The sequence below is a fragment of the Lichenostomus cassidix genome, chromosome 2, assembly GCF_008360975.1.
Source record: "Lichenostomus cassidix isolate B80296 chromosome 2, HeHo_3.0, whole genome shotgun sequence".
Classification (NCBI taxonomy): domain Eukaryota; kingdom Metazoa; phylum Chordata; class Aves; order Passeriformes; family Meliphagidae; genus Lichenostomus; species Lichenostomus cassidix.
In genome coordinates this window covers 103,975,139-104,100,012 of record NC_139482.1, presented here as the reverse complement: position 1 = coordinate 104,100,012, position 124,874 = coordinate 103,975,139, and the positions used below count along the sequence as shown (strand labels likewise).

The 124,874-nt window shown below is 41.3% G+C and overlaps 1 protein-coding gene across 1 annotated transcript; it reads right to left on the bottom strand.

The window, feature by feature from the left end:
- Positions 1-5,298: 5,298 nt before the first annotated feature.
- On the bottom strand, positions 5,299-103,111 carry COLEC12 (collectin subfamily member 12). Its single transcript, XM_085052656.1, has 10 exons — positions 102,895-103,111; positions 91,383-91,433; positions 24,928-25,050; positions 18,099-18,197; positions 14,580-15,626; positions 12,681-13,169; positions 12,424-12,560; positions 11,641-11,750; positions 9,802-9,947; positions 5,299-8,615 (listed from the first exon to the last, which is right to left on the bottom strand). The coding sequence occupies exons 1-10, from the start codon at positions 102,899-102,901 to the stop codon at positions 8,596-8,598; spliced, it is 2,229 nt and encodes a 742-aa protein (XP_084908782.1). The 5' UTR covers positions 102,902-103,111; the 3' UTR covers positions 5,299-8,595.
- Between the last annotated feature and the right edge of the window lie 21,763 nt (positions 103,112-124,874).

Sequence of the window (124,874 nt, the reverse complement as noted above, 5' to 3'; positions counted from 1 at the left end):
AATACTATGTTTTCTCTAAGCTCTACTTACCGCATATTTTAGCTAATGATCAAGGAATTAACCTGTCCTAGGTTTGGTGTAGTTTCTGTTTTTGTTTTTGCTTTTATTTTCCCAGCAGAACTCGAGATTCTTCACCTGATTGCTTTATTTTCCTTTCAGTATTCTCAAAAACTAGGTCTGAACCTTACAACGTGCTGCATGTGCACTGGAAAAAAACTGCCCCAGTGTTATCTGGGGTCTTTGAGTATGGGAACACCTCTGGCTGCAGCATCAGTGGTGGAGGGGGAGAGCTGCCTCCAACAACTGTGGTGCAAGAGCCATGTACTTCTCAAATGGTGATTGAACTGTCAAAACAAGGCTTGCCTGGGCTCTGGGAAGCTTGTTTTTGGCTCTCTGCATGGAAGGATTGTCATTCCTCATCCCATACTCATGGCATGAGTAGCCCAGAGCATGGCCAGAGTGCTGTGGGAGTCAGTTCCAGATGGGTTTGTGCAGCCTATTACACGGTGTGCACTCATTTTCACTGTCTCTCTCTGTTTGGAAAGAGAGCAGCATTCCTGGCTCTTTTTCCTGGTTTCTCAGCCATGTATTCATACAAGGTTTTTACCCTGGCTGGTGTGATCACAAAGGAAATAGCGCAGTAGCCCCTCAAATTGAGGGAAAAGAGCAAATCAAAACACATCAGTCTCTTGAGCCAGAGTCCCAACTACCACAGGGTTGGGAAAAATGCCATGCATATGATTTTGCTGCATGTTGAAATACAGGGAAGGGAAATGAAAAAATATATCACCATGCCCTTTAAAAATTTGTACCTACAGAGTTGAAGCAACCACAAGTGATGCTGTACAGATGGCTTTTCTCTTGCCAGGGAGAAGTGCAGCGAGGCCAGAGTCTTTTAATCTGTCATATATATATAACAGAAGATTTACAGTTGGAATCAGACTTGAAAATGTAAATGGCTTTTCAATTGCAGAGTCTGGTCCATCATAATGGCTTTCATTCAAAGCTTTGCCTGGGTAGAACAACAGCTGTTCTGCCTGTGGTTTTTCTTGTTTTATTTTATTTTTAGGATTTTCTCATATGTAAGATGCCACAAGATGGACACAGACTGGGAGACCTTGTGGTGATGTCTGAAATAAATAAAGTGCTCTCCTTCTCCACAGAGAGAGTTGATTCAGCTAGTGAAGAGTCCTGACCTGGACTTTTGACCATCTTCCCACTCATAACATGGTTAATCTGGATAAAATGGTATGCAGAGATCCAGCCTGCCTTTGAAATAAGTTTTCTCCATGAAATCACCAGCTTGTGACTGCTGAGAGCCCTCAAGTTTTGCATTTTAAAGTTAAAAATTAGGGAAAATCAGTGGTTGGTCATTTAAAAATGCTACCTTATAGTAAATTCAAGGGTATTTGAAATTGAAGTGTCTCTGGTATTGAAAATCAATAATTGTCTGTTTTTAAAAATTAAGTAACTCTTTTTTGTATCTTCTTTTTCAGAATCTGTACATTTCTGCAGCTGTTTGTTTACTAAAGATCTATGTTTGACTTTTCATAAAGTGCACCTGTTCAAATGTCGATACCAATAAGAATTTAGTATAGAAACAGGAGCTGCAAGTCCAAATACTGCTATGGACGTATTTTCCACTGCAGGCAGTGTTTTGTTGCTTGGAGACCTACTGTGTGTTCTTGCTTTTAATCTTTCTTCCACAGTTGAGTTTTGTACTTCTAATACGGATGAAAAAGTAGAAAATATTCTGTGTTTCAAAACTTGTGTAGGAGGAAAAGGACATGTAGGAAAAACCAACCAACCACCAAAACAAAAGCCTCAGCCCAGCTCCCAGAAGACCTGGAGCCACCAGGAATTTTTGTTTGTGCTGGGAAAGTATTACATGACTTCAGGCACCAACTGAATGACATGCCTCTCTTCCAAGGCAGAGATGTGTTCTTTTCACAGCCGAGAATGGGAATTACGGGAACCATGACACTGCCCTGTTATATTGTTTCTGAGAAGAGAGCTCCTCTGTGGTTGATCTTACTAGAAACCACGATGAGAACATCAGGGTTCATTTTCCTCCTCAATCATTCTCCATATTTTTCTCTTCTATTCCCTAGCTATCCCTTTCTCTTTTTCTCTGTTGCCCTTCTGTCATCAACTCTTCTCTCATTACCTTTTTTCTCTCTTATCTCCTACAGTTTATTTGAAACACAGCAGGAAAACCGGGCTGCCCCAGTCTGTCAGGAGATGGACAGTGACACAGCTGTGCCTCTAGTTAAGTTTCCTTCTACAAGCAGATAGCATGAAGCTGTCTGTTGTTCAGGTATCAGCTCATGCTGTTCTCACAGGCAATAATCCAGGAACATTATTTGCCTGCTACAGTGGGGTACCGTAATGATTTCAACAATTTCAATGATTTTGTCTGATTTCAACTTCCAGGCTTTTATTTTGACATTAAAAAAAAAGTGGACAAAAATACATTGTTGCCATTCAGAAAAAATAATTCATCATCTGTTTTATATGAATGTGGGTAATAGAGATGGAATTAAAGAAATGTCATCTTTGCAATATGCCCAGACTTCTGAATGAGAGAGATTCCTGAACAAAATTCTTCCACAGTCACATTTCAGGCTTGCAGCTTCCATCAGTGGGACCTCTGGCAGGGCTGGCAGGAGCATGACTGCAAATATGGGGAGTTTGGAAGCAATCCTTGGAGCCTGGAATCACACTGAATCCTGAGCTGTGGATTTGTGCCCTGGCAGGACAGATAGAAAAAGAAGTCACATGCAAATCTCTGAACTGGAGATTTTATCTCTTGAAGATCAAGGGCCTAAGTATAACCTGAACTTAGATTCTGCTCTGGTGTAAACCCAGCATAAGTGTGCTTAAACTCAGATACACAGACTGATTTTTCAAATGCCTTGTAAAATGTGTTACTGCCTTATAAAAAGCCAAGCACTTGTAACCTGCTCTAGTTCAGCGGGAAACCACCCTTTATAACCATTTTGTTGCTCTCTGTCTTCTTGCAACACTAACAAAAAAGAGTATGGAAACTTGCACCATTCAGCAAGATGCCCAGAGTGTCCTCAGATAATCCCTTGTGGGGCTGAACAGTGGGATCAGAGCCAGGCTCTGTCATCAGGGCTCTCCAGCTGGTCAGAGGGATGTGTTTGTTCCCAACCACCCCTTACTGTGTCTCAAGATGAATGGCTCCACACCGACCACTACAATTACTTGACAGTCCCAGGAGACATGCTATTTAAGCTAAAGGACAGCACTGGAACCAGAACAAATGTGTCCAAACTGGACCTAATTGCATTCACTCTAGTTATTAAAAGTAGACTCCTAATAAAGTTTTTGAAGAGCATCCCAAATGATTGAAGGGGCAAAGCAACCTCCAATTATTTTTAAAGTGTAAGTTGGTATGTTTTTTGGAAGATTTGTTGAAGCTGAGCTGCAGAGGAGTCATAAGTGTCAGCAGTCCTTTAACCTTCTTGTTTCTGATCAAAGGGTCTCTTGGTAATTTAGTGCCATGTATTAACTCTTACCCACACAGGACATTGCTCTACTCCGCTAGTGATCCTCTGTTGTGATCACACTGAGCTCTGCTCTCCAAAACAGCAACAGCAGTGGCTGCCTCCCATATGCAGGGTGATGGGGGAAGGACACCATTCTGTTTAATTTAGCACTGAAAAGCCCACTTGCCTCACTGAGGTGTATGAAAAATAATTTGCTCTATGCCAATGTTGGTTTTATTGGAAAAAGTCACTTCTAGAAATCACCTCCCTGATGCACAAAAACAAAATCCCCCAAACTGAGACATCAAAATTAATCATATTCTTGAAAATCTCCTTTTTCTTCCAGTCCCAAAAAGGGGCTGGCAATACTTACATGCCTCTGGGAAGTTCTCTGGGTAAGAAAATCATCAAGGCATGCAAGATCTTCTCTAAAAAGAGCATTATTTGCCCAGTAATTTGCTTTTATTGTTTTGGTCTAAAAAAACCCAAAACATCTCCACACAAACTTCGTAGCATTACACTGAGTTTATTTTGAAATAGAAATCAAAGAATGTTTTTTCCTCTCTGAGCCAGATGGGAAGAAAAAACAAACGTATTCCACCATATGAAAGAAAACAGATGAGAAGTTTCAAAAAATTTTTAGCCAAGTTTTTTTTTTTTCACTAAACAGCATGGAAAACATGAGACGGAGATGGTGAATGAACAAATAGGCTGTGGTTTTAGGAAGGCCTGGTTTCTGGGGAGCAAGGGTTTTGTCTGTAAGACACTGTACTATCCCATTTATACATGCCCAAGCTATCTCTCAGTGTGGGTAAGCACTGGGAATGTCCCCCTCCCACTCCTGCCCAAGGCTTGGGGAGACCAGGGTGTTCAAACTGGGGGGAGTGCCAGGTATGGGCAGCTGTTCCACTGCTAGCCTGTCACCTGTGTGAGCCCTGGCACCTGCACAGGGCAGCACAGTCTGCCCCAGGGACAGCTGGGTGTTCACGGAGGAGCCAACATCTCCAGGGTACACAGACACCTGCAGAAATGAGGGAGGGAAAACAAAGCAAGTCTGGAGGTTGGGGCTGGAGATGTTTTGTATCCTTGGGATGCTACAGATGCATGAGCTGCTGTGCTTTTAGGCAAGGAGGCTGCACTGGGGAAAAGTGGTTCTGTTTTCTCACAGGTGAGTCGACTAGGCCACCTTTTCCCTACTCCCTGCAGAGCAGTTTCTTCCCACAGCCAGTGGCTGCCCTCTGATCAGCTCCTTGCCTTGCCAGCGATCAGACACCAGTGCCTGCTACTTGCTAAAAGCAGAGTAGCTACTTGCCAGGAACAGAAAATTAAAAGAGGAGGTCAGCCACCTGAGAGAGGGAGGAATAGCAAGACCAGATCAGCCATTAAAAATGGACAGTTTAAGCCATCATAGTGGCTAATGTGGGGACTGATGCAACTCAGTTCAGGACATCTCTCACCTGGGGGGCCATCTGAAGTGTTTGGTGCACTAGGACAGTAAGGAGTAAAGGGATTCAGCCATTCTTAAAGGTCTTGTTTAGATCAGACCTTCCAAACCATGTTTCTAGCCCCTATGTGCTGCAAGAACAAGGCACTAAACCTGCAATTACGGGATAAGATAGTCACAGTCATGTTTAGAATCAGGATGGTGTAAGTGAAAAGGAAGGCTTTAATGGAAAAAAATTTCATCAGATTCATTTTTAATACCTATGAATGTTCTGGCTCCACATCTCGCTGATCTCCACATCCCTCTTGGTTACACACACATGCACAGAGTGAACAACATTCATTTTTGTGTCTCCTCTTAGTGATTCCTTTATTGGAACATTTGCAAGTATTAATTATAGACAACAAAGGAAATGAGAGTTGAGATTTATAAGCTCTAATCAGCTGAAGGCTTTCCAAATAAATTAATGAAACAAGTCAGAAATTACATTAAGAAATCCAGAACTGAATGTAAATCACAATGACTTTGTACCTTCTCTGCCTTTCCCTCTTTTTCTTCCAACAGTCCCAGTGCTTGTCAGGGTACATGAACTTGCATTTAATGTTATGTAAAACAAGAAGGATGATGGGAATGTGTGCTCAGTATGACAAGTTACAGTATTCGTGCATAAGAAGGAAAGCCAAAACTCAAGGTGGGACAAAATAATTTGCTATCACTTATAACTTTCCATTTAACCTGCATTATTACTCAAACCATACAGAAAGATTTGATGGATATGTTTTCCCGTTAAAGAATGGCAGGTCTGACTTTAATGACAATTTCTTGGCCCATTCTGGTGTCCTGCTTGCACTCCTGCCAATCTGTCCTTTCTGTGACAGGTTCCTGAGCTGTCTTAATGCTCTCTTGTCCTCTCAGTGATTTCAATGCTTGTTGCCATTGGACACCTCTGTTTCCTTCCTGCAAGAATACTAGGTCAAAAGATGATCTGTCCCAGCACGCCTGGCTGCTCAGGCCATATTTTAAGGATGACTGGACACGTCAGGCACGCAACTGCAGCATCCCTCTTCATCCAGTTTTGTCTATCATCTGCAGTGTTTGATTCAAGTGTGTGAACAGAGGGTGTGAGCCCAGTCACGTTTCATTTTTCAGTGTCCTCAGCTTGTCATTCCTCTGACTGGAGGACAGAAATAATTCTTGGATAATCTGATCTCATGTATGTACCATCACTGCTGTTGCTGAAGGAAGAGAAGGATGAAATCTGGGCAACAATGCAATACAGCTTGGGCTTAAACAGAGGTTTTTCATTCACTTCATTTGGTGACAGCAGTCTGTGACATCGGTAAAAGGCACAAAGAATGTAATTTCATGGGGTAGATGCTCAAAATGTGCTTATTTCACTTAAATAAGCCAACCTTCAAAACAAAGGTAGCACTGCCTCCACTTAAGTGTGGCTCTGCAAGGCCCCACTCACCAGGTTTTGTGAGGCTCACTGGGCATGCCAAATACTAGTTTGGTACCTCATTATCCAAAAATAGCAGTTTAACATTATTTCCACAGACACTGTGTAAATATACGTGTAAACACTACAGCGTGTGTCTATGTGCAACATCTAGGTACACCATGACAGTGCATGGCAGAATCAAGTTGTATTTAAAACCTTATGAAAAAGCCAAAAGAAAAGTCTCATCCAGACTGTCTGAAGAAAAGCCCTGCCACCATGATGGTGACACATGGTTTCTGCAGCTGTAATGCACAGACCTTTCACTTTGAATTAAGCAGATGCAATTTTTGTGTTGTTCCAGTCTCATATCTAATCTGTACCCACAGGACAGATTCCCAAATGTAATATTTTGTGTATTTTGAAAGAAAATTATAATTAAAATTTAAAACACTGGAGGAGTGTGAGATGTGGGGAAGCAACAGTCTTTAATTGGTTGGTCTTAGGAGCAATATTTGAAAATCTGAAGTACAAAATCTTGTCTCTTTCTAACAGAGCTGGAGTATTTCAACAAACTTATCTGAATTCAGCCAAGGTAAATGGCAGGCCAGGAGGCAATGGAAAAACAGTTCTTCCTAAAAGCCCAAACAACTTCCTTCATTGTACAACATGTGGCCATGAAAAGAGTATAAAAACTGGAAACAAATACCAAGGTTTCTCTTAATGAATTATCATGCTAATTTTTAAAATTCTTGATATGCAACACTGCTGCCTAGACAACGGCTCATGGGACTGAGGAGGAAACTGGCTGGGTAATGATATAATCTCTTTCTGCTTTGCAGCATATTTTATTTTCTACTTTGTTTGGGAGAGAAATACTGGTCCAAGAAAACAGAGAGATCAATTTACAAAGCACTTAGGAGAAGTGCAAATTTATTAGACTTTTCTGAGTATGGCATGTTTTTCTCACCAAATCTTGAAATCTGTCTTAAAAACAAACATATTTCAGTGTGGGCAGTTCCTTTGTTTCTCTTTTCATAAAGTCTCTCACCTGGGCTTGACCTGCAGTATGTATGGCACCTTTTGGGGTAGAATTCCTTACAAGGAGGGAGAAAGAACGAAGACATTTAAAAATAATTCTTAAAAATTGGAGATTTACTTCTATGGCATTTTCTCATGAGTGGAACGAATGTAGGATAGTAGGCTGGCAGGTAGGCAGGTGTGAAAAAAGGGAGGGAGGGAGGGAGGGAAGGAAGGGAGGAAGGGAGGGAGGAAGGGAGGGAGGGAGGAAGGGAGGAAGGGAGGAAGGGAGGAAGGGAGGGAGGGAGGGAGATCTTTTATTAAAATCGTCTTTCCATAGTACCCCGATGAAACACTGGCTGTGATCAGAGCTATAATGAGTATCTAGTCCTTAGTCAATTTAATTGTTACACATGCAGACTAGACTGCATACAGTAAGGAAAACACTATCTAAAATCTGCTTTAAAAGTTATTTAACCAGAAAAAATCATCTGGGAAAGTAAAAATATTTCTAACTGGAAAAATATTTCTCTATAGCTGAGCTAGGCCTGACAGCAAACCTTAATGAATTATTAGTACCTTTATTGTTTTCTTTGGCCCCTGTGCACTATATTTGTAAAAAAAGTCAGTAAAAAAGAGAACAATTGTAAAAAGCAAATATTTTGTACAAAAATACAAAGTTTTAAAAGCTCTTAAAAGTATATTCCATATTATTGATAAGAGTTGGACTATATATATATATTTATATAAAATCTATATATTCGTGTATCTGTATAATTTTCCTACATTTGGGATTTTAGCAAATGAAACAACTGTTTACACAATTGCTTTATGTGATTTTCTATATGAGTGACCAACAGTCTTACTCAGATTGATAGACAGTCTTTTCTCAGAAGACACAAGTTGCTTATGGACATGGTTACTGGTTGGGAATAAAATCTAAAACAGAATTAGTCCAATGGTATTTCCTGATGCTGTGGGTCAAAAGGCCTTAAATAATTACAGGATGCTGAAGAAGAGTTACTGCTGAATTTCTTGATGCTTTTAAACCAGTTTTCAGTGCTTGCTTTTTTTCTTTTTTCATATTTTTTCAATTTTGGAAGTCAGTGTTGTTCTCTCCCAGGATTTTCTTCTTTACATAAATTTTCTTAATATGAAGGTATCTTTAAAGTCACAGCCCATTACACTCCAAGTATTTGCCCTACATTATGAGAGAAAAAAAGAAAAACAAAGAGAAAAAAAATCCTGTAAAAAGCCTGTGAAGATTAAACAAATTTCCAGAAAGAAAACTTACAGAGATTGAGGTACATAAAAAAGCAGACTCATATTCAGATCCTGTAAGTCCTGGAGGATAAATATTTGTAAACCATGAAGTTTTCTTAAAATAACAAATGTATGTAGGAAAACCAGGATAAATTTAATTGTTACTTACATATGGTCCTTCACTCTGGACATCCAAACAGAGTTATACACACAAAGCTTGTTCAGCACTCTGTTTTGTCTTAGGGGGCTATGCATGGGATGTAATTTTGGCTCTAGCTGACATTTATGTCTGCCTTCATTGAAATTCAGCCGACAAGTTTCCAACTGGAGCAGCCAGGCACTCTTGGCAAAGCAATGTTTAAACAGGTTGTATGGAGGAGATAACATTTCAGGCAGAGCCCCACCATGAACACAAACACCAGCTTTGACCATGTTCTGCAATGATGGGGCCAGGCTCTAAGCAGCCATGGGAACCACCTGCCCTCTGCTCCTGCAGAAATGCCTGTGTCAACAGAAAGAGATGCCCTGTGGCAAACACCTGGCTGACTGCTGGGCCACACTTGCACTTTATAAGTCCTTCACTCCAGCTGCAACAGTTGAGATGCTTATAGCCTGTGGACCCAGCTTCTTAGTCCCATGGGACATCTCTTGGCAGCGATGGGAATTTTAAGATCTCCTTAGCAGTCACCAAGGGCCTCTTATTGCACAAACTTTCAAAACAGAGTCTTTTTGGTTTTTGAAGGCTGGTGGCTGAGCCACCCTAAGGCCAGCTTTCCCTGTTGTGTGGCCACTGAGCCTATAAAGACAGTTTCAGTGGGTAGGATGTGGGTAGGATCTGAAGCATGTGCCAAATCATGCCCAAAATTTTAGGCATATGTAAAGCCTACAGGAGATGGTCAAGATGCAGAGCATGCCATTGCTTTGGCCAGGCCAACTTCAAGGCTGCTTTTTCCAAGTGCAATAAATCCAGCACTTCTATTTGGATTTGAATAGAAGTACTCCACATGTGATTCCTCCTCTTCCTCAACAAGGCACTGCCATAGCATTTAGCCAAGACCTCACCTCTAGCTGTGGGACATTTACTATGGGCAAGGCAAAATAATCAAACCAAGGGCCTTGCTTACCTTTGTCCATGTCTTTTTCACAAATGAAATTGTTAACATCTTCACAGTAGAAGTCATTCCAGAGCCCAGCATAGATCAACCCGGCACAATCTTCCCCTGGCCCGTGCCCGTGACTCCAGTTATCAGGCTGCCCGATTTTCCAGTTTCTTTCCACCAAAAAGCAAGAGATATGATTGCACAACACAGCACACATTGCAGGTTTTCACCACAAGAAATTAACGAAAACATCATGAGATCTGTTCTGAACGGGAAATACACATTGAAACAAACAATACATGACTCTAGCTGAAAATGGAAAACAGATGTATTACAGAGAAGGGAATCTATTCGGCCTTGGGCTGCCAAAACTCAGAGACCTAAATTTAGACCAATGAACTTTATTTTAGTTTCTGAGTATACATGCACACACAGTGGGGTTGCTCCATGCTCCATGTGCATTGCTCCAAGCCTGCAAAACCTGCACGCTGCATTCCTGCTGGCAGATGGGACTGAGAAGAGCCCACGGACTCAAAGGTACTGCTGAGATGGCAACAGCCTGCCCTTGCTCACTGCAAAGGCACTCAGGTCTCTGGCTGCACCAAAGGTGGGCATCTTGGGAGGAACAGCAGAGACCCCTGTGTTTTAGAGACACATGCTCAGATGGGTAGGGAATTCTATTGACTTACAAGGAATGCACATAGTATATTTACACACATCTTTCGAGATCATTAGCTTTGATGGTGAAATTGAAGGCAGCAAGTAAAAAATCTTGCAGCAAGTGTTTCCTCATCCTGTTTTTGTTTAAAGAGTGAGAAATGCTTCCAAACTCAGGACTTAAAAGCTCAATTTTCCTGAAGAAACAGGTTGTTGAAGGGAGCTTGTGATTGCTGGCTGACACGGTCCATGCTCAGCTAAAAAACATGCCTGTCTGACACAGTGTCCAACCAGGCACCTGGGAGGACACACAGCTTTCCAGAAGTAATGAGATACTCCAAAAATCTGTAACCAACAACTCGGAGGTTACGACAGACCACCTAAAACCATGGTGTAGTGGAAATCTACTAACAGCAGTGCCTGAAGTGGGAGTCAGTCACAGTGCTGCCATAAAGAGGAAGAAAGATGAAAACGGGAAAGGAGAAAAAGGGGAAAATATTACGGCTCATTTGAAATGCATCTGACTTTTTCCATGTTTTTCATCTAAATGAACACCAGTGAGATCACAGCTAATCATTTCGTAACATCTGACTGACTGTGTAGCGTGTTTTTCTGAAGCCCAGCATGCTCAGCTCTATAAACTCTTTAGTCTACTCCTCAGTATTAAAAATTTGGGTGGTTAAAATCTGTTCCATTTAGGACAAATTAGGTGTAGCCCTAGGATTCCTGGAGAGCTGCCAATTCAGTTCTCAGCTGGCCAAAGCATAGACGCCCTCATTTCATGCATTTTCCTTGTGTTTAATGCTTTCCACTTGGATTTGGGCTTTATCTAAAGACTGGTCATTTTTTATCAGAATGAGTACTCTATTTATAGCCAGTTGTAATGCAAATAAGGAAAATTCAAACCAAGACAGTAAAACTGTCTGTGCTTTCCATCTCAACTTCGTAATAAAAGTCAGGAGCAAACGTTTTGGCAAGAAACACTGCACTGCGTAGTTATGTGATTTTTTCATTCAACATTCAGTTTTCTTCCTGGCAAGAAAAGGAAGCCTTGTGCATGGAGAAGGGAGAGAGAAAAGAACCCAGCGCCCTCAGTAGCAAATTTAATTAGTGGCATCTACAACCATCTGGATCCACTGGATAATTTCTAGATGCTGATTTTAGAAGTGTCAGCAAGAGTCGTAGCATTGCTTTTTATTTACGTACGTGTAAACTGGTAAGGATCCATCCAACCATCTCCATTCATTTTCCTTCTCTGAATCCGTTAGTCCAATCCAGAAGCTGCCTTTCCCAAAAATCTGCCTTTTTATCCATTGCTGTGAAAGAAAGATCTTAGTCCATAACAAGGACAACATTCTTTGGAGCCAATAAACTACACTGGTTTCATAAGTATCTTGTTATCAGAATAGGGAGGGACAGAGAAATTTTTCTAAGCTGAAGATATGTTTCAGGAGTTGGCCTTGAGACCCCTTGCCCAAATTAGAATCCCTTGCAATGTTTGCATTGAGGTAGAAAGAACTAGGCATGAAAATTAGGTTAAAGTCACAGCTAGTGTGTTATAGATACAAATTGAAAAAACCCCAAAGAGTAAGCTGTTGTGGGTCAATTAGTCCTAGGCTGCATGTATTAAATCACACAATTTAAAATTAGATTATATTCACTGCTGCAAAAGATACATTTTTGATAGTACACAAGTCATAATGGACTCCATATTTAAAGGTTCAAAACTCCTACAATTCTCAGAAGCTTTTCTGACTGTTCTGTCCCCACCACCTTCAGGGTCAGCACCAGCTCTGCTCACACTGCCCTTCTGCACATGCAGAAGCTGCTGATCAGGCAGAGGGTGGACAAAATCCTAATGAGTCAATCCATGTGTTTACTTCTACCACATGAATTCATGATGCTCTCAGCTTCCCACTATCTTGTGGTTTCTACATTTTAAAGAACTTCAAACTCCCTCCTTGAAAAACAGAAGGAGAAGGTAATTACCTGCTCCTCTTTGTTGTTGATGATAACCAAGCGTGATGCTTTCTCTTCACAGAATAACTTTGCCTCTTCAAAAATTTCTCTTTCAATTGAAAAGTAGTAGCACTTTTCTGTATAGTTCTTCCAATGGGGAGAACAACCTGTAATGTGAATTTTTTGTGTTAAGTCTGTTATTAGTAACTCAATGGGCCAATAATAGGGCCAGAAATAAATGGAGGAACCCATACCCATCTACAGCATGCAGTGTGTTAATGGCTTACCGTTAGCCTCAGGAACTGATGTAGGTTCACTCTGCAGTGCCATTGGCATCCCTGGACCTGGCGGCCCTGGTGGGCCAGGTGGGCCCTTTGGACCTGGCAGCCCAGGGACTCCAGGTAGTCCAGGTAGTCCTCGAGGTCCTGGCACCCCTGGCTCTCCCACAGTCCCTTGCAGGCCTTGAAATCCTGGCGGGCCTTGAGGCCCTGGTGGACCGTCCTTGCCTGGTGGCCCTGGTGGCCCTGGGTCTCCACTTGGTCCAGGCAGACCTGTCTTGCCAGGAGAGCCTCTCTGACCTTTGGAGCCAGGTGATCCTCTTGAACCTTTTCCTCCTTTTTCTCCTGGTGGCCCGGCTGGCCCAGGTGGGCCCTTCTCACCTGCAGGTCCTGGTGGTCCAGGCTCTCCTTTCTCTCCTTTTGGTCCTTTTAGGCCAGCGGGGCCAAGAGGACCTTGAGGACCTCTGTCACCTTTAGGTCCCCTTGGACCAGGAGGACCTGAAACAATGTAAACATGCAAAGTGAGGATATGCACGGAACACAAAACAAAAAGCCCACGTGGGGTCCTTGTTCAATACAATTTAGACCAGTGACACTGGATATTTAACAGGACAGAAACCAGGCTAACAGCTGCTCCCACCAGAACTTGTAACAGTGCAGCTGCTTTCCAGGTCCTATACACTGTTGCTCTTTCCTTAACCTGCACAAAATACAGGATACAGAAGATACTTTGATGCACCCAGTCATGTGAACTGGGCAGTGACACCATGCCCCAGGTGACCAGCCAAGGTGCTAGTCCCTGCAAGACGCACTCTGCACTGTTGATGCACCAGTCCTGCATGTCGTCCTTTTCTCTCACTCTGCCACTGTCTCATCTGCCACTCCTACACTCATCTCTCTGCTCTTAGACCCAGGACTTTTTCTCCTGATCCTGTTTGTTGGTCTGTTTGTTGGGATGTCAAAAAGAGACAGAATGTTGGATAGCGAGCAATAGGCCAATGGTGGGAAGGACCAGAGGTTGCAATTTGGCCAGCTATAACCAGACAGAGAACAATAACCTACGACAGGAAATGGCAATACCATGACAGCAATAAGCAACAAAACAATTTGGGATTCTGTTCATGGATGAGCAAATCCCTTGTCATTACCTTCCCACCCCCAGGACCAATCTACACAATTCAAATCCTCCAGAGATAGATTTCCAAGCTGGAATCATTTAGGCCTGGTTGAAATGAGAATGGTTAAGGTTACTGACATGTAATCTTGGCTCTAATGCAGCCTTAGTTTATTTGGAGCAACGGATTTGTATTTGTGATTAGAGTTTTAGGCCTGACTGGTTCACATAAGATTTGAAATATGAGTGTTCTTTTCATTTGGGATAATATTTGGCTGGGAGAAACCTCCTAAACCTGAAGCTATTTATTTCTGGAGAAAATAAAATATCCCAGGATTAAAAACTAAGCAAAGTAGGATGTTTTCTGGCAGACTTACAACTGGCTTAAAGTGAAATAGCAACTTGTTTTTCAGTAAGGGTGGACCTTTCTGGGAATAGTCCAACATATATTTTTTAGCTATTTCCTCCTTAGTGGGGATTGGTTTCTTGAGGTTCCACACCTTCACTCACTTATTTTAGAAACTAAATCAAAAGCAGATCCAGTCAATCAGTCAGACAGAATAAAATTTTGCTAAGTCAGAACCTTCTTTCACAACATCCCCATTTTAGCTATGTAAAAAAGGCATACAAAAAATAGTAAGGAAAATTCAAACTACATGTACATTTCCGAAGCTTATTATTTAGGATTAGATAAGAGAAAACCCCAGGGCTCTGTACTACCATGCACTAACTTCCACAGAACTGAAGTAATGCAACAAGAATTCAGCACACACACATCATTAGGAGCTGCATACCTTGTAGGATAGTGAAGTTCTTGATGAGCTGGCCATGTTTGGAATCTACCAGCTTCATTTCTTCCATGATTACTGACAAATTGGCAACTTCAACATCTAACCTTGACCTCATCAAATCCTGTTGCACCTTGAGAGATGCAGAGTCTATGCGAATATTGGCTAGTGTGCTGTTCATAAAAATCAGTTCATCTGAATGTTTACTTAAGGTGTCTGTACAAGTTGTCCTGACCTCATTGAGATTGCTCGTCAGTGTCCGTAGGTGATGAGCAGTGTAGCTGATGTTGCTGACAATACTGACTATATCGGTTTCGAAGACCTGGAACCTTTCTTCTAGATGGTTGAATTTGGAAGCAGTTCTGTTCTCATATCCTTTATGTTGTTCCTGAAGATCCTTTAGACTTTGTTCATTGGCTTGGGCAATTGTGGTGATGTTCTCCATCTGCCCACTGAAGGAGCTGAGCTGATTGTTCATATCTTCAAGTGTATCATTGTTGGCTTTTGCCATTGCTGAGTTGTTGGCAGCCAAAGCCTGTAAATTCTGTACTTTCTCCTTAAGCCAGTCAGTGTCCTTGCGGGCCTGAAGGACAACCTGCTGCAGATTTTGAAAGTCATTCTTGATTCTTAGAATAGCCGAGCTTGTATCTTCCATTGACTTCTGCAGGACACTGATTAGATTTCTTTGCTGTATTTGAGTCAGGTTTAAGTTGTTCAGGTTCATGATGACCACATTATGAGAATGCACTTGGCTTTGCAGGTTTGTTTGTATATTACTTGTGTCTTGCTGAAGATCGTTGATATAGCCAGTATATGCCTGAAGAGTCTTATTGACACTGACGATCATGAAAGAGGTACTATCTAAGGCACTTTTCATTTGGTTCTGTCTATCATCTAACATATTTCCAGACTCTTGCAGCTTCTCCAGTGTATCTTTGTTTCTGGTAGTTTTCTCTGCAATGTCATGAAGCTGCTGACGAAGAGCCAGAATGTCAGATCTGAAGCTGGACAGTTCAGTGTTAGTATTCAAGGCTTTTTGTCCAGCTTGGTCATCTGTTGTAGGAAAAAAAATCGAAAGGCTTTAGGATGAGGGTTTTTTTAAACATAGTATATAACAGCATAGTGTATTCTAAGTACAGTCAGGTTGTCAAACTGTTCAACAGAACTTCTCTGCTATCTTTTCCAGAAAGAGCAAACCACTGAGCAAAGTTCTGCCACTAGACAGAGAAAAAAAGCAAAGAGGAATTGATGAAGACCTTATGTCTTGCTGAGGAGAACAAAACAGTGATTCTGTTGTCATATATGGGAAAAACTATGGTTAGAAACTGATGAGTATATGCAGTCAAGTAATGCTGTGTTCTGAATGAAAACAGAATGGGAAACAGAATTCAAAACATTAAACAGGTATCAGCATATGTAGCTTTTCAAGTTACAACTGGATTTTGTTGAAAGCTCAGAAGTTTATTTTATATGTTCATGTTTTCTTCTTTTCATCAGAGGTAGAATACCTTCATTTGATTTAGTAAATGTAGTTTCAATTTTTAAAATCTTTGGTTTAGTTTTTAAGTTCTTATTTTAAAGCAATCTGAGTTAGAGACAAAAGCTTTGCCAGCAGACAAATTCAGATATGTCAGGATATGATGTATTTCTGGATTTCTCTCTGATATATTACTATTGCTTTTAATGACATTTATTTTGTCATTATTGTTTCCTCATGTTCTGAGTTCGAGGAAAGCAAAAGCTTTAATCTTTGAGGAACATCTCTGCTCGTGCTTAAATTGCCCTGTGGAATACTTCTGGAAGCTTGTCCGAATATGATAAAGCATTTGAGACTGCACAGCCTATCATTCAGGACATAGAAACCAAGGAAATAAGCAGTCAACACTTGCTTTCAGGGAAGATTCCCTTGCTTGACCTCAATCACTTCACTCTCCCTCTCACAGTCCATATATTTTGGTTTTCATCTAAGTGTAGCTATATTTATGAATTACGCAGGCTGAAGTCCATAATTTCAGATGATGCCAAGAGAGAGAAGTATGGTTTTCATAAATTACAGTGAGTACAGCTGTGTATGGTGCTTTGTCTGGTGTGATTGAATGAGTCATGATGGCAAACATCAAATGGTGGCTTGCGAGACTTCAGCCTGAAGTGTTTATGGAGTCTTTCATGGATGGATATCTTCCTGAGCACAGTTCCTCTCCCTGCCAGTTGTCTCACTCCCAGATCTTCTCAGCTCTGACTCTATGTTTACCTCTTGGCTATAGCTCAAATTATACTGTGTTCCTCACACAGCTCTGATAACTGCCAGGTCTACATACAGCTAATCCCTGAAGGCCTGTCTTCCATTCACCACATGCTGTTATCCTTCTGGCCCTTTAGCAGTTCTCTTACCTTTATGTCCCCTACTCAAACTGCTCCAGAACATTCCTAACTTCCTCCATGTCAAGTTCACTTAAATGGCAACTGATGATCCTGAGCATCTCACTGATAATCCATTCAGCAGCATATAAAAATGTATGGGCATGAATGAAGCAAAGGTGATCCAAGTAATGAAAATTCAATCAGCATAATATAATAACACAAATATAATCCAAAAGGTTGTACGTGCTTTAAAGTGTAACATTTACCTCTGTAGAAATGTCAATAAAATAATATGCCACTGAATTACCCCATGTCTTTGAACTGAATGCAGTATGCAAATACTTTGGAAGACAGCTCTTTTTTGAGGGGAAAAACGTTGTTTAAATTTATAATCAAGTCGCAAGTAAGTAATTTTTCCTAGAAATACATGTCTCAATATATGGTTTATGAAGCTACACAAAATTTATTTCAAGAAATGCATGCATGTATGTGTATATTAATATTTATACAATAATCATAAAAACTCTAAGTCTATGTATGGGAAGAAAGGCAAAAATGTACACTTAGAGAGTAGAATCTTTATCCATGATTTTTTTTCACATCTTCCTGCAATTTGAGAACTTTGATAGCGCTTGGGAGACCTGAACTCATAACAGTTTTATGTCCTGTATTCCCTGACATGATCAAGAAACATTTTATAGAAGTAATCCACTTGCATCAGCCATAAGAATTTTGAATGGCTGATTATTTGTGTACCCCGTAAAATGGTTTTGAATCTTAATTGCTAAAACAGCATCAAGATGACTGGGTGACACATGCTCATTTTATGTAGACTCTCTGCTGTAGAACAGCTTCTGCTATGTTTTACATCTCTACCTCAGAGAAGATTCTCTCCTGAGGACAACCTTTAAGTGTCTGTTTATGTAAGTATAAATGCTTTCAGAGTGACTTCAGTAGGGAATTTTGAAGTATGCTTAAAATTCTCTCCTAAGTAGAGCTCATCTGAAATATTTTTAAGTACTTTCCCAAGTACTTGAGAAACTGGAATAGAAGTGCTGTATCTTGTCATAGGCAGAGGTTTTTCAGACGAATTTCCTGCCTCAATCTGCCAGGAGAACACCCCAGATCCATAACAGAAAGAGGCTTTGCTGGTGTGTAGATTACCTAATTTCTTCAGATCACTCTCCACTTCTGTGAGCTTTTCTGTGCATCTTCTGTGGGATGTTTCCAGGCCACCTGTCACATTGTCCATTTTTTCTACAACTAGGGGAAAGAGAACAGTATGTTATGGAAAGAAGAGAAGGGAAATAATGAAAAAGGTCTAGTAAACAACAAAGCACACAAAACCCCACCCTACTACCACCAAATGGTAAATAAGAAAACACCTTAAAATTGCCCTGCTTGTCATTACGCTCCGCTGTTGATCTGTGAAATGTTGGAAGGATGAACTTCTTTTTGCTGGTGGATCCAGAATTCTTCCAGTTTGTGTCTACCAACAGACCCTAAACATTTTTTTTTGCTCATGAGCAATCTCTCTCCTGAATGAGGAAATCCCTCTTTGTGGGTTTTCCTCACAAATGAAGTCCTTTGCTTTTAACAGTATTTCCATGCTTCAAGCACAGTGCTGTGTGGCAAAGGCAAACTGATTGCTAAAGGTTCAGATGTGTGAAAGAAGACTTTAATTTTACTATGAGCCATTTCTCCTTAAAAAGAACTTTATTTTCTTGTGCATTTTGATCATTAAAAGTAGCCACTTGGATAGCAAACTTAGGACTGAGATAGTAATTACTAAATGTTTCAGGGGTTGAAATGCATAACATATGCATATCATATGATGAACATATTGATAATGTTTAAACAGATCACTCAAGAGAGATTTGAAACAATTCTGCCTCATTAAGATTGATGGTCATTCAGGAAGTGCGGCTTTATGACTGATGTGCTCTTTATTTTGTAATGTCAGAAACTTTCTTGTCACTGAGACATTCAATTATTTGATGAAATTAATATGGGAATGGAAAAAGCAGAGCAACAAACAAAGAGCCCATGTGGCTTCCAGTGGCAAAAATGTGAAATGCTTGCACGGTTAGAGGTAGCCTACAGCTTTCACACCAAACCTTGTCTAAAACCCTTCTGTATTCAAGCCACAACCAGGCATAGAAATTGCTTCTCATCGTGAGATAATTTAGTCCTTTTGCTATACTGGGAGTAGAACGGGTCTGAAACAACCCTGGGAGAGGCTAGATGAGTTATTGTGCCAGCTCCCTCTTTCAAACAGAAGAAATAAAGTGCTTCCCATGTCTTGAGGTTCTGTAAACCTGTGTGAGGTAGGGGGTACCACTAACTTTGTCTGTGAGATGATCTGCAGCTAGGAAATACTCTTATAGAAGTTGTTGTTATGTAAAGATCTGGGTTTCCACAAGAAGTGAAATTTAAGGATCTTTTGTTGCTCATGAGCAACCACATGAATCCCAGACCTTTAAAGCATAGTCCACCTAGTGCTCCTTCTTAATTAAGTTTTGCCTTTGTTTTTCTGATTCTGGGTACCACAGTTACACAGGAGGCTTACTCCTTCCCCAAAAGCAATGTGAAAAAACCAGACCAAAACTATCTGATGCAACAGCACTGAGATGAATGGAGTTACAACAAAGGAAGAGTCTCAGGGTTTTTAGAGAGACTGGACACCCTTTGGCAAATTACCTGTCTGCTCCTTTCTCGGCTGCTTACAAGCCAGTAAAACAGACTCTATTGTGTGTGCAAAGTCAGTCAGAATGTGGCTTTTGGTATTTGAGATGATGACAGATTTCTTGCTAAACACCAGATCCAGGCTACAATAATGGCTTTACTTTTTCAGAGGGACAGTTGCTCAATACCCACTGCTTTAGAACGCATTTTTCTCCCCATTATAGCACTAATTTTTCATTGGTTCTTCTGCCCATTAAAGTTGTCAAAATACTGTATGCCATTTTTCCTAAATGAAACCAGAGTTGATTATCTGTTTGTCCTGCCCAGCTGTCTTCCATGCTGGAGCCCAGATCAGCAAAGGTACCTCAGCTACTTCTGACACTCCATTGATTCATGGAGTGCATCCTGTGCATCACATGCAGTGAGCATGAGGACCATATTTGACTTTTCCTTCTGGCTCTAGGCAGCTCCTTGTTCAGTCTGTGGTGCTCTCCTTTGGCTACAGATAGTCACTGTGAAGGGCATGGATCACTATGGCACTTAGAGGGACCTTATGAAATCATCTGTATTTAAAAAGCAGGCCTAATTAAAGTGTTTCTACTGAACCTGTGCCTTGACCAGCAATGGCACATCACCTATGGATCTTGTTAATTCAGATTTAGGATACAGGATTATCATAATGTCACCCCAAGACACTTGTAATATTAAACTGTTTTCCCCATTTATGCCACACTTGGAGTTGGCAAATAAGTAGATATTATCAGTAATTAAAGGAAAATGTAGTTTCTTCCTTTTGCTGTCCAAATGAATGCCACTTTGTACTTCAGATCTGAAGTTTGTAAAACTGAGATTTTATACTGTCATATAACAAGTATGTTTTCATGGCTGAATGAAATCTAACTCTGCTAACTTGGGTTAAAATATAACCCTGAAGAATCCAAAGCAAATGAAAACAGTAGTAATCCTATCAATAAATAGTTGTCTGGCAGTTAGATGAGACTGAACGGAAGTAATTATACAACAGCATATGGTATTTTCATTGCTCAAAGTGAAAAAACACCAAACGACCCCACACTAAAACGAAGCTGCCATGTAGCTATGAACAGCCTTTATGGGGAACTCCTCAAAAATCTGATGAAGCAGGGCTTTTATCAGAAGCTTTACTGGTATTATTGATGATTGGCCATGATATATGGGGAAGGCAATGCCTGGGCTCTGTTTGAAGGAAAGAAGTAAAAGGTCTTTCAGTCCCCAGCATCTTCTCCTCTACAGAAAGTAACAGGTTTTAATTCCAGTGTGTAACTGCATGCCAGACAGCAGTGACAGGGAGGGCTGCACAACACTTAGCTGGAAGGACTGTCTGCACCTAAGCCCTCATTCAGAGAGGCTGGAAAGAGAAGGCTGCTTTCAAATACCCAAGGTGTTGATTTTTGTCTGTTTGGTACTAAACTGGCAATGACTTACCCCAGTTAACTGAAGTGCAGAATTAGCTATATTAGGCAAACAATTTCTTTCATTTTTAATCTGTTTCCTCTCAGAGGGCAACTCAGTCCTGATGGGTGAAGTGTAGAGGAGAGAGGCCAGAGATAGGTTCAAACCACCCAGCTCCAGCAGAAGAAACAGAATAGGTCCTTGCAAATGTGCACTGCAGGGTTAGCTCAAGGGCTAAGCTGCCATCTCATAGATAAACCAATGCATGTATTTGCTTTATACAGGGGTGGGATCTTAGCCTCCATGGTCAAAAAAATCATGGGTCTGTGGAACTTGATCCCTTGCCCAAACTCTTTCCCAAAGCAAGTTGTAGCTTACTTCCTTTCTTCCCACTGCCCTGCAAGAGGAAAGGATGAGCTCTGAAGAGAATGGAAGGAGAGAGGCCAGTGTTGGGTTTTGTTGCTCTTGATGCCAAAAGAAGTCATATGGACTGATGTCCTGGTTTGGGGAATGTCTTTCATTCCCTGGTAGTAGATCCCACCATCATCTCTGGATGAAGCCCTCACTGGTAGGTGAGCATGTGGAACATTCTCAGAAGTAAAAGCCTCTAGCTAGTGCCCCAGGCTTGAACAGGCACTTTTCACCTCCTTCAGAGAAAGGCAAAACAGGCAGACAAGCTGTAATATCCCCTACAAAGGCCACTCTGCTGCTCCCAGCAATCTGCCTGCTCTTAGAAATGCAAAGTTATGTATGTCTTAAACTTGTTTTTGGTTAGCTTCACCTTAATTCACATCTTGCATTGCCATCTCAATTTCTGACAAGGTCACAGTGGAAAATGTGGTGAAGATCCTCTAAAGGAAGCCAAAATTTCAGTAGTTGCTGACCAGAACTGGAGGACTGTCTGCATCTAAGCCACTCTGACAAAATCTCCAGGGCCATCTCACCAGGATGTGTTGGCCCTAGGTAATGACAGGCTAACTATGTCTGGGAGACAGATAAAAGAAATAGATTAAAGTAATGGTGGGCATTACTCAAGAAACTTAAAAACAAGGACTGACTAGAGAATGAAAACTACCAGCAATTCAAGCTGCAAGAATGCTAGCTTCACTTACTGGAAACTAGTCACAGGAAGATCATTCATCTTCAACAGACTAATCTGACACTAGCTGTTTCCAGAAAAAGTTAGAACAGTGTATTTTTCATTTAATTTAAGAAAATATGTGCAAAAATTTACAGATTGCTTTATTAGTGTTTTAAACAATAATTTGTTTTCTCAAAGCAGAAGAGTAGTAAACCTGCCTTGTTATTCATTCATGTTTTGTTTCCTTGTTACTCATTCATGTTTTGGTTTCGGGTTTCTCCAACACACTATGTAATTTTTACCACCAGTTTGGAGGTTTGTTCTGTGTTGATTTTGCCTCCCATTGAGTCACTTTTTTGCCTGCCATATTTAATCCACTGATTAGTAGTTTTAATGTTTTAAATCACAAAGGATATCTAAATGCAACGTAGGAAATGAAAGTTTTAAAAGTAGATTTGGGCTTTATAAACATAAGTGTGGGAGGCATATTTAATGGAAATGTAGCTAAGAGACTGAAAGAATCCCTGATGCCAGCAGAATTCCTTCTTTCAGTGTCATATTGCAGTAAAAAATACAGGCGAAACTCTGATACAGAGAGGAGAGTTCAAGAACTCTACACTTTTATTCTGAATTTTGTTTTTCCTTTAAAGCCTAATTTCTTCTCAACAATCAAAAACATTGCAGTAATTAATTTTAATATGTACTGTCAGCTGGAGTTTTGTCTAACTTATGTTTTCTCTGCAAATTAGCACATAAGCACTGTAAAGACAAAGCTCTTAAACTGCAGGTACAAAGGGCAAAATTAATGCCTGACATAGGACGATTTACTTCTTGGTGTTACAGAGGGAATTCAACAAGACTTGGATTCAACAAGACTTTTGTCTTTTTGCCTCTTTCCCTTGGCATTCAAATGTTGCAGTCACCAAGCTGGTAAGCAGTGGAACAGTGGTCACCAAAATGTCTTAGGGTCTGTGAGCAAGATATGCATTTTCCACCTTCCTATAATCCTTTTTACATTTACTTGTGGAAGTGAGAATTCTTTTGCCCTTGCCCTGGATAGCTGTGATTTGGTACTGCTATGACAGAAAGACTCATCCCTGGTGAATGACTACTCATTCAAAGAAGGAAGTTTAGAAATGAGTGAAGCAAAGACTAAGCCGCAAGAAGAGAGCAAAGCCCAGGGAAAAGAGGGTGCTAGGGGCCCTCATGGAGAAAGAAGCTTGAAAACTAGATTGAAATGAGGAAGAGAAACTCCTTCTCCCAAAGTCTTTTGTACAGTTTCCTTATTGCTACTGCTTCCTCCACATACAGAATCATTTACCAAAGCAAGATAAAGAGCCTCCAACTTGATATGCTGCTTCTGATGCTGAGTGAGATCTGACTCACTGAGCCCCAGAACTGACAGCCTTATATAAAACTCTTGAGGGAAATTCTGCTAAAATCCCAGTTGTTTAGTGGCTGGGTTAAATCTTGAAAGATCACATTCTCATCTGATGTAAGCAGATCTCTGCAGATTTATGTCTGCAAAAGGCCTCCCCTAATACATATGACAAAATGATCTTATCTTTATAGATCAAGAATACGTTTTTGAATCCTGGAAAGTTTTCTGTCCTTCAAAATCTGACTTCCAGAAACCAGTTACTTCAGGAGATGTATTCACATAGATGTACTGCATTTTTTTATATTTGATGTTAATTTGCCACATTCTGTCCACTTTATCATGAAACAGGATTACCTCAGTCTCTCTATCTGTTCCTCACATTCTCTCTTCTCCCTGGATAAATCTTCCATCTAAACCAAATAATTTCAGTTTTCTCCCACTCAAAACTGTACCAAATCCTCTTAAATAATTATTTATCCTTTCTATTTCTACAATTTCCTTTTCTTTCCCTGGCAAAGGACCAGAGGTGATGTCAGCTCTGCTATGAGTGCAGCTGTTGGCGGCACAGGACACTCTGCATGCTAATCACATGAATGATTACCCAGCTCCTTGGACAGGTTTTGAAGATACTCTCAGAGCCATACTTAGACAGGTAGTTTAGTTTGGTTTTCCCTGCAGCAAGCTGTGATATCCTGTTATAATGGTCACAACGATGCTGTTCACTTTCTTCTTCTTACTAGAAATTCACACCTTATTTATTTAACTTATTATAGCTGTAACTGCACAATAAGCAGGTATTTACATCAAAATATTTCTAAAAATGCGTAAGTGGCTACAGTTAATTAGTGATAAGGATGTATGGGAGTTTTCAGCCATGTTTCCCAATGTGTCCAACCAGTGACTTGCACAAATGAAATTTTCTCCATTACTGGGTTGCCCAACTAACAGAATCTTTGAAATTACTGTTGAAAGCTCCTAAGTGTCTTTGTTCATCACAATTATTGTGGAAAAGTCAATATATTAACACCTCCTGGTTCAATATTTCTTCTTGCAGTTATTTCAAAGTAATATTGATACTACACTTTGTTCCTGTGATAAATATTATAGTATTAAGATATTCCTGGCTGTTGCACATGTTACACAGCTTTGAGTCTTTCAGTACTCCTTCTTGGTAGAGAAATGATCATGGAGGAATGACTTTTCTTTCAAACATCTAATCTAGCTTCAAAACTTCATAATTATTTGCAAGTGAAAATCTAAGGTTGCAGTTTGTTGTTAAGTAGGTACAAAAAGCCAACATTGCCCAAGTACTGATATTTAAGCTAAAATGTGACAAATTGCCTGGCTAGCTAATAAGTGACAATGTGTTTGGATGCTTCTCTGAAAGTTAAATATTGGTATTGATGCATACATACCTTTGTATCCCAGAATGGCTACTGTGATTGTTAACAAGGCACACAAAATATATAATAAGATGATGGAGAACTTCAGTGCCCAGTTGTTTTTACACTTGGTACATTGGCTCCCCTCCTGAATACCTGCAAAAGAAGATTTAAAGAAATTTAAAGCAATCGCGAAGAGCACATTGCTGGGTTTATCTCCTCATTTCCTTTCCTCCGTTTTCTAAAGAGCAAATTATTTATGTAAGCAGATGATATATGGGTGCCTATTTGCCTATGCTGCCAGGATAACTTTCCTGGTGGTTAAAATATCAGTTTAGTGAAAAAATCACTTTGGGATTTTAGCTTGTGTAAGAGAAGTAGGTTCTGCTTTACTGGAAACCCTGTGGCTTTCCTGAGCAATGGCTGTTTTCTGATTGTGTTAACAAGACTACGGTGAGCTTTGGAAATAAAACATTTATTAGCATCTCCTCTGTCAGGCATCACACTGTAGCAGCTCTTTCTTAGCTTTTGGTATCCCTGTGGGGGCAATAGGACACAATAAATGTTCTGGCAGAAGGAAAATACAGAAATAAAGTAGCATTGTGAAAACCTGGTAGGAGTACCTGTCCTGCTTTTCAACCATTACCACAGATAGTTACCATGCAAATGCTTTCTTTCCATAATGAGAGAGACTTCTTGCATAATTTTGAGGGGCATTGGAGAACATTATTTCCACAGAAAAAAAGGGGTGCTTTACTGATAGAGCCATTGGTACATCCACAGAAAAAAAGCTGGCAAATTGCCCTGTGTGGACAAGCTTAGGAAAAAGGGTCTCAAGTAGATAAGAGAAAACAGAGCTTTACTATTTTGTATTTGGGCTTTTATTGCAGAATGGTTTTATATCTTTGAGTCTATTAGGGAAGCAATTTTCTTCTTTTGTGCTCCTTGGGAACAGCTCAAAATCATTGGAAGCATTGATATTAATCAGAAGCACAAATGTGTAAAAGCCTGAAAACTGGACCACATCGCTGAAACAAATGGGCAGGATTTATCTGACTTTCCAAGGTGCATTAAGCAGGCCAGGATTAATGTAACTTGCTGTGTGTGTTGGAAAATGCATTTCTTTGATATTTCACTCTATTTGTGTACTATTAGGGGAGTCCCACAGGAAAGCTTTAAGCTCTAATAAATTCTATGTACCAGATTACTTAACTAATCAAAACTTGCTCTGTAGCTTTTTATGAGTAACTTATATTTCCCCCGAGGCCTAATGCACAGATGATTTTACTTTTCCAAACTCATGACCTTCTGCAGAGTGGTTTTTTTATTTTCATTTTTTTAAGAGAAAAGCACAGGCCACTTCCCCTGGGTTCACGGAGGATGGGTGACCAACATAATGAGTTAAGTCAACGGCATTCCTCTCTCCAATGACATTTTCCAATGACTTCCTTTGAACCCAAGGTACTTGAAAGAGGGAGGATTAGTATCTTGGAGCAATTCAGGAAGAGGATTTATACAAAGTTTATTTGACAATGCATTTTCTTTAATTCCCTCTGCACATATATGAGCTGTGGCTAAACCAGAAATGCATCTTTTGCAGGTCAACCCATGTTCCACATTACATCATCACATGTTTTTTCCAAACTTTTCAGGTGTGACATCACATTCTGTTGCCATGTGATGAAAGTGATGTCATAGATTTGGCTTCCTTGGCTTTAGGCATAAGACCAATTGGGAACATCTGGTTCTTTTTTGAGGAACATTATGTGAAAATGAGACAAAGGCTTGTAAGCATAAACCCAAGAACAGAAATTCCAGAGGATAAAGTCTTTTCTCCTGCCTGTGAGGTGGGAAGGGAGGGAGCTGGCACAGAGACAGGCAGTTGCATAGCCTATCTATTGGTGGCTTGGATTTGGAAGGGTGGTAACTCCTGCACGACAAAGGAGAAGATGAAAGGTCCATAATTCAGTAGTCAGGTTTGCTTACAGATCCTGATGCATAGGCTGGCTTGCTTTCTTTGGTTTACAGTCTCAAGGAGTTTGCTAGTGAAAAAAGCAGAAGAGGAAAAGTGCACTTTTTTAGGGGTTTGCAATGGGTATTCAAAGACTGGAATTATTTCACAGTGTGAACTCAGTGGTGTCAGGAGCACCATTTTGCTGGCCTTTGCTGTTACTAATGGCTTATTGAGCCTCTGTGCCCTGAATGCAAGGTTACTTCCCTTAAGGGTTTAAAATTCAGATTTCAACTTGGTTAAGTCTTTGAAAGTCCCATATATCCAAAAACAAACTTGAGGGCAAAACTCACATCACATTCACTTTCTAAATATGCAGATAAAAGAAAGCTTGAGCCTCCTTATTTTTAAAGTTAATTGAAGCAGGCCTAGATCCTTATCTGGGAAGAACGATGGACTGCAGAGGTACAAAACACAGAGAAAGGCAGAAGTAGAAACAAAGCCTTTGACAGCAATTGCATATAGAAAAGTTTCACTTGATAACTGTCTCATATTAAGATTACTCATTTTATGACATGACCTGCTTTCTGTCACTGTATTCTGGCTTCCTGAGTAGCATAATGAGCTGAAACTTCACTGATGTCACTGGACGTATTTGCAGTTCAGCATCAAGCATCATGTATGTTCCAGTGCTTCCCAGGGATCTAGTTTCACTTGTCTCAGCCCTCTCTACCTCTGGTTCAATAAAACAGCACTTTGGCTTTTTGGAACTTTTAGTTTCAGCATATTTCAAACTGACATCAGAACAGCACCCCAACAAAAGCCAGACCTTTCCATTCTTTAACAGTCCAGCACGATTGGGATCAATAACACAGGCACATCACACTAAAGTGATCATACAGGCTGGAATGATTCCTTTAACTGAGCTGGGCTTGAACTGTGTACTGCATTCCTTGATGGAGCTTTCTGCCTGTCAGCCTAAAACTACATCTGATTGCCGTGAACCCCTGCTACCCTCATCTAGCATGCTCTGGGTCCAGGGCTGGAGTGAAAATCCAGGGAGCTCTAACAGGCTCCTTTGTTTAATCTATGATGCAGTAAAGTCTTTCAGAGCAATTAAATTTGTTCTTTAATGCAAATATATAGTGCTTAACTCTGCTGGTAGCAGCACCTAATTTTCTAGTTTACTAAACATATAAAAATTATACAAAAATACCAAAGATATAAGTACCCCCAGAAGAAAAGGTTTGGAAGACTCATTCTGACGTCTTTCTGAGCAGTTAAATATCAGGCTATATACAAGGCAGAAGCCAGGAATGCAACCCTCTCTGTAGAGGGACAAACTTACAGAGTAATCAGGGCTCCCCAACCTCTCCAGCACACACCCTGACTTCAACTTGCCCTGTTATTCTTCCCCACTACCTCACTTAAGGATCATACCCAAATAAGATTCTGATATAGGAGATACATTTAGTCCATGTTGTGAGGACACATTTTTATTGAAAAATTGTTCTGAAAAGATGTGGTAGCCAAAATACTAAGCAACAACAATTGGAGACAGTTAAAAATGCTTACTGTGATTACCCAAAACCCAGCAGGCTGGCATAATATCATGCAGGTTTGCCGCAAAAGCTGAGAGCTGAGGCTTGGAGGAGCCCATACTTGGGCTTGAATTTGACAGAACTTTCCCAATTTTATCCACTAGACTGCTTGCTGTCATGGCTTACACAAATGCAGAGTTCTTCCAGGTGATGTATCATATCTCATCTAGAAAGCTGTAGACTCAATGGACAGGGAAAGACCCCACACACCCACCCCATTGACAGAACAAATGTAAAACCTGCAAAAGGGCGTTCTCAGCTGAAGTGAACTTTCCTCCATTTGTTAGTGATGCTCCTAGTGCAGCACACTCCTCTCTGTGTCCTGTACACATGTTTTCAATGTTGGTCTGCTCCCAGACATTTGTCACTGACTTCCAAACCCAGGGAGCCAGGGTCACTTCCGCATGACGTGCATTTCTCACTGCTGATTTGATCAATGTTTAATAAATATCAGATGGGACACAATGTGCCTTATTTCACTGGACACATGCTTTCTCCCATTCCTTTCCCTGACTTATTTTAATAAGAGCTCTGGTTTTTCTGCCTCACTGTTGGGAAGACATCTGGCCAAACAGACAGCAACCTAGTACAAAGAGATCCTGCTGTCTCACATGCTTTGGGGACCCCCTTCTCTGCAAACCAAAATGGTCACAAAAAAATATGCAAGTGAGACATCCCCCTGTTACCAGGCTTTGTAGTATTTGTTTTTATAGCATTGCATTCCAGTGACGGAAGACTTTGTTCTCATGCAGGGGGTATACATCTGCAGATTCCTTTCAGGCTCCAAGAAGAGGTTTTGCTGAAGGAGGAGCTGGGCTTTTTGGTTTTTGTTTGTTTGGGGGATTTTTATTGTTGTTGTTGTTGTTTTGTTCCATGTTTTAATAGGAGACTAAATATCTTTGCTCTTTGTAACCACCTTACAAAATGCCTGACTCCTCAACAGTATTACACTTCAGGACCACATCTTTGAACACTGGAATATGACACGCACATGCGTTTTTCCCCCTGACTAATTCTCTTAGAAGTATTTGCCTCTGTGTTCTTTTCTTGGCTCTGATTGCAGTATCATAGGTGGCCTCATAATATTTCTGCTAGCAAATAAATTTTGATGAAGATGCAAGGTTTCCTTCATAACCCTGACAAGAAACATACTGATAAGATAAAAAATGTAGTGCAGGAAATGAAAATACATTAGTTTAGAGGGGTTTTCCCCAGGGTGATTCACCGAAAAGAGATAACATCCCTTGAATTTCAGAAGGAAGACTGAAAGCCCAGTTTGCATCTTTCAAATGATTGATTTCTCAAAGCTAGTGTTTTCAAAACAGCAGTAGATCTAATACCTATATTTAAAGGGACCTGAGCAAACGATATACCTCTAATTCAAGCCTCCTGCCCTGGAAGGTGCTCCTGCCCATGGCAGAGAGGCAGAAACTACATGATCTTTGAGTTCCCTTCCAACATGAACCATTCTATGATTCAGTGTGCTACTAGGAGTCAAATACTGAGAGGTAATTAAACATGCACAGTTGCAACAAGCTCCCAGTGATGTCTGTCTCACTAGCAAACGTAAGTGATCCCATGAGGAATCCATCTCTAGGTTTAAACAACTAAATGCTTTGAAAAACCTGGATGCAAGTGCTTAAATTCAGGCACCCAAGTGTAAAATGATAGGTTTTTATTAATATGCATGACTAGCAATTATGAAAGTAAGTTTGTCTTATAAGACAGAGAGGATTTTAAAAGTCAGGCATGTAAGTGTTTTCATACATACATACACACATACAAACACATGGTTATGCTCAAATATATGGAAAAATATGTGTGTGTATGTTTTTTACAGAGAAGCCTTGGTAATGACAAAACCCCAGCATATTATATTAGCACACTCTAAGAAAAAGCAGGCAACAGTGTCTTTGACAACAATAACTTTGCATAGTTTGAGATTACTGGATCCAGCCAGCCACAAAATTCACAGTGAGATTTTTGTCTTCTCTTTTGTATTGTGTCACAGGTTATTAACCCACCCCTTATGAAAACAATTCCCATGATCCTTCATGAATGGTTTTGTTGCAGGGAGCAGAACTGATGATTCGGTCGTTCCATATGCTAACCTACTAGAGAAAGCAATTGTTCTTTGTAATGGTCATAAATGGCAAAAAAATTGAGACTGGTTCATGCCCTTTAACATTATTGTTTTGAGAAAATACTGATTTCTTCAGCTTAGAGTCTATTCTTACACTATACAAGCTATAATTTGAACTCCATGTAAATAGCTGCCCTACATATTTCCTAGCTAATGCGTAGAGGTCCACACCTCCTCCCATTCCACAGTCTTGGCAAGCCCTGCCTCTGCAATGGCAATGGTCCTGCTTACCCAAGTAGTGCAGTGCTGGCTTGTGGGCAGGTAGATTGCAACAGCCTGCTTAATTGTCAGATTTTTACAATGTCATTGGAAAAAATATTTAGCACAAACATGCTGTCATTTGTTCCGGAATTTGCTAGTTTTTCTTCTGGTTTTGTAATCGAATAGCGATAAATGTGAGCTATGTTTGCTTAGAAAAGGTTTCTGGTTATTTATTAGGAAGCAATTAAAGCACCTAAACTTGAAATCGAAGCAGTGGTTATATAGTCACCTAACTTGTGCCAGTTTTCCTATGCCAGGTGGAAAATCATGAAACATGGCAGCAAGGCACAGGCTGAAACAGCCACTTTAGATTTCAAGTAAACATTGCAAGACACAGAGCTTCTTTATTCATAAATTAATAAATAAATGGACCAAACCCAAACCACTCCATCTCCAAAGGTTTCCACAGTGTTCAGCATAATCTGATTGCCCTGCTACACAGCTGGCAGGTTGTGCAAATAACCTCTGGAGAGGAGAAAACACACCTTAAAAACTCAGTTCGAGAATTTGTGCCTCACGATGCTGCATGGGCCCTGCCAGGGTCAGTGGTACCAGCTCCTGTGATTTTATCCTAAGCTTCACATTCAAGATTTCTCATCCACCCTGATGCCCCTTTCTTTCCCAGTGCAAGGTTGGGGCAGTCCCTGGTGTCAGTATAGGCTAGGGCATGAACAGATGGAGAGCAGCTTTGCCAAGAAGCCTTGGGGGGTGGTGGTGTACCAAAAGCTGGACATGAGCTAGCAATGTACATTTGCAGCTCACAAAGCCAAACACATCCTGGGCTGCATCACAAGCAGTGTGGTCAGCAGGGTGAGGGAGGGGATTCTGCCCCTCTATTCTTTTCTGGTAGGACCTCACCTGTGTGCAGTTCTGGGGTCCCCAGCACAGGAAAGACACGGATCTGTTGGAGTGGGCCCAGAGGAGGAAGAGATGATCAGAGGGGCTGGAATGCCTCTCTGATGAATGAAGGCTGAGAGAGTTGGGACTGTTCAGCATGGAGAAAAGAAGGCTCCAAAGAAACTTTATTATGGCCTTTCAGTACTTAGAGGAGGCTGATAAGAAAGACGGACAAACTTTTTAGCAGGGTCTCTTGTGATAGGACAAGAAGAAATGGCTTTAAACCAAAAGAGAGTAGATTCAATATAGATATAAGGAAGAAAAGTTTTACAATTAGTGTGGTAAAACACCAGAACAGGTTTTTCAGAAAAATGGTAGATGTCCCATCCCTGGAAACATTGAAGGTCAGGGTGAACAGGGCTCTGAGCAAACTGATCTTGATGAAGAAGATGTCCCTGCTCATTGCAGAGCAATGGGACTAGATGACTAACTTTAAGGGTCCCTTGCAACCCAAACTGTTCCATGATTCTTGCAGCTATGTAATTATGTGGAAACTTTCAGCTTGTATTCTGGGAGAAGAGCATATTCCTGGAATCCTAAAAAATAGAAGCGGGGAGTGTTCCTTAAGGCTTAAGAAAATAGAAGACTCCACCATTTACAGGACTTTCATAACCCTGCCTCTACAGAGCAATTCTCAACACTGAGGGGGCAATGCTGGGGCTGGGGTTGGCACCCTGTCCCTCATCCCCTGAAATAGAAGGGGTGTATTTTGTCCCAAAAGCCCAGGCTATTTGAGTAACCATGAGGATTTCCCTCTCTGGGACACCTTGGAAAAGCCTAGCCCTTGATGATCTGCACACTGCAGCCTGAAGCTCTGCACACAGGGGCCATCAAGCAAATTCTCCTCCACACACCAGACTGAGTCTGTTGGAGGCAGCGGCCACTTCCCATAAATCAGAATCCCACATCTGACATAATAAAGAGCCTCAGAGGGCCAACACTATTATCTCTGGAAAGCTTTCAGCCTAAGAAATACTCTATTCTATGTAATGTACACAAACCCGTTCATTAAAGCAGGGGAGAACCCTCATTTTCAGCCTGACCATCATCTCTCACTTATTTATATAACCCAGCTAGCATTTTCTCTCTGGCTTTGTTCTTCTTTGCAGCAGTCCAGAGAATCACAATGAATTGTCAGAAATCCTAATTATACACTTCAACAACCACCACCATTTAATTATATAGCATTACCAAACAATGTCCTACTGTGATTAAACACTAAATATTTTAATTGAAAGGATACAAAAAGCCCAACCACAACACAGGCTAAGCAAAGACTGCTGAGTATCTGAACTGTATGTTAGGCAAATATTACAAACAGAACTGAAGAACCAGTGTGGTAAATTTTATGAAAAATCATGGATTTGCAACAGCTTAAGGTCCAGGCATAACAATGTGGTAAGAATATCACACCAGCAGAGGGTCCAGCATCCCATAGGCTATTAGATTTAAAGACAAACTCAAACCAGAACAAACCTCAGGAAGTCCTGGTGCTTTTAAATAACTGTCTGGAATAAGAGAGCTGTGCCTGTCCTCAGTTACTAAAAATCAAGTAAGGGATCACTCAATGCATGTCTCTGGAACTAAACCCAAAAATCTAATTAGGCTGTTCAAAGATGGGAGAAAAACTAGAACAGTTAAAAGAAGATAGAAATTATGTATGAATTAAAGACCTGTTCAATGACAGGCAAGACAGCCAGGACACATGACAGCAAAGAGCCTCTCTCAAACTCTGTCTCAATAGAGAAGAATTTAGACTGACTTGCAAGAAAAAATATAGCCAGATCTATAGGGAGATCAAAGCCAGATCTTTGGTTTGTGAATCAGCTTCCTAAGACAACTTGAAGACATTCCATTCAATGACTTAAATAAAACCAGAGGTAACAAAGCATTAGCAAAGTCATGGAAGGGATCTCTCCTTCAGAATTGTGCCAGATGGCAAAGTAATGCAATTTTTGTTGAAGTCCGGGCTTTCCATTCTGAAATAAACATGCTTCCTGATGAAACATAAATCCTAATTAGGATTATCTAATCTGATGATTTATGGACATGATTTTTAATCTTAATTCAATTTACATTAGACTGAAAGGTTGAAAAGAGGTAACTGACTTGAAGTGTATATTTTCCCTAACATTCTGTAATTTTGTAATACAGCATTTAGGTGTTAGGGACTCTAGCAATGGTATCAACTGGTAGGCAGAAAAAGTGGTTAACTCCATGCTTTGTGTCTTTTGAGATCCATTTCTTTAAGAGGGCAACATGATCCCCTCCATGGCTGTGTGATAGATGCCAATACCCACGGCAGTGACACCTGTGCTGCAGGGCCACTCATCAAGGACATGATGAAATCATCCAGAGCACAGGTGCGAAAACGATTCTCTTCACAGGAAGTTTTCACCTGTTGTTTCACCAGCTTCTGCAACTTTTAACATTAAGGGCAATGCTAAAAACATTGGATCACTGTTTTAAAGAACAAGAAACAATGGAAACTCCAGGCATGCACAACAAAGCAACATTTCTGTATCCACTGGTGTTGCCAAAAATGCTGTCCCAGTTAACTACAGAAATTAAATTTTTTTATGTGCCTTCACAAGGTAAATGGAAATATTTGGCAGCCATCTGTTCTGTGTAAGTTTCTGTGCACACATGCACCTCTGACGTGGCTGAGGCAGGTCATTCATTTAAGAGCATTGTAATATACCATGTGTCACAGCAAAGTGTGCTTTTAAACTCTTGTAGCTCTTATGAATCTAAACCAATTTTCACTCAGTAGTCAGAAGCACAACTGGCATGTCCTTCTCATCAGGACTTTTTCTCTCATCTACTGCCTAGTGGAGCAGAACAAAATAGAGTTTCAACCATATTTGACAGCATAAAAGCTGAATTTACCTTTTTTTTTGTTAGGGAAAAATACAGAGCTACTTTTGATGATGTTTTCAGCAGGAAAAAAATAACTGCCTGCTGACTATGAACAAGAATACCCAACTTCATGCAGAAATTCAAACCTGAAGATGTATCTGGAACTACAGGTTTTGTTACGTGTTCCAGGTGGAATGCTGCAATAAATGCTGGCATTAACAGAATTGAAAAAAATTAATCAAGATTTGATGCCTTAAATTAATATATAGACCTTTATGCACCCTTTGCTGGACGTAGTGGTAATGCTCCTGTTGCCTTCATTAAGAACCACTATATTATAAAAATTCCCTCTTTTCCAACTAAAAAGTCTATCTGAGGATATTATTTGGAATTTAAAAGACTAATATGCACAAAAAAGAAGAGGTGAAAGTGTTTCTACCCATGCTGGGTACTTAGCAGTTGCACAGACCCCTTATTTGGAAGGTGACCCCAAAAATGAAGAGGGTCACAAGGAAGAATGCAGTAGGACCTCAAAAAAAGTGAGTTCAGAAAACAGTAAGTATACAGAAGCCTGCTCTACTCTTTTAATTATGCAAATTTCCACTTCTGATTAGCCTTTTCCCTGTGATATCAAGAATGCTTGGCTGAGATGCCAATACCGAAGTGAGAAGAAAGGATCCCCCGAGGCACTGCACTGAACATAGCTCACAGTCACAAATCCACTGGCTGCAAATTCATTCCCAATCTCCTGAGGCTACATGTTCAACTACAGGAGAGAAATTATGTCTAGGTATATGTGCTGCTTCTCTGGAAGTGTGCTGCCTTACTCCCCTCAGCTGAATTGGGACTTGGCATTAAATCACCTCCAAAGGAGAGGAGCTGTCAGGGCCTGGATTTATTTTTCACCTCACTGCCCTTCTAAAACCACTTTCTAAAGGTAGGGCTTTTTCCACAGAAATATTACAGGCTTGATGGCAGACACAATAAATCTTGTTTCCATCCTCCAACCTAACCAACCTCCCTCTCTGCCTCCTTTTCCAGAATCTTATCTTTTCAAAGTGGAAGTTTTCCTCTGTGAAGCTGAATCTCTAGGTTAACAAAGGACTGTTACCCAATGCAGCTCCCAGCTTTGAGTTTTCTCATTCTGCTCTCCCCTTTTCCACCTCTCCTGTCTTCTTGTGTCCTGTAGCATCTCCAACTCCTGAGGTCTCCCTAACCCTGGCTTATTCACACCTCACTAGCATCCAATTTCCTGGATAAAACACAGACTTGGAATTCCTCAGAACGTTTGTTTTCAAACACTTGAGCCAATGTGTAATGACTGTGCAATGTAAGGAGAAAGCAGCCCTGATAAATAGATTTTTTCCACTTAATACCATTGCAATTTCTGGGACTTCTCCCTGCTTAATATTCACCCTTATCTAGAGAGGAATTTTTTATTCCGCCAATTACTATAAGAAGTTTCCTGTACAGAGGTGGGAGTATGGTTGAGTTCTAGTAAAGCAATAAGCAAATTTGCACTATCTTGACAAATGCTGGGAAATGATGAATCAAATCTGCTTGTTACAAGTGAGGAAAAGCCATACCAAAGGACATTCAGAGCATCGCAGTCACAAAGATAAGGAATTAGCCAACAATTAGACAACAAACATTACCTGCCTACATAGCACCTACCCCACTGCCTTCCTAAGGTCAATGCAATCACTGTGTTACATAGGTGAAAACTCTACTGCAATCATGAAAATACAGAAGCTGACAAATTCATTAAACATGAAAACATTTGCTACACTTTCAAAAGCAACAACAATAATAATACCAGCAAAAATAATTATTTTCCTGAAACATATATTCCTTGCTATAATCTTTTTCTTGATAGCTTATGAACTCATGGAAAACCAAGACTTTGCAAAATATTTTTTAACATAGCCAGGGAGTTTTAGGGTGTCTGTCTTCAGAGCAGTACAAGGGGAAGGCAGTCGCCATTAAGCCAGGGTCTCCTGAGATTCCACATCTGAAGATGGAGGATTAAGAATCTCAGAATCACAGAATCATTTTGGTTGGAAAAGACCTCCAAATTCATTGAGTCCAGCCTTTGAGCCATCTCCACTTTGTCAACTAGACCATGGCACTGAGTGCCACATCCAGTTCTTTCTTGAAGACCCCCAGGGATGGTAACTCCAACATCTCCCTTGGCAGTCCATTCCAATATTTGACAACCCTTTCAGTGAAGAAATTCCTCCCAATGTCCAACCTGAACCTCCCATGGCAGGGGACACAGCTTTTCCTGTGTCCTCTTGTCCTGTCACTTGTTGCTTGGGAGAAGAGGCTGATCCCCACCTGGCTACAGCCTCCTTTCAGGTGGTTATAGAGAGCAATAAGATCACCCTTGAGCCTCCTTTTCTCCAGGCTAAGCAAGTCCAGCTCCCTCAGCTGCACCTCATAGGACTTAAAAGTCTTTTAAATCTAATGTAATGTCTGACTTAAGTATGACTTACAAGTCTTTAGTCTGGTAAGACTCAAGTCTTACCATGCATTTCAGGCTCATTGCTACAAGCTTTATCAGGGGACCGAGGCTGAGAGTGAAAGGCTTAAATTGAACAAAATACTTTTCTTACCCTGAAGACTAAATAAAAGATTCAGAACTTTTCACTATAAAATGTATGTTCTTTAATGGAGAGAAAAACCCAGGGCATTTTAATTAAAAGGCAGAAGGCGTAATATAAATCTATAGTTACAAGTGGGAATTTGTGAATTTTAATTCAGACAAAAAGTTGTAAAGGGGACCTTGGGGTCTTTTTCCCTAGTTGACATGCAAATATATTATTAAAAGTTCTTGTGAAAGGTACAGCCTTATACAATAAAAAAACCCCAAACCCAAATATTAGCTTGTGTTTCAGTGGAAGCACTCCCAAGGTAACTGAAAATTTGGAGGGCAACTATTCAGGGAAGAGGGAAGATGGGAACCAAGTGAACTCAAGCAATCCAGATGTCTAAACTTAGTTTGAAAAATCATTCTGCCTGAAGTTAATGCCAAAGACTCTTGGACTGCAAGTGTAAATATCTGCCTTAGAATTTTCTCACTGGTTTCCAGTGTTCTTCCACACTTGTAACTTTATCACATTTTTGACTTTTTGATGAATGTTGAAATTCTCAAATAATGGCTGTAATAATCAGTTTCCTTGTTTTGATATGATATACCACTACAAATAGAAGGGAAAGTGGTCCCTTTCTGTACTTTCTGTAAAAGGTGGCAAGAACCACATGTGACCACATTTTTGTCAAACCTAAATTTGCTTTTTCATTCTTATTTTTTTAGCAAATAAAAAGATTTATTGGTCCTTGAAGGAAAAAAAAAAAGACTGAAACTAATCTGGGGTCAATATTTAACTTCAGGGTCAATATATCTTGCCTTTTCACTCTCAAATAAGTCAATATCTGCTGTTATTTATGCCATACTCTGCAGCTGCTCTTTTGAACTCCAGCAGAGAAATACATCATACCCTTGACCCCCAGCCTTTCCAACTAAGTGCGGAGACACTGTAATTTATTTGTTCAAAGCAAGTGTCAAATGTTTTTAGCACTAAACACTCTTGTTCCTTATCACAATTTCAGTTACACAAGTGCAACCTCTCTGGCTTCCACAGACTGACATGCAATTTACATCAGTGCAGGTGTATCACTCAGCCAGGGAGCTGGAAAATGTTTTTTATTCCATGTCAAGCTAAAAGCATAAAACCAAAGAGCAGGTGAAGCAGACAAACTGGCAACTCAGTGGAAACCCTGTATTAAAGAAATTAACACACAGAACTATAATCTATTTCAGGAAAATCCAATAAAATACAAAATAACTCTTCCTTGTGTCTTTGGAATCCAAAGGCACTAAGTCCCTGTAGTGTTCTAAGGTTTAAAACTAATAGGCTGAAAAACAATTTTCACGTATTAAGAGTAAAAATATTTTCTAAAAATTCTATTTCTCAGCAGTTTTATTTGACTTAGTACATTTATTTCTTGGCTAGTTCCTAGTATGGTAAGTTTCAGTCCAGTACAAATTTTTTCCATAGCTGAAGTATATACTCCTGAAAAGCAGAGCTGGAAATGTTGAAAACCAAAAACTGTAGCTAAAGGCACACATCACAAATAGGATCATGAAAAGCAGAGTTCTCAGTGTGAGCAGAACCTGCTTTTTCAGTGAAATATGTACTTTGTTAAGCACACTTCATGCCTTCTCATACTCTGAATCTTACTCCAGCCTCCACAAGGAAGCAATATCTGAACACATAAGCTGTAGCCTTTTCACATAAGAGACTGGGAGTTTTCACTACTTTTCATGTTTTTCTTGTTCTGCACTTCTTTCCTGATCCACAAGAGAAGAGAGCGTCTTGTTTGCTCCTTTGAGCAATGCATCACTCCATTTAAATAGCTTAGACAAGACTTTCTTTAATGCTGTGAAAACTGACTTTAAAAATAATTTTAAGGAGAATTGATGTATTCAGTTTCTTCATATCCATATTTATAATCGTATGGATAGTATTATTTACTGGTGATATCAATGCCTGTAAATTTTTAGATGAACTGTGTTGTGCAGTTGTGCATAAAAATAGACTCTAAAATAGATTAAACTGCTTGATAAATGTCCTGGTAGCTCTTGTGTCAAAAGATGAGAGAGGATATGCCCGACAAAAGGTGTTACACCCCTGTAGAAATTGTAAGGGTAGTATAATTTGTTATGCAGGTTCTTCTCTGTTCCACTCCTTGTTTTGTCGAGGGCTTTGTTAAAGAAATTTAAATACACTTGCAGAAGTTTCCTCTAAGTGTTCTGCCAAGGTGCATGAGCAAACTCAGGTCAAAATTTTACTGTACATGGATGGAAGCCAGAGGACAGAAGAGCAGTTAATTTTTAATCATTATTTCATTAGTTAGTAAACTGCCCAGCTGCTTTATAATATTTTGGATTGTCTGAAAATGGCATACAGCTTTGCGGAAAATCCTTCTTTGGCCTTTCTCAACTGCAGACACAACTCTTACAGGTTTCTCAAAGAACACAAAGCTTAGTGCACAACTAAGCATAATGATGAGTACAGGGCAGACATTCAAGCAAGCTGAGTCACAGGCTAAACCAGAAGCACATATAGGAAAGTGATTGTCAGGATATCTAAGAGCATGGTGGAAACAAAATCACCAACCCTGTGTTCTGTGTGTGGAGAGCAGGGGCTCCAAGAAAGATAACGAGTGAGATGACAAGAAGCCTAACAGAGCGTTCCCACCATGAAGTTAAGGACAAAAGGGCAAAACCAGCTTCTTGGCTTGCTGCAGTGAGCTGGACCAGCCTCAGCATAGCAGCACCGATGAGAACTCAGCTCAACACGTGGACTGGAAAAACCCAACTCAGTGCTGTGGCCTCCAGCCTTCTCATGCCTGAGACAGTACTTGGACCAGCTCTGCAGCTCAGGGCCAGGCCAGTCATTCAAAGACAAAGAAAAAAGGTGTCCTGGAGCTGGTGACCAAGGGCAGCTCCTGATGGGGTCAGGAGTTTTGGGGGCCACTGCCTCCAAGGCAGCAAATACAGGAGGGAGCTGCTATTGAGCGAAGGACCCTAATGTCCCTGCCGGGGAGGATGCAAGCCACACCAGGTGTTTCCACCACTATGAGTCTTACCAGGGCTTTGGGGTTTACAGTGAGAGGCTTAAATTGAGCTAAATGCTTTTCATACTTGGAAGAAAACAATAATTAAAAGAAAATCAGAAGACTTGGCTGCAGACTTGGGTGCTTTAATGGAGCACTGACACTAAGGGCACTTTTATGAAGAGGTAGAAGGAGTAACACACGTTCCTGGCTACAAGCTGGAGGTAGAGACTCTTCTAGGAAAAAAAGCAAAAATTGAAGCAGTGGGGGTGATTATAACTGGAACAAATTACCATCACAGGGGATTCCCTGTACTTTAATGTCTTTAGATCGAGCCCGACTCCTCATTTTAAAGATATGCTTTAGCCAAAACCAAAGTCTTTGTACAGGAGTAACTGGATAGAATTGCACAGCCTATCACACACAAGAGGTCAGAGTAGTTAAGTGCTTTGGCTCTAATCCCTACAGATGGAAATATGTGTGTCTCTGCTCTGGCTTGCTGCACAGAAAATATATGTCTCTGGGGGAAGTTCATGGTGATGACAAGATGCCTGACTACCCCTAGGGGGATGTGTCCTTCAGATCCAGCTGAGCTCAGAATTAAAACAGGGAGTGAGTAGATAACCCTCCCAGATGTTTTATGGCACTGGATGGAGGCAGGGGATGATAATGTTCAATGTATGCTGCAACATGAGAGGGTTTTTTTTTTTCTTATAAAGCAGGTAATAAGTTTGTTCAAGAAACAAAGTGAATCAAAAGGAATAAAGGCTGGAGGCTAATTAAAAGCCTGCTTCTATCAATACAGGGGAGAAACTGCTCAGGGATAGTTCATTATGTTGAATCATGGCCCTCTAATACTGCCAGAAAATGCTAAGAGCTTTGGTGAGTTATCTTTCATCCAGTTTGTTAAACAAAATTGCTGTGTTGTTGCTTTTCCTGAGAGTGGGCACAGATATCTACCTTGGGAGGCAACAACCAAGTCAAGTATATGTCTCTTATGTAGGGGTGAAAGGACACATTTCTTATCTTGAGCCCCCACCTCCTTTTGTTTTTTCTTTAAATCTGGTTCTTCCAGTCTGCAGGACTTTCTTCAGATGTGTCAGCCAAATTCTGGAGGAAAATTCTTTTTGCCGAAGTGCAACTTTTTCCTTGAAGAGTATAGAAAGGATGGAAAAGTACAAGGGAAGAACAATATTTCAGTCAATTAATACAGCTTGGGGAAACCCTATCATACTAAACTTTTACTATTTTTACTAGTATGATTTACTATTTAAACCAATTAAAATTTGCTGATCATGCTAGTGACTACTAAAAACCCACAATATGGAAAGTAAGTATTTAGGACCAGGATGGGAAACAGAAGTATAATCTAGAAAAGGGCTAACTTGGACAGGCTCGTTGAAGTAATTTACTGAAGTACTACTTAAGATGAAGCTCACTTGATATTCACAGACAACTGAGATCCAGCTGGTCCCTGCAGTCCCTATCCAGAGCATCCTTTCTGTTGTATTTGCAACCTTACTGCTAGAAGTAAATTAAATGCTGCATTTTGGGACAATTGAGTTACAACCAAAATAGGAAACCAAACAATATAATAAATCAAACATTGGAAGATTGCTAGAAGTACTTGACAACTATGCATGAAAGCTTAAGCATTAAAACCTGTCTTCTTGCAAACTTTCCTTTATCCACATCTGCTGTGAAGGCTCCTGGAACTTGCAAGGGAACAGAGACAGAAATGGTGGGTTTTTTTGTCAGCTTTTCATGGCATAAAGGGTAATCAACACATCAGCCTTTTACAGCCAAGAAACCTGCCTCCCTGTGAGCTGTGACTTGAATCATTCCCCCTGTTAGTCACAGCTGGGGGGGGGGCTTGTGCTCTGCTTCCAGCCACCACTGCCACGCTGGGGGAAGGGGTGGGATGTTTGGGAATCTGCAGTGTGGCAGGGACTCTGTTGTGGAAGGGGGACATTCACGGCAGAGAGTGTGTGGCCACCTTCGCTTCAGGGCACTGCTTGAGGGATGCTCACACTCATGCTGAATTTTCCTGCAGCCTGTAGATGTGTTACTGTTTTAGCACCTTTTTCCAGCAGGCAGCAAACTGTGAAAGGCTGAGCACCCAGATATCCTATATTATCCAGTCTGACACATTAACAGATAAAATGCCACTGTAATACTGAGATTGCTTCTTAAATGAGCACTGTTGCATTTCAACAAGGATGCTTAATGTGTTGCAAAAGGGAAGACTGAGGGCCTGTCTTTTCTTAATTCATCTGAACAGTACCTGGCAATCTTACAAAGTGGAAAAAACCCCATTGCCTTGAATTTTCATTAAGGCTCAGTGTTTGGATTCAGTGCCAGTTCCCATTGACTCACTCTGTCTTCAAGATAAGTTACAGACTAATCTATTTTACTTTCTTACAGCAGTGAGGCTAAATTACCTTTGTACCTGCACTGGTGGAGCCTCACAGAGTTAATGTCCTCACACAGATAAAACTCAGACCAAAATCTGGTGTGCTGATTGCTTCCCTTTCCCCGATTTTCCACTCTTTTTCAAAAGAAAGAGAACATCCCATCCTTCAGCCATGTGTGAAAACTAGCAAAGACACAAGTTCCAGCATTTGTATTTTTGCTTAGCTTGATCGAGAATCTTTAGTGAATGTACATTTATTTAAACAGATTGAATTTGCTTAGCAGCTATTACAGACTGAAATTCTCCTCTAAAAGATTATTACCATAAATTAAGACAAATTTCTGTAATGGAAATTCACCCCATAAATCAAGTCTGGTATTGACATAGCAGCACAGATGCACCAACTCAACTTGCAGCTGTAGGCACTCAGAAGGCAGCAGAATTTGTCCCTAAATCTGCAATTGCTTGATGACAAAATGAATATATTATGACTTTCTAGTGAACAGATTACTGAAAGATGTTTTCCAATACAGAATTTCAGGATATCTAGTACAAAACACCACTGCTGGTAAAAATGAGGAGATAGTGGAAATTAAAGGGTTTTTCTAGTTCTGCCTGCATTGCAGTTTTTCAAATATATGTTCCTCTCCCTCCAACATGCTGGTGAGCAGGACAAGCATTTCTTCAGTATTGACACAACATTCGGCTCTATGTTGAATATGAAAAGGAGTTGATTTTGCCCCACAGGAATGTAAAGCACTTCCAGGTCCAGGGGAGTTACTAAATAAATAGCCTACATTTCAAAATTACCTGGGAACTCCCGTTGAAATTGGGACTGTTCATCAAAGGGACAGTTTAACATTAAAACCTGGGTAGGAGGTTAACTGAAGTTGCTGGTAATTCAGCTCTTCTGAAATTTGGTCTATTATTACTACATAGTCAAGGTCTCTGTTTTGAAGACTCTAGATTAATCCCACTTACTTATTTTTGTCAATCAAAAAGTGGTTGAGATCTTGATTTTGGCTGACTGGAGAGAATAAAAACAAAAGCTCTAGAAAAAGAAGTTTGTCCCCTATATGTTTGGGATGAACATAGAATTCACAAGTTAAAAAGTTCTGTGATTCAGTGACCACAGAAAACAGATTTCTTTTTCTATCATTATAACATCTTTTCCCAAAGGAAAATTCTTTATTCACAATTTTTCCTCAGACTCAGATTTTTAGCATAATCAAATTTTCAGCCCTTAAATATGCCACATTGGCCATTCTGTTAAGCTTGACGGTGAAATTCTGACTATACTGTTTTGTATTTACACCTTTGTCCTCAAATACAGACTTCCAGTCATGCTGTCCACCTTAAATAGCACAGAAACGAAATTTGACTCCCATCAGGTAGTAGTTTGAAATATATGGTCCCTCCAGTGCTGAGATAAACTGAGCAAAGCTGGAATTGCAGGTTTTCCATGGAATTTGCTGCCTTCCTGAGCAAATTTTTTACTTCTGAACCAAATTTTCAACTCTTACATCAATGTGAATCCAGGAGAAGTTCAATGCAGCAACTCTAGATCTAAATTGGTACAAGTGAAAACAGAACAGCACTAGTATATAATACTGCAATTAAAATGTTACTTGCTGAAATAGACTGTAGAAGCCACATCCAAAATCTCTGGTTTTGTTACTTTAATATATTTTGTGGGATATTCAAAAGTACTTCAAAGAAGGTGTCACCAATTCAGAACAAGAACTGTGTTAAAAATGAGCTTATATCATCCCAGGATGCGATCTTCCTACAGCCCTTCCTGGTTCCCTGTCAAGGCAATGCTTCCAGGAATACCCTTGGAAACTCTGAAAACATGCAATGTAAAGCCTGGGCTGTGGGGAATAATAACATTAGGAGAAATTAATGCAAAATAGAGTATTTTTGCAAATTCACCACACACAATTGGAATAGCTCCTGTACATAAAATTCCTGCTTTATAAAAGTGGTATATGAGGAAAATCTAAAAGCTCGTTTAACAGTTTTAGGAATTGATCTGCATTCAGAACATCTCATAATTAACACCACATCATTTACCCAAGTGAGGCTAAAGAATAATGTGATCCTGGCTCCCATGCCTCCATCCTGACTTAGCTTCCCTGCTGTTCCCATCCCAGGCCTCTCTTCTAATTCAGCTAGTCAGCTTGGTAGATACCAGACACTTGGGAACCAAGCTGGAATAAATTAGCCCTCTGAAACCAATTTGAATTTTAGCCAGATGAGGTAAAAACTACATTACTTATCACTATTCAGTTATGTCCCCCATCACAAACACCCTGAGAACTTTGCAGGTCTCTGACACTTTACCTGCCATGCCTATCACACAGCTAAGTTCCCCTGGATGAACACATACACAGTTAGATATTACACAGTCTCTGTTGGTATCCCACCTGCTCAGCAAATCCAGCTCTTCCTGTGAAAGCCTGTGGAATGTGAGGTTAAAACTGCCAGAAAGCCTTCCTACAGGCACTTACAACAAAGTGTTAATTTTCCATATTGTTTCAAAGGGGTGTATATCAAGGGTTCATTCCTTGCTGGTTTATAATTACATCTCAGAATTGCAATTCAGGCTGAAGCTGTCATTAAGTCATACAGGTTCTTTCTTTAAAAGTTTCTACAGTGAACTTTCTCCACATTTTTACTACTGAAATTTTGGACCCTAGGTTGGCCCCCCCTAGACTCAGTGATTAAAATCCCTTTGCCACTGGATTCCTTACATTTTTTTCGACCTCTTCCAGAAGAGCTTCAAGGCAGCTGCTACCTCCCTTTCCCCCACGTAACTCCTCATATTTCTTGCATCCCTCTGCTATGCCCTGCTTCTCCATCTCCACAACACACACATGGGTTTGTCAATAACCCCAGATGTCCTGTGGAGTCAACCTCCCCTAATGCCTCTCTTCTTACACCCTGGCCTTCCCCTCCCTCCTTTCACTCATAAAACTTCTGATGAACAAGGGAATCTTTCCATCTCTCAAGAGCCAAGCAGGACCTGGTCTTTGTGCAAAGACCCTCAGACCTGCTCCATCACATTCTCCTCCCTCTGATTCCCCTGCAGAAGTCCCTGGTGGCCTCAAGATTCAGTGTCTGCACTGTGCATGAGTCTGCCACCTGGTTGCCTTCTGGGTCAGCTTGTGTCACAAACACCCCTGTCCTTAACCTGGTAGCAATTCTGGACAGGGACTGTACTGAATAAGTTACTGTTTGAATGGTGTGACCTAAAGAGTATTATAAGTGACTTGGTGAGTACAGTATAGCTACTTTGCCTGGAGTCTGGAAATGAGGGCTTCAGAAACACTACAGAACAAAGTTTTCTGAAAAACCACCCCTCTAAACTTCCTCCTCTCTCAATCCCCCAAAAAGCAGGAGATACAGTCAATTCACCCATTTTCATGGCAATACTGCTTCATCAAAGGCTCAGAGGAGTATCTGCCTTCCCCACATAACATCATGTCATGTAAGGAGGCTGTGACAGAAACAGATGTTGACTGTATATCAAACAGAGGTTACCACCCTGCTGATACACTTGTAGTGGGAAGGCTGCAGTTGTCAGAAGTTTTGTACAGACTGCAAGCCCACCTGGCTATTGAATGAGGACACATCAGAGAGGCACCAAGCCAGAAACAGCCTGACATGAAACCTGTATTTGGCACCACATCCTTGCAAATGATAATATAATCTCCAAAAAGATGCATGAGGATATGGAGACTATGTCTGTACAGCATATAGTATCTGCCAGTTATGGTGGGTTCACCAGTCTGTGGGTCATGGCTGAAAACCCCACCAGAGGATGCGAATTTTGGAAAATACACAGTCAGAACTACAAAGCAGCTCAGTTGTGAGGCAACTGGCTTTCCTCATCCAATACTGTCTTCTTTTAAAATATTGCCAACTCAATATAAAAGGCAAGAGCCCAGTCACGTAGGAGGGATAGGTGACTGTGTTTCAGCAAGAAGGGAAGGCAGTGTGGGTAACCACCAGAGCCTGACAGTAGGAAACCCTGTAACTGAGAAGAGAGTAAATGCAATGGCTAAGTCTGTAAGCAAAATTAGAGATGTGGTATAACTGTGTCTGGTGATGGTACTGGAATAGTTTATGCTGTTTCTGCATCCACTCATTGAACAACAGAAATGCAGTAATGAATTGGACAGTAGAGATGAAAGGATGACAAAACTTTCCTGAAAATGAGGGGTTAAAGAAAATGTAATTTTACAGAGTTTATCAAAGATGAGGCTAAGCTGACTTATTCATGTTTTGTTCATAAATGAAACTCTCTCTCACAATACACGGCTTTCAAATAAACAAAGACATGATAAAAGCCAGTGTGGTGGACAGTGAAGTTAAACATATTCCAAGAAGACAAAAAATTCTTATAAGAGATGATGATTAACAGTGGGAAACAGTGAAAAAGACATAAAGGGGATTTTCTGCTGCATGAAATGTTAAGATAAAGGATGAATGTCTTTTAATAAGACATGCCTTTGCTACAGGAGAAATAAAAATTACGGGCATCCTTCAGCAATTCTGCTGTCTTGTATTTTGTAAAAGGTCAGGTTTCAGGATTATAATGGTACCCTGTAAATGTAACATTATGAGCCTATGCATTTTTAAAGCATTCTACACTCTTGAAAACTGTTAATTGCACCAAACTATATGACTAGAAAAAGGAGTTTTGATATGATTGAGAAAAAGGAGCCTTTCAGACAGGCTGAAGAGGGTATCTCACAACAGCCAATTACATGCTCCCTGTGCTTATGGAAACTGATTCAACAGCAAAGAGCAAACACATAGATGCCCTATGCATGACTTTCTCAGTAACAGAGCCACCCCAGCTACCTCCCTCCTGCTTCTAGCATTTAAGCTGAGACTCGTGTTTGCAAAGCCAGATGTGCCAGGCCAGTCATGTTCAAACTGTGCCCCACTGTGCCTGAAGACCTGGCTCCTGCCATGCTCAGACAAGGGGTGAGTTCCCACTCAGGCATGCGCATCACCAGGATGCACCTTCAGCTAGGGAGCTCATGGCACAGCAGAAACCAGTGCCTTTCTGTCGGGAAATCTGGGACATAGCAGAGACTGAAGAGGCACCAGACATATATGGCAACTGATAAGCCCCAGTATGGTTTGGTGATTTCATTTCTCTCTCTCTCTGGCCTCTCAAGGAAGGGTGGGGAGAAACTTTTCCTTTTTTGCTCTTTCGGGGAAAAAAAACGTATTGTGAGGCATAACAGTGAGCCATTAAAAAGGAAAGTTCTAAACAACATACAGAAAAACTGCTTTTTAAAAAAAAAATCCATCCTTGCAACTATTCCAGCATGTTTCAAAGAAGTCACTGTGGCTTAATGATGTTTGCAACCACTTTTACTAAGTAGTTCACTCTCTCCTTGAACACTCAAACAGCTTTCACCTCACCTTTTGGTTTGCTGTGAACTCTTGTAATTAAGGTAAGAATACTGACATGGTCTTTGGCTTTTTAAATAATGCCAAAAGATTCAGTTTCTTTATATTACTCCACTTGTGCAGTATTAGCAATACTCGAAACCTCCCTGAGAAAGAGCAGATGAGCTAACGTGGGAGACCAACAGATTCCCTTTGATGCCTTGCGAACACACTGTCCTACTGATCTCGTATCACTGCTGATAATGTGAAATACAGGGCTGGGAGCCCCCAGTTAACACTGCCCCTGTCCTCCCAGCACCACAGCATTACTGCACCTGTCCAGATGACTACGTGCACATCAGCTCAGCACCTTTGTTTTGTGTCCTTCTGCCTGCTGTGATGAAATACATCCTTCAACACTTGGGCACCATTTAAATAATAATAATAATAAAAGGCTTATGCATATGCAAGTTTTGAGAAAGCTTTTAGAAAGGCACTGGCAAAATGTATTTTAAAATTATACAACACTCCTAATCCTGCAAAGTAAGGCATCACTTTTGTCATCAGGTTTAAACTCAGAGAAGGCTTTGTCCACAATTATCCCACTAGCCCTGACAAGAACTGGTTTAAAACAGTATTACCTTTATCAGATAGAACACAGTTCCTCCTCTGGAAAAAAAAAAAAAAAGCTTTAATGTTCTTCAAATATCAGGCTTTCTGAGGACCATAAGCCAAAATCTACTTGACTTTCCCCCTCAGCCTCCCTGTCTTGAAAAGCAAACTTCACATCTGCTTGTTATCAGTAGTTATCTCACAGCATGCCTCTGAATCATTTAGAAAACTCAAAGCACATGTTTATCCCTGCTGAGGAACCAGTCATTATGATGCTATTTACAGGCCCTTGGTGACCCAAGCTCACTACATGGTGTAGAAAACTGCCAAAGATTGTGTCTCAGGGGTTCTCACTGCTGCTAGGTTTAATTACTTACCATCAGCTTTCAGCCAGGAGGCTGCACTCCCTCCTTTCAAGCTGCATTGAGGCATGCCTGTGTGAGGACATGTGGGAAAGCTACGATAAATCAATTAGACACATGAAGCATGTTGCATGTGACTTAAAGCACGTTAAGCCCTCATGTGGTTACTCTTATTCAGAAGAACAAAAAGGCTTTCACTTTCCTGTGTAGATGACTTCAAAGCTGCACTATTTTACAATTGTAGTGTGTAGTTAAAAGCAATGAGGGGCTAGGAAAAGATGCCAACAGTCTTGGGCAAGTGCATTTAAATCTAAAAATGAAAACACAGATTGCTTAGTAATGTGGAAGGATGATATATCCTTCTGAGACCAAATGTGCTTCTCACAAAATATTGTGCACACAAACCCTTCCACAGCCTTTCTGCTTAGATGGCCAGGCAAACCTTACACTTATCTTAGCACAAGGATAAATAACTATGTCACTGCAAGAAATTCAAAGTAAGCCTACTTTTTTGTGGGACGCAAAGGTTTATGCTTTGTCTGACTGTACAGAGTCAGCAGTTTTGCTCAGTATTTTCAATATTCAAGAAAACCATTCAAAGGTCTGATCCTACAGCCAGTATCCAGCTTGCAAGTGCTACTTACTACACCACAGCATCAAACCCAGACCTTTGCCACTTTGGAAGAAAAGGCTAAGAATATTGGTTCTTCCTTGTACAAAGAGCAGAAATCTTTTCACACAATTCTTCATAACCCTCTTGAAAGTCTGTGCAGGGTTAGAGCCACATGTCAATTTTCATGATTTTGAATCAAAACAGAGCCCAATGGTTTTTGCTTTTCATTAAGTAATTTCAGCAGTGAGCCACGTTAATTTTTTTTTAACGTGGAAGTGTTTCAACAAGTTAAAAAAGTTCTTTCTAAAGCCTTAGCAGGACTTCAAGAAACATAAGAATCCCAAAACCACCTCCTTGTCCCATTTTGCTAAAGAATCTTTTGAAAAGGTAACAACATCAGACAGGGATGTTGCAGCTTTTGCTGCTTTCAGAGAATGTCTCTATGAAGGGACATACAGAGAAGTGACCCACAGTGCTGAACTTCCACTTCAAACTTGAAAACTCAACTGAAGCTACTTGCTGTACCATATCTGTGTGATGTACCAAGTAAGACAGAGCCATCTACCATAAATTCTGTGAAGAAGTTGTAAGGTGTCTGTCATCTTCTTAACTAAACTAAACCAAAAAATAATAATAAAAAAACCCCAACCCCAAACAAAAATACTTCAGCAGACCAAGAACAGCTGAATGTCACCAGTATTTCCATGGTGGTAAGTATCACCATGGGGTAAGTATCTGCAGCTGACAACTTTAACCACACGTTCTGCAGGCTGCCTTGTTCTGCGCTGTTGGGGGGATGTTTATATATCCACTCAGATGTGTTGTGTTCTTTAATAACATAACGTACAGAACTGGGAAAATTTAAAGACAAAGCACTTGGATACAGCTAGGTCCAAAACAAAGCTATGTCTAACCTAACTATACCTCAATTCCTTGTGTTCCTGTTACCAAACTAGTAAGAAATTTGACTAGACTTAACATTTCCAGCTTTATCTTGAGAAAACCATGGAAACTTGGAGTTGGACTAAAAAAAACAAAAAATTTCAACTACAGTGCAATGTGACACTAAAAAAAATCTAGAGACAGTAAGTATATACAAAATACCTGTTTGGCCATGTAAATAGATATTAAAAGTTTAGTTAACATTCCACAGTAGATTGAGAAAATAGACTTTGAAGAAATCAAATTAGAAATGAAAAATATGTATGCCATTTATTTCACACATCCTAGTGCCATGGGTCCCGTTCAGTAAGAGTCAAGAGCCTGCTACATGACTCAGAGGCAAAATGTGTATTTCAAGTCTGCCTTAATTTAAGCAGTGCAGTTCCATTTTCTCTGTTTCTCCAGTTTCTGGCTCACACTTGGACTAGACTGACTCTTTTTGCTGAAGCATAGCTTGACTTAGGATTCAACTCCAGATGTGTACATCACTGACACACAGGAGTGAAAGACAGTGATGCACTGGAAAGGATTGTTTCTGCTGCTGTTGAAGACTGCCATTCTCTTCTCATGCAAGCAGCTCATGATTTTGAAGTGACACTAACTTCCTGGTTAGGTCCCCACACAGTATTTGCTTCACTGAAGGCTTTAGAACCTTTTGTTCAGACCTGTGTCCTGGCATAGTAAGCCAAAGCCTTCCACTTCCATTTAATTTTTCTTCAAGATGTAATTACTGCAATGCACTCAGGCTTGGAGCTACCCTTGAGGATCAGTCAGAGGCAACAGCTGCCACACACTGTGGCTTCCCACTTGCTAGGAATTGCTCACCACAGGCGACATGTCACAACAACTCTTTCCACATGCTGTAGAGATCTGCATTTCTCATGTTCAAAGTTGCATTCATCTAGATCAGCAAAGACATGGGGAAGCTGGCACCACCGTGCTAGCTTGCTGAGGCTGGAAAACCAAGGGCTTGGTTCACATAAAAATTAGGCACTTTTGGGTCCAGTGTATTTCCAAGTCTTTTAAAGATGGACCACACTGCTTTTGTCCTTTCCTTTGCTGGTTCTTTACTCCAGGATCATCCTGGGACTGTCACCTCCTATACTGACCTCATTGGCAAGCTCCTCTGGTGTCCCTCTGCCTTCCCCCTGTGTCCCTTGCTACCTCCCTACCACACCAGGATGAAATACAAGCTAATGCCCCTGCAGAGCTGGCCCTCTGTGCTGTGCTCTGCTTGCTGGTGTGCCTTGTTGGTCTGGGCTGGAGCTGGCAATCTGTAACTCAGGCTGTGTGTGTGTCTCTCACCTTGGGAAATCAGGATACAACTCGGAGAAGGCACTGGGCTGAGCAGGGTTGCAGGTGTTCAGTTACCACCTCAAAGATGGGATGTGGTTATCTGCAAGGAGTTGTGCCAGAACCAGAGGGCCAAAGCTGAGTCACAGCTTCTCGGGGCTGTACTCTAACCTCCAGTTCACCCAACTGCAGCTCCTAACAGGAAACACCATAATGGAAAGCCTGGCATAACTACACAGGGATAGGGTTATTCAGACTACAAACCAACCTCTTTTGCACAAGAATGCAACCATAACTGCTTGAATTTAGTTAGCCCTTGTTTTGTTCTGGACGTGGACTGTTTATACTGTTTAATTGTAGTCATTCCTGTGGCTTTGTTTGTTTGTTGACGACAGTACTCCAAAGTTTGGGAAAATGTTGCAAAAGTTTCAAATAGCAAACATGGCAGTCATTCTTTACCCTAATGTTTATAGTTTGTAGGAGGGCTTGAACATGCATTATAATATTGCAAAACCCCAGCATGTCTTTGCATAGTTTGTCAGTATAAATCTGGGGACAATTTAGGCAGTGCTGAGAAACAGCTACTTCTGGTACAGCTGTAAGTTTTTGCTGACACACAAGATAAATCACCTACTCAAAGATGATAGGAAACATTACGAAGAGTTTCAAACAAGTTCACAATTAATTAACATCCACTACCCTCAAAAACCCATATAAGCAATTCTCAAAAAAAAAAAAAGGATGTGGCACCACCCTCCTGTTATGTCCCCACATAGTATTTGTATCAATGATGGATTTACAGCAGCATTACTTCCTCTTTTTTTCCCAGACGCAAATGGGTTTTCTGAAGATGTCCTGAGCTGAGTGTGTATGCTGTAATTCTCATGCTTTTGTATATATATTCTAAAAGTGTCCCTTTTCCCAGGATTTTTCAGTCTTGCTGATACATCAAGCTAAAGAATCTCAACCTTCTCATAGTCTGGCTGGAGCCAGAAATGTTCACCTGAGGAAGCAAAGGTCTGGCATCTAATTTAGCAAGAATCAATGGGACAGTTTAGGAACGGGGAATTTGAGGAGCTCTGTGATAGCCAGGAACTCCACTCCAGCAGAATTTGAAGAGGGTATTTTGCTTCTACATTCACTAGGTACATACAATTGAAAATTTTCCTTGCCTTGTAATGCAGGGCCCTAAACCCTACAATTCTGGTACCATGAGATTGGAACATGTGGGACATCTTTCTTTTAGCAGCAGATAAGTGCTCTGACACATTCCAAACCATCGGATCTTTCTAACTAACCTCCTAGTGATTCATTCAGTTGAGATGCTCTCTCTCTCCACACCCTTTGATCTCCTCAAGCCTAAATTCTGTATTTACGCAGCACAGAAAACTTTTTGCTGTGACACTGACATTAACTGACTGTGCACAGTGTATTTTCTACAAAGCACGAATATTTAATTAACGATATCTGTTCTCTATTGCTTGAACCTGGAATTTTAACTCAGAATTGCCCAGGGTTTTGCTTTGCCCCCTTTTGCCCTTTATTTTGTGGAACCTCAGTGTGCTGAGGTTTGCAACTTCATGTTCCCCCTCAGTATCCAGGATTACACTGGCTTGTGGTGAAATATCCATCTTACACTTTCTTTCCTCTCTGTTCACATCTGGAGCAAGGCATGATGTCATCAGTATGGTATGACATCTGCCTCATCTCCCCTGGTAAAAATGAGAAAATTTCCTTGATTTTCAAGCATTCGTTCAAGAGTCCAAATGCAACATGAAGCTGCTCAGCGTGGCTTACCCACTCTGGCCAGTCTGATTAATCTGCACCATCACACAGCTCTCTGGCAGGACTTTAACAGCTATTGCCTTGTTCTCAGCAAAAAAACAACTCATCTCATTCACAAATTCTTATTCCTCTCTGCCCTTTCCCTAGCCTCGAATCCCATTTCTGTGCCTTTAAAGGTGAATAATTTTTTTGTTTCCTTTTCATTCCAGCAGAAAGATGGCCCCTTTTCTGTTTCAATGGGACTCAGGCCTTCCTGCTGCAGCTGCTCCCTCCTGGCCAGCGGCCGACTGCCTCATCCGAGCTCAATCTTAATGGAGTTTATTTTTCTCTGTCTTAGTTGTTTCATTCTTTGCCTTTTCTTCGGGTTGGACCCCTCTTAATCAATCTCAGTCTTAGCCCTTTTCCCTTTCAATTCGGCCTTTTTTGCTCTGCTGGGTTTGGGGTAAAGGAAACAAGGCTTCCTCAGAATGATTTGCTTACTCTCTTTTTTCCTGATTTCCTTACCCTTCTCTTCCTCTGCCAGGGAGGTCAGGCGAGCTCTGACCTTGGGTAACGCTGCAAACTGGAACATTTGTGATTGCAACAGAAACAATTCTTTAATTAATTTAACAATCCAGAAGTTGCAGAAGGAAGCCAGCAGAGCTCTCCTGCCTGCTGGGACCTGCCGCACGACTTCTTACATTGCCTTCCACGCTGAAGTTCACTCTCACGGAATGAAGTCATGACTCTGATACATCCCTCCTTGTCAGTCAGTACCAACAAAAGTCACACATCTTTATTTATGTATATTTGTTTTTACCTTAAACAAAATTTAAAATTACCCCTTAAAACTCAAGTTGTGCTGTTGTGGACCTTTACTTTGCTTCACGTGGCTTTTGTTTATACAGCTGAAGAGTCACAAAGTTGATGAACTTGAAAGATCTGGAGAATGCTGTAAGAAATTATTATAAGAAATCTCAATTGGAAAGAAGTGGTGTGTATGCTTGCTTCCACAGACAGCAGTAGGGCACATACCAGTGAGTCCTTTGGAAACAGGATGCAGCCCTACAGTTTCCAGCCAAAAGGTTTTAAAACTGGATTGGCCTGAATGGGGTCTGAAAATTTGCCTTAAGTATAAGAGAAAGAAATTCTCTTTAGGAGGCTTTTTCATCTGTTTAACAGATGTTCATAGAGATCAAGCCACGCTTTCTAGGAGGGGTGGGGACACTGAACCAAGTAAATGATATAGGGAAAATACAGGACAATGTCAAAACACATTTGCTTTTATGGTGGAGGGTTATCTCACCAGCTCTCAAGCATTCAAGACAACTTTTTCAGCAATGCCAGCTGACATAAAATTTAGGGCTGACCATTCTGATATGAAAACAGTGACTGGAAATCATAAATAATCCATGGACAAATCCATTTCTTTAACTCATAGTCACATTTCTTTAGAGCCTCAAGTTGGCCATGTGGTGTTCAGTAGTCTCCGTTTATGAGTAGCCACACTTCATCATACCATCTGCAGAAGAAAATAACTGCATTTAACAGAAGCCTCTCTTTATTTAGAGCTGCAGGGGGAACTAATTAAAGGTAACTGAAACCACAACTGCTAAAATAATTATATGGCATCTCAACTATTTTGGAAAGCTCTCATTGTTTCTCAGTGTGACAAAGCAGAGTAAGATTGGAAACCTACCATCACCTTAAACAACATATTTGTGGTAAATGATGTACCTAGAACTCCAGAGGATACTCCCTAACACAGACATGTGTAACACCCATGCATGTTTTATGTGTCTGTACTCAAAAACACACATATTGTATAAATGCACCTTTTTTAGTACTCTTACTAGCTGCATATAGTCTTCAAGACTTAGGAGAGAGAAAGATGGACTGGAATTATAAAACTGCAATAAAGAGATGCCCACATTATTTTGCAAAGAAAAGCATTTTATAATCACACATGGAACTGATTGGTTAGAATTAAATACACTAAACATTATTCAAGCAGTCTTCAGTGAAAAAAAAATTTCAATCATTTTAATGTAAGAAAAAGACTTGAACTTCATAATTTTATATATATATATATGAAATAGATACATATATATTTATTAAAAAAATATTTATAAAGAATTGCAGCAGTGAAGCTTGGAAAGAGAGTTTCAGATGAGGTTTGAATTATTCCAAACTCAGAGCTCAGTGGGGAGCTCAGATTTTACATTTGCACAGGGATGCAGCTGTCGAAAAGAAGTAAAATCAATTGACAAAAAGCACCAGCAAATGTATCTGAATCTGATTGTGTAATTTGGAACTTATTCAAAAGAAGTTCTTTAAAATGAAGAAGAGGAAGGATGTGCATTTGAGCTCCCTCCTACTTTAACTGTTTCTCTCCAAATTATGTTCATCATCACAGCATTTCAGCCTCTTTTCAAATTGATTAATACAAGCAAGTCTGCAAAACGCAGGCATTATCATAGAGTGATTCAAAGCAGGACCTGGCTTTAATTGTACAAGCACATTCTTCGAACACCCTTTCCAATGTTTATTACTGATCCTACTAAAAGTTTTGGGGCAACAGTGCAAGCCCAAAAAAGCCATGACAAACTGTGAGAGCATGGAGCATTGCCCTGAGGGTGCACACATTCCGTAGCCCTCCCAAAGCCTTTGGTCTTTCCAGGGAAATATCCCCATATCCATCACCATTTGTTGACTTGCACTTGAGTTTCGAGGAAAGAGAAGTGTGGTGGTCTACCACAGAGTTATCACAAAGTTTATCAATAATAAGCTCAGTTTTGCTGACAGTCCTGCTCTTCTAAGTGACAGCTCAGGCAACATGCAAATATCTAAGTAGCATTGAGCTTCAAAAAACCCAAAGTGTTAATAGTCTGTTATTAAAAAAAAAAACCAAAAACAGCAAAGTAATGATCCTTGGTGACATCTTAGTACAAATACTACTTGGAAATAAGCATGAATACCAGATATTAAATAATTTCCATACTTTGGAAACAGCGTATTTTCCCCTGGAAATGGAGAAAAGACGATGAGGCCAACTTCTTTGGCAGGATATCAGGGCAACAACCACATTTGCCACCTTAAGCAATATTTGGTCAGTAAACATCTGTCACTAAAAGACCAGTGTACAAATCTCCAACTCAGACATTACTTTTATCTGAGTTATTTAAAAAAAAAAAAGCTTTGAATACTAGGCACTAAATGGATTTCAAGGATAATATATAACAATATACATCAGGGCATCCAATAACTGGTTATGTCTCAAGTGAGCTAGAAAAAGCCCCTAATGAACAATGACAGGCAGATGGTGAGGAAATATGTAAAGAATGAAGCTGATTTGTTTGCAATAACAGACATTGCATAGGCCAGTGGGTAAACCCTCAGCAGGCCTGAATGAAAGAATTCCCTCCTTCAAGTGTGCAGAAGGAAGGGGATTGCACTTAGGAACATGCTCAGCATGAAAGCAGGAATTCCAGTTAGTCAGGGGCTGTGATGACTCTTAAGTACCTTAAGAAATGCTGGCTGGCTGAAGGAAGGATTGAGACCCAGGTGTGATAATTTGTACAAAGTCATTTGCCTCATTAATTTTTTCATAAAAAGCTTAATTTAAATTTTCCCATTGCCTTCTTGTACCTCACATATTTTCTTTTACATAGTCAAGGCAAAACAGCCCAGGAACCAAGATGTTGGCCTGGGATGGACAATGTCCTTTCATTGGCTTTTACTGGGGCTCAGAGCAAGCCATGCAGGCACAGGCTATTTAGGGCACTGTATCATCTAAAGGCATAAATGCAAAGCTCCTGTGACTTTAAAAAGTGCCTTAGCAATTAAATCTTGCTGAAATCAAAGAGGGACTAAAGGGCAAACAAAAAACACTACCCTGTCACTTTGAAAGCAAGCATGAATTAAGAATGCAAAATTTCTTCCGGGTCCTGTAGTCAAATAGTTTGTCAAAGCGATATGTATTCTGCACATTTTTTCCCCCCAAAATCCTCTCTTGTTGCTACTCTAATGGACCCTGTGTGAAAGCAGGAAGCACACAGGCCTAAAAGAGGTATATGGAAGCTTTAGATAGACTGCATGAGGCTGCTCTCAATTACAGCTGAGCTGCAAGGAGCACAAATGAAAACCAGACTGACAGCCTGGCTATTTTATGTCTCAATGAGACCTGAAAATTTAGGTAGTTTCAAGAATATCACATACAAAGTTTGATCAATAAACGGCTCAGAGTCTGAATAGTCCCAACTTGTAGTCATCTTCATTTTGACCTGATTGAAAACATCCTTCCCTGTCTTGGATGGTATGTGGGTCACATCAGTGGAAGGATATTAAGTTCACCCTGTTGGTGCCCTTTCACTTCTAATGTGCTAAGAATGACCCTGCCATGCCAGAAGTGTTGACTGACAGTCTCTTTTCACTCAGATGCTGGAGAGGTTATGCAAATCATGGTGTTTATGAGCTGCTACACAAGACCCGAGCCAAGTTTGGTAGAAACCACCCCTTGATTTTGCTAGCTCATGAGCCCACCCAGAGTAGCTGAAAACCTCAGACAGTGTTCCTTTCTTATGGAATGAGAAAATGCAGCACTGAATTGAGAAACTAAGATTGACTTGGACTTTTGTGCCAAGATCTTAATGTTTCAATTGCCTTTTTAAAGGAACAACAGACAGTTTCCATTTTCCTTGAGGCCATTTCCAAATGGGAGAAAGAGTCTGAAGAGTGAGTTACAGCCTGTGCCAGCAGAGAAGATTAAGGTTGTCAAGATACTATGATAAAAATTATGGTACTTTTACACTAGGATTTGGGATTGAAAGTATTAAAAGAAGGCCCTTACAGAGAAACTTGGAGGCTATCCTCATTTTCCCTGCTACACACTTCATAGCTGCCCCCCTCCATAGTACAATAATGAATAGAATAGAATAGAGAAGCTGTTGGCTTTGGTTTGCAAATCAAGCAAATATTGATAAAATACCGAGAAGATGTAGCTAAATACATTCTCTAAATTCCTTAATGTGGAGAAAAATTTCCAGTAAGAGTGATAGCACTGAAATGAATGCATATCACTTGTGCAGAGGTAAGGACTGGCACTGCTCAGAGAATGTCTGGCAGAGGACACACATTCATTGTGCAAAATATATCACTCAGCTCTGCTCTCTCTTCATCTCATCTCATCTCATCTCATCTCATCTCATCTCATCTCAATCTCATCTCATCTATCTCATCTCATTCCATCTCATCCATCTTTCCTTGTATTTCAGCCACAGCCACACCAATGCTGATCAGTGTAAAGTCTCACTTCAAGTGACAGAGTGAGAGCAAACAGTGCTATTTATGTGTCACTACGTGGGACTGACATGGAAAGGTCTGGGCACTCTCCATACTGCATTAGCCTTGCCCACAGGCTAATGGACAAACAGACTGAGGCACTGAAAGAGACTCTGGCCTCAACCAAACTCAAACCCTGTGAATCACAGTAGGCGAGGACGATGCTTCTAAACTTTTATCTACATGACAAAACAATATTTGAAGTCTTTAGAAAATCATCTACAAACAAAAAGATATTTTCCCGTTGAACATCAAATTGTGAAGTCAGGACCCTGCATATGTGGGTAAATGATTAAAACAATCAAAAGAACTGAACAATTCAATTCTGAGTCAATCAGAAATCTGGTTGAATAACAAGTGTGTTTAAAGAGAAATATTTCTGAATAAGGAGTAAAAATATTGCCAATATTTCTGTGTAAAGAATCTCTAATGACTAACTTAAACTGTATATTTAAGTAATTAAAAAAATTACTTGCATAAGATTGGAAGTCAAAGGAGTAAAAGAAGCATGCAAAAGTTTGGCATTTAAGCAGACTCATAAATGGAAGACATGTGGCCTTAGATGAACAACAAACTCCCTTAACATGCTGATTTTCCAAAGAGAAAATAACTGCAAATATTTGAGATGTTTTCAGGACAGACTGCTATGGTTAGGGTCTTCATTTTTTCAAAGTAAAAGAGAAGCAAGACATTGTCTATAAACACAGCATTATGCGGGTAGAGAAGAATTAAGAATGAAAATTCCTCTTGTTATTGAAACTATTAGTGTCTTGAACATCAAGGAGAATATAATGTCTCAAAGCATGACCTCCCTGCAATGCAAAAGGTGTAAAACAGCTGGCAGAATATGCCAGGTTTTTTCTGCCCCTCTGGGCTCCCACACCCCACACCCTCACCCACGGGCCACAAACACCAATAAGCCAAATCCTGAGCCCCTCACCATGGCATCACCTTGCACCCAGGCCACACTGATGAATTCCAGGCTGGTCCCTCCCAGCACCTGGTCTGTAGCCACGGGCTTGCTGGAGGGCACAGAGTCAGAACATACTTCCTGCACATCTGCTGGGCCTCATGGGCACAAGGAAGACGGTCTTACCCAGCCAGATGAGCAGTAGGGCTGGAATGGGAATCTTGAAAACTTGGCCCTTCCCAGCTTAAATAAGAAAGCTAATAAAGAAAGCAACACTGACTCTAATGTATGATAATAATTAAAACATATTCGAATGGTGGCAAATGAAAAGGGAGGTTGAAGGTTAGAGAAGAAGTATAATTGCAATTGTAAGTAGCTGAGCTTCCGCTTCTTACAAAAACAAGAGAGACACTGTGAGGGATGCCATATTGCACTTGGCTCCTGTCCTAAAATAATTCCACATTATAAATATTTGACGCAGCACTTAAGACTATTGCCTCCACAGGATTTAATGCAGTATAATGTAATACATCTGTTAGCTACCCACATGGCATGAAATGAGTGAATGGGGAAGACAGGAACAAAACGTTCAAAAACACATTGTATACTATTACTTCTGCGTTGGTGTTGATCATACTGCATTCATTACCTATTGAACTAGGATGACAGAAAATGTTTCACAACACCTGAACAGCACAATCTCGTTCATTGTTTTTTTATCTGTGAGACTACATCAACCCTGTTCCTGCCTTTACTTTCTGTACTCCTGGAAAATTCCATGAGAAGTCATGACTTGCATGGATACTACATCTAATGTAAAAAAGTTGGAGTATCTGTATGAAAATGCAACAGCATAACACGTGTAAGGTCAAATAACTTGGGGAAATGCATTTGCTTTCTCTGTCTTCAATTTAAGCACTGAAAATCTATTGTGATTAGTTTACACTACCTGAAAAAATTGCAAATTGAAGAGACATATGTTAATCATGTTAATAAACCTTTTTGTCAACCACATTGTAGTTAAGTGACACTTTCTTGCTCTACTTTGAAGAGTTGCAGGATTGTCATACTTCAACAGTTATCTCCTGTGTGAGTTTGCCTGCTCAGCATCCTTCTGCTTACAGGAGAACCTTTCTTAAGGGTTTCTTACTGAGGAGAAACAGGGTATCTTTCTTAAATTGTAAGTGCTATCGTCAGAGAAAAATTTTAAAAGTCACAAGTCATGTTAAGATGTAAACAAACTAATGTGCAAACAACTCATAAGTGTTGACATGCACTTCCGTCACTGCAGGTCTGTCAGTCTGCTGGTAACAAACTCCACATCAGCTTTTTGTTCTCCTGATGGCAGCTTAGATTGGTTTTGGACTGACCATGCACTGGAACAGATTGCCTAGAAAGGTTGTGGAGTCTCCCTGACTGGAGATATTCAAGAACTGTAGGGATGCAATCCTGTGCCATGTGCTCTAGTATGACCCTGCTTGAGCAGGGAGGTTGGACCAGATGTGGTCCTTTCCAACCTTACCCACTCTGTGATTCTGTGAAAAGAAAGCTACACTGAAAAACTAATTAAAGACAAACCTTTGGTTTTCTCACAGTTCCATAATAAAAGTGCCAATCTCTGCTGTTCCCAAACTTGACAGTTAAAAAAATAACCAAACCAAACCAAAAACAAACAAAAAAACCCAAACAAAAAACAAACAAACAAAAACATAACGCAACCACCCCCCCAAAATAAATTCTAACTGTGGGAAAGATTTAAAAATCTTTCCAGAAGATGGAGTCTGTCTTCATTCATGTTTTACTTTCATCAAAGTGTTTTCATGAGGTGTGTCTTGCATGGGAGAGAGGAGATTTATGTGTTTTTTCAGTTTGACAGACTTTAAGATAGCTAGTTCCCCAAGACTTAGTCCCGTTCGCAAGATTCTTTGATATCTGGCCGATTTGTCTAAAAATACCATTTATTTGACACAGAACATAACAAACATACAAACATAGAACAGATTGACACACATAGACACACAGTGAATACATAACTGCAACACTACAATAGTTAAAAATGCAATTATGGGGTAAAACCTTGCTTGAACTATAAAAATAGTTAAAAATGCAAGAAATGCTTGCTTGAACGATAATGCAAGTTAAGAAATGCTTGCTTGAGCCAGCTGAAATGCAAGTTAAGAAAGGTACCTATAAGTTAGCCAGAATAATACAATTTAGGAAACTCAATGATCTCACCAAATCCAGTTTTTGGAGCTGGGGATACATCAGCATCCTCACCCAATCCCTCGGGAAGTAACCACAGGGCTGCATGCAGACCCTGGGGAGAGGCTTACTTCACGCTCTTATGTCCACGTAGAAAGCTTCTGCCTTTCTGAGATTTCATAAGCTTTTTATAGGATAAAAATGTGTATTTGTAGTCACTGAAAATTTTCTCACATTCTCTCTGCATTCCACAGGGGAGTGTCTTTTCAGACTTTCAGTCGCCAGCACCAGGTAGCCCTTGATTAGGCTATCAACCTAATCTGAACCATCCATTTCCTGGGACCGATCAGGGAGAGAGAGAAGGGGGAGGGGGGTGTCCTGCCACAAGGTGCTAGATGAAACCAGGATTTTCAAAGCTGCAAACCAGCTTAAATATTCTTTGTCCATTTGAAAATGTCCATGTTGAGCTCCAGAGAGACCATGCACAGTCTGGGCACTGCTCTATGTGCCTGTGCTCCAGCACTACCTGCTTGGGGCAGCCAGAAAGCAGAAGGTGGCCAGGAGACACGGTTCAGCCAGGAGCTACAAATGTGCCAGACTCCCAGGTGCCACCAACACTGACTGACCTCTTTCTGAGGGTTCTGAGAATTCATGATGGGTGCACTTTGGTAAACTCAGTATCTCTGTGACCATCTTTCCCCATGTCTGAACCACAACATTTTGTTTTCTCTGAATGCTGCTGATGAAGCAAACATTAGGGTTTTTTGGGAAATTGCTTTGGCATTTGTCAGAATATCAAAATGAGTAAATCATTTAGCAGAGAAAAACAGATCTAGGCACAGTTTTGCATACCATTATCTTGACTCCTCTACTGTATAACTTTTCATAACTGTGCCTCATCTGGGAAAAGTCACAAATCTGTTGTTTGTGGGAAGCTAGATAATTAGACACTCTAAATGACAACTTATGAACTATAGCTAAAAGCTAACCAGACTGGTAAACAGGAAGTGCAAGACTGATTTTTGCTTCTTTATCCAGAGATTCACACAGATGAAATAAATGTTTAATTCAGCCCTTCTCTAGCAGCAGTTCACAAACCAGGGGTGGTTTGTGAAACCACACAGCTTGCTCATGGAGCCATGTTAAATCATAACATTTCTCAGTTCTGTCTGCCTACCATAGTCATCCCTCCCAGAAGCATGGTATGTACTGGTTCATTCATCCACTTGGAGATCCATGAGTTTCAGTTAGGTCAACCTAATGACCAGAAATGTAGCCAGTTGCTCATAAACAATTTCTCACTCAAAAGCACAAGAGCCTTACTAGAGAGCCCGTTGACCCAACAGCACACCTCCTAAAAGAGCCAAGAAATCAAGGTAACAGCATCCTGAATAAAGTTTGGTTGTTTTGGTTTTTTTTTTGATACTGGTAAACGTTTATATCTTCCTTTGCAAATAACCCATGCCTATGTTGGTTATGGATGAATTTCTGATTTCACACACACTGTAGGCAAACCCTGTGGGGAGAGGTTGCTAGGAGGAGCATAAATGTATATAGCTGTTTGTTATCATGTCCTCCTGCCTCTGTAGAGGACATAATTAAGAGTATATAATTCACATCTTTTGTCTCAATTATGGATGGACCTGGCTGAGAGCAGCAGGAATGAACTCAAAACTTGGGTCATGAATGTGAATGATTAGAAGAAAGATCTCAGCTAATATATTTGATCTCCTGAGCTTGGAGGACAATTAGGGCAAAACTGAACAGATGAAGTTTTTTTAATTAGTCTCCAGTCTGCAGTGTATGGAGGTTCAGAGCTTAAATAAATTCTTACATAACTCAAGGTCCTCTTTTCTTTTTCCATCAATATTACTATTTCCATTGAAAAATATTTAGGTTTTAGAAAGGAGGGAAATGTGATAGTCATTTATTGCCCCCACACTGCTAAGAAATTCCATGCTTTTATGTGCAGGAAGCATTGTGTTGATGTTGGCTTCCTCATGAGTTAAAAATCTTGTTTAAATGTTGCAGAATCTAAATGCTCTTTGAGGTTTTTCTGTGTTGTTTTATGGAAAGGCTTCTGCCTGATTATTTACAGATGCTGTCTCTGAGAAAGCCAAAAATAGTTCTTTACTAATTCAAAATTTAAACTAGCATTTTTATTATTTTATTGTGTAACCAAGAAACTCCGCTCTGGGGTCCTCAGTTCAAAGAGGAGAATGAGCCCTTCGGCTCGCTGTTGGCATCACAAGCAGCGACATTCCCGCTCAGCCAACAGCAGTGCCAAGCCTTGGCAGACCGCTGGGTCCTCTCCAGCAGAAGTGCAGCCTCCAAAGCATTCTGCAGCACAGACTCCCTAGGTTACATGACCATGAGGGACTTGCATTGTTTCAAAAGTTACTTCTCCCACAGTAGCGCGGGGCGTTTAAAGCAATTTTAGGAATTACGACAGCCCTTCAAGCCATGCTGCTTCTCCATGGCCACCTTGGCTGAGCATCAGTAAGGGATATTTTTCAACAGTTCATGAAGTGCTAAGATGTATCTTGAGCTCAACAAGCAAGAAATGTGGCTCAGCCAGCTCAGCAAGTGAGCATTTCATCAGATAAAACACTCCTCCAAAGTTTCTCTTCACTTTTCCACAGCTAAGGAGAGTAGTGAACACCAACAAATGGGGGCAGTACCCCTGTCAAAGAGGGGCCAAGGAGCTTGGATCTCATCCTTGCCAGTCTAAAGATGGATTTTACTCTTTATTCTCTCGGCAACCAGGGCCAGAAGAGTTGCACTTCCCTTGCTGCCTGAAGCGATGGCTTTTCTATCCTAGGCTCTGTATATACCTGGTTGGGGGGTGGTTTCACTATTCTGAGACCACATGCTAGACCATTCCCATCCTAGGGATATGGTAGTCTCAGCAGTCCTGGAAAGGGACTGGGGATCAGCACAAACCAGCATTATGACAGAGAGGAGGGTTACCAGACATTACCTCTGCCTCACCAAGAGCATGGTTCAAAATAGTCTTTCTGACCCATGAGAACTCCTCAGCTTCTCCAAATCCCTGCATTGTGAGATGGTTAGGAGGGAGAGTGATGTATCAAAAACTCAGCATTGCAGTAAACAAGAAGATACATTACTGTTTTCATTATAAAACATTCTGCATAAAATATTGTTGATAAAACATTTGCAAATGTAATTTTCTGGCTGTCAGCAGGTACTAATACCAGCTGAAAGCTGCTCCTAACTCAGTTTGCACAAACACTTGCCTAGTACAATGTGGTTTTGAAATGAAACAGGAACTCTTTGTGAACCACTACTTGTCTCAACCCCCAAGTACCAAATAGATACAGGACAAATTCTGTGGGTTTATGTGGCATATTTAATTGTCTTCTAACAGACTGGCCTTCAATCTGGATATCTCTCAAAAACAGATCTTGGGAGGTTTGTGTTTAATTCCTATAATTTAACTTCTTATCTGAAAATAGGATTATGGATTTTCTGAAAACAACAGTGAACACCCCTCAGATGATTTCTTTACAGACTTCTTTATTTGGTACAGCATTTGTAGTTAGTTTCATTGAAAAAAAAAGCAAAAGAAGACACTTACTTCCTTCAGATGAAAATTTCCTTAATCTCACAGAGGCACAGCTACCAGAGATTATTGGAGAAGTTGGTACTGTGACAAATAAATTAGGTTCTTATTTACATGCAACAAAATATTATCACTTACTTTGAAACCTCATGAGCACAATTAGCATTTTAAGGTGTTAACTACTGACAAACTATAGATTTCTCCCAGATATGAAACCACTTGAAAAACAAGATCACATAGTCTGATTTGATCTAAAATTGAGTTCTCGTCTTTCTTTCCTGAAACACAGTGGAACTTGTATTCCTACTGGTTCTGGCTGGATGCAACTCATCTCTAGCACTGATACAACCGGCATCTGCTCCTTCTAAATGTGGAATTCTTCTACAGGGAAGACCTGTATGACATGTTTAGTTCTGTGCAGCTTCTTAGCCACAGCACAAGCTGGCCACATAGTTACTTCTCTTATCTCTTACACCTACATTTGGAAAGACAATGTATATGACAGATAATTTGCACTGTGCATTGGGTTTGCTGGCCTTGCTACTTTTTACCCAATAATTTTACACCCTCTAGAAATGTCTATAAATTTTCCTAACAGTGCCATTTCCTACCATTGCTACAATTTAAGAATATCCCACGGCAACACTAAACTTTTAGTAAGTGTCCCAAAATTTCTGGCACTTACCTCTTCAGTTATAAATCACTTGCTCAATGTGTTTTTCATTTTATTTCAATGCTGGGATCATGGATCTGAGATATAGTCGCGTAAAGTTACCTGGGTGCCCCCCACCAGCCTTGCTTTGTCTCCAACTCCCTCGATTTCCCCTGAGGTCTGTGGTTTGCTGCTCTTAGAGGCAAAGAACCACACAATCTATAAAGTGTGTTTTCTCCTCCTTACTTTTTCAGATGGAGATTATGTGAATTTCCCAGCATAACACAGGCATTTGCACTAGAGCTAGAAGGCCTTTGGGATATGCTGAGTTTCCTCCTGTCCCGTATCTGAGCACAAATTAATTGCTAATTGCTCTACTCTCCTCAGAAACACTGATCTGCCACGACTGCAAGGAAATTTCTTTCCTTGGTTTTAGTCTCATCTCCTGTACCAAAAGGACAATGACACACATTTCCCTTGTTGAAAAGATCAGTGATGACTGAGAAATGACCAGTGAATTCCTACTGTTGTTAAGGAAAAGATTTTTATAAAAACTCTTCACCTCTCCTCAGCTTCTTGATTAATATGCAGCTTATCCATGACATGATAGATGAAAAACCAACATAATTATGCTGAAGACAGTGTGATTTCTCTTCTTCTAATAAAAATGAGAAGTCACTGACAAAATTTTGCTTTGGCCTCAGATGTCTTTAATAAGTCAAAGGGATGTACATGATGTAACTGAGCATCTTCCTCTGCAAGTATATGTGGTAAGAATGGCATTTTCTGAAATATGGTTGGATAAAGAAAATCCCTTAGTCAGTTTTGAAATCCAGTTCTGAAAGAAAAATTGTAGGATAATGGCCTCTGATGAAACAATAATAACAAAAAAATTAATAATCAGTATATTTCCCTAATTCTACCAGTATTATTTACATCATCCTTGCATTCAGTACTTGTGCCTGTTGGCCTTAATTCCTACAACATTTCACTGTGTTGGAACACATGAGGTATGAACTGAAGTCCACAGCTATTTCTTACTTATTGTACTGGTTTGCGATGGGGTAGAGTTAATTTTCCTCATAGTAGCTCATATGGGGCTGTGGTTTGGATTTGTGCAGTGTGGGTAACACAGGGATGTTTTCATTATTGCTGAGCAGGGCTTAGAGTCAAGGCCTTTTCTGCTCCTCGCCCCATCCCACCAGTGAGCAGGCTGGGGGTGCACAAGGAGCTGGGAGGGAACACAGCCAGGACAGCTGACCCCAGCAGACCACTGGGATATTCCACAACATATGGCATCATGCTCAGCATATAGAGCTGGGGCAAGACGGAGGCATTTAGAGTGATGGCGTTTGTTTTCCCAAGTCACTGTTACATGTGATGGAGGCCAGCTTTTCTGGAGGTGGTTGAACACCTGCCTGACCAGAGGAAATAAATGATCTCGTGGATATTCTACAGATTTTTCTGAGTTGGAAGGCACCTGCAAGTATCATTGAGTCCAGCTCTTAAGTAAATGGCCTAGACTATGATCAGCCCTGTGACGCTGGTGTTATTAGCACCATGCTCTCACCTACTGAACTGATATCAGGTGGTGAGTGAATTCCTTGTTTTGCTTTGCTTCTGCTTTCCCTAATTAGCTGTCTTTATCTCAACCCATGAGTTTTCTCACTTTTACTCCTCTGATTCTCTGCCTGATCTTGCTGGTGGGGAAGTGAGCAGTTGTCTGGAGCTTAGCTGCCACCTGGGGTGGCAGTAAAAAATCAGGAAGCTTCTTTTAACAACCATAACAACAAGGAAAGCTTGTACAATTGACTGAAAACTGTATCCTTTTCATCATTTTTATGGTGGAATAAAACTGCTACATTTGGCCCAGTGTATTGCACTGATATCAAAAACATTAAGTGCCAAATGTAATGATTAGCTTCTGAGGGATTTTCTCTCCCTACCTTTCAACTTACACATTTATAGGTCTCCAGGTGCTAAGTGGAAATCTGCCCAAAATTAAGTACCTGAGCACAGTTACACTGGCAAGACTTGTACCTAGCTAGAGCCTAAAACAGATCCCTTATTAGAGCACCTCAGTGGATTGAATTTATTAGCAATCTGAGCCTGAGTGCAAACCACACACTGCATGCAAGTCAGTCAGGAAATGGGCTTGGTGCTTGGTAGGGTTGGGGATTACCCAGCCTGCCTTGGACCCTCTGGAGAAACTGAGCATCCCTACTCTGGATGCTGCTGGTATTGTTTACTACGTGTTTGTGAGTCCCTGCATTGCACCACAGTTACACAAGCAGACTTATGAGTGCAGCTTCAGCCACCTGCATGATGAGGAGTTCCTGCTGGGGTCTGCTTACAGTGGTCTGTCTGGCTCCTATTGTTTTGTTACACGGGGTCAGAGGATTCCCCAGGACTTCACATATTTTCCTGTGACAAAGTAGAAGCACCAGTCTGAAATATTTTTTGTCTTCTCTTATTTTGGGCATGTGCTCACTATAGACTACAAAAATCTCCTGTTCTTCTGTGCCAGGCTAGGTTTATCATTATTCAACTCCTGTATAACCACAGCATTTGTCTCTCGTACTTGCAGAATGTTAAACCCAAATGAATGACACATGGCTAACATGCCTCATGGCCAATAAGTCATCAAGATTATATCTCCCAAAGCAGCAGTCTCTGCTGAGCATCAATCCTTGCCTTCGTGACTCTGTTGTACTCCTCCATGTAGTTTACTTATTGAGATTATGTGTAACATCTTTTGTTATTTAACACTAATAGGATTCAGTTGAACAATGCTTAATTACATTCAGGTCTCCTTCAGTGGATGGCTTATTCTCCCTGTCAATGATCCAGTACGTACTGAGACATACCATAAAACGGAGTAATGCACACGGAGGTGATTATTATGCTGTGGTGCTCATGACAACAGCTGGAACAGATAACAGGATTACTGAAGCTACATGGATTTTGGGATAGCCCCAGCAGAACTTTTTCAAGAATCCAGAGTTTCTTTCAGTGACCAGGTTAACATATCCATCCAGGCTGCTTAATCCTTCTTTCCAAATGACTGTTTCCTTTATAACACTTACTGCATCCTGAGGAAAGTTATTTAATCTCATCATGGATTTATCCTCACGAAAACTGGGGCAGACTGGAAGAAGTCTGCACCTCATTCTTAAATAATAGTTAATGGTGGATCCAGGACACTAAATTCTCTCTCATCAATACCTACTTAGTTTGTGGTTATCCGTGACAGAAACCACCAATAGGCATAAAACGTATGATGCTACGCAAGTTAGATTGATGGGATAGATAAAGAGGATATTCCGCAGTTTGACAGAGATGGGGTCAAATGTGGGGGGTCAGCCCCAAAAGCATGGCTTCAAGGCCCCTGCTGTGGAACTTAGGCATGGGAGGTGGTCAGTCTGCTGCCCACCTTGTCACCACATTGTCCTGAGCAGAAGATGTGGATGGTAGTCATGATGCCTGAGTTGTACACTGTGCAAGTCTCTGAAGTGCTATGGCCAGCCCAGAAATGCTCTGGACAGAATAGGAAATGGTGCATGCCACCCACCCAAACCCACTGAGAGTCACCAAGGGTTTAATTTACACAGAATTGGCCCATTGGCTACGTAACTCAGTATCATCCCTCTGCCAAGGACAGCTTTGCTTCATTAGTGCTCAGCAGTGAGCACACCCTAAACTCTAAAAACCTTCCTCACAATTCAACCCCTGATCCCCTTGGTGATTCCCTAGCTCCTCTAAGTCATCCAAAAGGTTTTGGAGAGGAACACAATGGGTTAGCCAGACTCCCTCCATACTTCACTAGAAAGAGCAAAACACTCATCCTGTTTACATTACATGTTTTGGGAGCTGGGGCGCACACCACCTCAGCCAGAATGTGGCTGCTTATAATGATTTGGAGCCAATTCCTGGCCCATTCTATAATGTGCCACAGGAGCCCTTGATAGTGAAAGTGAATGCAGTTCACATTCACCTGAAAACACCCAGCAGGGTGGGCTGCAAGTCTCAAAAAACCTGCTGAATAACAGTATTAAAAATTCTGCATCATATGGAAGCATGATCTGTCCAGTGTTCTTTCCCACATCCCTCCACATCACATTCAACCTAACTCAGGCAAAAAAAAACCCCAAAGCTGGCAGAGCTGATGGACTCAGCAGCCTGAATAATCCAAGGGAAAACTTTCATCAGATTCAGTGGGCACCCAGCCTTTCTCCACAGTGACAGGACAAAGATTTATTTGATTATCATGGATTTCTGTCAGGAAGACCTCACTTGCTCCTTTAATATTCTTATTTCTAGTGAAAACAGTCTAATTACATGACACTTGGTAAACATACTACAGTAATAAAAAATGGCCCATGCTATCATTTCAGATGACAAACAGAATAAGTTAAAACACGGTAACTTCATGGTTGTTTTGCATCAAAAACGTGTTTTCAGCAGATTCCATCTTCCTTGCTTTAGAGTGTTTCAGGAAGAAACAGTATCCCTCTGTTCTGGACAGGTCACACTCCTGTTTTGTCACAGCTGTGAGCTCTGGTTCCACCCCTGGAATTTGTACAACCTGAACTGGTTTGTTTACATTTGCTTATAAGGAGCCGAGTTAACTCTCACAAGTGCTGACGTGGAAGCACAGTGATACCACAGAAGCCTCAAACTTGCCTAACTCCTGCCAGAGACATGTTGAATTAGCTGTAATACCTTCCGTGATGCTGCTGCAGCAAAGAGTCTGTCAACAAGTCCTTTTTCAGCATAGAACACTCTGGGCAAATACAGCCCTGATCTGTGTGCGACACTGAGCAGTTTTATCGCCACAACCACATCATTTGATGCTAAACCTCTGCTGAACTAAGCAGAAGAAATGCGAGTGTTACATCCTTCCCCACCCTCCATCCCTGTGCCCTATTCTGCAAGATTTAGAGAGGTTTTTATTCTGTAAAGCATAATTTGGATGCATCTAGAAACTGTATTTTGAGCTCTACTACATATTCTCTTGGTGATTTTTCAAATGTGTTCATTAAACTCACATTGTATTCTGACACTCACAGTGGAAAAAAACTTGAAATCTCTTAGTAAAATGTCCATGTGTTAGTTCTGGATTAAGGAGTTTAAATGAGATAAAGATGATTGACACATAAAGACCATCCTTGGCCTGTACCAAAAGATCTAGAGGTGTTAAGATGAAACAACTCGATCAAGTAAAAAAAAAAAAAAAAGGCATTTATGAATTTGCTTGGAGAATAGTTAAACCTCATGTTTACTAGCTGGTTACAAACAGGGCTAGCAGCTCTTGCCTGTTCTCAATAATTTTTGTGGAAAGCAATATAGATGAAAATATGCTTTTATATGACAGCTAACAGATGAACTAATTTATTTATTGCTCATAAAGACTTGAAGACTTAGTCATCCAGTGGGGAGGGCTCTCCTGGAATCATGAATGCTCCTAAAATGCTACTACTGTCTATTATTTTTACTCTTTGAATACCAAGCCTAGAAGCCAACAGAGCAGATGTGTGAATTCCTGTTGTCACATCCTTCCCTTGGATAGCAGGTTATTACCCACTCTTTGCTCATCTTACCTGCTAAGACCACAAGATCTTGCATTATTCTTAGCATGAATTTTTTGTTGCTGAATTTAAGATGCTACTAAAATAAGAGCACAGACAACAGCAACAGCTCATCATTTAGACACTGGAAAGGGAACAGTTGTTCACTGCAAGCCTGAAATATTTTAGTCACTTCTCAGATTTTCTGCAGATGAAATATATATTTTCTATAAATGGAGGGGCAGTCTGCAATATATTTTTCAGCAGCGTGCTGCTGCTGAAACTACAGTGAAGAATGTGACCCTTTTTTTTTTAAACTAAACCTGCTGGAAGTTTTTACTAGAATAATGTGTCTATGGAATAGACAGTTCCATTTGAACGATTTAGTATTTACAAACACTTGCAGAGTTTTCTTTAAGGAGAGCTAAAATAAGCTGTGGATAATGTTTAGATTCTGGACAAAGCATAATGAAAAAGCATCAAAACATTCTGCAAAAGTGAAAAATTGCACTACTCAATTGAAATGTGTTTATTTTGAGGTAACAAAATGGCAACACTGGACAGTATTCCTAAATAAACAACTGTGATATCCCATGCATTTCTGGCTTGGGAGCCCAGCCTCCTACTGAAAACTTAGACTATTTTATCTAATCTGTTTTTCCCATGAAACAAAGGAACAAAATTTAAAATCACACCAGAATAAAGTAGAACAGCTCAGTCACTCAGGAATTCTGAAGCTGCTCTTCAGCTGAAGACCTCAAAATAAAGTTGTATAAGCTTTTCCAAGGTGGTCCTTTCTACAATTGTCCCTTGTTGATAGGAGAAGGTGGGTAGGAATCATATGGTGCCTTTGTTCAGAGCAACAAAAAATAAAGCTGAAATGCCAGAGTTTTTTCTGGGACAAAAGAATCAAAAGTTTTTGACAAGCTCTAATATTAGAGCAATACATCAGCATTGAACAGAGGCATTTCTTGATTTTATTTCTGTATAAAAACAAACTTATATACTTGGAATGTAACACCAAATTCAGCCCTGTGCAATGTAGTCATATTTTGCAGTATAGAATCCCACACATGAGATCTAAATGAGAGAAGTATTTGATGCTTAGAAACTTCCATATCACAAATAGATGGGCCATGAATCATGGTGAAAAAAGACTGAAAAGACACTTTCCTTGTCCAATCTTTCACTAAATTCGTGAATTCACTGCTAAAAGTGATTACCAACCAGTCAGCTTTACCTCCATCCCTGGTAAGATCGTGGATCTGATCATCCTGGAAGTTGTGTCGAAACATACGGAAGAGAGGGAGGTGATTAGAGACAGCCAGGATGTCTTTCCCAAGGGCAAATCATGCCTGAGTAATCTTGTGGCCTTCCATGATGGAATCACTGCATTGGTGGTCTCTCACCAGAGGGAAGGGATGCCATCCACAGGGATCTTGATAAAGTCTAAGAAGTGGACCTGTGTGAACTTCGTGCACTTCAGTAAGACCAAATGCAAGGTCCTGCATGTAGGCCTGGGCAATCCCCAGTATCAGCACAGACTGGGAGATGAATGGATAGGAGAGCAGCCCTGCAGAGAAGGATTTGGGGATAGTGGTGCACGAAAAATTTGGCATGAGCCAGCATGAACCACACCCTGGGCTGCATCAAAGAAACATGGCCAGCAGGTTGAGGGGGTGTCATTCTCCCAACTACTCCTCTCTTGTGAAACCCCCTCTGGAATACTGCATCCAGTTCTGAATATGTTCATCCAGTTTCCAAAGTACAAAAAGACATGGACCTGTTGTTGCAGGTCCAGAGGAGGGCTAAAATAGTGGTAAGAGGGCAGGAGCACCTCTCCTGTGAAGACACGCTGAGAGAGATGGAGTTGTTCAGCCTGGTCAGAAGACTCCAGGGACACCTTATAGAAGCATTCCAGTACTTACAGAGGGCTTATAAGAAAGATGGAGAGAGACTTTCTAGCAGGACCTGTAGTGACAGGAGAAGGGGAAACAGTTTTAAACTGACAGAGAGTGGATTTAGATTGGACACCAGGAAGAAATTTTTTATGATGAGCGTGGTGAGACACTGGGACAGGTTGCCTAGAGAAGCTGTAGGTTTCTCATTATGGGATGTGTTCAAAGTGAGGTTGGATGGGGCTTTGAGCAAACTGATCTAGTGAAAGATGTCCCTGCCCAGGGCACAGGGGTTGAACTAGATGATCTTTACTGTATCTTCCAACCCAAACCCTTCTTTGATTCTGTGTTTCTATGATTTTAGGCATCCAAAGAGGAACCCAAGCATTGAGAGAGTGAGGATCCAGTGGGGTTTTCATTACTTGGATGTTTCGTGCTGTCATGGCTGCAGATTTAGATTTTGGGTGCAAACTTCATTTAAACCACCAATTACTGTCCATTTAAAGCTTCTCTCATGTATTTGATGGGTCAGTCAATAAGAATCTCTGATTTTGCCAGCTTTACAGGGAGCCACAGGACTGCTTTAATCATGCTTTGGAAAAACAAGATCATAGAATGCAATGAACAAAGACAAGGGTTACTACACAGATGACAGGAACAATGCACATCAACATCTGGGTCAGGCAGGTGGTATGCAAGAAGGAAGAACGTGACAGTTTATTATTTAAATTTGAAAACTGCATTTTGAGAAAGTATGTTCATAGTAGCAGCTAATAAGAGGTGAAGTCTTCTGATTCTGTTTGCTTTCTCTAAAGCATGTCATAAGTATACATGCTTTGTTTACAGATATACTGAGAGCATACAGACCCTCCAAAACAAGACCTGAGTTGCCTGATGGGTGTCTAATGAAGACATCAGCCTATATGCCTTCATTTGTGAAGCCCTGATGTCAAGAAAGGGAAAAATACAAATCTCCTAGGAGAAACTGTGGTAAACGAAAAGAATTTTCAGCAGTTGCCTCTGAAAAGCTTAGGCATTTACAAGCACAATTTTCCCATTTGTTACAGTACTCTCTACCACAGTTCACTGACCCCAAGTTATGCTCAAATGGCTTGATTGTAAAAAATGTGTGGGGTTTATGAGAAGAACTTGGTAGAGGATTCACCAGGGTAGTTGAACGTTATGAATAGAGGCTATTGAGGACCCCAATTTGCAGGCATGCATGAATTTGGAGGTGTCTTCCCACAGGTATGGTGTGGCAAGGGCATCCACAGAGCAGTGGGCATGAGGGGCTCTCTGCCCTGTAGGCAGCAAGATGAGCATTTGACATGGAACCTTCTTTGCCCCTTCTCACCAACCACTTGCAGTTCTTGCTCTGGGGTCCTGAATTTAGGCCAAAACAAATGGGGAGAAAAAAAAAGTAATCCACATTTTGGAATGAAGGATAAGGAAGCTAAAACTTCCCTAGACATTTTTTTTCTTTTCATTAGGAGGCACAGGACACTGCTCACAGGTTTGGTATGTCAGACATGGTCCCAGCAGAGACTACCCAGCGCCCAGAGGCTGCAGGTGAGGCAGCTGTTTCTGCCAGGGCTGTTACCAATACAAACATGTTTCTCTTTTGCAATCTGTTTGGTACTTACTTGTCCTCATCTCACTAAACACAGACAATATTATAAAAAGAATGAACAAAATAATATTATTAATGTATTTTCCAAGCCCAGTGATTTATTGTGACCAAAGGCCTGTGACAAAGATCCTATTTGGCCAGTCCTGTCTTCGTAGTTTCCTTAATTGCAGTATCACCAGAGGAAAGTACATCACACTTCCTATTATCTTGACTTCTTACATAATAGAGAAAAACAAGCTCCGGCTCAAAATAACCCAAGAACACCATACCAAGAAAAAAAACAACAGAAAAATTAACATTCCACATGTTTCAAGAATGTAAACAACAATGTCATCACACAGACATGCAGAAAAAACTGGTGTTACTCAAACCAGGGACTGCCAATTCTCCATCTAATGAGTTGTTGAATCCTGAAACAATCAGAAACTGCTTGTGAGAGCTTAGTGAACAACAGCATTTGTTTTCCCTTCTGATTTCTCCTTATTAAAAGCTACAGAGAAATCACTGGGCTAGAAAGACTACCTCAATTACTCTTAATTGCTGTCTGTTCTGATTAGCCCAGGCCATGGTGATCCTGCAACGAGCAGCACAGGGTACAAAGCAGGTGCTCTGTCTCTTCCCGGTCACTCCCTGTGCCTGCAGTGGAAATGCCATTGAGGGAATGGTATGAGCTTGCCATTCATAGAGGCTGGTGATACCCATGACCGCATTTCGTGTTAAAAGCAAGGCTTGGCCTTCCTGTTTTGCTCAACTGCCCTTTTTTTTTTTTTTTTTTTTGTCTGTATGTTTTGGGCAGTATTCCAAGTAATCTTATCAATGAAACTCCGCCTCACAGAGCAAGAGGGGTGTTGCTGCTTGGATGGGAGGGTGAATGTGGCTGTGACAGCTCCTCTATGGAGCAGGGACATGTATGGCCTGGTGGATCAGATACATAAAAGCAGCAAGAAACACTTTTCTATAATCCAGATGAGAACAGAGGACTGCCTCAATGGAGCTGAGTGAACATTGAGGCTTTTTTAAACAAAATAGAGGAAGTAAGATATTGCTTATTCCTGGTCCTTGCTATTTCTCCTTTGGCATATATCGGTGAGACAGCTGGGGCATAACAACAAGTAACTAACCAGGTTCCTTGAAACATAAAAATAATTGGAAAACAGAGGTGCAAGGTGGTAAACTCTGAGTTTTCAGTCTGGCTCTTACAAGGTTTTCCTCATTAAAATATAAGAAAATATCAAGAACATACATACTGGTATAGTATATATTATCCAATATAGAGGAGATGGGTATTGTTTCAGAACATAAATGATCATAAAATCAAGTTTAACTATTAGCTGTTTTGCCATCCAGTCATCTTGGGCCACATTTAACATGTCTACTGTTCATTAAAAATTAATAATACAGCAATGAGAATGTTGGAGTGTGCATCTCAAATCTGCTTGTAGTAAAGACCAACTTACTAGTTAAGTAGAAGACAACAGAGTCTCTTAATACTATTGATCGGTGAGAAGACCCATACTGAACAAATCATTATTTTTATAAATCCCATACCAACCTGATGCAAAACTACATGGCACAACTAACTTTACTACTGCAAAACTTTAAAACCTTCAAGTGAGATGCAATAATTCTTTGATGCTATCTAGGTGTTAACAAACTCTTGCTTATGCTCCTCTGACAAGTGTTAAAGGACTGCCTGGCACATGCAACTACAGAGGAAACTAGTCTTGCTCACTGAGATCCTGGCTCTAATTCACTAAATACAATGAAAATAAATGATGGATCTTACTGTGATTTAAAGCAACGTACTTATTTAGGCCTTTCACCTGGTTGCACAAGTGTTACTTAACTCTCTGCCTTCTAACAGTGTGATGACACAAACCTACCCAAATAATTTCACACTCCAACACTGTAAGGGACAATGCTGCTTTAGTCAATGGAGCTGTACTTATTTGCAAGGGAATTGTCTGTGACCTAAGAATGCAGCTCCTGAGAGATAGTCTCAAAATTCTCCACTCTCCTCAGATTTCTAAAAGACATTTAAAATTATTACGAGAAAATGATGTTAGAGATAGCTTCCATGAATTTCAAAAAGAGCCCAAAGCAAGAAATCCCAGAAAAAAACCTCACAATGTTTTGCCTACCGTACTATAGCTGAAATGCATAATCAGAATTTTAAGGCCTGGGAAATCAGCATGGATAATCCCAAATCATCATAACAAACCATAATCTGATGACAATGATGGTCTGCTGTGGCTATCTCATCTGCACCATGCAGAGCTGCAGACAAATTACAGATCATCCTCCTACCAACTCTGTCTTTCACCTAAGCTTTCCCCATGCCACTGGTCAAATATTTCAAATAAGCCACTTTGACTTAAATGTCTAATTTACTGGAAATCTGCTGGCAACATCTTATGAGTTGGCTGAAAAACAAGCAAAGTAATCTGCAAAGCTTTAAAACCAACACAGTTTTAAATGGGGCTGTTTGCTGACTGCTTTTTCTCTCTCTTAGTAGTGGTCAGCTCTGGCAGCGAAGTGCTTTAAAAAACATACAGCCCGTGTTAGAAAAAGATCAAAAGCGGATCAGATGTCAGCGCCAGCTCATGTCAGCCTTGCAAGAAAGAGGGAAAAACAAAGCAAGATGAGTTTTTCTTGCCACGCATCACTCTGTGCTCCTCAGCCGCACACAAGGGCTCTTGAGCACAGCACAGCATCTCTGCCAGGGGACCTGGACTGGCAGCACGAGTGGGATTGTGCTGTCCACCACTGCCCCAGCCCTCTCCCCAAAAGAATTCATAAGTCTTTATTCTGGCAGCACCAGGCTTTTCCTCCCAGTGCTCCTCCTCACTGGGCTGCCAGTCCTGGAGAAGGCAAAGAAGCCTGGGTGCTGGTTTGGCTTGAGGTCGAGCAGCACCAGGGTTCAGGGTGAGGGCAGCCCTGCTCAAAGGCAGGCAGCAGATGCACACACAGGGCCTGGCTGTCTCTGGGAGTGGGAGGTGAAACACCCTGGATCTGAGAGCAGTGCAGGTCATGGCACAGCTCTTCTTCCTGCCCCTCACTACACTATGTCCCATTTTATCTAGCATTTGCAAGACAACACAGACTGTGCTGGGCTTAAAATGTGCAGATAACACTCTATTTTCTTTAAGAACATGAAGCCTTTTAAGCATTTTGGAGGTCAACATGAAAGAAGAGTGCCCACACAAGAGCCTTAAACGCCAGAAACATTTTCTATAGGATTTTCCTAAAGGGCTGTGCTGGGACCCATATAAAAAGCAGTGAGCTGAGTTTATAGCCCTGTATATATGGCAGACAATGGCAGCTGACTGGGGTGCACCCCCTTCAGCCTCGCCTGCCTCCTCTCTGCTCTGTTCTCTGATGCTTGGGGGTGAAGGCGGTGAGCACCCACCGCTCTCGGGGCAGGATTAACCTGAAAATCAGCCAGCCCTCCGCCGGGATTTTGGAGACTCGCTGTGCTGCCGTGAGGTGAGCAGCAGCAGTCCATGCCCTGCTGATTCAGCTGGCCAGGCTCGCTCAGGCTGATTGGTGGGCGAGATTGGGTTACATGGCAGAAATCATAACAAAGGCAGGAAACAGATCAGCACTCCCTAGGTTTAACACCCTCTCTGGGGACCCCGCTGGTTTCCAGACTGCAGCTGGTTTTAACCCTGTCCTGAAACGTGTCTGTGTGGCATGCTCTGCTCTGGTGAAGTCAAGCCTGGTACATCAAATAAAAGCAAATCAAGGCAGGATTTGGCCCCAACAGGCACTGGTCAGAGAGGTCCAAAGGGTTTTACATCACTTTTTATGAATGGGCACAGAAATACAAACCCTGCTGAACGGCAGTCAAATAAGAGTAACCAGACTGCAATGATGGAGTCCCTTGGCTGAGTTTTGGGATGACCCCCTCCCTGCTGTTCCCTGCCAGCTCTGTGTGGTTTTGCCTTCCCACAGCCGCAGAGCATCTCCGTCACCTTGAGCCTGGTTCTCCTGTTTTTGCTTTCAGCACTGCACTTCCAGCATGGGACAGGAGGAAAACCCCAGCTGACTTTATGCAGCTATAGTAACTCCAGTGCCAAAAAACCAGTTGTGCCCTCAACTGCTTCGTTTTGGTGGCTGAGTTGATGCAATGTGTCCATCAGAGAGAGGATGTCTTTCATAAAACCAGTCCACTCTGCTCTGCAGGACTGTATTTTATTTTAAAAAGCTCAAAGGAAATTATATGAACACATTACTGAATCTCTCAAGTACTGACTTGATTTCAGGTGGTGTTTTTCCTCTTTCTGACAGAATGCTTTAGGAACAAGTCCTGCCTGCGATGTGAAGTGTTGCTCAGTGTGGGGGAGCAGGGGAGCAAGCTATGTGAACTCCAAACTGAAGATATTTGGGGAAAAAGAAGACATTTCTCATGAGATCATAAAGGGCACACCACTACCCTTGGTCCCCTCTGGGAACTCTGATGTTCTGGAAACAGCAATCCTGGAAGGTGAAACATGGTCACCTGGAGGCTACAAATCTTTTTCATATTCAAAACTGATAGCAAAAGGACAGACAAGTACCTGCCAAAAAAACCCTTGCTGGGAATTTGCCTGAGTGAAGGCTGCAGGACTAGGGTGCTATCATGGCTTCCTCCCAGCAGGACTGTCCAAGGGGCACATCTGCAAAGAGGGTAATAGTCCCTCAATACATCAACCCACAAAGCTCCCATAACTGGTGGAATAAGGAAGAATTTCTTAATTTAGTTCCCCCCTGTATTAAAAGCTTATGAAAACTATTAAAGAAAACCAACAAACCCAAATGACATAGGAATAGAGTATTATAACAATCCAAACAAACCTCAAAACACACCCACCCTGGAAATGTCTCCCATTCACAGCTTCACCAAGTATTTTCTTTTAACTCACCACAAGTCTTCCCAGAAGAACAACTGAAAAGACATTAGACATTATTTATTTTTCTTTTTAAAATATTGTCTTAGAAACCTCCCAGAAGGGAGAAAAATAAAATAAATTATTATAGTGCCACATCAGCACAATCACCAAGCTCAAAATGAAGAAGACTACAGTGATCTAAGTATTCCTTTGACGTAAGATGCTTTTTAATTTCACAGTCAGCTGTTCTGCTTCCTTTTACAAAGACACTTCCACTTAATGTCTTCTAAGTCACCTTGAACACCCACTGGACACATACAAATTCTTCATAGCTCTTTTGCTTATTTTGCAGGTTTGTTTTGGTAAACTGGTTCCATGCATGGGAAAGTTCATTCTCTGTAGTATATGAAAGGCTTTCATAAGGGGTCTTCTTTCCATTGGAGACATGATTAGAGGCCAATTGCTATTCAAACCAAGTGTAATAAAAAGGGCTTGTTGTGAAGAACACAGCTCTATTTCTTTTTATTAAAGCACAGAACTACTCACAGTAACCTTTTGCAAGACAACTGAGAATACAAACAGCTTCACCATGCTGTATTTCACACAGCAGCTTGCCAAGAATACGAGTTTCTCAGGAGTCAGAGCTGCAGCAGAGGAGCAGATGTGGCTATTGCTGCAGAGGTGGGCCCCAGCCAGCACCCTCCCGTCCTGTGGGTCAGCATGCATCGTGGTAACCTCAAGGGGTTCAAGCTCATGCTGTGTCTCCATCTGCTCCTGGCCCAGAGTCAAGGCTTGCTGAAGCAAGAGGTGAGCTGTGAAGTTTATGGGGTTTATGGGGTGCTGATCACCCTCTGACAAGGGCAGGCATTTCCTGCAGCTACCAAATTTCCCTCCTGCATCCTCTCAGTGGGCTCAGTACTGAGATGAGCTTTTTACCTTCTGCTGGGCTACTCCAGATCTAACCCATATGGGCAGGGGGAATAATGGAGAGACTTACAGCTAAACACAAAAAGGACAGAAGCCACCTCTGCTTTGCTCCTGCTACCTCTTAAAAAGCAAAAGCAGACCATGGTACCACAAACCAGCATCTCCACAGAGGCTGTAGTTTTCTGAACCTTAATGAACTTGAGCTGTGAAAACCACTCAGAGATCTTTTGCAGATGTAGCTTCATGTGCCGCTTTGGGCCTTGCAGAAAGGATAGTTCTGATCTGAGACCAGCAGAGATGGAGAAAAGGAGGGTTGAATGACTGGTCCCTGAAAAATGATCTTTACTTTGGTTCTGTTTGATGAGGCAAGAAAAAGACAATGAAAACATTTTTACTCTTCTTCTTCCTCCTGCAGTATTTCAGCTGATTCAGACCCTCATGCACACCAAACTCATTACTTTGAGCCCTCAACATTTTCTCTTTATTTTAGGTAACCTTGATTAAGTATTTAAACAGGCATCAGTATTAAAGTTGTCAATATTCTGGAAAGATTTTCAGCTCCTTTGTAATGAGCAGAAGAACATGATGTTGGTTTGTTTGCCTCCCCTTAAAACTGAGTTCTGTTGCTACTCTCTGAAAGGCACTGACAGAGATTTTTATATACCACTGAAATATGCATATGGTCACTTTTATAAATTTGCAAAATAGGTTAAACATGTTCATTAAACAAAGAGAAACCTGTTTTCTTGAGGAGACAAGTTATTTTGTTTGATGTAGACAGAAGACTTGTGACTGGAGCCTTGGAACACAATGAGCACAAGAACCACCTCTCAGATTTCTGGTTTTCTAGACCTCGGAAACAATGTTTGGAGCACAAATTTCCAGATGGAACCTACATGCAATCTGGTCCTATAGGTCTGTTTTTGAAGTTAAGTAGTTTTTGTGCTGTTAAGTAGTCCTACACACTGAGCCAAATCCAGTTTGGATGCATTCACACAAAGCACATAGGTTTAAATATAAACATCTGCACATGCAAGCAGGGATGTGTGGTAACTTTCTGGGGACAAGTGAATTTAGCTGTGCATAGATGCTGTGCTGAAACCTTGACACTGTGTGTTTGGATTTATCTGGCTTCAGATTGTGCAAAGTCTTAATTAAGGACAAGATCTCCCCCACTCCAAACTTGAGACTCACAGGTCAGATTTAAAATGACATCACCAGTTATGTGGGGCTTTATATGCCAGATTTCCACCTGAAGCAATTAGCTTCTAGAGATGCAGAAGGAAGTAAAATATCTTTTGGCTCTATGTTTTATTATTTCTTGTAACCAGACTGTACTCTATCATATGATAAAGTAGAAATATATGTAAGGAATCTTTCAGTCAACAGTTTTCATTACACACACAGATGGTCTGAAAGCATATCTTAACCCACTAACAAAACATAAAAGGCAAGCCTTTTTTCTGCCCCTGAGCACTGCCAAATGTAGGATATATTGACCATAACAAGCCTGGCAAGTAAAAGCTTCCAAGCCCATTCCTGGGCTAATTCAAAATATAAAATTTGGTAGAATTTTCCATGTTCCTTGACCAAGACCTTGACAACAAGCACACAGACACGTTATGTAATGCAAATCAATAAGCACTTTCCAAATATTTAAAATGTCTTGTTTTGAAAAATATGCAGTGAAGCCTTGTTAAGCAGACCCTCATGCCCAGATACCCTTAAAGGTAACAATTCTGCCCTGCATGTTTGGGGCATTTTGAAACAGCTGCCAGAGAAGACACCAAGTCCTGCTATGCTAGGCCTGAATGTCTGCACACAACTTTAAATACAAAATCTCTCTACAAGCCTAAGCTGGGCTGAAGAGTTGTGGATCCCTGTGCCTCACACTCCATCTACTACTGAAACTTCAGCTGCCTCCATTAAGAGTCATAAGCTGAATCACGAAAACACATTCACGTTTTATTTGTTTAAGGCATCAATCTCTCTCTCTGGCTGAGTGGGTGGATTTTCCAGATGCATTCCTGACTGAGCTGAAAAGTATCTGCAGGACACAAACCTCTCCATGCACCCATTGCGCAACTCTTGTGCCGGCTCTGGGCACTGAGCAGGACTTCTTCCTCCTCACGCCTTTCTCCAAACCTCTCTCTGCTTTCCAGAGTCTCAGCCCACTCACTAAACCCAGGCTGGAACAGGACAAATGGAAATTTCTTGGCTGCTTCACCTTTGGTTTACCCGTATACAGAAGGTTAGAGACTGGGTAAAATTTTAATCCAAGCTTTGTTTTGGCTAATCCTTTGTAGTGCAGCACAGTGGAGTTTGAATTGGTTTTGACTTAGCAAAGTAACTTACTGTTTCCTTGTTAGTGTTTGCAACAGGACAAATCAGCCTAAAATACTTATCCCTTTCTTTATTTGTACTATCCCTTACAGAGTTTTCTCTCACAGGCTTCTTTAGGCTTTTATAGGTTTTCCTCCTTTATAGAGGACATACAGGAGTTGACAATATTATCTATGTAATAACTCAGAATGAACAGGATAGTGATGCTCTTGCTCAGCATCAAGTCCCTTCACGCAGCATTAGCCTCTCCTTGCTACTGTAATTTTAAGGACACGTGTCTTTAAAGAGGAAGATGCTTTGGCTCCCTAAAAGCAGCTGAAATGACTCCTACCCTAAGTCCTATATTCAGATTTCATATGGAAGTCAATCTTCAGACAGAAAATTTTCTCTCTGAAAATTATCAAGAAATTTGTCAAGTTCAACAATGTGATGTTGTTGCATTCAGAGTGTTACTTTGCCAGGACACTGGCCAGGCTCAGGGCTGCTGAGTGTGGTGGTGGAGGACAGCAGAGACCATTAGGTCTAGGTCTAGGTCTAGGTCCAGGTCCCAGATTCAGGTCTGGGTGAAGCTGGTTAAGTTTTACACTTTCCTTGCAGTGGCTCCCCTGGGAGCGTGGGAAACCAGACACCAACCCTGCACAGAGCTACAGTACATCTACAGAACATCTTGAGGAAATTCCTAAAAATTAAAAAGAATCTAGGATACCAAAGTAAGCAGCACATGACAGATATGTGTTTAATTTGTGTGTGTTGTTATGTTCATCCAACAAAATAGTGTCAAAGGAATACAGCACCCCTTTCTCATGGAAACACCAGTGTCCCTGTGTCACTTTCTGATGGGAAATCATTGTGAAGAAGGTACAGAAAAGTCAAAGATCAACTGGACACATTTGAGCACTTGCAAGTGTAGAGTTAACAGCATGCAGTAAAGAGCAGAGTATAGTAGCAGCTGGCTACAAATGCAGACTTGTATTTGGAATAAAGCTTAAGTGGAGGTCAAGAGTAATGCTGGTGCATTCTACAACCCCACAGCAGTGCTGGGAGAGTCAACTATTTTTTTTCTTCCATCTCGTGATGACTTAATATCTTAAGTTTTCATTTCTACCACAGTTTTCCTGTATTACTCTTTTGCATGGAAACATAATAGTACCAAGTACTAAAAACACAGTTCTCATTTTCCTTCCCAGACAATAATTTCACAGGTAATTTTGTTATGAAGTTGAACAGCCCAGAATGCAGCCTAGGTGTTCTGGCAGCAAGCTGATGTTACCAAACATAATTATTTGTCCAGCTAGTTTACAGGGAAATAAAAACAAAATCCCCAGGTGTCGCTTACAGTGAAGCCAATGTTTTTCATTCCATTCGTAAATACAACGTGCTGTTCAGCCCACACACCTATTTTATAGCTCTAATGAAAAAGAGAGAGCAAAATTCACACATCATGGTGACCACACTGCCTTTCAATTCACCCCTGTAAAAGACAGAGATTGATCAAACAGGTATTGCTCCAAGCATGTGAATGTAATATATGAAGAAACGTCAAGAATTTTAATTGTACTAAATAGGAAAAACCCGTAACTAAGAGAAAATAGATTGCCTACATAACAACACACAGCTGGAATGACTTTAGTCCCCACGGCACCGCTAAGAGGCCTCTTTATGGGCTTGGATTAGAAGGAGAAGTGCCTTTAGCCAGGCACAGCAGGACAGGTTGGAGAGGGGCAGCCTCAAACCCACAGAGCTGAACAGCTCTTCCACTCATGAGTAAATTAGCACAGAACACACAGACCTGGTAATTTTTTGGATCTTGCTATTACTACCTGATACTGATTGAGTTCTCAGGGTGCAGCAACTATTTTCCATCTTCATAAAGATTGGCAGTTTCACATCTGTTGGTTGAATATTCCATTTATCATATGTGCCAGTACATTGCAAAAGGCACAAGGTACTGACAGAGGAGGGTCACACTGGTGGCATAGGGGCACCTCGACAGCCCCTGAGCACATTCCTCTGCAGTGGCAATACTGCACGTGTCAGCATTCATTTATTTATTTATTGAGACTTCAGTTCCCTGCCAGCTGCTCCAGTACTGGGAGTATGTACTGGAAAAGAAAAGAGAGACGAAGAAGAAAAGAGAGACGAAGAATAGGTGGTCCCTCCCCATGCAGCCCCTGATGCTGGGATTGAAGCCCCAGCACAAACCCAGGACCCCTGAGGGTGCTGGATTCTCTCAGCTGCTCAGGGCTCACCCCAGGAGAGGGAGGGCTTGACCCCTTCTACTTTACTGGCCATGGCAATTAAAAGGGTCACTCCAAATGAAATTTCTTGGCCTAAAATGAACAGCCACACGGCACCGCCATTCAGTGGGGATTTCATACCCCAGGATGCATGCAGACAAAATCCTCATCTGTCAAATATGGCCAGATCAGTGAACTGGAAGCAACATGCCTGACTTTCCTTTGGCTTTGTGAGTATGAGTGACCCTGTGACTTTCTATTAAGCTATTTGATTATACACTGCAGGCACAGATGTGAAAGAATGCCCAGGGAAGTGTGTGGCTGTGGTACCTGAAATCCCTCACTGGTCGTTTACAAACCACAAAGAAAAGTTGACAAATTCCTAAAGCTTAGAATTTTATTTTTCTTTTCACAGGGGCTTAAGGTTTGTGGGGACACAGCACACCACTAGACTGATGCCAGAAGTTTTTCTGGTGCTTGTTATTAGAGATGTGAACACTGGCTGGGATTTATCCCAAGACTAGGACTAAAATTATTCTGCCTGTGCAGTGTGAATGAATAAATGCTATTCCTGAGCTATCACAAAATTCTGAGTGATGAATTTTGCTTACTGTGATCATGTTTGAACGGCTATTTACAGGTACAAACTCCCCTGGTTTTTTTTTTAACTCTGTTCTGAAAAAGCTTTGTATCTTAAAGTTTTAATTTTTGCTGTAACTCATTCACAAAGCTTTTATCAGTTGTACACTCCTAAAACTCCCTAGCTGTATTTCATCAAAGGTGAAGAAATAACATATAACTTCTTACTGTAAAAATATTATAAACAGTGCACAGTGAGAAAACAGTTAAATGGATCTGGTTCAGCTGCTCCAAGGGAAAAAAAAAATTACAAATATGTTTTTAAGCCAGTTTTTTCCCTCCTCACCCTTTTTTAGTATAGCAGATTTCTTTACTGCATAGCAGGATGATTTATCCATTCGTGGTCCAGAAATTCCTAGACTTGATTCTTACACCTGGAATCATGCTCAGGAGCTAAATAATTGTAACTGCACAGAAGGGGTATCCTGACCCAGTCATATCTTATACACCCTGCAAAAGATACCTAAAGAAGTACCTGCTTTCCTTGAGGGGGTAATTTTTATCCCTCCTTCCCTGTCACCTGTTGACCTAAGTGGTGTGGGGAAGGCTGGAGGACTAAGTGCCTTTATGTGCACTGGACCTCCCTGGGGACATGACAAACTGTCCCCTATGGATAGCTCAGCAGGGAAGAGGGGAGGTGAAGGTGAGGAGTATCCTGACTCATGATCTAGAGCATGGAGGTGACCAAGATGGGTGTCCCTATGGAGAACAGGCTTTCAGTCTCCAATTCTGGCTGTGTTTGCCAAGGGCAAAGGGTAACATCTTAAACAAGCTGTTTAGTCTTCCACTTATCTGTAGTGTATTGGTCCTATCTTCTGATTCCTTGGGAAGCTTCTCTTCATCACCAGGGCTTTCAGATAATTTCTTTGAAGTCTGTTTTCTAAAATACTACAAGTGTGCTTCACAACAGTTCAAAGACCATCGCCTCTGCTTTCAGCAATTCCATATTGTACTGTAGCTTCAAATTACGCAATCAGTAATTTCACGGTGAAATTTCTACATTAAAGGCTCTATTTATTAAAGTGCAGATCTGAAGGTCTTAAACATTACCATAAAGAAACAAACCACGCAATGAATTCTATATCTATTACCTCAGAATGCCATGAGTTACGAAGATCTGATCTTCTACCTTGGAGTCCATTAGATCCCTTCAAATTCCAGTTGCCTAAGGAGATGCCTGGAGCCCAGATCTCACAGGAAAGTCAAACTCTGTCAGAAAGAGATCTCATCTTTCTATCTACCATCTAGGAACTAGTCTGAGCCCTAATGCCTGAGATTTAGCATCCCCAAAGGGTATCCTGTTGGAAAGGAAGTTTTGCCCTTTCCTCATTCATTCTTTCCCAAAGTGAGTTGTGCATGGGGTGGTACAAACCAGTGACACTGACGGATGAAAAAGTTAACATTGGTGGCAATCTGGTAGAGGAAAACCAGTGGAGAGGCTTAGCTTGCTATCCGGTGCAGATAACTTTAAAAGAGCCTGAGAAATGGCATTGAAGATGAAGTATCTGGGATGAGAAACACGCTTCCTCACTTTTTCAGTGCAGCAATCTGGAGGCATTGCAGCTGAGCAACTTCTGGCAGCTTCCCTGCACATCTGTAGCATCCATCGAAAAGAAGTAAACAGCATCAGTGAGCTGGAAAGACTGTTTTCCTCATCCTCACTGACCCCCTGCAGGAAAGCTGTCCCAAGTTCAAAAGAGAAAAAAATCTGATGACTATTTTCCTGGGAGTTGTCTGCATCTGTATTTGTTGTCCTTTAATATGTTAGTGTGTTATGCTCAGTATGTTTGTCTTAATATGACCAGTTAATGCTCTATTAACTAAAAATACAGTAGCTTGATAAATTCTCAAAAATTAACTTATTTGAGAAGGAAGGACAGGATGATTCAGAAAAAACAGAAGTGGTACAAGACAGTGCCTATTCAGTCTTCTTTTCAAAAACTTCTTCCCCAAAATGAGAATTGGTGGAGAATGCCTCTCTCCTTCCCTCCTTCAGCTGATCTTTTTCTTCCTTGAACCAAACAGGCTCCAGCAACAAGGCAGCTAATAATAAACTCCTCAGCTGAACTCTAGGAAAGCAGTTTGGTCAAGGTTTTGCCTGCCAAATGCTGACCAACACATGTTCCCAGCTGCCAGCAGTGACTGACTGCTAGTCATATTTATTACAAACCAGTTATGTTTTAGCCTTCTGCCCCTCAGAGCACGTTTTGCTCCAAACAAGACCTCCCAATTCCAAACAATGGAGTCAAAAGTACTTGACTCATGAGTTATACCATGTCTCATGTCCATGGAGCATAGAAGGGCTTCTTGAGTCACAATATATTAACACAACTGTTCTTGCACCATGACTACTGAAAAAAACTCCACTGCTGTTTTTATCCCTGCCCACACCAGCAGGCTGTGCAGGAAGAACACTGGCAGTTCTACAGTGCCAACCAGCAGACAAACAGGACTTCTTTCAAAAGGACCTTTTATCAAGGTTTGTGCCATAAAACTTGGTTCTTGCCTTGGGATTCCCCCTTCTTGCCTTCTTTTACCAGCAAGGACAGAGGGTGAAGAGGGAACACCAATTGAGACAGTAGGTGTGACACTTCCTATTGGTCAGGCAGGAGCTTGATCTGTTCAGCTGCATTTTGGCCCCAAGAGCAACCTCTGGTGCTTCACTGGAAACGCTGACCCAGCTGTCCACTGAATTTGGAGTCTTTGAAAGACATGCAGGCCACCTTTCTGTCTGGAGGAGCCCAGTGCCAGGTGAGGAAGCAGCCAGCACTGCTGAAGGCATGAGGCTCCTGCCCCTTCCAGAGGCTGCTCAGAGGCTGCCCTGGAAATGCAACAGAGTAGAGAGGTGGGAACACACCCAGTCAGGTTTCCCAAAGAAGTGGAAATAAACCTTTTAAGGGACACAAAAGCATGAGGACCTGCAGTCAAACAGCACAAATGCTGGTGCAGGGACGTATGGAACCCAGGTCAGCCTAACTCCCCCTTGAGCTGCCCCACAATGCTGAGATAGATGAGGATGGTACAGGAGGAAGTTTGGGCTCCAAAACAGCATGGACAAAGAAGGCTCCTTGGATTGGAATGTTACTGAATTTCACAGCTCTCACCAGTGCCAATGCTATTGGCTTTGTGGTCCCATTCCCCCATTAGTCAAGGCTCTTCTTCCATACTGCAGATATTTGGGATACCTCCCTGACCACAACAGTATTTTTCTCCTGCGGCATAAGGCAGTTATGGTTGGTTCCTAAGAGTGGAATTACCCTAACTCCTCCTCTTGTGGTGAAATTGCCTCCTAGCACAGCCAGGCTGCTGGTCCTCTCTTCCCTCCACGCTGTCCCACCAAACACAACAGCACAAGTATTTCTGGAAATGGTCTTGCATTTCTAAGCAGAGAAATAACTCACCTTGGTAGCATCACAATGCACATGAGGAAGAGAGAAATGATTGCAAGTTAGTGTGCAAAAATCCCATCATGTCACCATAGTGCACTTCCTATTAGGATAAGAAGGATAATGGAGCAATGACTCCTTCCTAACATCTTCTGCAGTTCACTGCAAGAGCGTGCTGACCAGGGATAGCCAGGTAGAGGATAACACAGAGGGAACCTATTTTTATAGCTCTTAATAAATCCCGATATTTTTTACTCATCTGGGAGGTGACAGAAGCAAACAGTTAGCATTTCTTCCTGTTTCTCAAGATTAGTTTTGCTTTTTTGCTATTCCAGGGCTTAATCCAGAACAACAAAAATAACAAAAAAAAAAAGTAGGAAAAATCCCTGTGTGCAGCCTTATGGAGGACTTTCCAAGCCACAGATGCTGGCTCTGTGGTTGGCTGATCTATCCAAAATAAAGCTCAACAGCAGGGAGCAGTGAAGTAGTTCAGGGGGTAGAAAAGGTCATGCGAATGTGATCCCCACCTCCCAAACTCCACATCTCCTTACACTGCTTCCCCTGCTCCTTTTGGGATGGAAGGAATTGTTGAGTTATTTTTCATTTTTATTTTCAGCCTGCCTCTCCTATCCACTTGCCAACTGGGGTCATTGAAAGTGACTCTTGTTGCAGCCACTTTCCCAGGAGAGAAAAAATGAGGTGAACAATTATTCTGATGGCTTACAGGTGAAAAGGCAGCAACAGCTTTGATGATGAGCACCTTGGCTGCTCCGACACAGAGCTGGCACCATGGGAGCTCAGAGGCCACCATGTCACCTTCCCCTTGCCCCAGGGACAGGCATCCATCCCTGCCGTGGGTGAAACTGTTGACTTCAGCGACTGAAATCTTTTCCCAACAGAAAGAGATCACAGAAAGAGATCACAACAGAAAGAGCCTTAAAAAGAGGGGCCTTGAAGGCTGCTGACCACTGTGTGCAGATGCATAGCACTGCCCTCCTCACAGGAGAAGGTCATTTTGGGTAAACAAACATAAAAATAGAGGAAAGTGGAAACAGGAAAGAAAGTCACTGATCTCCTTTTAATAACATTTGATATCAGAATGCATTCACACTGTATACCTTTTTTTTGAGAGGAGTGCATAGCTTATGTCCTGGTTCAGCTGATGGTACAACTTCTGCAAGTCTACAGGAGATGCCATGCAACCACTCCAGGGAGCACCTACAAACCTGCTGCACATTGGTCTGGGGGCTGAAGCAATGCCCAGCTGGGCAGAAAATATGTAAGACACAAGGACCATTTTTTATTTTACAGCCAGCACATTCATTTCTCTTCAGGTGTGGGCTTCATATTCATAATGAAAGAACTATTTCAGAAGCCTTATGTTTGCCAAGAAAATGAACCCAGTCTAAACCTCACACTTTCCTCTGGGTGGACATTGGATGTGGATGATGGGACTGAACCTGTATGTTTTGATGCTGCCAGCAAGCAAGTTTTTCATAGTAAGTGTTTGACTTACCCTAAGCACTATGCAAAAGCAAGCTGAAAGGCTGCTGCCACTTACCAAACCTCTTGTAGCCGAAGGACTGCACCTCCTCCTCCTCCGCAAAGTCGTCTGGAGAAAGAAAGACACAGCAGCAGATTATTACTACTACCACTGGAAAAAGATGGGAAGAAGTCTTTACAGGTGCATCTTCATGAATTTATGTAATTTTAATTGATTTTTTAGGCATGTTACTGCTACATGCCCTGTGTTGGTGATATCTCAACTCTTTCTCCAAATGGAGAAGGTAGTTCAGAGCCTTTCACCCAACCAGAATCCCCAGAGCCAGATTGCAAGCTGTGCAGATTTATCAGCTGACTGTCATCCTGAGGCCTGCTTGACCAGCTAAATACAGACCAGAGCAGACATGTCCCTCATCACAAAGACAGCACAATTGTCATCAATGTGCCACTTGGTCAGGCTTGCCTGGACCACAGCAGTCAAAAGGGATGGTTGTCCATCCATCCATCCATCCATCCATCCATCCATCCATCTATTCATCCATCTATCCATCCATCCATCAGCTCCCATGCACACTAGCTGGGCCTGAAAATGTCAGATCCGACAAAAAACAGGAAACAGAACTGATAAACAGACAAGAAAAATAAAAACCAAGATGGTGAAGACTGTGAAGGGTCTAGAGGAGAAGCTATATGAGGAGTGGCTGAGGTCACTTGGTTTGTTCAGCCTGGAGAAGAGGAGACTGAGAAGGAGGAGGACTGAGAAGAAGAGACTGAGGAGACTCATTGCAGTCTACAACTTCCTTGTGAGGGGAGGAGATGGGCAAACACTGATCTCTTCTCTCTGGTGAGCAGTGTGACAGGACCCAAGGAAATGGAAGTTGTGTAAGGGGAGGTTTAGGCTGGATATTAGGAAAATATCAGGCTCCCCAGGGAAGTGGTCACAGCACCAAGCCTGCCTGAGTTCAAGCAGCATTAGGACAATGCTCTCAGGCACATGGTGTGATTCTCCAGGCTGCCCTGTGGAGGGACAGGAGTTGGACTTGATGATCCTTGCGGGTCCCTTCCAGTGCAGCATATTCTATCAATCAATGATTCCATTATGCCTTTTGTTCTTTACAGTTAGCAAGCAGTAATATGCTAATAATCACAAGTTTATTTTGTCAGAAGCGGAATTTCTCTCCACTTCCTTCCGGCAGCAAAGGAAAAGGCTGGCATCAGCAAAAGAAGTACACCCATGACTTTAATAAAAAAAAGGATATGTTTTTGTTCATGTGTTCAGTCGCCTTTTACCAAGACAACCCCTGTTCTGCTGAGTCAGGAAAGGCAAAAGCTCTGCCTCGTCACCAGACCAGTTTGTGTGAGGGCAGCACAGCCCAGGCTGCTCTTCTCCTACTTCCGTATTTCCCAGAGGGAACATTTAATGACTGGTGGAGGAAAAGCAAGCTCAAAGCAGATAAACACATGTGATGGAGTGAGAAGTCTGTGTTTAGTTAGACCTTTTTGCCCACATACTCACTGCACATGATCAGGCTGTTCTGCATCACAAACCTGGTGCCACAGCCGACTTGGGCCAGCACAGAGCCTGGGGGAGTGAATCTAAAGGTAAAGATACAGCCTGCATCCAGGCTCAGCAAAGCCTAAACGATTTGAGTGCATGTCTCCAGCAGGAAATCTGACTTGTTTCTCCTTCTGACCTGCGAGGTGCCATGCACAGAAGTCTGAGGGAGACTTTGCCTGAAGCAGCAGTCCAGGAAATGCATCATTTTGCATAACATCCCCCTTTACTCAGACAGCACTGTTGATTAAACAGCTAAAAATATACTCTTCACCAGGTAAGACATTTTGCTTACTGCCAGCAGCACTGCTGTCCATATCTTAAGCAAAACAAACACATCCTGGTTTTGAAGGCAGAAAGAAACCTTTAAAAAAACCACACAAATCCTCACAATTGTCCCGAATGTTATCTGAAGACAATGCCCCCCAACTAAACATGATAAATACTAATAAACCATAAACAGTCAACAACCAACTTCTCATCCCAGCAGAGAGCTACTCAGGAAAAATCTTCCCCTCTCACATAAAAGATAAAATGCTGCACAAAGTAAGATAACAGCTCCAGAGCCCTTAGCTTCCTGCCCTCTCCTGCTATCAGGCTGCAACACAATCACCTCCTTTGTTTCTCAGGAGTGTAACCTGGCTTATCCAATCCATATCTGATGTATACAGCCAGGCCACCTTTAAATACTCCACTCCACACCACATCTCCAAGATCTTCCTCCCAGGCTGACAGCCTCTTCCCTGGTTGTCTTGTTTTTCGTGCATAGACCAACAGCATCAGCTTTTACGCATTTAATCACATTTTTGTTTCTTTGGCCTTTTCTGTATTTGCAACATTTATATTTATATTTATATTTAATATAGAAATATATATAAAAATATAATATATTTCTATACATACATATACTTTTAAATATTTGCAATGGTGCATGTTATCCTTACTAGGAATGGGTTTTTTTACTTTAGCTTTGAATTCTTTATAATTATTTCTTCATCTCCTAATTTTGAAAAGCACTTGTGGCATTTGAAACAAGGAAGTGGAGATGGGCAAGGACAGTTATGTCAACAGATGTCCAATCTCCCTGCTCACTAAAATCTCAAGTATCACATAAAATGTTTTTCAGTTTCTGTGAGTTGATTTTGCAAGGGGCAGTCAATGTAATTTTAGGGGAAATCTATGAAAATTATTTAACAGACAAAGCTCTATGTTCTTTCAGTCAGAACTGAAACTTTGCTGAAATAATGTGCAAATATATTTTACAGTATTAACTGTAATGTTAAAATTCTAAGGAAAATAAAGATGGAAGAAATTAACAAAGAAAGCTTAGACTAAACATTCAGAAATTACAGCACTTTGGAAAAAGAGACAATGATGGGTTGAACATCCTACCTCAGAACACATCTGTGTTTGAAATATTAAAAATCAGGTAGACAAACAAGCCTATAAATTTAAGTCCCAAGGTAAAGCCCTGCATCCAGCCTGCTCCTCCCATGCCTGTTGGCCAGTATTGTCCTCACTGGAGGCAGCAGAGTCTTGACCCTCAGCTCCTTGTTCCAGTGCTGAAAATATTAAAACTTTGTCACAAGTTCTGCACAAATCTCAAAGCTTCCTGATATCTTCAAATCAGAAAAGTACAGGAAAACCTAAGTTTCTATTGAAAAGGTAACAGCTTTTCTAGTGAAAACCATGAAAATGTGATCTGTTGTGAATTGCAGAGGTTAAGAAAATATACAAATATAGGAAAGCAAATACTAAGAACACCTCCAGCATGCTTTAATTACTTATACCTTTAAAGGCAGTATTGGAAATCGGTGTGGCAGAAATTCATGAGCTTTGAGCACCAGTGGCTGATCTTCGAAACGGAAATTCTGCATTTTCGCATCAGTGGTGCCCATACTTGAGTGAGGCTGCAACTGCTGCAGGAGGGGCTTGTTTGACATTGTGAAAACCTTAACTTAGAAATATTTTTCTTTCGTTTAAATCCAGTCCTTCTCAGTTACAAAGAGGACTGAAATGAACCCAGTATTTCTGTTACATACACATACATTTATACACAGGCAAGGCTTATTTTCATGGGTGAAAAATACAGAGTGCAAACACCTTTTTGAAGCACACAGTGAAGCAGAATTTGTTGCTATGTCTTGATCACAAGAATTAACTCTTTAGTACTGGGAAGACCAGCCCTAACTTTGTTACAAGATGCTCAACTGAGCTCTCAGCTATGAGCCAAAAGATAGGGAATCCAGAATAAGAAAGATGAAGAAAGACGAAAAGCTGGTTTCTTATTCCACTGACTTCTACAGAACTCTGGTAGCAGGAAGATTCATAAAAAAGGTGAACTTTGGGCAGAACAGAAACATATGTGAGGAACCAATTATATTTAACCATGTAGTGGAAGGGCCACCAGAGATCTCCTGTTTTATTGCATTTACAAGAGTTTCCTTGTATGCTACAACAGATTGTCATGGGGAGCTTACAGCAAACTTCTACAAATCACTGACTTGCTGTAGCTGAGCAGCAATACATCAAATATTTTAGGGAGTCTGTGCAAAGCAAGAGTTCTTGTCAAAAAAAAACAACCCTTGAGATATTTTGGCAATATCCATGCTCCCATTGAGTACCAAAGCCAAATTCCACTTGCCCTCCAGTTAAAAGCTATTACTGCAACACCTCTAGTAAATACAGTTGTAGAGTTAAATAAGTTACAGTACAATGCTTCAAGGGACTGGGAATTATAAAAAGGCAGTTCAGTTGGGGATTAGCGCAGCGAACAGAGGGAATTCATTTAATCTAAAACAAATTAGACTCTCATTTGATTAATTTGCTAGAGGCAAAGCAAATCTGTGGAGTAGAACTGTTTAATTTCTTGTTCTTGTTCTTAAATCTTAAATAAATTAATCATGGATCACTTATGAGTCACTCTGAGGTCAAGTAAGAAAGAGCTGGCCTGGAGCCAAAATGGATGCTAAATTTGCCCCTGAGACAATACAGGGCATAAAACCACAGCACCAGATCTGAGGAGCCTTTGGTGCAAGGTGATTTTAGGGAAGTTGTTTCCATTTTAGCCTTTTCCTTTCACGGGTGTCATGGTTGGCATATGGAAGGTGTTACAGAAAGCTGCTAATGTATGTGTCCAGCTGTCTCCTTTTAACAGCACACCCTGCTCTGCCATTTAAACCTAATTAACTAACGAAGCAAACAAGACCTCAGAACCATTAGAGATGCTGGGTCATATGGTGGCTGCAGACACGTGGTATCCAATAATTTGTAGAACAATTGTGTGATGCAAACATGAATACAAAGTCCTTGTTTAAAGACTTAGTTTGAAGTCTTAAGTAAAGAAAATACACCATTATTCTACATTGCATTTCAAAATCTGGGAAAATCTGTTCCGGGAGAGAATGAGGCATCTGGGCTGAAAATTGTCATGCCAAGTTTCAGCTCAGATTTTAAAAGTTTCTTTATAACCCCCTGAAAACTTGAATTACAGTACATTAGAACTTATACCTAAGCACTGGGCTGGGAACTCAGACTGTAAGATTAATTCTTAGTAAAAATGACATCCAGTGAAAGAGTTTCCTTTAAAATATATCTCTCTCTCAAAGGGCTTTAATGGTTAGAGCCCTGCCTTTCCTACTGACTTAATGGGAACTACAGAGCTATATCCCAGTGCAACTCTGTAAAAACCATTCTAATATTGTCAAGGAGAAATTTTTACTTGTACCATTTGGAAAGAAGCTGTGCCCATTAGTTGAAAATGACAGTATTCCTCTCTTTAACCCATGGATCAGCATGGATGAAGAACTCAGCTCAGAGCTGTGTAACAAGTGCATCTCCTTCATGAGAGACTGCTTGCAGTGTCAGAAAGCTGCTTCTGCCTGCTCTCTCCATCTCAGCACTTTCACTGAAAAGCAAAACTCGTCCACTTATGAGGTTTCTGTAATATTAACAACTGTTCAGACAGACAAGAACAGTGACACCAATGTCTTTCTCATATCACATTTCAAAAGCTTTTTGAGCTGCCATCAGATTTATATGCATTTCTGCTCACTGTTAACTGGGTCTACATTCAAACTGCTGACCTAGAGGTGAAATGGAGCCACCAGAAGCACAGCAAGCAGCTGTGGCCTTCAAATGTTGATGACTTCATCAGTCTAATTGGTTTCCACTGGTTTTCATAGCTTTTATTCTGGACAGTCTCCTGCTTGTGCTAATGGGCTGCTCATTCCCCTCTCTCTTCACAGATGCTTTATTTCACTTCTCCTCCTCTGCCTTTCTTCACTAATTTTTCCTTATTATACGCCCTTTTCATACTCCCTGACTCTATTTTGACAAGCCCTCCCTCATAACATCCTACCCCACACTTAAAACACTTCCTGACTGACAAGGTCCCAAGCTGATATGTCACACTAACAGTCACTGTTGGCTGAGTGTGTTGTGCCCATATTATCCACCCCTTCCTTTGTCTGTCCTGTCACACAACAAACTCCTCTGGATAGGGATTGCATGGATTCTGTGTGTGCAGAGTACCTGGTCTTTAAGGCAGACATAACAGAGGTTCAGCTGAGGCAGTCCTGGAAGAGAGCCCACCTCCCTGCATCCCAAAGCATCCTTTGGGATGTTGTTTGAGCTTGGATTCTGGCAACAAAACCAAAGCTTTTCCTCAGCTCTGTCCTTCAGACTGCTGATCTGGGAATTTATCTGCTTTTCTTAGTGACTGAAAGAGGCAATGTCCCAGATCAGAGATCCTCCGTTGGTACTATCCTATGACTTGGGTGGTGTCTCTCATCACTTAACACATGCATAAAACAAACAAAACCAAGAAGCATGACAAATGGGTGCATTTTAATATTTTGGTCTTCATCTATTCCCGCACTGCTGTGCCCAAAAAATGTGAGCACTTACATTTAGAGCACACAAAAAGACCCAGAAGATTGTGATTCAGAGGTATAACAACAATCACTCTAGTTTTGCTTTTTAGGCACAAGATGAAGCTAGTAAATAGGGGTTTTTGAACAAAACTTTTTAGCCCATAAGTGCTACACAGGATTATTACCGTACTGGGGTCAGGAGCAGCTGCATGGTGCAGAGGATCAACCTGAGAAGTTAAAAGTTTAAATCATATCGTATTTCAGAATAATGATTTAAGAGCAAACAGATCTGTTCCCATTAGTGCACTGAAAAATTGTGCCTCCCTGTCTGTATGTCAGAGGAGGCAATTAACAGCAGTATTAAAATGGCATATACATTCCTAACAACACATGTCTCTATTACCTCCCATAACTCATCCACTTTGTTCCCCAGTGATGTCCCAGTCTGCACCTCAAATTTATGCACCAAAAGGGATTGCAGTTTTAGGTGGAAGCAGTCAAACTCCAAAGACAATTCATCTTAGGTCGCTCCCTCACTTGCACAGGCCACACTCACATTATGAGGAGGATCAGGTTCACTTTCCATGCCTTGTAAATGCGTCTTTATTTTGCTCTCCAAGGGGGAGGGCTGGAAGGAGAGATTCTCTGTTCTGACACACAGAACCTCAGGATAAGGAACGTTTTGTGAAGCTGAAGATAACTGGGCATGCATCCTTTGCAGTACTGAGCTGCTTTCATCCTTGACATTTCTCCCAGTTCTCTTTATTTTACTCTGTTTTATCTCTGCAAGGCCTGATCAGCTCTATGTCTCTGCAAGATTACCTTTCCCTCCTTATCCTATCAGGCAGAAGTGTCAACCTCTGGGCACAATGGTCTTTCAGTGTGGATCTAACTAAACTGTTTAGTGGTTGTGACAGAAAAAGGGGTCTGTTCAGCCCTCAGCTATAGCAAAATCAGTCTAAAATTAATCTATGTTATCCAAAGTAGGAGAAGAAAGAGCCACAGGAGATTTTAAACAACACCCTTCTTCACAGGGATAGGCTTGCCCATGCTATTCTTAGTCCTATGTGGCAGGGAAAAGTAGAATTGAAGCAATGATGAAAAATTATAAGTTATTACTGAAACTGTTCCTGTCATAAATGGCTAATATTCTAATTCTGCTCAATATCCTTTGCAGCTGTATAGTAATATTTCTATCTGTTCAATAACAGATTTCTCTTGTAATTTCATAGCTCTGTTTTCCTCTATATTGTTAATAAGAATATCCTTTGACACACACTTGCATCTTTCTCATCCATATGTTTAAAATCCTCTGTGCTACCAACCAATTCAGGACACACACTGACTGTATAGTAGCGTTGCTCAGGATTTGTTCTGTGTTTTATCACACATTTATTATAACTGCTCGTGCCTTTGAACTTCTGCTGTAGGGTCCTGTGACATGTCCAACACACACCACTCAGACCTCCTGCATATGTTTCATGTTTATGTCACTATATTCATATAAGCTCTGTTATAACTGGACTAAGGAAAGGTTACTGGATCACTCCACTTCTAATCCTTGGTTTTCAGATGCTTTCTGGCTTCTGCAAAATGCTCTGGACTGGATTTTTTTTAATTCTTGATTTGAAGTTTCTATCCAGGAAAGGCCTATTTGCAGATGACTGTTCATTTGATTTTGTGCACACGAAGGACACAAAGAGAGAGAGAGAGAGACAGAGACTTTTCTCCAGTGTTACAAAATTATAACTTTTACTCCTTTATTCTTTAAAATTAGCAGTGGCATCAAAACAGAGAGAAAGACAAAACCTGTCAAGAAGGTAACATATAGATTATTTAAGACTTTTCAAGATAGTCAAGAAAGAACAACTGAACTTGCATGCATAGTCAGCTTTTGCAAATGTAGGTGTTACTTGCACAATATGTTCAGGCTCCAAGTCCCACAGAAGGGACAATTGTAGCAATACAGACAGATTTGTTAATTAATTGTCTGATAAAGTATTCACTGTGTAAGGCAAACTTGGGGTAAACTGAACTCGCACATCCTGTGAAAGCTCAGTGTACTCTTATCTACCGAGAACTGTGCACGAAGCACACTGAGCTGCCTTGGAGGAGAAGGGGTCGATGCTAAGAAAGGCAGGCACTCAGGCCAGGCTGCTCCTGAGGCACTGCAGCCTTCACTGGTTACAGTGGATTACAGCCAAGGACAAACCTATTTCTCCCTGTGTGTCTTTTTTATCAAATGGGAGGAACGGCACAAGACAGGATATTTGGTCCTGTTCTGGCTCTCAAGCACATCCCAGTACTCAAGCACAGGATCCCAGATGATGTCCTCCAGCACCATTGCTATACAAGTGGTACATAGCAAGGTGCTTGTGATGGCAGAGAAAGAGAGGAGTAGGAGGTGGAAGAGGCAGAGGAGAGGTGGAAAGAAGCAGCTAAGCTACTTTGAGCATCATAATTAAGATTATGATCTCTGTCATCCTGGAGCAACAGTCTCAAGATGACTACCTTGACTTTGTCATTGCCTGATTTTGGGCATTAGTATTAAGTGGTTGTCTGAACAGTATCCATATTTCAGAGGAAAATACTTATCACCAGCACTGCCATGACAGTAGTGATTACAGATAGAGTTTAAAGCAGATATATTTTGGGAAGAAGTTCTGAGTTTTAACAATGCTTGTCCCTGTCTTAAATTAGGGCCAATGTTTTTGAACATGTGGTGGTGTTTCACTATGAGGAAGCTGTTTTCATTTGTTTCCCAGGCAACAAGTACTCCTTCATACCCCAAAAAATAACTACAACTTAGAAGTATCATTTGATAAAGATAAATCTGACCCTAAAGCAGTCATATCCCTATATAAATCACGTGAATTATTACTAAAAAGTATCACAGAGTTTGTGAGCTCAGTGTTGTTTGCTGGAAATAAAACTGCCAGCATATTGAACATAAACTTCAATTTGTTTAACTGATTTAAAACATAACACATTACAAATACCAGAAATGGGAAATATAATTTATTCCTTACAGATATTTAGTGATGTAATTATTTAGATATTCTTCCATTCTCCAGAGAGGGTAGATACAGAGACAGCTGCAATCAACAGATCTTTTTGTTTTTATTGAGAAAAATGTGTAACTATACCAAGTTCTACAGTCCTATGATTATCACTACCATCAAGTTTAAAGAGAAAATATGAAAAGCCAAGTCTGTACTCAAAAAAGGAAATCACCAAGTCAAAATTTGGTTTGGCTCTCTGACTTCCCTAACACTGGCAAAGGCACTTGATGTGATGATTTGTTTGAAGCTTTTCTTTTGCTATTAGCATGGTAATTTAAGTGTTCTCCTTTGCATGTTTTATTACTGATTTCTGTAACTCTCTGGGGAAAAGAAATAAGATGGTTGTGATCAGTCTCAGGGAAACCAAATGGTAAGGACTAGCACTCCCTCTTGATGGAGTGTGGGGCACCAGCAAGTGCTCTCAGGAGCAGGAATTACATCTTCCCTTTGAATGCCACTCTCTGCTTTGCAAAGGGCAGTGGAGGCAGAGTGGAAGGAGACACAAGTCGCATCGTGTGTTATTCCCATCCTTTATCCTTTGCATCCCACCTCTTCCCAAAACCTCAAAGAATGGAGTGTACAGTTTTCAGTGATAATAGGCACAGGTTTGTACTAGCAGATCCCCATTGTTTCCGTTTGTTCCCATCCTTACACTCATGCTGATAATGACAAGCTGCTGACAAAAGTTTTGGCATGAGCAGCCTGTAAATAAAGAACATTGAAAATACATTATTTTTACTATGTTGCATGGCCCTGGAAAGACACCATGCCACACTGTCAGAAGTAACTTAAATGGTGTGTGTTGGCTTGCAAAATAAATGCCCCCCAAAAGCTTTTCCTCCCTTCAAGCAGCTACTCTGGCAAGTGTATAAATAATCACATCATTTGGTGTCCTAGACTCTGGAAACTCAGTGTAACTATCATGGTGTTTACTGGCCTCCTGGCATCTGGAATAAAACTCTGCAATCCAAGAACAGGCACAGTGGTGCCCAAAAGCAATTTTCATATATGTATGTCTTTTCCTTAAGCTTATTTTTACCTCTGAAGAAAAACTGGATTCAACTCTCACAAACTCCCAACTAACTCCTAAACTTTCCGTAATGTCCTTTGATGTTTGTATTGTAAGTATTCCCCAGTGTGCAAAGCCTCTGCCTTTTGCTGTAAGGCTATCAATTTTCATAAACAGAAGTCTTTCTTGCACCCCCCATACATCTTTACTAGGTTACAGTGTGGCAATTTGGCAATCTGCTTCTTCATTTCATTTTTAAGTATGTAATACCTCTCAGTCACAACTTTGTAGGATGGGATCGACTGGTAGAAGTGGCATGTTTCACCCATTTAAAAGAAAACGAGAAGGAAAGAAGGAAAAGAGAGAGAAAGGAAAAGAAACAAAGTTTCAGTTTGAACAGATGAAAAGTAAAGACCAAAAATTTTCCAGTCGGTGGATGTAGAGGAGAAATACGCCAAATACATTTCACAAGCCAGTTAAGCCTCTACTGGCACCTAATCACTGCCAGATGTTTAGAAGCAACACGAAGAACATCGCAAAACGCTGGCAAAAAATAAACAAATAAACCAGGGAGAAACGCAAGTCTTCTCGGGGCATCGGCGAGGGGGAAGATAAAAGTTGGGTGCCGAGAGAAAACGCGCTGGGGAGAGCACACATGCCGGGACACACTCACACGGGGACAGCCCGCTCCCGGACCGGGACTGACCGACACACGCCGAGCCGCGGCGGCGGGGCAGACCCCGCATAGACAGGGGGAGCGGTGAGACCTCGGCTCTGCCTCTGCCGGCACCGCCTGCCCGTGCCCTGCCCGTGCCCTGCCCGTGCCCTGCCCGTGCCCTGCCCGCCACCTGCCCGCACGCTGTCCTGCCAGCACCGTGCCGGCTCCAGCTCACCCCGCGGGCACCCTCCCCACGGAGCTCCCTGCCCGCAGTGTCCCCTTGCTGCAGGCTGTCCCCGTGCCCGCACCCTGCCCGCCGCCTGCCCCGTGTCCGCACGCTGTTCCCTGCCGGTGCCCGGTGCCCGGCGCACGTGTGCGGGCGGCAGAGCGGGCACCCCGCTGCCGTCCCTACCTTTCATCTTGGCGCCGGGGCTGCTCGCATAGGACGGACGCGGCGCGGCGGGGCTGCCGCCGGGAGCGGCGGGCGGCGGAGCGCTCCCTGCCTACTGCCGGGCCATGCCCCCGCCGCGGGCCCTGCTGCGCAGCCCCGGCCGCTGCCGCTCGCCCTCGCTCCTCGGCCGCCGGCGGCACCCAGCTCTCGCCGCCAGCCCCGCGGAGCCCAGCCCGGCCCCGCGGAGCCGCCGCTCGGCCCCGCCTCCCTCCCTCCGCCCCGGGGAAGGGGCCGCGGACGGGGCCGGGGGGCGGGGGCGGGCTCGGGGTCCCGCCGGTCGATGGGGCTGGGGGCTTCGCACCCCGTCCCGCCGTGTCCCGCCGGACCGCGGGGTTCCCGGCTTGCGGGGCCGTGGGCAGCAGGGGCTGTCCGTGGGGAGCAGCCCGGACGGGACTCGCAGGGCACCCGTCAGTGACTGGGGGAGCTCGAGTGGGACGCGGTGCTCCCGGCAGGAGAACTGTGCCCTGGACTGCACTGCAGTCCCTGCACTGCCCACGCCCATGGCGGGCACTCGGGGGTTCCTCGTGAGTGTGACCTCTCCAGGCTCCCCACCCCAGCGTGCCTCACGCGTGACACGCCGAGCGAGGGATCCTGGAGCGGTGGGTGCATAGCTGCCGGCTGGGAAGAGGCTGCACGATGTGCGAAGTTCACCCTGGTGCTGAATGAAGGGCCACGAGTAGTCCTGTTGGATTCAATGGGACTGCGTGCACTACAGGCGCTGGAGAGCGTGTGTAAATATTTGTGGGATTAGGGATATACAGGCCAGTCATCTTTTATTTTTCTTGTCCTGGATGTTGCCAGGATTGAGGGACCATTTCCAGGCTGCTGTGTTCATGAAAGGCGTGCTTTGATTTTCTGCAAAGCTACCAATTTTTAGGCAATTGAAGATGGTGATAAGTATTTGTGGTCCAGCTTCGAGTGTTAGCATCAGTGCTGATGGAGCAGGGCAGGTGCAATGGGCACTGGTTCGCTCTGGAGATGAACACAATAGTGGAGGCACCAGAAAGTCCTTCCTGACACAGTGAGAAGATGCACATGATTTTGCCTTTGCAGTTAGAGGTATCGCAGCCTGTTGAATGGCCAAAGAAATTATTATACTACATCGCCTTTTCAGAGGGTCTGTGGCTCTGATAATACATACAGTATTACAGTACAGTACCACACAGTACCAGAAAGCTCATGTCTCAGGGTCGCAACATTAATTTAACACCAGTCCAAAAAGCATTGGAAGCCTATCAAGTATGATCTCATATCAGCAAGGAATGGAGGATTAAATCCACTGAAAGTAGTCATTCAAGAGCAAAAATGAAAGAGCAGTTTCAGAAATCGGAATTCCTTTGCTTGGTCTGATGCCTTGAGTTGATATGTGCTCAAGCAGGTTTCGCTGATTTGGAGGCAGTACCTTTAGTGTGGGATTGATGAAAATATTGGAATATCAGCTGCAGTAGCCATTTGCTGCTTTAAAGCAGGGCTCAGATATCAAAGAGATTTGACCCAGTTTTTAGTTTACACTCTAGAAGTTGATTGGAATATCACGAGTAAAACACTTAAATCTGAATACAGTCATCAGGTAATTATGAGTGCCCTGTAGTGTTGTGTTGGATTAGGACTACAGTGTTTATGAGACAGACTCATGGTGGTGTGAGTCTCCTAAGTTAATTTACAATTTTTATTTTGAAGAATCAATACAATTCAGTTTTCAAAACTAAAAGCTATCAAGACTCTGATACAAGGTCTGTGAGTATGTTTCCAAAAAGAAATTTTCCATCATGTTTTATGGACTGGATGAAACCAATAATGAAGCCCCACTTCTCCATAGGAGGGTAACCCAAAGGGTAACACTTTTCTAATTTTTCATACAGTAACTTTAGTGAACTGAAGGGCAGCAATCAAAATTGCAGAGACTGATGAGTGAATTGCTGCATCTGAGGAAAATATGTTCCTTACTAATTGAAAGAAAAATTATTAGTGTTATGAATGAATGTAAAGCTTGTGATTTAATCACTAGGCCTGGGATCTACCTTCATTCTTGTGACTTGAAAATATTTATTAATTTGTGAACACAGTGGGATACTTCATATTTCTAGGCTAAGCTTCTATACTGGCTTTTAATCATGTAAGTTGTATTCCACACTGGAATTCTTGTACATATATTAGGAATATATAAGAAAGCATATGTAAAAGTACACCTATTTAAATGGCTGAGGAACTTCTGCTAATACTGCTATAAAAATCTAGTGCTAGTAAAGAAATTCAGGAAACTCGATAACTGTTTCATATGTCAAATCTTTTCTCCAAATCCAAATACTTTATGTTTTAGTTTCTTAAATAAGCATTCCTTTTTCCTCACCACTGATCCATCTCTGTCCACCAGAGGAAGGTGTAGGTCTTAGACACCATAATGACCTTTAGCAATCCTGGAATTAATGAAGGGGTAGACAGATTGTTGATGGTTCATGGAGATGGGGAAATTGATCAAGAACACGTAATGAATATCAGTGGATTATGGATCAATGGATAATTGATATTTTGAAGCATATACATTATTGTGTATGTTCAGCTGCATACATACATATGTAGGGTCCAATATGCTACATAATACACAGTTGTATTATGCTGAGAAACCTAATACTGTGTTGCCCAGTCACAGGCCTTCACAAACATTAACTTTTTTATACATTCTTTTATACTTTTCAAGATACATTTAAAACTATGGTGAAATTTGACAAACACAGTTACATTGCCTTTCCCGTGAAAGACTGCTGATCTTCTCAGAAATAGTTTCAAGTAGATTTTCATATTCTTTTATTTTTGGGAAACTTTAGACCACATTCTAGGGAAACTAATTTCACAGAAATACTTTGTTTTAGGGGCTCCTTTGTTGCCCTAGTTCAGGATATAAATTATGAGGCCTGTTTTTTCATTCAACAATAATAATATAACAGCAGCTTACTACCACAACGGGCTGCCTGTCACAAAGTGATCCCATGTTGCAGCCAGATTCAGACTCAGGGAAGGCCTGAAGGACCTAAACAAATCATCTTTCTTTAGAAATGTTTACATATTGCCTTTATATGGCTTGTTTATGTGGAACTATTACAATTTATTCATCAAATGCTGAAATAAGCTACCCAAGTGAGTGCTTTGCAGTTGCTGTGGCATAGTGTGACTTTAAGCACTTACCAACCACATGTGAGTTGTTTATTTTTTCCTTGCTACACTCTCCTCTTGAATATCAAGGAAGTTTGTTTATAGTGGGTTGCACTCACTTTTACTCTGCAAAATGTGTGCAAATTCAGCAGTAATCCAAAAGAGAAAGATGTCAGTGTTTAATCTCTCTGTGTGCACTTCAGAATAAATTGTGCAGGCTGTGCTAAAGTGATTTAAACACAGAGGTAATGTGCTCAGTTCCTGTTTGCTTTGAGTCCCTTTCACAACACACCATTACCCTCACCTGGCTCACTCCCAGTGCCTAACCTACAAAATTTGTGCTCCTTGGCCACTCTTGGAGATGCTGGAAGCCTTGGTCCTTGCACATGGAGGTATGTGTAGCATTCTCTTTTGACTGGCAGCCTTCTCATAGCCTGAACCCACGTGCAATACAAAGGGCAGAAATTAAATTTCAAAAACTCTGAAAAAGAATTGCATGCATCATTAAGGAGATCTGCATGTGACATGGGAACCATATGTGGAAGATCATTTGTCTGAAGTAAGTACCATTTGGGTTCAATACAAAATGTGCATTTGAAAAGTAAGAGCTGAGTATTATAACATATTTTAATGATAAATCTTTTTCTGTGCAACAATTTCATATTGTTGTTAATGACCATTTTGGAGCTGTGCCCAGAGTGAAGACATTATCCTTGGATCTGGGTAATGAGTTTGTAAATGATCCTGAACAAATGGTGAAGTTATTTGCTAATAATTTTGTTAAATCTGCTGATGAACCTTTCCTTAATCTGGGTAATTAGCATTGTAATTTGAAAATATTTAGTTATCTAGACTGTTCCTTGGCAAGTGAGGTTGGTTTTTGTTTTTCCTTTCCTATTTTTTTATTAACTATGAGACTGAGGGGGACACTGAAAGCAGCAAAACACCTGGCTGTCTTTTCAGTATGCCAGAATTAGTCAGAGATACAGACTTGTTCTAGCCATGGTTTGGATGTGGATCATGCAAAGGCTCATGTGCCAGTTCTCTTGTCTTTCATTTGCTGTGACCTTTTTAGAAACTGACTGTCTTGGAAGGAAAACACAAGACAACTCTAGAACAGGCTGGACAGTCACACTGTATTAAATTTAAAGAAAAGCAAAATGCAGGAATGCAAGTAAAAGTACAGCTATCACGATTACCTGTGGATGAGATTGAGGGTCCACTATTTCATATTTTTGATATTTGATAAAGCACATTATTGTAGTGTTTTATCATATTTTGGATGAAGAGAGATTGTTTGCAGTTTGGAAAGTTTGTGAAATTTTATTCTGGCAATTTACAGACCAATTTCCTTGCACAGTTTTTGGTCGAAATTGCCTAAAACAATTGTAGCTGTTGTGTCTGCTGAATATCCAAATCAATGAAATATTTGACATTTTTGCTCCAAAATTTCCATAATGAAAAGTAATTCCATTATTGCTAGAGTGCTTAAATGTTGAAGACAGTAAAACCAAGACCAAATAATAAGTGCCAATTTTATTATGGTCTTTGCAGAAGCAGATTTTTATACATTACTTACTACATTTTGTTTGCTCATCATATATGTTTCTTTCAACACACAGAGAAAAATAATTCTGATTTCCTCAGGAATAGATTCTTATTGCCTGAGGTCTAACCAGGTCAGCTCTTCAGCTGGAGTATATCAAAATGGTACTGGCCAGAGTTTGATTCATGTTGATAGAAAGCAGCAAAGACCTCTCCATGTTTTGAGACTGTCTAAATGCCAATGACGTTCAGCTTATGGCTATTTTCAGCAGGAGCAAGCCAGCAGGAGCTCAGAATGGGGCTGTGTCAGCCCAGAGGAGCATCGTTCTGCTGTCATTATATGCCACACATCTGGGGTTAGGCTGGGTGTGTTCTGCATGCTCCAGCCTGGCTGTGCAACTTCTCCCGGAGGTGAAGTGGTGCATGGAGCTGTCTCCATAAGGGCATCTGGCACTGGAGGGAGTGGAGGCTGGAGTAAACTACTTACAGACATCAACACAGCATGGTTCAACTGTGTCCACTGCCCAAATTTGCTGGTTATGTCAATACAGACCTGCACGGTAAGCCCAAAATCAATTTTAGAATCATAGAATGGCCTGGATTGGAAAGAATTTCCAAGATCATTTGGTTCCAACCCCCTGCTCTGGACAAAGACATCTTCCACTAGACCAGCTTGCTCCGAGCTCCATCCAACATGTCCTTAAACACTTCCAGGGATGGGACATGCACAGTTTCTCTGGGAAATCTGTTGCAGTGCCTCACCACTCTCACAGTAATATCTAATCTAAACCTATTGTCTTTCAGTCTGAACCCATTCCTCCTTGTCCTGTCACTATGTGCTCCTGTAAAAAGTCTCCCTCCATCTTTCCCCTAGGATCTCTTCAGGTACTGGAATACCACATGTGATCTCCTTGGCCTCTTCCCTGGCGGCACAGACCTCAGAGTCAAACAGAGACTGAGTGTGGCTTGCATATTTCTTGGTCACAGGAGAGGAACACAGCAAGAAAAGCAAATAAAAATACGGTGAATCCTCCCTACATTAAGTTAACAGTATTGCAATGTATTTTGGCTCTTCAGCCTGTGAGTTCCACCCATTAGGACTCCCTGACGCTTCAACAAGTGGGTGTAAGTAGGTCCAGGGGAATATTAAATTACAACTCTTCAGCTCTGACTTTGGCCTAAAAAGTTCAGAAAAAAAAACCCCTTTGAAAATCAGGGAACATCATGAGTGCAATTTTAAAGTATTTCGCTCACTGTAGAACACATCTGTAAATTATGTAAATAAATGTGGAGAATGTTGAACCTTTGAAGTTTTGCTTGTTGGAACATACTGACAATAAAACATGGCCACTCTGATTAGTATTTTAAGTAGCATTTACTAGGTTTACATTGATCTTTCCTTTTACAATAAATGGACTTCAAAAGATAGATAAATAGATAAATAGTTCCTCGTATATTGCTTCTGAGACCATATTATCAACAGTTGCTTCTGATGCAGTGCTTCTGTCTTCTTTCAGGTAGATTACAGAGCATGAGATATTCACTGGAAATATTAATGAAGGCTATGGAGAGATACAATGGCTCTTTCATTTTGTCAGACACACACAAATAGTTGTGGTCAAAGAACATTACTGAGATGGTGAAGTTGAGCACTCACAAGTTAGGAAATGCCAGGAGAAAGATTTCCCATGGGACCTCAATTTACCTACCTATGTTTGGAATTATTGACAAGACATATATTCTTACTGACAAAATGTATCAATATGGATGCTAGTTAATAATGCTGTATTTTTTTTCTCCAGTAATTCCATTTATTTGGTACAGAGGAGGGACTGAACTCATTTTGGGAGCACTCATTCAATATTTTATCTTTTCTTCATTGTTCCTATAGGTCCCATTCACTGCAACGTTCATGCTCTTCTCTTAAGATAAAATTATTGATTTTCTCTATGCCTGTCATCAGGGTCGTGTTTCAGAACTGTTAACTAAACTTTGCAAGAAATAATGAGTATTATTACCACCACTTTATAGGACTGAACCACAGTTCAGTGGTTAGATTAAAGCTGTTCTCTCCAAAGAAGGGAATCACTTAAAGTGCAAGGATTTCTTGAAGTACCCAATGTTACAAGCAATGTTCACACTATACACCCGAGGGCACCTTCTGCTTTCCACTTTCCAAGCCTGGCTAGAAGTCCTAGTGACAGCCCCACAAGGCTCATCTACACACAGTGCTGCCTCTGACCTTTTTCTCCCTGCTTTCTATGCATGTGAAACTTGCAAAGAGCAACCCTGGCAGGCTCTGAGTGAAATCCACATGGGGGTGACCGAGACATGAGGACATGAGGTGTGCTGCTGATGGCAGAAGCCCAGCAATCCAGCTACAGTCATGCACAGTCAAGCTGGAAGGATACATCCCATTGACTTCCATGTCAGGGTGCAGAGCTCAGCACTTCTACAAGTGAAGCCACAGGGTTCCTATCAGGATTGCTGAGAAAAACAAGGGTAGTGACAAACTAGGATGAGCTGGATGTTGGTGAGTGGCTGGGATGGGTCGAGGCCAGCTGGTGGCAGCTCAGCCCCCACCCAGTTGCTCACTCATTTTCCCCCAGACAGACGGGGGGAGACAGCTGGAAAGCCAAAAGTGAGAAAAACTCATGGGTCAAGATGAAGGCGGTTTAATAAGTGAATGGGGAAAAAAAATGATCCCAACTGATGCAAAGGCAGTCACTCATCACCTCCCACCAGCAGACCGATGCCCAGCCAGTCTTCAAGCAACAGCTAAGAACAAAAAGTGCCTGTTTTTCTGGTGAGCATGATGTATATGGTGTGAAATATCCCTGGGTACTTTGGGTCAGTTCTCCATCCCAGCCTTCTGCCTACTCCCAGCCTACTCACTGTGGCAGCAGAGCTACAAACAGAGACGGCCTTGCTGCTGTGCAAGCACTGCTCAGGAACAGCAAAATCATCTGTGTGTTATCAGCACTATTTTGGTCACAAATCTAATACTTGAAGAATATTACCTCCACCCCAACCAGACACAGTGTAGTTGCTCCTATCACACAGGCACTGCCTGGCAGAGCCAGAGTCTTGTTCTCTAGCTTCAGCTTTGAAAATCAGGAATTTCTTTTTCCCTGCCTCTTCTCTGACCTTTACAACAAGTGAGGCAGAACTCTTAAAAGACTTAAAGCTTTCTTCACTGTACAAATCTGTGGCTGACATCTTGGTTCTATGCTGTGCAGACATCCACTGGGAAAGAGAAAATGTTATTCCAGGCACAAAGATCACCTACCCATCAGATTTTCGCATTGTGATGCACAGCCTGGGAAATGAGAGTTTTTAAAGGAAAACATCTACAGGCTTTTGACATAGACAACAATATATACATTTTCCCCTAGGTTCTTTCTTGGAAATGACTGAAAATTTTAAAAAAAAATTATCAAAAGAAGTCCAAACAAAATCAGCCAGAGGCATACAGCCAGAAGGAGAAATTGCAGCTAGAATGACTGAATTTTGGCAATGCTATAAGGTCCTTATAATGGAAAGTATTGGGTAACTTTAAGAAAAGGCCAAAACCAGTTCAGGAATGAAGAAAGAATGACCATGGTGGCCAGTGATTTTAATCTTCCATCTATCATGCAACCCTGTAAAGGGAAGACATAACTCAAAATGTGTTTGGAGATATCTGTGGAGAGGACACAGGGGAAAAAGCAGATTTTGATCTTTCTTCTCTCACTCCAGGCTGTCAGGTCTTTTGAATGCTCTATAAATGCTCTTTTCTATTTCTCCCACAATAGAAAAGTCAGTTTTGTCTACTTGAGATATTTGTGAGGAATGAAACACATGCATCCATACGTCCTGAGATCCACATAAAATTGTCTGTAAGCCCAGATGAGCAATGAGTTACAGCCTTCAGCTTCCAGGCTTAGGATTAGCCACTCAGACGTCCCCAGGCAGAGTACAGACCATCGTTTTCTCTACTTGAAAGATGACTGCTCAGCATGCAGCTGGCTTCCAGAGCCTTGGGTAAAGGGTATTCCAAGCATTTCAGTTTAAAGTTCAGCAAATAAGTGCTGTTATTAGCCTATTTGAATGCAGGTGCTAGAGCAGAATATTGAGATTGAAAAAGGGTCCCTCCTGCTCTAGCAGAAGCACATCTGCTGTGGCTGACAGAATGCAGTGAGGTTGCCAGCTCTGCCTCCCAGAAAGGGAACAGCACAGAGATCAGGAGCAAAGCTCTGCATTATTCACCAGTTTTGTTCCTGCAGGCACAGTTGGGATGGAGAGGAAAGAATTCTTTCACACATTTATAAAATAACCCTTTGAAGTGCAGAGTTTTCATGCTGCCATTTGTAATGCTGTTTTCTTCATGGAAAAATACCAGGCGTACCTGTTGACAGAATAATTTTTGGTCAAATTCTGTCAAAATCTGTATCAACTTCAGAACAAGTATATACAAAAGTTTTCCCTTATGACCTGGAGATCTCTGGGGTTTTTTGGTCGATGGATAACTGCAAAGGCAGGGAGAACTGTGAAGCCTGGAGCAGCAGTAGACACTGTGTCCAGTCCATGTGCCACATGCAATACAAGCAAAAACACTTCCATGGGGAAGGAAAATGAAACAAGGCACCAGGGGCACCACCTGACCATTGTTCCTGGGGGATGTTTATAGGTTTGAGTGTCGAAGGATTTAGTTCTTCTGTTACTATGTACTTTTCTGAGTTCAGGAGTGTTACTGGTTTTGCTTCATATTAGATTTCAGAAAATATACTTCAAAATTGGTAACAGGCATCTGGTCTGCTCATAATATCCCTTTTTTTTTTCCCCCTTGAGACACTTGATTGTGTAATAAAGTTCCATTTTTTAATTTATTAAATGGACATAGTCAAGGTACTTGCAAAGCAACGAATATCCAAATATCTGCAGACGTACCAGAGAGCAAAACTCACTTGGATAGGAAAATAATAATACAGTGTCATTTATGCTGGAGGGGAGCACAGAAGGTCTGTGCTCCAGCTCCCCATTCCAAGTAGGGTCAGCTGTGGCATTAAACATACGATCTCCATGATGGTATGGTGAAGACATTTTATTCCAAAAATCCAGGGATCTTAAACTGTTAGTCTTTTTATGACTTTACATACTTGTGAGGCACAACAAATGTGCTTAACCAACTACCATAGACCATGATAGGAACAGGCATCAGGGGTAACCAGCCACCAGCCCCACGGTGTGAGACTTATTGGTTCTAATAATTGTTTTACAGTTATGTAACTTGTTTTTCACCTCCTGTTTAACTGAGTCGTTTCCAGAATGCTTTTCTAGTTAGCCTAAGTAACAGAAGTGAGCAAGGATTATACAAGGGTAACAAGGCCCTCACTTTGCAAGGCCTTTCTGCTCTGCAGCAGCCAGCTGTGAGACCAGACCAGGCTGCTCAGTGCTTGTCCCATTTGGCTCTTGAAAGCTTCAGAAATGGAGGCTGCACAGGCTCTCTGGGCAACCTGCACCCCTGCCTGTATGTGACTCAAGGCTGATGAGTCAGGCTGAAAAAGTTAATTTTTATATCTTGTCTGAACCTCCCTTTTTTCAACTCATGCTTGTTGTCTCTCATCCTCCCAGTGTGGAGCACTGTGCAGAGCCCAGCTCCATCTTCTCCCTAACCTCCCAGCAGGAAGCTGCTGTCACCTGTTGGGGTGAACCTCTGGTTCATGTTCAGCTCACTGTCCTCCACAGCCCTCCCTGTGGAGCTGCTCCCTGTGCTCCCAGTCCCCAGCTGGTCCCATTAAAATAAGTAAGTTCATCCCAGGAGCAGAAAATTGCACTTGGTCTTCAATTTCAAAACATTTCTGTTGGCCCAGTCCTCCAACCTGCCTAAATCCCAGAACTGCTTCCAAGTGCAGTGAATACACTCCCCAGTTTGGTTTCATCTGCAGGCTTGATGAAAGTGCACCCCCTGCCCTCATTCAGGTTAGGAATAAAGGTATACGATAGGACAGATCTCACTTGTAACTTGTCTCCAGACAAGGTGGCAGGAATCATTAACCACTAACCTTTGAACATTTTGGGACCCTTGGACAAGCCCTATCTAGTTCCATGGACATAGATCAAAGTTTCCCAAGGAACCTCTGACTCAATTCTTTCTCCTTTTGCTTTTTTTAGTTTCCCTCTCCCTGACCACTGCTGTCAGGCATGAAGGTCTGAGACACCTTGTTGGTAAAGATCAAAGCAAAAAAGCCATTGCTCAGCCTTGCAGCTGCTGGCACTGCTACACTCACCAGTGGGCAGTGGGTCCAGCTTGGAGAGTATGAGCTACTCCTGGAAGTGGTGTCCTCCCCCTTGACCTTTCTAGACAAGTCCTGGGAAGAACTGCGGGAGATATGCCCAGGTTAATGTACATGGGGTGTGGGGTTTTTGTGGCAATACAAGGATGCTTTGAGGCACTTTGCCTTGGCCCAGTTCATAGGAGCAGTAATCTGTGTTGTACTAAAGGCAGGACATCTGCCATGGAGCCACTTTCTGTCCACTCCTGCACGCTTCTATCAACCCAGCCAAAGAGCCTTACTTTATGTTATGGTCTTTTATTTTATATATTGTTAATATTTGTGTTTGCAATTAAAGAAAGCTGGAACTTGTAAGCCATTATCCTGTTCTGTTGGCCCAGATGCTACTGCTTTCACAGAATGAAAATGCAGAGCACAAAATTTTGCTGGTGGTTGATGTGGCCCCTCAGTCTGACCGGAAAAGGGAGGGAAAAGTTTTGAGTCATTCAGCAACAACCACAGGGAAATATAGTCCCATCCACATTCATTTCCAGAGAGGAATTTGAGGTTTGGATGATACAGAAGAGGAATTACTGTGGGGAAAGGACTTCCCAGGCTTTGGAAGAAGGACCTTCCAAAGTGCATAGGATTTTTATAGTCTCTGTAATTCTTCTAACTCTGTGTTTCTCATTTTATGAGTGTGAGCTGTCTCCATTTCCCTGCCCTTTCCCGTTGGGCTCATTTGTCTTTGTGTAACCCTGATTCAGCAGCGGCTTGGTGCCTCGCGGGATGAGGGTGAGAACTGGCTGTATTTGCTGGCTACAGGAACAAGCATTACCTTGCCTGAGAGGGACTGAGCTGCTGCCAGCAAACAGACTCAGCTAGCAGAGGCTTGGCCGCAACTGTAGCCACCTCTCATTTCCCCCTCCTGCAGGGAATGAGTTCCGTGTGACTAAGAGTGTTTTCTGGTAACTCTTCATGAACTTTTTGCAGCCTTGGGGTGAAGAAAAGGGACGTGAAAGCGCAGCCTCCAATCTCATAAAAAGTGTTCAACACAGAGTCACAGAATCACACAATGGTCTGGGTTGGAAGGGACCTTAAATATCACCTAGCTCCGATCCCCCTTCCACTAGACCGGTGTAGATCCCGATCCTACACCTTCCAATAGACCAGGCTGCTCAGAGCTCCATCCAGCCTTAAACACTTCCACAGCTTCTCTGAGCAACCTCTTCAGCTGTCTGACAACCCTCACAGCAAAAAATTTATTCCTAATATCTAATCTAAACCTACCCTCTGTCAGTTTAAAGCCCCTCCCCCTTGTCCTGTCACTACATGCTTGTGTAGAAAGTCCCTCTCCATCTCTCTTCTAGCCCTATTTAGGCACTGGAAAGCTGTTGGAAGGTCTTCCCAGAGCCTTCTCTTCTCCAGGCTGAACAACCCCAACTCAGCCTGTCTTCATAGGAGAGGTGCTCCAGCTCTGCGATCATCTTCATCACCCTCCTCTAGTACCTGTGATGAATTACCGGTGCTAAGATAAATCACAAACATGAATTTTACATAAGTTATTTGGAAAAAATACGGAGTCTGTAACCCTCATGATGTCTTCTCAAAATGTATTCCAGTCCCAATTCAACTTTGCATCCATGAAATATGAAAATCCTATGCACTGAGAGGAGGTACAATATGTAGTCCTGTGTTACACAGCATGGCCACAATTCAGCTTCTTCCACCCAGTTAGAAGCAGACTGCTCCTGTGAGCCCTCCATTTGTTGCACTTTGGAGCTTCTTTGCTGACTTTGGTAGTTGTCCCAGAAAAACAATTGCTGTAGGAGGTGATAATGCAGGAGATGAATTCATCCACTGACATAGCTATGTGGGCATCTGATCACCAGATGAGAAATCTTGAAGTGGGTTTCTTTTATGGTGAGGTTGAAACATGAAGAATGAAGCCTTGGGACATGATCTGCTCTGCTCAGTAGGCTGCAGCATTTTATACCACAGGAAGCTTTTTTCAGGGTGGTGGCAGCTCTTGTAATGCATTGCTCTTATCAAAACTTTGAATTTAAAGAGTCTTGTGAAGCAAGACTGCAACTAATAATTGCAAAGAATGAAGGAGAAAGTGGAAAGTTCCTAACTTGTATGTGTCCAGGTGAACCTTACTGAGTGGATTGTTTTGTGATATTTAAGCACAGGGAATTGATGAAATCACCATCCCTGAAGGTATTTAAAAGATGTGCAGATGTGGCTCTTGGGGACATGGATTAGTGATGGACTTGGCAGTGCTGGGTTAATGGTTGGACTCAATGATCTTGGAGGTCTTTTACAAAAAGAAAAGACCAAAAAAAAAAAAGACCTAAAAAAACCCCTAAAAGTTTATTTTAAAAAAGTAAATTCTATATACATTAAAGCCTCTGTTGTTAGTTTTATGTCAAGTTCATGCTGCTCAGAAAAAACAGTCACAAATTATATATTCAGGTGTGTTCACTCAGTTGTAGACCCTTGTATTACCAAATATTGCAGGTGAAGAGCCTCGTGCATGGTCTGATGCTCTAAGCCTTCTGCAGGAATTATTTGGTCATGCACACAACTGTTTTGTTAATGTTTTTCTTGGCAAGGGTGAGGTGAAATGGTTTGTGTATAATTACAAACCTTACTTGGACTTGTGCTTCCTGATTATGCTGATGGGCAGCATTTTTGGCTAATAAGAAATCTATATATAATCTCACACTCTATATGGTGATGATATATGAATTGATATTGGAACAATGACTGAATTCCTTCAGAGTTTATTAAGACCACTCTGAATTTAAACAGTTTTGATTAAGTGCTCACTCAGGCTCATGCTGTTCTACAACATGTGACACTTTTTGGAAGGAGGAATTTTCTTTTAACTTGATTGTTTAAATATCAGTCCTGATCTAAACATGGGATGCATATGCTCAGGAAATTTTGCTGTTGAAAATTTGGTTTTATTCTGAATTAAATGAGAAATGGCATTTGAACCTATTTTTCCTCCACAGTTAAAAAAAAAAAAAAATTAAAAATACTATCTACTTAGAAGACTGTAAATTATGGGTTGGAGTTTGAAATCCTGGGTTAAAAATTTTTAAATGTTTGCTGTATTTATAATTTAATGTTTTTACATTTTTATATTATTTTATGCCACTTTTATTGATTTGAAATAAATTTATTACTTCAGAGCAACTATATTATTTTAAATAATCACTAAGTCTGGCTTCTGTTTTTTGCACATTAAAGCATCTTATCTTCTCAATGTAGCTGTCTCTGATATCTGTTGTGTTGAAAGAATTTATCAGACTCTTTTTCCAAGACAAACAGGAAATACTTGGATGGGAGTGACATACCAGATCTATGCAAAAAACAGGAGACACTGTGATCAAGAGAAGAGGTTTCAGTGATAGAAAGCAGTGCACAGTAACGATTTTAAAAGACAGTAAAACACAGTAAGGGAATAAAATATTTCAGCTGTGATGATAGTTTTTATTGCATTGTGCTATGTTGTCATCTGCTAACTGCAGTATTATATAACATGCCATGCCATAAAATTTATTTTTAAATTATTACAAGACAAATAGAAACATAATTTCAGAATGCTGCAATGAAGTTTCGTAATATATGCTGAAATTTATTTTCTTGAAATAGTGCTTTTCTTGAAACATTTGCGATGAAAGGTAAATATTTTGATGAAAAATTCAGCCTGTGTTTTAGGTACTGTTCTAAGACAGGATGGCAGTTTATTAAAACCTGCATATGAAGGAAATGAACACATTTCAAGGACATGTGCACACATGGAGTAGGTATTGCCCCTTGTTTCCTGAAGGGTGGACTGAGCTGCCATTAACCTTAATGTGGAAGATGCTATTTACTTTTCATTTCTTACTGGTGTGGGTAACTTTTCGTTCTTTAAAAGCTATTAAATATCGGCTAGAACTTCAACTGCTCATTGAATATGCTCTTTTTAGAATAATCTTACTGCTTTTGCTCTTCCTGATGGTGCTAGCTCTAGAGAGCCTGGTAAGGAGGCACCTTTGCAGACATCCTTTGCTTTCAGCTTTCACATTCTACAGTTTGGAAGGCCAGAAGCTGTCGCTGAAAACTTGGCCTTTCTGAAAGCAATGGGATATGTGCCACTGGCTTCCGCAGAGTCAGGATTTCACTGCATGTTGAGAAGATTACTTTTTTCCCCTTCTTTTTTTCTTTTTTTTTTTCTTTTTTTTTTTTGGCAGAAAGGAAAGCTGTGCAAATCCAATACAATTAAACAAACATCTGATGGGTTTGGATGTGTAACTCCTATTTTATGCTATTAGAGGCAAATTGTGCTGGAACCTGCCCTTGCTCGCTGCAAGCAGGAGGCAGAGCAGTCGCTGATTCATAACAATACACAAAAGTTCTTTGAAAGCCAGAATTTCCCATACATCTGCAAGAGAAAATGTTGCAACACTACCAGTGATCTAACACAGATCAAGGCAAACCTTTAGGGAGGGGAAGGTGCTTTTATTTGCAAAATAGAGTAAATTTTACTCACACTCCTGTGTCCACACGCTGATGCTGACAAGCACCAGGAAAGGTATATTCCCAAATCAGTGTATCCAGGCATCCAGATATGAGTACCCAGGCAGTCTGTCTGGGACTCCTTGGCAGGTAGGACAAGGGATGCCACCTATGAAGTCCTCTTCAAAAGTCCTGTTTTCTTCTTAGATTGGTGGCAGTGATCTGGGTTTGTATGTGCCTCATTCACACCATTCAGAAGTTGAGTGATCGGTTACTGAGCCTGGCCCACCTCTGTGTCTCCCAGTCTGGGTGTCCTGGGAAGATGTACACAGACCATCTGAGCTCTTCACATGCTGCCAATCCAGGTATTGTCAGCTGATGTTGCACTCACAAACCTTTCCCTGCTGCTTCTTTGGGTGGTTGCCCATCCTGACCTTTCCACTCCTGCTGCATTTGTAACAATCCTAAGGTTTTTACTGCAGTTCTCTACATGCTGATGCAAAATTCAACAGACTTTTTTCTTGGTTTGCAATTTGTTCAAGGTCTATACAAATTTGAATTGCTTGTGAACAAATACAAGCCCCCTTTCACTTACTTTGAAAGTGTCTCTGTTCTGATGCGAAGAATAACTTTCCCTCTCAGGAAAAAGATCCATCTTTTAATGTGTAGATTGTCAAGATTGCAAAACCTCTCTGAACAATTCCTATGTTTATATATATTTTTTATATTACATCATATTGGAAAGCCTCAACAAGACATATTTTTGTGAGTTTATGCTAAAAAGAATCATCTCTTGAGCCTAACTGCTTGTCTGTGTGATCAAGAGACACCCATTTAATGAGGCCCCTGGTGCTAAGCCATTTAAGATGAATAGGCATTACTTTCTGTCAAACTGTAAACATCACAAACTTTAAAAAAATATATTGGATAAAGAAACAAGGTAGTAAAGATGTATCTTAAATCTGTTGTCTAATGGTTAGTGCAGCTTTTATTTTTTCTAGACTGTTGCATGTGAAAAACTGTGTGAAGTTGACCAAATTAAAACCCAAACAGATAGCATTCTATAGCAGGAATGAATGAAGGCTTTAAAATGAAATATAAGAACAACCTTCCACCCACAGAAACCAGTCCAAAAGCAAGATTTTGATTTCTTTGATTCTACACATATTTTTGTCATTAAGCTTTGTAGCATATTCTAAACTTTTGCTGCAGTGTTATGCATGTTAAGACACCAATTCCCACATGGTGAGCTAATGGCAAAGAAAACACTTGTGTCACCAGGAAAAAGAGAAAGTCTTCAGCAGAGACACAGAAGGTTTCAGTGCTCTCTCAGACATGTTCCCCTGCATGAAGATGACACCACACAGGACTTCTGAACTCTTCTCCCTGGTCTTAGGACACCTAAATGAGCTCCTTTTAGTCACAAGAGCAGAAAGGAGGACAGAATGTAATGAAACCACATTAAAAAAAAAAAGAGGGAAAAAAAGAAAAAAAAAAGAAAAACCGGCTAAGATCTTTAAGATCTTTAATTTTAGATAGCTGGGCAGAGTTAGCTACACAGTTTTGGAATAAATGAGTCAAAACCACAGATGGTCATGAAAAAGAAGACAAAAAGCTGTTGATAGTATCAGCAGAGTTGCATTAGCTGAGCATGTGTGTATGCATGCAAACACCATGATTCCCGGGAGAAGAGCCCATACTGTGGTACAGAGCCCATTCACATCTGCTGGAGTCCCACCACTGCCAGTGCCAGCCCTGGGCTCCTCTTGGAAGGCAAGAGGCTCCTTGGATTTTTTTTTTGTGGAAACAGGAATTTCTAGTTTATATGCCAAATTGTTTTCATCTTTTGAGAGGCTCAAATGATAATTTGTGGGTGCTCTATATAAATTAGCAGTTCAATATATCAACATTTAATTAACTAATTTATTTGTTTATTCTCTTAAAGCTTGGGCATCCTATGGGTTTGATTGCCTAGCTGCACATGTCCTGGGCCTGAAGATGTGCAGAGATCAAGACAGCTGCCCTGCAGAAGCTCTTATAAATTTTCTTCCATCTGGCACATGCAGTTTCCTTTCCTTCAGTGCAGTGATGGGAGAGGAGGGATGAAGGGTTGTGCAGCAGCACAAGTCTTTGGCCATTGCCCATTTCCTCTGTGCCCTCAAGAGGGACAGTTCATTGTATAATATACCAGGCAGGCACCAACTTCTGGAGAAGAATCCAACAGAGATGCAATTCCCTCCTAACCAAAATACAGTTGCAGCTACAGAGATGCCCATCTTCACTTCCAAGCAGAGCTATTTCATCAAAGTTGTCCTACCTCCTTGTGGTGGAAGGGCCAGAGTTGTTGTGTTGGCCTGTGGCTTTACAGAAAGAAGCATTAAAATAAGCATTCCCAAACTGACAGCCTTATCCACATAAACTCTGTGTGTTTGTGTTTTTCTAGAAGTCCTTTTACTGTGTGAGCACAAACTGTGGGGCAAGAAAACAAATAAAGCTTAGTAATAAGAGAACAAAGACCGTTTGGTTAAGAAAAACAGATGTAACAAAGTTTGTAAAATGTAACAGGTAGCAGAACCACAGTAGTTTGCAGAAAAATTGTTTTATAAGCACTTGTTCTAGGGAAGAAAAAGGCTGATGTGAATGTTAGGCTCCTGATCACTTATATTATTGGCTAGCAGATGCATGGACAGTTATACTATTGGTGAGGTAGCCATGTGATCAATTATGCTGTTGGCTATCCAGACGAGTGTTATTCCAATCTGATAGTGAAAATATTACAAAAAGCTATATACACTTTTTATAAAAGTCTCTGGTTATGCCATGAATGGGGACTGTGCATCTTTCACACGCCGCAACAAACTCAATTCATTGGTGAAATTTGTATCTTCACTAAAGGTGTTTTCCAGTGTTATTGCTCCTCCTTGCTGAAGTACCACATAAGGGGTTGGGGGAGGAAAAAAGAAATCCAAGGATCACCTTGCCAAGATAGTTTTCACTACAGTCAAATACTAAGGCTAGACTTCATACAGGATTTTTATTTAATTAGTTTTATATATTTAGTTTTATTTTCTCCTGCTTTGCCTGCTTGCTTGTTTGAATCTGTGGGAATATGTGTGCGTGTGTGTGTGCGTTTTTAAATTTTTTTGCAATCATTTTGCAGTCTTCTTTCTGATGTCTTGGAGACCACACATTAAGGAAAGTCTTAAAAGGGTGTAGACTAATTGTAAAACTTTCCTAGTAGCATGAATTTAAGCCTGAAATCCCTTCTTCTTTTTTTTCCCCCATTCCCACAAGCAATATCAAAATGCCAACAGGCAGGGAGACATTTTTCATATTTATCTTGCATCATCCAGAGCACTCACATGCTGGAAGTGTAAACCCATTAGGGTATGGGACAGGCCAACAAGTTACTCTGAAGTGAATTAAGGGATTCATCCTGACGATAAGTGCAGTTCCATTCTATTTTCCCTTCATGTGGAGTAGTTTACCTGCAGTCACATCTGGACAACCTACCTTCTGCTGGGCTGCAAGGTAGGAGTCCATGCCAAGGGAAACAACAAGATCATGGCTGTGAGAATTTTTTTTCTGATTTTTTAAGGCTCACCACAGCGGAGGAAAGATCACTGAAATACAGGCAAAGAAGTAATGAAATGCCATAGGGAAAAAAATGAAGACGTATGCACTTCATTTAATATATGCATGTTCATGTTATGCTCCTTCAAAGTGATGTAAATGAACACGGCACAGAAATAGTGCTTCATGTTTCTTTTAGATGTGGGATATTTGTTAACATTGTTAGATGGACACAAAGCCAGATGGCTTCATTTTGAATTGTTATATGGTGTTCTTTTTCCACTGTGCCTAACAAAAAATCATTTATGAAGCAAAAGTAAAAAAACTCCTTATATTACGTAACTGTTAATTCAGCCTCAAAAAGAAGAAAGAAAAAAAAGAAGCCATTAGGGATCCCAGGGAAATATTACTGGATTGTTGCTGAAAATTTATTGCTTAAGACAAACATTGGATTAAATGACAATCATTGTAATGGCACCTTTGTGGCCAGTACATGAATTCATGGGAAAGTGGTTAATATTCCCTGCAAAGCAGCTGAACTTTTCAGAGAGGCAAAAAACTGTACAGATTGGTTTTGGTTTTTTTTTTCTGAGGGAGTTGATGTTTACTGAAAATTCATACTGCTGGATGTGCCCAGGAGTTCTGGATGATTGTGAACAGCTCTTGCTACCAGAGCTTTCCCAATGGGTCCCAGTACCCAGAACACAGCCCAGAGTCCATCGGGAGCACCACTGTCATGTGGGAAATGATGAAAATGAAGCAGAGAGGAGCTGTGCATCATGTAATGTGATGGTGACAAGGCCAGAAATAAAGCTAGACCTCCTGACTCCCTACCTTGTGATCTCCCCACTAGACATCTTCCTGTTTTCCTTTGAAAATGTTGACAGCTTACTGGAGAGGAAAATCTACAAACATTACACATTCCACTGTCAAAAAAGGGGCTTTGTTATTTGATATAGGAACTCTTTTAATTATTGAGGTAACTTCACAGCATGAGGTCACAAAGGGCAAATTCGTTAGCAGCGTTTATGAGTGATCTCTCCATGGGCAGCACACAAGTCCAGAAGAACTGGCTTGACATGCTGGAGTTTTTTATGCAGTCCCATTGAAGAACATTTTAAGAACAAGCATCATAACTTCTTTGACTGGAAATAGTGAAATTGGTACTGATCCAGTGAGAAAAATGACCTGATTTCTCATGCACCACTTGAATCAACACCAAAAACTGTTCCAGCTCCTGTTTCTTTGGATTTTAGTTTCAGATAGAAACAGATGTACACAAATCCAAAGAGACAGTTTTTCCATGTAGGAGCCAAGAATTTAAACAAACTTCATACACTTCCATAACACTGACTGTACTTCAGTAGTTTGACTTTTCAAACAAACTTGTTATTAGCAGGACTTTTTAGACATCTGGATAATTAATTTGAATGCTTTCGTAAGTCACAGAACCCCTTTGTTTTTTCTTATGAATATTTCTATTAAATTTCTTCACAATAAGCCAGTTTTGTCTCTTCATTATAATGGGAATATTAAAGGAATTAGGACCAAAATATGTCACAGGCTAAAGCTCTTCATTCCACATACAGTAAATGCATGGTAAAAAGTATTCAGCCATGTAAAAATATGATATGAAAACTTAATTGTTCTTGATCTGTCATCTTTTTGTCTTATAACACTTAATGGAACAAGGCACATTGAATTCAGAACTGTGACAGACTGGGAGAACCTGGAAAGCATTCTTAGAAAACCTCAAACATCAGCCTACATCTGCCAAGCCAAAACACACATCTTTGGGAATTCTGCAGCATGCTCAGAATTTGGTTTGGGCCTCAATAAGGCTCACTGGTTTAATGGAGCGTCGTGCTGGAGTAACTCTGGAATCATTGGAACTTGTAAAGAGCTCTGCACCCCTTTTCAAGCAGGTTATACAGTGACTGTGATATTACAGTGGCTGTGCCAGAAAAGGATGCATTCTCTCCATGGTTATATTAAACAAGAGCTAGAGTAAGCAGTGCTGATGCAAATGAAAACAGCAACTACAATGATGACATCATAAATACCAGCTCTTAAAGAATTCCCCAAAGGGAGGTACAGATCTGTATCTTCATACTGGTGATGCAAAAAATCCCAACACATAATGTAGCTTCCTATGTTCAATCAAAGAGTGAAAGATGGAGAGTCGATCCAGCATCCTTCCCATTACTGGCCACAGTATTCAGTATGTGTGTGGGTATGTGATTTCTGGGATTTATCCTGCATTTCAGATTCCCTTCATCATCTGCCTTGTCCTGGGTGTTTGCAGCTCCTCTGCAAGGCTCACAGGTTTCAGGGTTGGGTGTCCCAGGCACCACAGGCCATGCAGTCTGCTGTGGTGTCCTCATCCGGGACCATGGTGAGCTCTTCAGAGCTTGCTTGTAAGCCAGGTTGCTACATTCTGGCTTGTAGAGCCAGAGAAAGAGAGCTGTGACATCTCAGTCAAGAAACCCTTCTGTGTGTGAGTGTCACCACCACAACTACGGCATTACACTCAAGAGCAGTGGGGCGATTGGTGCTTGAGTCCCTGTGTTATCCCAGCCTGCCCTGAAAGGGTCTCAGAAGAGCAGTGGTGGGCCATGCTCAGGCTGACCATTCCAGGCTTTTAGACTAGATTTCATTATTTCATCTTCCCTTGAACACAGAGGATGATAGGATTTGACAGCCTCAGCTTGTAGGTGGTCCGCAGGACTCATGAAGCTCTTGAACTTTGACATCACAGTGGCACCAGTGTCCCTCTTAAGCACTTTAATAGTAGCTCTGAATGTGCCCCACGTGTCCTTTCCTAGCAACATGATCTGTAAATGTAGACCTTTATAATCAACCTTATACATTCCCAAAGAAGATATCAGGGCTGCACGTGAGCCTAAG

Coding starts and splice junctions, on each gene's coding strand:
- COLEC12 (XM_085052656.1), bottom strand. Junction 12,561..12,680: donor ATCAGTTCCTGAGGCTAACG/GTAAGCCATTAA, acceptor TTCACATTACAG/GTTGTTCTCCCCATTGGAAG. Junction 9,948..11,640: donor GGATCCTTACCAGTTTACAC/GTACGTAAATAA, acceptor TTTGGTGGAAAG/AAACTGGAAAATCGGGCAGC.